This window comes from Antechinus flavipes, chromosome 1, assembly GCF_016432865.1.
Source record: "Antechinus flavipes isolate AdamAnt ecotype Samford, QLD, Australia chromosome 1, AdamAnt_v2, whole genome shotgun sequence".
NCBI lineage: Eukaryota > Metazoa > Chordata > Mammalia > Dasyuromorphia > Dasyuridae > Antechinus > Antechinus flavipes.
The window spans coordinates 657,288,300-657,432,478 of NC_067398.1; the positions used below are offsets into that span (position 1 = coordinate 657,288,300).

Genomic DNA, 144,179 nt, shown 5'->3' on the forward strand with positions numbered 1-144,179 from the left:
GACATTGCTCAGAACTATGGCAGCAAAATATAGACCTGTTGCGCAGAGAAAAACAACCAGATGAAAACAAATTCTATGTGCTGTTGGTATCACATGAAAGTTTAAGCTATACTCTTCAAGCCACTGGAACCAGCAACATGATGGAGAGTACCATAAAAAGCCTTCCTGATTCTCCTCTGGGACATGGGGGCACAGGGAATCTTGTCTCGTCCCTCCAGATATATTTCCAACCAAAGCAACCTAGACTGAGAGACAGATCTCATGGCTGGGATCAAGCAATTAGAACGTGACACCTGTCCCAAAACCACCACTGCCTCCTTCCTCCTGCTCTCTCTGTTTGGGTCAGTGCAAGGAAGCAAAGGAAATGTGGTGATTGGGTGGAAATCACTGAATGAGACTTGGATGCTATTCCTGACCATGGTGCCTACTGTTTAAGTGACTTGGCAAATCCTTTAACCTCTCTAAGTTAATAAATGCTCTTTGAATTGTTTAATTAAATTGACTATGTAAAATGTCCCAGTTGCCTTAGAGAGTGGTTATTGAGATAATGGCCAATTAGGGGAACTTGATGAAAAGCCAAACCTAGAGTCAGGAAGACCTGAGTTCAAATGTGACTTCAGACACTCACTAGCTATGTGACCCTGAGCAAGTCACTTAATCCTGTTTGCCTCAGTTTCCTTATCTGTAAAATGAGCTGGAGAAGGAAATAGCAAACCATTCCAGTATTTCTGCCAAGAAAACCCCAAATGAGATCACAACGAGTCAGACATGACTCAGATGATTGAACATCTGAAGTGAGATAATATCTGTGAACACACCCCAAGCCCATACACATGTCTAGATTATTATTATTACTGCTCCCCTCTTTATCAGCAACAGCCTGGGAATTGTGATTTGTTGCATTTCTTCCATTCCCAGGTTTTTTGTCTCAAGTAGAGGAGCAATTCATGGTAATTTTTTTCAGAAACTCTCCATGGGATTGAGAAACATCAGCTGAGGCTGGAAGGAACATCATTGTGAAACTAGGAAAAACAAAATAAAGAGTACCAAGAAATGAATGAGGATATGGAATGCCTCTTTTTTTTTGTCTTGTGTAAGTAAGGAAAAGAAAGTCAGGTAATACCAAGAATAAATAACAATCATGACACAGAGGGGAACGTCCCTTGTTCAAATCCCAATTCTACTACATCCTCTGTGTGATTAAAAACAAGTCATTTAATCTCTCTGGGCTTCATCTGTCTCATTCATAAAACAAAGGAGATGAGTCCCCCTGTGATCCCTTCCAGCTTTCCATCAATCATCTCTAAGACCCTTTCAATTCTGAATCTATGATCTGGGTTCTCAAAGGTCATACAAACTACTCTACCAAGTACAAGTCTGGTAGTGGAGATCCAAACCCCTAATCCTTCATTTATTCGACCTATTCCTTTTAACCTACTGACTTTGTTTATAAGATAGGTGATCATCTATTTAGTGGTCCTGTGATTTATTAAATGACAGGTAGAGGGTACAGTGAATAGGATCATCTTCATGAGTTCAAATCCAGCCTCAGACCATTACTAGCTGTGTGACTCTAGGTAAGTCATTTAATCCTATTTGGCTCAGTTTCTTCATTATAAAATGAGCTGGAGGAAAAAAAAATTACAAACTGCTCCCATATCTTAGCCAAGAAAACACCAAAATGGGGTCACCTAGAGTCAGAAATTACTAAATAACATCAAGTAACTTATTAAAACAAAAATTCCTATTAAAAAAACTCATGTAGAGTAGAAAATAAAACTAAAGAATCTTCCCAAAAGCAAACAGCAAAGATGTTGCTTTGCCTAATTGACTGATCTCCTAAATGACACACCTCTGCCTAATCCAGCAAGCAATCACAGAAAAGCTGGGAAAAGGAGTGAGGCTGAGATTTGTAACTGTCTCTTAGTCACATTGCATCTGGAGGTGTGTGTGTGTGTGTGTGTGTGTGTGTGTGTGTGTGTGTGTGTGTTGGGGGGAGGGGGAAGTTTCATATAAGCTGCCAAGCTCATTCAATTTTGCTTTAATTTAGTCTAAGGTCGCTGATACAGAAAGGGAACTAGAAAGTATAATGGATAAAAGATTGAATTTAGAATCAATCTTTTGTGAGTCTGAATCCTACCTTAGACACTTACTAGTTGTAGTTATCCTGAGACAATTCTTCTTCACATTCTTATTCTTCACATCTGTGAAGCAATGGTAATAGTATTTTCTTTACAGAGATATTATGATATTATAAATGATATGATATAGGCAAAGTACTTTGTAAACCTTAACATTATAAATCAATATATTTTTTATTATTGTTAATAGTAATGTCTTGCATCCTCAATGTCCTACCCTCATCATGGCTTGAGATTTCTCTCTTACTATCTCTATCTATCCTATCTATCTATGTTTCTTCTAGCTCCTCATTTCCAGTATCCTACTCAAGCTGAAATGGTAATGTCATCTAGTATTATAGCAGCTTGGATTCCTTGTGCTATGGGAACTCTGATTTCTCAGAAGACTCTGTTCCCACTGACATGAAAGAGAAGGCATGGAATGACAGGTCAGAAGCCTAAGTGGGAAAAATTGCAAACCCTCTCTAAAGGCCAAAATGGAGAGGACCAGTTTGCAGGTCTGCACCCACTTTTGAACCTTCTATCTAGATCTACTGCTGCCCTGACATCATTCATTATATTTTGTACATTTATGATATTTGGGGATCTCAATTAGGTTCTCCCAAATGAGACCCCCCAAAATGTGGGGCTCTAAATTGGTATTGCAAGATATTTCAAAAGAAGTTGCAGGATTGAATCCATCTCCAAAACAAGAGGCAAAATCTATTCGAATTGTAATGCCAATTGAAATGGGCTAATTTCCAAAAGATTTAGCAAAGAACCAGGAGCAAGAAGATAAATGTGTATGAAGACGATAGAAAAATCAGGTGACTAATGCCACTGATATGCTAATTTTAAAGATTAGAAGTAGAACTGAGCAGTGGTCTTAGAAGTGGAATTGAAGATTATTGAATTCTATGGCTTAGAGGTGGAGTTATACCCTATTATTGAATTATTATTGAATTCTATGGCTTAAATTGTCTCAGAAACTTTGTTATTATTGACCAACAGATTGTTATCTGACAGCCAGCATTGTTTATGGAACTACAGCACTCCCAAAGCTAGGTGACACCTTAGAGTTATTCCTCCAGTCTCCCAAGGAACTACACTACATAAAGGGACCCCTGAAGTAGTGCTGGAAGCAGGAATGACTGCCATCTGGCAGCTCCATTACCCATTATTTAGTCTTAGTACAACTTGCAGATCCAAGGTGGAAAGGAGTGGCCAAGATAACTCAAAGCCCTAGACGAGTATTGAATACAAAACAAATTCCAGAAACTTAGTTATGTGGCTCTGAGCCCAGGAGCTGACCAGTGACTCAATTCTAACCTTTAGTCCAAAACATAAGCCTGAAGGGGAAAAAAACAGGGAAGAACAGAAAAAAGAGAGGAAGGGAGGGACCAGCACTTTGGTCAATTTGAATCTGCAGAACCTCCTAACAGACAACAGTAACTGTATCCAGCAACAGTCTAATGAAACTCAGCCACATGCAATCCAACAGACACAAACTGAGGGATAAAACAGACTACTTCTAAAGTCATATCATTTTGGAGGCACTAAAAATTTGCAGATTCCCAAACTGTACCATGAAAGCAGCAGGAGGAAAAAAAGTTCAGGGCTGCTATTTCTCATATACATACATACACACACACACACACTCTCTCCCAAAAAAATGAGCAAAGCCCAACAATGATATCAAATACAGTCAAGAGGGAAACAAGGAATGAGCAAACAAACAAAAAAGCAACTCAACTATAAAAAAACTACTTTGGTAATAGGGGGGGAAAAGAATGAGACCTAATCAAAAAATTTATTTAAGAAAATTAATATCTTAGTAAGAGAGGTACAAATCTCACTAAAGGAAACAAATTCTTTAAAAAATTAATATTGACCAAATGGAAACTAGTGACCTCATGAGAGATCAAGAAGTAATTTAACAAAGTCAAAAGACTGAAAAAAAAAAGAAGAAAATACAAAATATCTGAAAGGAAAAACAACTCATTTGTAAACTAGACAAGGGGAGATCATTTAAGAGTCATTGAAAGCCATGAGTAAAAAACAGAACTTTGAATTAATATTTGAAGAAATTTTGGTACAAAATCAACAGGATACCTGAGAACCAGAAGAAAAATATAAGTTGAAGGAATTCAATATCATTCCCTCTCCTCCCAAAAAAACCCAAAACTTTAAAATGAAAAAAAATTAAGGAAAATCTGGAAGTCCTCATTCAAGGAGAACATATAGCATTCAACAACAAAGAAAGAATTTGAGTATTACAGAACCACACTCAGGATCACACAAGATTAAACAATCACTCTTATAAAGAAATGGAGGGCTTTGATGATATACTTTCTGCAAGATATCTTATAGGTTCTAGGATTACAAACATGAATAATCTACTTGGAAAAACTGAGTATAACCTAATGAGGGTAAGAATAGATAAAATTAGAAAACTTTCAAGCATTCCTGATGAAAAAAAATGGAGCTGAATAGAAAATTTGACATCCAAACGGAGGATTCAAAAGAATAATAAAAAAGTAAATGTGAGTGACAAACCCTATGGGACTTAATGAAGTCAAACTCTTTCATCTCTATGTGGAAAGATGATATATATATAAGTTTTTAGAACTTTAGCATTACTATCACTTAGATGAAATCTATTTAGACAGAAAACCTAAATGTGGTTTTATTGTTGTTATATCTCCAAAAAAGAATGTAAAGGTGAGGAAGAGGAATGTACTGAGAGGCAGGGAAGGAACAGGAAGAAGGGGAAAAGTTGTCTCATATAAATGGAGCACACAAGGAAGAGTTTTTGCATTGGAGGGTAGAATGAGTATTGGGGCATGAGCAACACTCGAACCCCATTCTCATCTGAACTGGTTCAAGAAGGAAGGAATATACATTTACATGGTTGAGTTGAAAAATTCACCTTAATAAATAGGGAAGTAGATGGGAAAGAGGTTAAGAGAAAGAGGAGGGGGAAATAAAAGAAAGGATAGATTAAGTGAGACAATTGTCAGAAGCAAAACAGATTCTTAAAGAGAGGATGAGATGAAAAAAAGAAGAGTAAGTATAATAAGATGGAGGGAAATACACATTTAACAATTGTAAACGTGAACATAAATGGGATGAACTTACTCATTAAATGGAAGAGGATATCAAAATTAATTAAAAATTAGAATCCAACAAAATGTTGTTTTCAAAAAAACATATTTCAAAAAGAAAAAGATACACACAAAATTAAAATAGGGTGCTGAAAAAGAATCTATTCTCCTGTAGCTGAGATAATAAAAATAAGGGTGACAATCATGATCTCAGATAAAAGAAAAACAAAAATAGATCTACTTTAAAAAGATAAACAGAGAAACATTTTCTTAAAAGGCTCTATAGGCAATAAAGTAATCAATACTGCATATATATATACAGTAAATGGCATACATATAAATTATTAAAGGAAAAGCTAAATAAGTTACAGGAGGAAATAGACAGTCTCTAACTATAGTAATGGAGTACCTCTATTTAATCCTCTTATGCCTAGAAAAATCCAACTAAAAATAAAAGAAAAAAGTTAAAAGAGCTGAAGAGATTTTTAGAAAACTGTGATATACAGGACTTCCAGGGTATATTTAATAGGCATAGAAAGGAGTGTTCCTATTTCTTAACTATGCATGATATCTTCACAAAAATTGACTATGGGGTGGGGGGGAATCTCAGAAGAAAATTTTAAAAAGCAGAAATGTCAAATGCCTCTTCTTCTGATAATGCATTTTATGATATAATACAATTATTCATATTGCAATAAAACCATAGGCAACATAGATCCTTTGAAATATACATACAATTTTCACTTTACAAAAAAGGACTATTTCACAGAACTCTATTGAAAGTGATTCTTACATATTGCAAATTTGCCACCAGACATAGGAAAGGGATGGAGAGAAGCAGGAAGGGGACCATCACATCGTTCAGGGACACACAGGGACCAAGGCAGAGAACTGAGAGCAGGAGAAAGCATCATTTCTCAAATATAGGTGCTATAAGCTTAGACGTGGTGGTTTTAAGACTACCATGGCAGTTTTCTCTTATGGGAAAACTTATAGTTTGTGGAATCTATACATGAAAACTATGTTATAAAATAATTTTGAATACATTGTGGCAGTTTTTCCTTAAGGAAGGGTGTAAGTTTTTAGATCATACTCATAGGAAAATAAACTAAAAAGTTTTTGTACAAACAAAACCAACACAACCAAGATTAGAAGCAAAGAACAAAACTGGGGGAAAATTTTTACAATCAATGTTTCTGATAAAGGCCTCCTTTTAACAATATATAAATAACTGTCAAATTTATAAACATGCAAGTCATTCCCCAATTGATAAATGGTCAAAGGATATGAACAGATAATTTACAGATGAAGAAATTTAAGCCATCTATAGTCATATGAAAAAATGTTCTGAGTCACTATTGATTAGAAAAATGAAAAATTAAAACAGCTCCTCTTCACTTCCATATGTAATCTTTTTTCTCTATGGCACAATGATGACTTTGGATTCCTAAAGGTTGTGCTACCTTAACATAAGTTCTTGAAGGTTCAACCAAACTTGGCAGGATACTTCAGAAATGGCTTCAATGATAGAGTGTGTATCTGCTTGTCTGAGGACTATTCCATTTAACTGTAAGAAAACATTACCACGATGGTAATTTTAGGGAGATCCTGGCAATTCTTAGTTGCAGAAAGATTACAATTTAAATTGCCCGAGATAACATCCTCATTGATGAAATCCAGCACATATGGAGAATAGAAATAAGTATCAAATAATAGAATACATAACTTTCTTTTTTTCCCCATAATTTTAACTTTTTATTGACAGAACCCATGCCTGGGTAATTTTTTATAGCATTGTCTCTTGCGCTCACTTCTGTTCCGACTTTTCCCCTCCTCTCCCCTTCTTCCTCCCCCCACCCCCAGATGGCAAGCAGTCCTATACATGTTAAATAGATACATAACTTTCAAGAGAAGAAGTGATTTGTCTTCCCCACAAAAGGTGGAATGTTGCTACCCAATCACCTCTTTGGCCCTCATTTTTTACCTCTGTTAAATATGTTCAACTCTATTCTGTCACCTCCATCTCACTCATGTGGACTTGGTGGTCTCCCTTTAAAGCTGGAGATTCCTAGGGCTGCTAAATGGGGAAGTGGCTTTGAACTTCTCATTTTCTAAGATGTACTTCTGTGGGAAAGTGCACTTCCTTCTCTTTTTTAAACATTTTCTCCATTTGCTGATTGTCATAAACTGTTCTGCTTCCCAGAATAAATGTGGGGGAAACCAATACTTGAATTCAGTTCTTTTTTTGTTTCGGTTTGTTTTTTTTTTTGTTTTGTTTTATTTTGTTTTGTTTCTGCTATTCCACCATATAAAATCCCACTCCCTCACACTTCTCTATGGAACTTATTATGTTTGTATATTACAATGTGATACTTTGTAAACACCACATATGACACTTGGGATACATGTGGTAAAAGAAGTAGCCTACACTGGCTCAGGTGCAACCTTCCTTTAAGCTTACAGAACAAGAGTGTACCACTATACACCGCACTCAGCAAGGATGTAATATCTGCATTGTCTACGAGGGGGCACTGTTCCCAAGCCATTAACCAAGAAGGCTCATTGGCATCTTTCTGGAGAGTGTATCCAACTTTAACCACCTCCAAGTTGTATGGCAATAAGTGACTGTGTAGGATGAAATCCCTGCTGCCTGCTTTTTGAATTTAGACTAGGAATAGATGTGATATTCTTTAAAATATTAAAATACAAAGTCTATGGTTACAGAACTTAAAAAACTATATTCTGAAACCTGACTTTATTCTTTTGGATTGGATGCCCAGAGGTCATCAGCAGGCACTAGCCACATAATTTACTGCACCTTGGGAAAATGCGAAGGAAAAGGTTTCAGCACTCCTCCACCAATTGTGCATCCAACCATATCCCAAGCCTCTTCCTGTTTACCATCTCAGTTTCTCTTTCCAGGGCTCCAGAGGAGGTACCAAAGAACATTCACCTCACCCACTTTTCTTATAGGCCATGGAAAAGGTTCCCTGTTTTCCTGGAACTCTGCCTGAGGGGAAATCAACTATAAAATAAGTATAATAACAGCACCTACATCCCAGGTCAAATGTGATAACGTGGGTAAAATATGGAGCACAGAGCCTGACATAATAGGTGCTAAATAAAGACTCATTCCCTTCTCTTTTTCTATTTTAATTGATCCTTCTATGGCATAATTTTCAATGTTCCCTACCCAGATACCCTGTCCTGAACATTTGTCATCTTGTTAGTGTCATATTTTTCTCTGTGCCCCTCAACTTTGTGCACTCAGGAGAACTGCCCCAATTGCCTCACCTTTGTTACAGTTCTGCTCTGAGGTCCCACCTGCCTCTAAGAGACTGTAATTCTCTCCTTTCCAATTTGTAAATTCTATGACCTTAGCTCATGGCTTGGCAGGAACTCCAATAAAATATAGTCACTACTTAACACAGTCCATCCCCTGATAGATCACAAGATGTCCATAGAAGGGAAGCCTGTTTCTTGGATGCCTCATTCTGTGCCCCATATCTTGCCTAGTCTTCTCTGATGAGAAGAATAGCTTATCTGAATTAAGCAAAGAGCTGCATTTAAAAGCTTTGTGCAGGGAAACCGTGAAATGTTCTTACAGATGGCAGCCTAAGAGCAGCTAGGAAGGAAGGAAAGATTTATCAAGTATTTACTAGATCCCAGGTCTTGTGCTAAAGCACTTTATAAATATTCTATTTGATCTCCACAAGAATCCTGGGAGGTAGGGAGGTGCTATGACTATTCCCATATAGTAGATGAAAAAACCAATAGATTAGCCCAGAATCACACAGCTAGGACAGGTCAGAGGCCAGATTTGACACAGATCCTGCTGGCTCTGGGCCCAGCTCTCTGTCCAAGAAGCCACCTAGCTGTCTCTAGGCTACCAGCTGCCCATAGGGCAACTTTGCTCAATAGGCAAGAAGCTCTTTAGGATAGCAGAGTGAGCAGGCTAAAATTCTCTTCCTTCAGCAGCTGGATTAGGTTTGAGTGAAAGTAGTCTTTTCCTTTCTCTTTGAAATTTTGTCCTTGAGAAATTCCAATGGACTGGTGATGAAAAGTGCCATTTACATCCAGAAGACTATGGAGACTGAATGTGGATCATAGCATAGTACTTTCAACTTTTTGTTGTTGTTTGTTTATTTTTCTTTCTTTTTTTTCCCCCTTTTGGTCTGATGTTTTTTAGTAGCATGATAAATGTGGAAATATGTTTAGAAGAATTGCATACATTTAATTTATATTGGGTTACTTGCTATATAGGGGAGAGGGGAGAGATGAGGAGGGAAGGAGAAAAAATTGTAATACAGAGTTTTACAAGGATGAATGTTGAAAACTACCTTTGCATGTATTTTGAAAAATAAAAAGCTATTATTATTATACATATAAAAGAAATTGTGTCCTTGCTTGCAAGACACAGGATGCTGGGAGGCTTCCGCATAAATTAGGTGTGGTCTGGTTACAAGTATTGAAGAAAGGAAGCATGGAATGGGGAGCCCAAATCAAGTTGTCCCCTTGGGGAAAATGAAGAATTAAGTTCCAAGACGCTCTGACCATTGGAAATGAAGGGGCTGAGCTATTCATTATCTGAGTGGTGACAGTCCTTACTGGAAGTTGTGAAAGGACCAAATGGGACTTGATATCAGGAAAAACTTCCTGCCAACTGGAGCTGTCCAGAAGAGGTGTGGGCAACCTGCAGAGTTGGGGGCTCTCTGCCCCTGGAGGTTTGCATTCAGGAGCCATATGGCCTCTTGCCAGAGATCTCATTAAAAAGACTCCTGCTCAGGAAGGAGTTGGTTTGGTTTGCCTCAGAAAGTTCAGTAATGTAATGGGGTGAACTGTTAAATTAGCCTAATCTGTGATTAGTGTAGTCCTACCTATATGCGAGAATATAAAGGGAAGCCCCCTCCCCCCTCATCTCCTTCTAGCTGATGTACTTGCTGAGCTTTTCTATGCTGGGTGGGTCATGGTAGATAAAGCATTGTGTCTGAAGCCAGGAAGATCTGAGTTGAAATCCACTTAAGGGACACTTAATAGTTGTGTTGCTGGGCAAGTCACTGATTTTTTCTCAACCCTAGTTTCTTCAACTATAAAATAAGTATAATAACAGAACCTACATCCCAGGTCAAATGTGATAATGTGGGTAAAATATGGAGCACAGAACCTGACATAATAGGTGCTAAATACTCATTCCCTTCTCTTTTTCTATTTTAATTGATCCTCCTATGGCATAGTCTTCAATGTTCTCTACCCAGATACCCTGTCCTGAACATTTGTCATCTTGTTAGTGTCATATTTTTCTCTGTGCCCCTCAGCTTTGTGCACTCAGGAGAACTGCCCCATTTGCCTCACTTTTGTTACAGTTCTGCTCTGAAATTCCACCTGCCTCTAAGAGGCTGTAATTCTCTCCTTTCCAGTTTGGCAATTCTATGATCATAGCTCATGGCTTGGCAAGAACTCTAATAAAATACAGTCACTACTTAACACAGTCCATCCCCTGATACATCACAAGATGTCCATAGAAGAGAAGCCTGTTTCTTGGATGCCTCATTCTGTGCCCCATACCTTGCCTAGTCTTCTCTGATCAGAAGAATAACTTATCTGAATTAAACAAAGAGCTGTATTTGAAAGCTTTGCGCAAGGAAACAGTGAAAATGTTCTTTTAAGTTTCTTGGGTCCTGAAGTGTTTGGGATGAACACTGGCTGGGCTGGGTGGGACTGGGAACAGGTATCCCATGCAAGTTAGGGCTATGAGTAATCTCTCCCCTCCTGTGAGCTCAAAGCACTGTACTGAAAGTGGGGGCAGAGATTGAAAGAGTTCTCACTGAAAGGCAGGGATTCATCTCCATCATTATTATCTGTTACTCCATTTTAAAAATTCAGCCTCAGTAGTAATTCCATACATCATCCACACAATAATTAATTTTTTTCACATACTAAGATTTCTTTTTCAAACATTTTATTAACTCTTTATTAAATACACAATGAAATTCCAGTGTCAGGGACACAAAGATTAATAGGACATAGCATCTGCTCTCATTTTTAATTTATACTCTAACAGGAGAAGTAAAGACAGCTAGGTGGTGCCATAGCACACACAATTCATCTTCATGAGTTCAAATCTGGTCTCAGACACTTACTAGCTGTGAGGCCCTGGGCAAGTGCCTTAACTCTGTTTGCCTCAGTTTTCTCATCTGTAAAATGAGTTGAAAAAGGAAATGGCAAACCATTCCAATATTTCTGCCAAAAAAGTTCCAAGTGGGATCACAAAGAAGCAGACACAAGTAAAAGAAAATTGAACAATAACAACAATGGGGAAGGACAGTTGCACAAATAATTAGGATGCATCCCTTGTGAGCTAAGGAGAAAGGCAAGGCTCAGGTAAAATACTATGGAAATCAAAAGAAAGGGAAATCTCTTCCAATTGGACATATAATGAAAGGCTTAGAAAGTGGAAATTTAATGGATGATGATGGAAATGGGAAAAGGAGTTAATTTGGAGACATGAGGATAATTTGAACAAAATCCCAGAGAAGGAGAAAGGAAAGATGAAAAAAGGGATTGATAATTATTCAGTTTGACTGAAACATCAAGTGTTTGAAGGGAAATCCTGTGGGCAAGTAAAATGGAGCCTTTGGATTGAATTGGCCATTTTTGAGAACAATGGAAAATTTGTCTGGGGGGAGAGCAGAATCACTGCTGCTATCCCAAATAAACTTCTCAGAGGGAAGATCAATGCCAAGAGATTCTCCTATTCATCACTAATTTAAAACTCCTAGGGTGCAGAGCTAGAAAGGACTTTAGAGATCATTAGCATAATTTTCTAATTTTACAGCTAGAAAAATGAGACCCATAAAAGTTAAAATGACATGCTTCCATATCAAAGAATAGGGTGATTTAGAGACAGAAGAGATCTAAGGAAGTATATAGTTGGGTCCAACTTCCTCTTTCTCTAAATAAGGTAACTTTAGCACAGAGAGAATGGGACTCCTCTTAGCTCATACAAGCAGCAAGAGGCATTTGTTCATTTATAGCAAGTTGTTCAAAGAAAATTTCGAAGACTTGTATGAACTGATGAAGAATGATGTGAATGGAGCCAAGAGAACCATTTGTACTATAACAGAAACACTGAAAAATTAAGAATTTTGAAAGACTAAAGAATTCTAATTAATATACAAGGATCAAACATGATTCCAGAGAACTTGGGATGAAGCAGTATCACTGACAAAGAATTCATCACGTCCTGAGGTGATAGATTAAATATGTAGAATTAGACTCAATTTTTTCACAAGACTGATATGAGAATTTGTTACTATCTACATTTATCTATATATCTATATTTATTTGTTTAACTACCTATATTTATTCCAAGGTTTTTTTTCTTTTCTTTTTCAGTTAGGAGAAGAAATGGAATGAAGGGGAAAGAATAAATGTTTAACAATTGGATAGGGGAAGATACCTTGCAAAAAAAAAATAAATTAAGAAATAAATAATATTTGTTAACAAAATTGATCACTTGGGATGTATGGCTTTTGCTTTCTCAAGTTACAAGGATTAACTATCTCTGTAACCTTGGATTCCTGAAGCAGAAGTCATAACTTCAAAGTGGACAAAGGGAATCATAGTGGGAGACAGATGTTTCAGATGTCTTCGATGTACTTGACAACTGCTCCAGATGACTATCCTGCTGCATTATCACATTAAGCTTGGGATAGCTTACAAAAGAATCCCAATGAATTTGTCTTTGCTGACATATTCCTTGTTATTCTGTGATATCTTCAGGAGCTTAAAGAGACTTCAGTCCTATGAGAGAAAAGAATAATTTCCCAGATTATAGAGAGAAGTACCAATATCACAGCACCTCCCCCGCCCTCCAATTTCTATCCCTCCAATCTTCACATGTGAAACTTTGATTGAGAAAGACTGAGCTCCATTCAGGGAACTCCAACCCAACTAGACTTCTTACTTACCCTAACCAGCCCCAGGGATTTTTCTGCCTTTACACCTTACTCAGTCCAGTATCCCAAAATAGTCTCCCACCATCTCTGTCTGCTAATGATCTATCTGTTCTTTTAGATCAAATCCAAAAACCAACTTTTTCTGGAAATCTTCACTCCTACCCCCAGCCAAAAATGTTCTCTCCTTCCTCTAATCTCTCAGCATTTTCTCCTAATGTTCTAACCTACAATAGCATTCTTCTTTGGATTATATTTATTCATATTTGAAATATAAATTCCTGAAGCAACATGTCCTGTTCAATTTTGCTGAAATACAGAAAGGGATTTGCGATCTCATGGATCTGCAATCTCATTGATTTGAAAGTTCCCTCCAATGATTCAGATTGCAACTCATTCATGCCTACTCATCCGATGTGACTCTGGTCCATATTCTCCTCAAAATTCACAACAGCTAACTTGCTAAAGCTCTTCCTCACTCCCTGAGTCCAACTCATTGTCCAATTGTATTGGACTTAACTAGAAGCACCTAGAGTAACTATTTCCATTCTAAATCTGCAGTGATAGAATTTGGAATCTTACTTTACTTCAAGAGGAACAGAAATTCTTCTAGACTTTTTGTTTTCTTTGACAATTCGGTCAGGTTTGTCACAGTAGAGAGGGTGTGTGTGTGTGTGTGTGTGTGTGTGTGTGTATGTATAACCACTGGGATTTTTATAAATAGCTTCTCAACTCATGTTATTGCCTGTTTTTTCTTCCCCTGGTGTAAACAGACTTTTGTAGTAGCTCAATTTATATGTTTATATGTCTATCAGACTGTAAATTCCATGAGAATAGGATCTTTCTTCAATTTTGTATGTTTCCTCTTCTGAAGCATATCATAATAAATAAATAAATATTTGTTCAATGAAAAAAGAATAGGACTTTTGTTGTTCAGTCATTTTTCACTTGTGTCGACTCTTCATGTCCCCAGTTGGAGTTTTCTTAGCAAAGATACTGGAGTGATTTGCCATTTCCTTCTCCAGCTCATTTTATAGGTACGGAGACTGGGTCAAACAGGGTGACATGACTTGCCCAGGATTACATAGTTAGTTCAAGTCTGAGCTGGAATTTGAACTCATGAAGATGAGTCTTCCTGGTTCCAAACCCCATATAACTTCCTTGAATAAGGCACAGGAAAGAAAGAATGAATGAATAAGCCATAAAGCTTAGGAAACAATGGTTGAATGGCTGAATGAATTAACAATAGGGTTCAGAATTCCTTGTTGAATGAATAAATGAATAAGCAGATTTATTATAAGACTCAGTAAATATTTGTGAACATTGACATTTGGTTTGTTATATCTATTATAGAGCTCTATTAGAATATACATAAAGGGCAAGGATCACATTGCTTGGTATCTTTATCTCCTCAGTCATTATCTTCATTCCTCTACTAGTGCTTCTTTCTGTCTTTACAGACTTTAACAGTATGTCCCTTTTAGGATCTTCATCTCCTCCCCTACTCTCCTGCTCCCTCCTCCTACTTCCTTTAACTCCTTTTTCTGTGTTGTTTTCATACTTTAGAATATAAGCTCCTTGAAGACAAGGATTATCTTTCTTTATATTTGTATTAGTATCCCTAGCATTTAGCCCAGAATCAGCACATAAATGCTTAATAAAAGTGTGTTGCCTGCCAACTTTTGGAAGCCCTTTCCTTTATGGCCCAGTTTCTTAAACTGTGGGTTACAACCCCATATGGGGTCTTGTAACTGAATGTGAGGATCGTGAAATTATTATTATCAGTAAATATTTGATTTGCATACTTATTTTATATAACTATATACCCAGGGTCATATTAAAATTTTTTTGAGAGAAAGAGATCATGAGTGGAAAAAATTTAAGAAGCCCTGATCTTCCTAATCATGTGCTCTTATGAGGCAAATTCTTTTCCTTCCGCAGACCAACCCTAAGAACTTACCATTTTGGAAGTGGATGGCACCGAGGATAACAAGATTCCTGAAGACTGAGAAAGGGTGCTAGATTTGGCTTTCCCTGTGAAACATTTTTTATATTCTTCTCGTACCTGGAGATTGAGAAACAAGGTTATACATTTCTGGGTTTCAGCTGCTTTCATGAAGGGAAGGCTGCATGGAAGACGAAGTGGTAGCTATGGCTTTTACCTGGCGATTGAGGACACAGTGGATGATGAAAATGAAGGTTCCTTGTAGGCTATTGATGATGGTAAATAAATAAGCCATGATTCTTGCTATGGGACCAATCTGAAAAATTCCCAGAATCCAGGAGCATCCCAGGATGAAGAGTTGAGCAAAGGCTTTAAATGTCAGTAACCTGTGGTGAAAAGATTGAGAAACTGAATCATTCCCCTAAATGTTTTGAAGAGATGTACCAAGGACAACCACCACCAAGGACAATAACCACTGGTCCCTGGAAACTTTGGAAAGTGCTTTTATTATTCAAAATAGAGTTGGTAAATGTGTAGCAGTCAAGTTCTTTTTCTATACACATAGTTGTAGACAAAGGAACAATCCCACCGAAGTGACAAGTGTTGAGAAGACTGGAAATGTAATTATTCTCCTAAATTCCTTGAAGAGATTTACCTAAGGCAAAATGGTTGGGTTTGAGAACTCAGGCCCAACAACCTGTGCCACCCTATTTAACAAATTTATATCAGCCTCAGGAAAGACTCCCAAGTGGCTCCAAGATTCATGTCAATGAATAGTCTAACTTTGCACAGATGCAAAGATGTGTAGATGGAGAAATTCTGTTTCTCATTTCCCATTTAGAAGCACCTGAGAACTGAACTTGTGAGATTAGTAAGAAAAGGAAAGAAAAATTTCATTCCCAAAAGCTTTGTAAGGGAATGGATCCAGAATTCTAATGTGTGTCTATATCTTTTTTTTTGTATGCTGATTTATGCCTCCATTTGTATTACTTTAAATTTACTTTAGTTAAATGTTTATTACAATATAACCTTGACTCATAAGAGAATTAGTGAAACATGAGCCAGGAAAAGAAAAGAAAAAATTTTTCTAGTAGGATGAGACCGAGCCAAAACTTGACTTATTAACACACCCACACATACCCTCCCACACACACACAATCAAGATAAATGAAATAAATATTGTTTTCCATATAATACCAGAGCTAAGGAGAAATAAAAATCTCTCTGAGAGCCAAAAATAGCTTAGCAGCTACTTTCAGAATATCCTTTATTATAAGATGGTATGCAGAGAAGATAATGATGGGTGTCAATTTGTCTTTGCTAAATAATGTCAGAACAATGAGTGACAATCCCATGACTACAGATAAAAGAGGATGCAAAGTAACTTTATCTATTAGCAAATATATTCATGAGAAGAAGTCCAGAAACATGAACAAGGAAGAATTGGGTAAATAAGGAAAGGAATGTTATCAATGATCTTACAATTGCTAAATTCAATGGTCTTTTTTCAATCCTCATTCCTGACTTCTCTAGAGCTGTGGATCTCCCTCTTCTTCATTTTCTCTCTAGATTTCCCCAGAATTTTTCTCTCCTGGTTCTCTTCCTATCTGTTAACTATTCAGGGTACTTTCCTAGTTCCTTATCCAGGTCACATCCTTTAATTGTAAATGTCCCTGTGAGGTCTATCCTGAGCTATGTTCTTCTCCCTCTATATGACTTCACAAGGTGATTTCAGCAGTTCCCAAGGATCTAATAATTATTTCTATGCTGATAATTCACAGATCTACTCATCAGCCCTAAAGTCTCTGCTGACCTGTGACCTGCTCACATCTCCAGGAGATCTTAAATTAGGAATCTTAAAATCAGCATATCCAAAGTTGCACTCTTTATTTTTTATCCTAAACTCTTCCACTTCCAAACTTCCCTGTCACTATCAGACATTACCATCTTTTCCATCTTCCAGGCTCATAACTTACATATCTTCTTTGACTCCTCTCTGTCAACCCTTTCTTTTATCTCTTTTTTCTTTTTTATTGAGCAAAAATCCATGCATCTAAATGTGTTGGAGCACAGCTGAGTGTCAGAGTGACTAATACCAACAACTGATTTACATACATATCAGGTTTATAGTTATGTTGAAGGAGCTCAGCTGATAGGATGCATCTGTTTTTGCACCAATATTCATCTTCAAACAGGGGAAAGAAGACTATCTCAACCACAGGATGACCATAGAGCAAGCAAGAAGACTCTCTAACCACAAGCTAACAATTGCCACAGAAAGTCTCTGGGGCCAATTCAATGGGGAAGATTTGCTCCAAGTAGCACCCTTGCGGCCTCCCCCCCAAAAATTAGCAGATGGTCCTTCTGCTCAGAGAAAAGGACAAAAGTTTAAAAATATGGGCTAATAACTGAGGCAAAGAAAACACTACAAAGTGATTTGGAAAACCAGAGAAGTGGTAATTTTCTGATGTCTCACCAGATCCCAGTTTGTCTAAGTGTCTAGAATAGCATGGCACAGCTGATCCCTTTGTTCTACCCTCCCAGGAGAAATTAGACTCTGTCCCTGGGGGCTTGAGCTCCTGTAGACGAGCTGTTCCCTTATCTTGCCCAGAACCAGGCTGCCAGGACACTTCCTGGCTATTTCTAAACTATGCTGCCTAAATATGAGCATCATCTTCATCTCTGTCTCAAAGGAACTCAGGCTCTGTCTCTCACACTGCCCTAAGTTTTGAAAGATTATCTTTCACTTTATCTAGGGTGGAAATGAGCCAGCATGTCACTTCTGAGCTATTTCCAAATCATGTGGCCATATGTTTGTGTTCCCACATGTTTGTGTTCCCCTCTGTCTTCTTTTCTAGTTCTTCTTTATTATTGTCTTTATTAAAACTTGAGCTCTTTAAAGGAAGGAATTGTCTTGCTTAATCCAATTTGTATCTCCAGTGCCTTATAATAATATACATATTATTACAATAAGCACGGAATACATGCTTTTTCTCATGTTCATTCATCCTATTGGTCATTGAAATCATTCTTCAAGATATACCATTATAGATCTGTCTCTGCATTATTCTGTGACCCCAACCATCTTTGGAATATGATTGAAAGAAGCGACTAAGAGAGGCTGAGTTCTAAAATGAACATTGGAGAATCTCAATCTGGGCTTGTCCCATCCGGGCCCTCTGTGGCAGAAAGGGATCCGTACTCTCCAGCCCTCATCCCTGTGATGTCTCCATCTTGATCAGAAGCATTTGGTCCACTGGGCCTCTCACTAAGCCCACCTGTTGTCTTTGAGGGTTGATACTTCTGCATTGACACTGGACAACTTCTTTCTCAGAATCCAAAGGGTCCAAGCTAGGAGTATTGAATTAATCTGTAAGAAGATCAGAGAAGTTGGACTGGAATTAGGGCTGGGCTAGAGGAAGGGCCTAGAGATCCCATTTCCCCCTAGGCTTCTCTCATGAAAGAATGTAAAAGCCCAAGATCATAGATTCACACCTAAAATAGGTCTATAAAGAACTCTAATCCAGGGGTTCTTGACCTGGAATCTCTGAACTTGTTTTTTCAAATATTTTGATAATTGGATTTCAGTCTATTTTTCCTTCATAATCTTGTACATTTGATCTCATGCGTTTAAAAGTATTTTTCTGAAAGGGGCTTCAGAAGCTTCATCAAATTGTTAATGACGCAAAAGAGTTCAAAAAGTATAAAAAACAAAAAAACCTCAAAACCCAAGATATTGCTCAAAAGCAATGTCCTTTTACCTTTGCTATATCCCTTACTACTCATCCAAGGTCATGTTCTCTTTACTAAATTCTCAGAGTTCTGGTCCCTGCCCACCTTGCATCCAAAGCTGCTGTCATCTAATCATCTCATTTACAAAGTCTGAGCATTAAAAGGTGCCCCCTAAATTCAACTAATGCAATAATTGAACAAAAATTGCTCTACATCAAACCTGATATGTGTTCATCCTTATGAAGATCCCTAGTAGGGAGAAAACATATTTTGTCCCAAGGTAGCCCATTCCACTTTGGGATAATTCTAATTTTTAAGAATTTTTCCCCCTTATTTTGGACATAAATCTGCCAATTTCTCCCTATCACTCCTGATACTTTCCTCCACAGGCAAGAAGAATCAATCTGATCCTTCTTCCATATGATTCTCCTTCAAATACTTGAAGACAAGTTTCATGTCCTCTTCAAATCATTTTAAAAAGAATGTCTAGCAAGTCTATTGGCCAATAACCATAATCCCTGCTATCCGGAAATACTGAAACAGGATGATAGATCTCTTGAGCTCAGAAACTCAGAACTAAAAAAGGAGAGTTGGAGAGCAAGTCCAGTGGATGTCCACTCTAAGTTTGACATCAATACAAACATATCTATGGGAATGGGGAGGAGAAGCAAACCAGACAGAGCAGGGCAAAGTCCCCCTGTCAATTAGAGAAGAAACTGATCCATCAGAAACCTCTATACTTCCAACCTGGATGAGATAGGGAGACCCAGTCTTAAAAATTAAAATAAAAAATAATTTCTAATCATATAATGTCAGGGAAAAGATGGAAGATCATCTTGGAACCCCTAGAATCATGACATTAGACCAAATGCTCTTTTCCCTGATTTATAAGACTAACCCATTCAAGTCCAGAGCTCAGTGATCTCCCAACCTGGTCATGATGAAAAGGAGCACAGGTCTTGAGCTGAACTCCTTTCTCCTGCCCCTCTTTCCAAATTTCCTCAGGAAGACACTTCAACTAGTGACTCACATACCATTATTATTGTGCAAACAGGTCCCAGGAAACTCCAGATGAATCCAGTGTCAGTATTTAGCCAGCAGCTTGGGAATGACAAAGGAAAGTCAATATTTATCATCCAGTCAGTTAGGGAGTTGGGGGGCGAGTAATGGGGGTGAAACAATCCAGCCCCATCCTGCCCCAGCCCTCATGTAACAGTTGTATTTCCTGAGTAACTATTGCTCTGGAGAAGCAGGCTCTGGGCATAGTTTCATTGGATGTCACAACTATAAGTTTTCTTAGAACCCCAAGCACAGAATGTCAGAGCTAAAAAGTTTTTTTTGTACAGAGACTTTTTAAAGTGGAAAAGAACTTAGATTTGAGACTCTTAAGTTGTGTGTATATGTATATGTGTGTGTGATTGTGAGTAAAGAAACCTACAGACTCCTCAAAATAATGTCTTTATATAAAGAAAAGGAAAAAAAGGAAAGAACATAGCTTCACAAAGGAAACTAATTACATTGAAATATATTTATAAAAATATTTTTTAAACCAAGTTCACAGGCCCCAGATTAAAAATTCTTGGCAAAGGTAGAAAAGCTCTTATAACATGGATGTTAACACTTAGGAGGGTCTTCAGGATGCAGAACATAAAATATTAGGACTAAAAAAAAATCCCCCAAATCCCAGAGAGTTGGGAGAATCTCAAAATGCATCCAGTTTAAGCCAGGCTTGAGCAAAAATTCCATCTCTAAGATCCCTAACTGAAGACTTATGGGAAGAGAAAGCCCTTTTAGGGATTGTCTCAATGATAAGACTTCTATATCTTTAGTCTAAACCCTTCTCTCTTCAACTTTCCTCACTCTCACGTCTACTTCTGCCTCTTGGGGTCAAGCAGAACACATCTAATCCCTCTTTTATGTGATATCCCTTCAAATATCATGTCTCCCAAAAAAATCTTCTCCTGTTCTAGGATAAATATTCCCCAAGCAATACTGTCAGAACTGGAAAGGTTCTTAGAACGTAGAAAATCAGAGCTTAAAGTAATCTTAGAAAATGGGATTGTTGAGAATAAATAAGCTCCCAACAGAAAGTCCATGTCCCTGCTACCAATCCAGTGTCTAGATGGGCCATAGAGAGAGGCACTGACTGTGAAAAACTGAATTACTATTAACACTCTGGAAGCCAAGCTACTTCTTGAGCCAAGGAAGGGGGAACATTGATATGATTATCTTTTTAAATGGACATTTTGATTTTGATTAGGCTTTTTATTATTCAAAGTCTTTATTGCAATAAGCCCTGGTTGAATTCCTTGCATTGACAAAATCATCACAATCCAACAGTTATATCCAGTCAGAAAATTAAGTTATGATGTCACACCTTGAGGTCATGTCTCTTTTATAAAAAAGACTCCAGGTACTCCAATACCCCACTAACTCCTGTTAGGACCCTCAGTCCTTTTTAGGGTTAGCCCACCAGACTGGCATGTTCCATGCTAAATTCCTTTTTAGTTATTTAGCCTGCCCTATGGTATTGAGGGTTCAGTAGGAAGTGCTTGCCTTATGGCAGCAAGTTCATTACAACTTACTCTGCCTTCAGTATCTTCTCTTGGTTAGTGGTGGGTTCCATCAGGGAATCAAGCATGTGTCTTTCCCCTTGTTAATGGCTAAAACTCCCTTTTGGAATTTAAGACCACCAGTAATTGGAGTAATAATAAAATCTTTACCTCTTGATTTGGAGATAGTATAAGCCTATAAATTCTTTTGAGACACTTTACAACATTGGCTCAAGATCCCAATATACTTTTGGGATCCAAACCTCTTTTCTCCAACAGGATGTCAGAGCTGGAAGGAGCCTTGGAACAGAGGAAGAAGGGATGTTAAAGCATAAAATATAGCATAAAGCCTCTTAAACTGTAAGTGATGACCAAATACAGGGTCATATAACTTAATGTAGCATCATAAAATTATGATTTATTATAAGTAAATGTTTGATTTATATACTTATATATATATATAAATATATATTTAGGTATACAAATCAAACATATATATGTAGGTATATTATTTATTTATATATTTTATATATATATACATATATAGGTATAACAAATCAAATATATATTTTAATATAGTCAAGGTTGCATAAAATGTTTTTGAATGAAAAGGGATAGTGAGTGGGAAAAGTTTAAAAATCTCTGAATAGCTTTGCTTAGCTATAACCTAGTTCAACCATAAAAATCGAGAAGGTACCTGCAACCCAGAAAGTGAAAGGGGTTGTCTGTAGATTTCAGGACTAGTAAGCAATGGAGACCAGATTTGGACCTCACAATTTGGACTCCCCACTTCAGCACAATAAACTTCCCTTCCCCATACTTACCGGTCATGCATCCCATAGCCTTCCCATCGGCTTCCAGCAGCCACCGCTACAATTAGTGCCGGAAGACCATAACCAAAGGCACAGAGATAGATCACTTTGATATTTTGGGAGCTAAAGTAGTTCACAACCTTGAGGTTCCTGACCATCAGGAAAAGTATCACAGCCTCCACCAGCATCCAGGCAAAGCAGGCCAGAAAGAAGTAGTGCAGCACGCCAGCAATGACTGCACATATTATCTGCAAAGAAAGGAGATTCTGTCATTCTCCCCTGAGAGCATCATGGGAAGGGTGGGGAGGAGGAGAAAGCTCTCATATAGCCTCTACATGCAAGATGGTGTTCTCTGCCTCCACAGGGTCATGGTGGAAAGTGCCCAGCCAAATAAACCAATAACCCCAAGGACAAAGTGCCTCTACTGGCCAAAGAGCTGGGAAAGGGATGTTGTAGGTTTGGCCTGGGTCAAAAGGATGCTAGAGTCTCCTGAGACTCCTCTCAAAAGATAGAGACCCTCAGTAGGTGTTGTTTCAGGCTGTCCCCATCACTATCCTTTTGGCTAAAGATCACAAGATCATCTAGGTCTACATGGGTCAGAGGCTGTAGAGCTAGGAGAGACACAAGCAATCAAGTCTGGATCCCTTAGGGTACAAAGGAGAAAACCAAAGCTTGGAAAAACAAAAAGACTGACTTGGAGCCATAGAAAGAGTATATAACCGTATTCTACCAAACATTTAAAGAACAATTAACTCCAATACTATATAAACTATTTGAAAAAATAGGGAATGAAGGAGTCCTACCAAATTCCTTTTATGACACAGACATGATATGATAACTAAACCAGGCAGGACAAAAACAGAGAAAGAAAATTATAGACATATATTATAGAACTAATCTCAAAAAGTTATCCAACTGGGCAGCTAGGTGGCACAGTAGATAGAGTACTAGCCCTGAATTCAGGAGGACTTGAGTTCAAATCTGGTTTCAGACAGTTAATACTTCCAGGCTGTGTGAACCCTGGGCAAGTCATTTAACCCCAATTGCCTCAGCAAAAAAAAAAAAAAAAAAGAAAGAAAGTTTTCCAACTATGCATGACCTTTGACTGAGCAATGTTACTACTGGGTTTATATCCCAAAGAGATCTTAAAGGAGGGAAAGGGGCCCACATGTGTAAAAATGTTTGTGGCAGCCCTGATTGTAGTGGCCAGAAATTGGAAACTGAGTGGATGCCCATCAATTGGAGAATGGCTGAATGAGTTATGATATATGAATGTTATGGAATATTATTGTTCTGTAAGAAATGACCAACAGGGTGATTTCAGAGAGGCCTGGAGAGACTTAACATTAACTGATGCTAAGTGAAATGAGCAGAACCAGGAAGTCATTATACATGGGAACAACAAGACTATATTAACTCTGATGCATGTGGCTCTCTTCAACAATGACATGATTCAAATTAGTTCCAATTGTTGAGTAATGAAGAGAATCGGCTACACCCAGAGAGAGAACTATGGGAAGTAAGTGTGGACCACAACATAGCATTTTCACTCTGTTATTGTTTGCTCGTATTTTTATTTTCCTTCTTAGGTTTTTTTTTTTTTCCTTTCTAGATTTGATTTTTCTTGTGCAGTAAGATAACTGTATAAATATGTATACACATATTGGATTTAACATATATTTTAACATATTTAACATGTATTGGACTACCTAGGGGAGGGGATGGGTAGAAGGAGGAGAAAATTTGGAACAGAAGATTTTTCAAGTGTCAGTGTTGAAAATTACACATGCATATGTTTTGTAAATACTATAATTATGGTAAAAACTATAATAAAAAAATTAAAAAGAGAAAAGAAAAATGTGTAGAACAGGAAATAAAGGTAGTGGTATCCAATCTGAAAAAAAAAAAAAGAAAGAAAGAGTACATAACCAAGTCAGGATTCAAATACAGGTCTTTGGATTCACCTCTAGTGCTCCTTCAGGTGGACACGTCAGCCCAAGAGCTTGTCCAGCACAGGTCAAAGAAGCAGAGTCCCCAGGCACAGAGAGGCTGGGGGACACAGATCCAGGTACACATGCAGAGAATACATCCCTCAGAGTGCTTGAGTCTCAGACTTCATCCATCTTGCCATAAAGAGATCTCAGGTGATACTCTTACTTTTCTATATGTTCATCACACTTAGCTGAACTTCCATGATGCAATGGGCCAGGCTTTCCTTGGCCAAGAGGATTAGTATCTCACTGGGGAATTACTTAGAGGTGGAAGAAACCTTCAAGACAGTTGTATCCTAAGCCTCTTGTGTTACAAATGAGGAAACCAAGGAACAGAGTAGGTTATGTTATTGGTCTAAGAACACAAACCCAGTCAATGTTTAAGATTTAAATCCAGTTCTTCTGACTCTAAGTCTGGTGCTCTATCCACTGCGCCATGCTGCCTCTCTATTTGCCTGGGGTCTTAAAGTACCAAGCGTGAAACATATATAGGAAATAGGTGGTTGGGGACTCTCACCAGAGGATGGGGAGGAGAGAGGAGGCTGACCAGAAGGATGGGGAGAGGGCCACGTGGCACAAGGCAGTTGGGACGTACCTTATTCTCCGTCTTGGCCACTCCTGTGAGGAAGAGGAGCTCAGCCAGGAAGAGGCAGATGCACAGGTGCAGGTGGAGGGTGGTGTTGTGATTCTGGATGGAGTGGCACAGCAGGAAAGTGGCAATGGCCAAGGCAAGGCACACTAGTGAAAGAATCAGCCCCACGTGGCTTATCACAAACAAGGCAAAGTCCATCTGAAAGGAAGGTGGCCCACAGAGGTCACTTACACAGTACCAGATTTACAGGTTCCTCCTAGACAGGCACCTTCAGGGCTCATGCTCTACCACTCTCCCCCATCTTAGCAAAGTGTCTTCCTGCCACACTAAATAGCAGAGACTCTAGCTTGTGCAAGGATTCTAAACTGGTTAAAATAAATTGAAAGTCTGATTTCCCTCTTTATCACTCCAGGATGTCACTTTCCTAGACTTCTTTCTTTCCTCACACCATTCCCCTCTCATTTCTGCCCTCTCCAAATCTCACCCATTCTTCAAGGTCCAGCTTTCCCAGCGAGCCTTCCTGGACCACACCAACCCAAAAGAATCTCTCTTCCTCCTCTGAGTTCCTACAGCTCTGAACATCATCCTACTCAGCCCTTATGAATGTATGTCATTTATTTTCTGTTGGTAATGATACTTGTCTTCTAGCTAGACTAAGCTCTTTGAGGGCAAGGACTTTGTCTTATGCTTCTTTGTACCAACTATAACCCTACCCACATCTAACCAGTTCCTGGTTTACTTGCCTACCCCTCATTCTACTTCTGTGACTTCTCTCCTGTCTCCTCCTTCTACCTATCCACTTTCTACTTACTATCTCCATCCAACCCTGGTCTTTTATTATCATTTATCTGGACAGTTGTTACTGTCCAACCCAGTATTCTCTAATCCACTTTTTGTAGCACTTTCAGAAGAATCTTTCTTATACATAGAAATGATTATTTCACCTCCCCAAAAATGTTCAAAGGCTCTTTATTGCCTCCAAATCAAGTTCAAAGTCTATAGTCCAATATTCAAGACCCTCTACAATCTGGCACCATTTTGCCTTCTCAGCCTTATTGTTCAAATTGGCTCACTCTCTGCCCCTAAACCATGACTTACAATTTCAGGTGTCCTTGTCTAGTTCCTTTTGCCCTTAATTCCTGGAATGTCTCCCCTACACTTTTTGATATTTTAAATACCTTCTTAGCCTGTAAATCTCACCTTAAATGCTGATTCCTCCAGGAAACGTCCTGTGGTTCCCCCTTAATAATAATAACAACCTTTTCTTCCCTCCCCAACAGGACTTTGACATATTTCAGTATTTGAAGCCAGACAAATATGTATATTGTTTTATCTGTGCTTATGTCTTTAGTACTTATTAAAATAGAAGTTCTATGAGGGCAGGACCCTGTTTTATCTAAGCTTTGGATCTCCTAAAGCACGGATCACAATGATATCTAGTTGATGTTTAATAAATCTTTGTCAAATGAATTAATAAATGAGTAAATCATTGACACTTTGATACTTGTTAGTTGATTTGTTTGACCAGAAGAAATTACCCTGGAGCTGCTCCCCCAGTCATTCCCACTGACCGTAATTTCCCCAGAAGCCATGATAACAGCCATGTTGGCCAGGTGATTGCAGCTGCACTGGGTGTGTGTTTCAGTAGAATGAAGTGTCACACAGCCTTTAGGTGTCCACCGCCCACCTTCAACATTTATATCCCAGGAGACGCAGATGGATGTGTCCGATCTCTTCTTTGGCTACAAAAGTATAAGCCCAAATGGACAAAATAGTTCATCCCTAATATATTCAATGTTAATAGCAAAAGTAGCATGATAGAAAAACTGTATTTGAGGCTCACTTCTGCACCAGATAGCTGTGTTACTGCATCTGATCTGTGTCCTGTCACTGGGTCTCATTTTCCTCATGGGGATAGTATACATAAATGATTTTGAATTTTTGTTTTGTTTTGGTTTTTGCTGAGGCAATCATGGTTAAATGACTTGCCCAGGGTCACATAGCTAGGGAGTGTTAAGTATCTGAGATCAGATTTGAATTCAGGTCCTTCTGACTTCAGGGTGCTCTATTGTGCCACATAGTTGCCCCACATAAATCACTTTGTAACTGTAAAGTATTGTGGGAGGCATTGTTAATGGCAATGAGAGTTGCCTGGAGACTGCAGGGGTATAGGAGATGTGGTAGAATGGAAATACTGAGATCTCTAAACAAACCCATTCCTCCCACTAACAGAACTGAAAGGGAAGCCCAAAATCTAGTAGTATCAGAGGGAAATGCCATGAATATAGGGCTGGGCATGTAGAAGGTAGAGAATGGAATTTTTTACATCTGGAGCAAATACCACAAACCATGAATTGAAAGGAATGTGTCATCAGATAAGTCAAAATGCAAGTCACTACCCCTCTGGCAAGGGGTAGAAGAAGGAGGGGGAAAAAAGATCCTGGGTTCCTGAGGCAAGGTTACCAATGTGGAGGACAGAAGGCAAAATTAGAGCTCACCATAGCCCACCATGCAATAGCTTCCTACTTTAGCTAGCTGGTTATTAAACTCTATTCCTAAATGCCAGGGGATTATAAGAGCCATCAGCATCCTATAATTGTGATGTCTTGGAGAAAAATCCCTAGTAACTTCACAGGGGAGGCATTCGGTACATATTTATGAAATGACTGATGGGGAGAGATTCTACCTATCAATGATTTATCAGGGGCTCTTAGCAGGGATTGCAGGAGGATCAGTTCAAAGACAGAGATAACCATCCTTACTTGGAGATTCTCCAAAGTATAGATGATTGGATTGGAGAAACTGTCTTTCTTGTCGCCAGTGATAATACCACCTACAACGCGAGAATTCATCCAAAGTTTCTGAGGAGAGTTGATTGAGTTAGCCTCTGGATTGTAGAAGAAATTTTCATTCAGAATGGACTCCATGCCCAGGAGAGAGGTAAAAGCTACTCCCGTGATACCTGATCAACATTCCATAGAGAAACACCTCAATCAATCAATAATAACATTTATGTTGAGCTTACTATGTGCTAGAAACTGTGCTAAGCATTTCACAATTATGATCCCATTTTACAGATGAGGAAACTGAGACAAACAAACCAGGGTTACCCAGGTAACCTGATTCTGGGTTTGAACTCAGGTTTTCCTGCCTCCTAGCCTGGCACTCCATCCATTGTACCAGCTAGTTGCCCTAGTTAGATGTTAACTCCTTAAGAGCAGATCCTGTGACCAAAGCTATCTTTTTTTAAAGCAAGATTTCACACAGTAGCCTGAACATTCATTAGTTGTTGAAAAGAATAATCTCTCTCTCTCTGTCTATTTCTCTCTCTTACTCTCTGTTTCTCTCTCTTTTTCTCTCTCTCTTTCTCTCTCTGTCTCTGTCTCTATATATATGCTTTTGTAAAATGTACCTTTCTCTTAGTGCAGCATCTATATATACCAAAATAAAATGAAAGTACTTATATATACCAAAAATATTCATAACCCACAACAGTATTTTCTATCAGACTCTCTCCTAAGACCCTCCAACACTGCTGTCTCTTGGATTTCAATCCCATCTGAATTTCCCAGCGTACCAAAATTTTAAATTAGGGATCTAAATAGCAATATTATCTGTAAAAGCCAAAACTGGGAAACAGGAAATGACTGAACAGGTTATCATAGATAAATGCAATAGAATATTAATGGGCTGTAAAAACAATAAATATGTAGAATTGAGAGAAACATGGAAAACCTTGTAGGAAATGCTGCAGAATGAAAGAAGTCTAATTAAGAGAAAATAAATGCAATGTCCACAACTTGTGCCAATGAAGGCAACTCTGGAAGGCTACAAGACTTGTGGCAATAACCAGGGACAATGCTGATACCAAATGATTAAAGTTACAATCTTGGTGGCACTTTTCTGTTCAAGAACAAACTTCCCAAATGGAAAATAACTCCCTTTTCAAGACCAGCCATTCAATTAGGAAGTTTTGCTGAACCTTTTTATGAGAACCCAACAAGCAGCACTTATTAAGCTTCACTGTTTTCTGGGAATTTGGTTAGGCACTGGTGCTATTCAGACACAACTGAAGAGTCCCAAGAAACTCTTAGAATTACTCCTTTCTTTCAAAACTCAGTTCAAGCCACTCCTCCTGAATGAGTCCTTTCCTGGTTGCTCCATACCCCTAACCCAACCCACTAGTGCTTTCTCTCTCAAAGTTATTTTACATCTATTTTGAATATAACTATTTCTATTCATATTGTCTCCTCTATTAGAATGTAAGCTTCTTCAGAGCAAGGACTCTAGACTTTGTAACTCCAGAGCCCAACATAGTGCTAGGCACATATAAAGCACTTAATTTTTTTTCAGTTAATTGATTGATTAGAGTAACTTATATTTCATTGAGAAGCTATAAGTTAACACATAATTATAACCGTGATTATTTGAGGAGAGAAGAGAGAGAGCCAGCAATAGCAACTAGAAACATTAATAATACTAATAATCGCCAGCAATTATATAGTACCTACTTTGTACCAGGCACTCTCAATAGATCCTCACAATGACATGGAGAGATAGATGCTATTAGTATTCTGTTTTTAGAATTGTAGAAACTATATAACTTTCCAGCTAACAGAGACAAACAGCGTTTAATTTTAGTTTTGAATGTAGGTCTCCCTATTTGGGATAGCTAGATCTTACAGTTGAAGGAGTGCCAGATTTTGAAACAGGAAGACTCATATTCCTGAGTTCAACTCTGGTCTCAGACACTCATCAGTTGTGTGACACTGAGTAAGTCACTTCTCCCTGTTTACCTCAGTTTCCTCATGTGTAAAATGAGCTGGAGGAGGAAATGTCAAACTACCCCGGTATTTTTGCCAAGAAAACCCCAAATAAGATCATGAAGATCTGGACAACAACAAAAGATTTATCTCTTGTGACTCATTGGGACTTGTCCCATCCCTATGGCCAGTCTACATGGCTACTGAGAATTCTCTAAGGATTTAGCTTTCATTGGAAAATCTCCATCTTGCATACAAAATAACAAGAATATTTATAATTCCTACCTGATCGGGTTGCTATACAGATCAAATAATTCCATGTGAGGTTCTTAGAAAATCTTTTGGTGCCTGCACAAAGGCCAGTTATTAGTAGCATTTTTACTGCCAAAATTTATCACTAGAGGAAAGGAATAGCTTAGGACTATAGACCTAGTTTACTGGTGTGACCAATAACAGATGCACAGTAATGATACTAAAATGGACCTCTTTCTGCTTTGCAGTTACACCATCCTATTTCCTTCCATCTGTCTCAGACCCTCTCCTAGAGTCCCTTAAAGTATGGACTCACCTGACAATGAGCCTGAGGATATAGATTCACTGATGGTACTGCACTCAATCTTCATGGAATCACCTTTGGCTGACAAGACTAAGTTTTCGGCCAGGCAGTCATCTTGGATAACTCTGCTTTCAATCTCTAGAAAGAGAGGGAAGAGCTCATCTTGGAGAACATCTCCCAGCAACACAATAACCTGGAATGCTCCAAAGAATTCAGTTTCATTCCAAGAAAGAGCCAGACTATGTGTCATGGGAAGAGCAGAGGATTTGGACTCAGAAAAACCTGGGTTGCAAATGCTAGCCTTGCCACTAAGTGTGTGATCTAGGACAAGCCATTCATTTCTCTGTATCTCAGTTTCCTCTTCTATAAAATGAGGGGAGTTAGATAAGATGACCACTAAAGGCCCTCACAGCTCTAAAGCCTAGGATCTTATGACTCAAATTTTCAGTAAAAAGAAGAAAGTGGACGGTCAGCTGATGTATGAGAAGGGATTCCAGAGGGCTTTGATTCTGAATTCAAGGGAAGAGTCAAAGATAGCAGAGAAATGAAGGCAGAGGCTGGAGGAAGGAGGCTATAGAAAACTCTCCAACCTAAAAGATGGAACTGGGAGGAGGCAAATTAGGGGGAAGAAGCTGGAGCTAAGCCAAGAGCACTGCAAATAGAGAGAGGCAAGGTCTACTTGCTAGTTTGTCCCAAATCTATAAATGCTTTAAAGCCCAAAGGCAACAGCTTGGAGCAGAGGCAGGGGGCAATCACTTTCGGGGAACTCTCTGCTGTGACTACAGGTTTCTGGCTTGTTTGAGAATCACAGAATCCTAGAATTGGAAATACCATTTTCTTCATAAAGCCTTCCCTGATCACATTGCCCCTAGTCAGTAATAACTTTTCCCTCTACAGACTCAAATAACACTTGATTTTGTATCTCTTTGATGCCCTTCTCTTGTATTATTTTGTGCCAGGGTTTATTTAGATTTATGTCCCATTCATTATTGAATTTGACAAGAGTAGAAGCTCTGTTTTATATAAACTTTGTATTTCTTCAGAATCTTTAGAGAGACAGTGTTCTACATGTGGTGTGTTGAATGAATATAGGAAGGAAGGAAGGAAGGAAGGAAGGAAGGAAGGAAGGAAGGAAGGAAGGAAGGAAGGAAGGAGGGAAGGAAGGAAGGAAGGAAGGAAGGAAGGAAGGAAGGAAGGAAGGAAGGAAGGAAGAAGGAAGGAGGGAAGGAAGGAAGGAAAGAAGGAAGGAAGGAACGAAGGAAAGAAGGAAGGAGGGAAGGAAGGAAGGAAAGAAGGAAGGAAGGAAAGAAGGAAGAAAGGAAAGAAGGAAGGAAGGAAAGAAGGAAGGAAAGAAGAAGGAAGGAAGGAAAGGAGAGAAGGAAGGAAGGAGGAAAGGAAGAAAGGAAAGAAGGAAGGAAGGAAGGAAGGAAGGAAGGAAGGAAGGAAGGAAGGAAGGAAGGAAAGGAGGGAGAATAAAAAGAAATGGGCTTCAGCTGATCAATGGTAGTGATTTCTACCTAGATATTCATTTGTCACTGTCTGACTGGCATTCCCAGAAAGACTTTTAAAAGCTTCCAATATGGCACTCTCCACACTGTCCAGAAAAATTATTGCCAGGGTTGAGGTCTCCTTCTCATTCAAGTTGTGCCATGTGGATGTCTCTTCGAGAACAGATGCCAACTTCTCAGCAGCTTTCTGTCAGAAGAAAAGACTTTTCTCAATACACACTTACTGATTTTTATGTAATGAGAGACTCAAGTGTTCACAAGAGTCCATTCAGCATCATCTAAACTTAGTCACTAAGAAAGGCAACAGACCCTTAGGGAGAAGAAAAGGTATTCATTCTCCTTTTGATTTCTTCTGCCTCGATTGTCATCTCAAAGGCAATCCTGATCAACTTCTAGTACAATCTATTACCTCTATGTGAGGGAATAAAGACAATGAGAGGAAAAATAGGAAGGGGAGGGCGGGGAAAGAGAGAGACACACAGAGAGATGGATAGAAAGGAAAGGAGAGGGGAGGAGTTTGAGACAGAGGCAGGGGAGGAGAGTGGGAGGCTGAACTGAATCTTTCCATAACTCTGAAATAAAGTCTCAGAGCCATAGCTCCTAACCCACCTCCATCTTTCTCCCTTCAAGCACATAAATAAAATCATGGTTTAAACCAAATACTTAATCCAGACATAGAATTGTAAATGAAGAAGTGAGTACCAGGGTTTGCACTAATAAGAATAAGAGGCAAAAAGTAGGGCAAGCAATGTGAAATATACCCTCAAAATTCAAAGAGGGATTCATGTAATGACAAAGCTTGGAGACTCATAGAAAATATTGCAGAGATGGGAGACTATGGGTATGGAATGTTCCATATACTGTCAGATAGGGTTGATGCTGAATTGCTCCTCTCACCCTTTACTTTTTCATCCTCTGTTACAAGGGATTATTCATTAGATAGCAGAAAAGGGATGGATATATTTGAAAATGAAGGCAATGTAAAAACAAAAGAATCATACAATTATTTAATTAATAATTGAGAACAACTTGCTTGGGAGGGGAGGGAGAGTGAAATCCATTACTAGTACATTAGGGAATAGCATCCTAGTATTGGAAGAGATTTCAGAGGTCATCTAGTTCAACCCATGACTTTGGGGATCACATAATCTTTTTGCTTCCTCCCACACTTGCCTTTTCTGGGGTGAAAAAATACTGCTTAAGGAAAGAAGGAAGGAGATAGGGTGACACACCTAAAAAGGAAGCAAGGAAGGAGAAGGAACTCTGAGGAGTTAAGTCCATAGGCACTTGACTTGATTAGGAAAGGATCTGCATGGGACAGATTGTGGATGTCTCTGTGGAATGGAGGGTGCAAACTGCAGCCCATGGTCCCTATACCTTTTGGTCCCTAAAAGTCCTCTTCCTTTACTTCTCTGGCATCTTCCCAGAGTATCGTCTTGCCTCACTTACTACACTGTTGAAGTAGAGTACCCATTACATTTTTGCACTCTCCTTATTTCTGTCCCTGGCACAAAGTACTGGTTGCCCCACCTTAATTTCAATGCTGGTCAGCTCTTACTAAGCTTCTTTGTTCATGTCTCAATGAATTCCCATGACCCTTCTAACTCAACTCTTACCTCTAAAGACACAGTGGTGGTCTTATTCTCACAGGTGTCTTCCAGAACATTGAAGATGGAGTCCAGTAGCATGCAGAAGGAAGCCTGTGTCTAAAGGAGGAAAAATACAAGGGTTATGTTAAATTTGAGGTCACTAAAACTTTGAAACCTTGAGTCCAACCTCCCAGTCCATAGACAGCATGATGCAATGAAGAGAACCCTGGATTTGGAGGCAGAGGTCTTGGATTCAAATCCTAGCTGTCTTTCCTTGGAATTGCCCTGGAGAGCCAGAGTTCACCTCACCAAAGATGATGAGACTTTGGAGAAAGATGGCAGAAGAGAAAATGTCATATAAAGAAGTCAAAGCTCACTATCTGATGAAAGCTGGACCTTTGCCATTTAGCAAACATGTAAAACTCTCCAAACTAGCAAAACTATGTAAATAGGACCTTAAGAGGGATGACTTGTACAAATCATAAGCAACTCCATAAGCTTCCCTGAGGAAGTTACACAGTTACTTTTGCAATGGTGGTCATCAACCCTGCCCCAAGAGCTGCCATGGACTATTGGTCCTTGAAACTGACCCATTACATTACTAAGAAGCCCAAACAACTGTCTTGTAGTCCCCCTTCCATCACACCGCTATTGCAGTCTCTCTGAGATTACCTCCCTTTAGTCTGTACGTGTCTTGTAGACAACATAGTTGTTTTTCTCATTGTCCCCCATGGGAATGTAAGCTTCTTGAGGGCAAGACTGAATTTTTTGGCCTTTCTTTATATCTTAGAGCCTAGCACAGCATGTGGCACACAGCAAGTGCCCAATAAAGTGACCAATAGACAACTTGGCTTGCCATTCTTTAGGCTCTAATAACCAGAGATTTCAGGTCCCACAACCTTTGACCCAAGACTAGCCACAGGAATAAGAAAGGTTACAGAAGATGTCAAGGATGAAAATGTTGTTGAGCATGTGGCCAGTCCTTCAATATATTTTGTGCCTAATCCTTAGGCAGCTTCTGGCACCATCACTAGCAAGAGTTACCCAGAAACACCCACAATACAGAGAAACAACAACCTAAAAGCATCATGGGAAACTAGCCAAGCCTCATTAATCCCTACAGGGGGATTTCTTTGCCATCTTACCCAAGTCTTTTGCTTGTCTTCATTCTAAAATTCTCACTTTAACCACTATAATGCAATGTCCCAAATTAAATACGATTCTCCTTCTTTTTATCTACTGACTAAGAGTGGTAGAAAACCAGGCACTCAACTCAGGGCTTTTGGCAGCAACTGGATGGCTCAGGAGGTAGAGCACTGAGCCTGGAGTCAGGAAGAACTGAGTTCAAATCCAACCTCAGACACTTGCTCCACAGTCACTTAGCCTGTTTGCCTTGATCCACTGGAACAAGAAAGGACAATCCACTCCAGGCTCTGCCAAACTGGGATATTCTGATCCATGGAGTCACAAAGAGTGAAGCAAGACTTTACCCAATGAACACCTAGAACTGCCTCTCTGCCTCATAGATCTATTTCCATCTTCCAGAGAAAACCTTCATTTAGGGTCAGGTCCTGCTCTCTCTCCTTCCCTCCATACCCAAGGGGGTTTTTGCTTCTGACCACAAAGGAAAGACTTCTAAATCACTTTTTAGGAAAATCATCACTTACATATTCTGGGAGCCCAGGGAGAGTTGAGTTGCTGTGGCAATGCTGCACCTGTTCCTGATCCAAGTCTTCTTTGCACTTGACAAGAGTCCCTAGGAGGCCCCCAAATAAAAATATGTTTATGCTTCAGCAAGGTGAAGTTTAATTAAGAGTCCCAAAGCATCAGTCAGGTCAAGGTACAGGAGAAGTGAGGGTTACCATGGGGTGTGGGTGGGCAAGGAGGGGAAAGAGAGGAATTGTATGCCTCTCTCCATGTGGTTAGACATCTCATTGTCTCAGGAGAGGATCTGGTCCATGACTGTCCCTACCCACACTCCTCAGTCCACCTATCACGTCTGTGTTCTAGATTGGTATTGGGGAAAGAATGCTATAGTTGAATCCTAGAGGGTTCAGAATTTCCAGCCAGTTGTCTGGCTCACTTTCACCTCTGTAAATATCTAGGGTCCCTGTGCCATGTACCCTCTGGAACGCCCCTCCCCCTTCCCCACTTTTCATATTTTTTTGTATAATGTCTTCCCTGATTAGATTGTAAGCTCCTTGAAGGCAGGGACTGTCTTTTTTCTTAGTTGTATTTCTAGTGCTTAACACAAAGTAGGTGCTTAGTAAATGTTTATTGACTGTTGATGTAGGATAATTCTTATTCTATCTACTTCATTTGGTCATTTTAATGAAAGCATTTTGCAAACCCAGAGTTACTGTATACATGGGAATTGCCATTATTGTTCTTTTACCTGATAGCCAGAAAAGTCTTTTTCAAAATAGATCTGGCCATGTGATTCCCCTTCTCAAAAACCTTCAGTGGCTCCCTGTTGCTTTTAGGATGCAGTAAAATATGAAGTCCTCAGCCTAGTGTTCAATGAACCAAAATTTGGGCCCAACATATCTTCATAATCATTTTTGTAGTTTATAGGAATTTACTCCTCTTCATTCCCTATTTGTTAATGAATAAACTGAATTATTAGCTTTTAGAGAGACTCATTATTCCATAATTCCCCTCTAAACTATCCTTCCTATGTTAAACACACTCTCTTATCACATCTACCTCTTAGAATCCTATTTTTTTTCCCTTCAAGGTTAGGACTTCTCAGACTACCTTACATCTATTCTACATAAATGTTGTATGTATCTAATTATTTACATATTGTTTAACTGAGAATATTAGAGTGCAAGCTCCTTGAGGACAGGGAAATTTTTTTTCCTTTCTATCTTCAACATTTAACACAGTGTCTGACACATAGTAGGTGCCTAATAAATGCTAATTAACTTAGGAGAAATCTAACTTCCAACTTCTGGAACTAGGAACGGTGGGCATAGAAAGGAGAAATGGGAAAACAAACTAAAAATACAATAGCTCAGATGAATCTGAGAGCATGATCCCTTTCCTCTTTGGAAGTATTTGCTTATAGCACTCCTTCCTTACTCTGTTTACTTCATTTGGCCATTTTAATCAAAGCACTTTGTTTCTAGAATCAGAGCAAGCTCTCCCTCCTCCAGGTCCTTTATTCTAGGATGCTTTCCCTGATCACACCATCTCAAAGAATATCTCCCTCCTTTCAGGTCCTTCCTCACTTTCTGTTCAGATCACTAATTCAGCATTAATCATTCACTGATTGCTGCAGCATATTACAGATTCACAGAAATCTAGAGTTTCAGAATTGGAGGGACTATCAGCAGCAATCTAATGAAACCATACTTGAAAGGAGTTTTGGCTGTAACAATCTGGCCAGGCTAGATTTGGTGGCTTCCTGAAGGATAGTCCTGTGACACTGAATGCTATGCATAGTATGAATAAGGAGATATGATGCTGAGTGATTGAGATACTTCTGAGCATACAGATGTTCCATACAGGTGGGAGACATGACTTTGCATTTAGAAAAGAAGAAAACTCAGAGTTTGAAAAAAAAAAAAACAAAACAGACTGAGAGAGGAATGATGCAAAATTTGGAATGGGTAAAGGGAAAACCCTGGAATTGTAGACCTGTGGAGAAAGTCAACTCTTCCTCCTCCCCAATATCTCTCTACATTCCCAGAGGCTGCTAAGAGAGGTATCTCTGGTGAAATTGTTCCTTCCTTGACTGAACTGAGGTTTTACTTCAATACTAACAGGGTCTATTTATTCTGCATAATTTCTCCACATTTCTATATTGCTGCTTGCTTAGTTAAATCTTTTTCACTACTTTTGATTATATTTTGTGTAATAAGCATTTGGTGGGAGAGAACTGTCTAATTTGGTTAATAATAAGCTCACTCTTATCTTTCACTTTAGAGAAATAAGGAAAAGTCATTTGCACCTTGAGCTGCTAAAAGTGCATTCGATGATCAATTCTGACAGACATGGCTCTTTTAAACAAGGTCATTCAGGCCAATTCCAATAGACTTGTCTTGGAAAGAGTCATCTGCATCCAGAGAGAGGACTATGGGCAATGAATGTGAATCATCACATAGCATTTTCACCTTTTTATAGTTGTTTGTTTACTTTTTGTTTTCTTTCTCTCTTTTTTTCCTTTTTGATCTGATTTTTCTTGTGCAGCATGATAAATGGGAAAATATGAGTAGAAGAATTGCACATGTTTAATATATAATGGATTAATTGCTGTCTAGGGGAGAGGGGTGAGGGAAAGGAGGGAGAAAAAATTTGAAATGTAAGGTTTTGCAAGGGTTAATGTTGAAAGCTATTTTTGCATATATTTTGAGACTAAAAAGCTATTATTAAAACATAAAAGTGCACCTCTTAAATGCAAATATCAAATTTATAATAGATGTAATTCTAGCCCAATATCCATTCTGGAGATAAAAAAAATAGAGAAGCCATCATCTACTGTTCTGCCCCAAAGTGGAAATGTCAGTCTCTTTTTGATTGTGGATTAGAGCTTTTTTTCTCTCCTTTATCCTTGCCCTTCCCAAAATGGCATAACCAGAACAGAAGAGATGCTCACTTGCTTTTATGCTGCACCCCAGCCTCTGAATGAAGCCCCCAGGCCACTCTCTAGTTCTGGTGTTCCACAAGTGGATGGATAAGGTACCTTTTACCTCATCCAAATATCATCTTTTTTGTGGACTAAGATCATGGTTTTCCTTTCTGCTTTCATCACTCCTGGCTAAAGAGTCCTCAAGGTCCAAATTCCCTGACCTATTTTGCTGAAGATCCTAGACAGATTCACAGGAATGCCTTTACTCACTTTTGCACTGTGTTCCCTGGTTTTGGAAGCTCACTTCTGAAGTTCTGGACTTATAGCCAAGGTTGCAGGTGCAGGAATAGTTTCCTGGTGTGTTGGTACACGTAGCATGTGCTGGACAAGCTGTGACATTCATACATTCATCCACATCTGGGGATTGAAGAAGAAAATGTCATCATTCCACAAATTGATCATTGCAACCAAGCCCCTGGAACCCCAAAGCAAGACAATCTCCATGTACCTCCAAGTCCAGAGTAGGGGAAATATGATCAGACTCCTCAAATAACATCAGATTTGGTTGACATTATTTTTGGATAGTTTTACCAAGGTAGTGGTTTTTTCTTTTTCTTTTTTCCTCTTTTATACTTTGTTATAAGGGATGGCTCTCTGGGGGGAGGGAAAGGGATATTTTGGGAAATATTTTACTTGTGAAATTGTTCCTATCTCTCTTCTATGTAGAGTCAATAAAATAGCTCATTCTTCCAGCTGTTTTGAGCCAAACAAAATTCTTTCTGCCAGTGTGGTTGAGGAGGGGGTACTCTAAGGGAATAAATAATAGAAGAGTTAGTAAATGATCACTACCTAGAGACTATACAGAATGTGACTGTGTCAGGGGATAAGTTCTTTATCTTCTCTCTTCTCCTACACCCTCCCCCCTTTTTCTCTCACCAGAGCCTGTCCTTCCTGCTTCCCTGTCTATAATAACTAGAATTCTCTCTCAAGTTCTAGGTTCTATAGTTAACAGAACTGAATCTTCAGGAAGACCATGGGTCAGTCTTGGTGCATGCTGTGAGAGGACTCTGAGCAAATACTTTTACCTCTCAGAGAAGAAGTGTCAAAAATCACAGGTGGAACACTCCAGAATGCAGCCAACTACATTTAAAATGTACTTGGGAAATTGTGATGAGAATAGATAAAAAAATACAATAAAATATGGATAACAGTACATGTGTAAACAAAGTTAACATGAAGCTGTAGGGATCCTCACACATGGCTTAATGACTCTCATTTCTATCTAACTTAGACCTCACTGTTCCAAAATTATAAGTTGACGATAAAAACCAATCTATATTGTTTAAAGGAATTTCTTCAATGCAAAGAATTTTCTATACCATTCGAGGTACAGGATAGATTTTTTTTTTCATGTTTAATGTTAAGTATCTAACGAGGAAGAAGAGAATCTAAACCTATGCTTCAATTGATATGTGGAACTCCCAGACAGGAAACTTGCGCTAATAATAATTAGCAATTGCTCCAAATTGCCTATGGTGTACATGTCCAGGGATCACCCAACCAATGTGTAGCAGCAACATTACACCATACTGTCTCTCAAAAAAAAAAAAAACATTTCTTTTTTAATGTTAATTTGTTTTAATGTTAATTTAAAATAATAATTAGTGTTAGGTAGTCATCAGTATAAGTATTATGACAATTTGGACACATAATTGAAATTGGACTTTCTTTACCTAGAATGCCCTCTCTCTTTTGCTCCTTTTCTCTTCCTTCTTCAATAATTGTTTTGATTTACAAAGCACTTTTTATACCTGAACTGAGCATGGTATAGTGGGAAGAGCCTTGAAGAGGAAAACAGGAACTGGGTTTAAATCCTGACTCCATCATTACCCGTGTGATCTTGAGCAAATCACAAATTACTTTGTGTTGTACTTTCTGCATGGGGGAGGAATAGGAAAGGAAGTATAGGATCAAATGACTTCTAAAATCCCCTGCCTAGTCTTTTTTCAGGACAAAAAATTAAAAATTCAGGGTATGCCCATCAACTGGGGAATGGCTGAATAAATTGTGCTATGTGATTATGGTGGATAATTATTGTTTTTTGAGAAATGATAAGCAGGATACTCTCAGAAAAACCTGGGAATTCCTCCATGAGCTCAAGCAAAATGAAATGTAATGTGTACAAGCTAATAGCAAAGTTGTGGGACGATCAGCTGTGAATGACTTCGCTATTCTCAGCAATACAGCTATCCATGCTTAGAGAAAGAACTGATTGTATCTGAATACAGGCTAAAGCATCCTTTTTTAAATTTTATTTTTTCAAGGTTTGGGTTTCTTGGGGGACAGAGGGTATGTTTTCTTTTGCAACATGACTTTTATGGAAATGTTTTGCTCAACTGCACATAATGGGGGGATTTGGGGAGAAAGGGAGAGAATGGAACTCAACATGTTACTGAAGAAAATAAAAATGTTAAAATTTAAAAAACCTTGCTTCTCTAAAATGATGATCCCATAATCACTTGTTCTTACCTGTGAGATTGATATCACAACTATTATTATCTCCACATAACAAATTTGAAAAATGAAACTTAGAGACACTGGATATGTTCAAAGTCACACAGTTAGTAAGATGGAGCCTTGGGATCTGACTATGTCTCCTGCTCAGTCTAGCACAGAGGCTCCTCTCTAAGATCCCTCTTAACGCTTATCTTCACCAGATGACCACCTTCAACTCACTGAGATTTCACTCTTTCCCTTCTCTGAAACCTTAGTGCTGAACCATCCACCCTGTGACATCTTTGGGTTTTGTTGGATAGTATCATTTACCGTTTCACATTACCTAGTTTCTCATACAAAAGATGTCACTTTCTGAACGGTTTTTTTTTTTTTTTTTTTTTTGTAATGGGAATGCATACCCTTCCTTTCTTAAGGTCCTTCTCTGGTGACTTTTCAAGGCATGGAGGTCACTCTTAGCTTTGCAAAGGCTATACCAAGAGATCACAAGTTTTGGCAGATCCTGTCAACCAGGAAAGATATTCATATGGATTTGGCAAACTCCTGGGGATTAGTCTAGCTAAGTGCAGGGTGGGGAGTCCACATCAGTGCAAGAAGATGTCTATTAAGTTAGAGATATCAGCTCAAATAAAAAGAGAAGCCAATAGGAATTCCTGCATTGGACTTTGTAGTGTTTTCTAAGTAATGTTTTGTATATGTTATTGTGTATTTATTTGTTTTGTTGAATATTTCCCAGTTACATTTGTATCTGCTTCTGGCTACAATCAGGAGTGTTGTGCCACAAGCAGCCCACATATACCATAATTGACTTTTCTATTTTATGGCATCTGCACTGAAGTATTATCCAAGCATCATGGATTTCTATCTGGTAAATATTGGAGAAATTGCCTATTCCCATCCCTTTATTTGATATGCAGGTGGACTCTGGAAGCAACTTAGATTCGCTAACCAGAGCAAATTGTTCAATTTTTAGTGAAAATGCTACACATTAGGGCTTGAATAATTCCTCTGTTGATTGTCTAGAAATAAGAAAGTGATGGAGAAAGTATTAATTGTTTAGCTGAAGACGGGAATGTGCCCCGCTGCTGGCTGGTATTATATTTCTGTCAGTCAAGCAGGATCCATGAGGATACACAAAGAGTTAACCTTTGGAGTGCTAAAAAGAGAATTAATTTTTGAATTATTATTATAACTTCTGAAAGCAAAGAGAGAAATGCATATCCAGATATAAGCCACCATAATCCAAGAATCTTGAAGTTTTTATTTTCTTAATTCATGTTCTTCCAAGTATATTGTAGAAAATAAATCTTGTCTTTCTAATTAGATTATAGTCTCTCTGAAGACAGGGATCAGCTCCCACATTTGTTTGTATACTTTCAGGAGACCTCTCAGAAAGGAGACACTCAGAAAACAAAACATTATTTTTACAATGGCTGAACAAATGAACTAAAGAAAGCTGCAAAATATATCGTAACTTAATGTTCTTGGTACCTTCACATTGAGAATTAATAAAGGTGAATCCAGCTCCACAGGTACAATCAAAACTTCCTGGAGTATTCCAACAGGTATAATGCTGGGGGCAAGCTGTTTCACTGAGACACTCATTGATATCTGCAGTGCAGGGAGGAGATGTTTGCAATAAGTCACTAAACACCAAGCCAGATGAGATATAGACACCAGATCAAGTCATCAGTGGCACCATGAGTATTACCTGTACATTGGAAAGGCCCTGTCTTTCCAGGGACCCAAGAGTTTCCACTGGGAAAAGAGAATCCAGATGAACAGCTGCATATATAACTTCCAATGGTGTTGGTGCATTTGGTATTGGGACCACAACGATGGGGATTCTCAGAACATTCATCCACATCTAAGTAGAAGATGAATTTGGTCAAAAGAGTTGCCCAGACCAAGGTTGCCAAGGTTATTGTTGTAAATGGGAAACAAAGCATTTTATTTTTCAGTCATTTCTGTAATATCTGATTGTTCATGATCCCATTTGGGGTTTTCTTGGCAAAGATACTAAAGTTTTTTGCCATTTCCTTCTTCAGGTGGTTCTATAGATGAGGAAACTGAGCCAAACAAGGGGAAGTGACTTGCCCAAGTTCATATAGCTAATGAGTGTCTGAGATCAGATTTAACCTGAAGAAGATGAATCTTCCTGACTCTAGACTAATACTGTATCCACTGTCATCTATCAAAGCATTTGCTGAAAAGTTAGTATTGAAAACCCCAGAATAAGTCAGGATCTCTAAATTGGAAGAGACCTCAAAAGCTCCCTAATGCAATCTAGACCAAAGCAGGAATCCCTTTCATAATATTTCCCAACAAGTGGTCATCCAGATACTGTTGAGAGATCTTGGGTGATGGAGAAATCAGTGACTCCTGTGCTAGCACATTCATTTCTGGAGAGCCAAATTGTAAGGAAGTTTTTTTTTTTTTTTTTTTTTTTTTTAAGTAAGTATGTGCCCTTTAAGACTAAAGCAAATTTGCAGGCCATAATGGGCACATTACAAAGAAGTAAACATACCTCCAATTCCGACTATATTTCAAATTTACTAAAGACAGAAATTCTTGTGGTGTGAGTGAATCTTTTCATACTTTATACAGGATAAAGTGTGAGGCTTTGAGGAACTCATTTTCATGAAAAGAGAGGGGAACTGGAGAGAAAGAAAGAGAAGAAAGAGAGAGACAGAGACAGAGAAAGTGAGAAAGAGACAGGAACAGAGAGAAGGAAAAGGGGGGAGGAGAGAGAAAGAGAGAGAGAGAAAGAGAGAAAGAGAGAGAGAGAGAGAGAGAGAGAGAGAGAGAGAGAAAGAGAGAGAGAGAGAGAGAGAGAGAGAGAGAGAGAGAGAGAGAGAGAGAGAGAGAGAAAAGAGAAAGATGGTTGTTGAACAGAAGAATCTCTCTCTTTCTCTCTGGATGTTTTTCTGAAGTCATTTTTTGCATACACTAATAGGAAAACCTTGGAATTTTGTTTGTTTGTTTTTAATGGAAACACTGGTGATTATCAGACAAATGGTCATTGCCTGATTATAGTCTAGCCTGCAGAGATAAAGATTGGGAACAGATTCTGGATGATTACTCCAAGTTAGGGGAAGCTCAGTCACCAAGGAGACCTAGCCCCAAAGCAGGAAGATTTGTCAAGAGAAAAGACTAAACTTCAATTCTCCCATGTCCTATTGGTAGTTTGTTAGTCATTGTCCTTTATCTTAAAAGAACCCAAATAACATCACTATGGTGGAGTGAAAGTATAGCATGTCCAATTGTGACTGATCAGACCAATAGGAGCTTGGAAGGCTCTACCACACATCGAGCACAGAGAGGGAACAGGGACATTTGGAGTGGATGTGTCTTTAAAAGTGCACATCTCACTTCCCTTTTAAACTACTGCAATTCTGCTTTGCTCATACAGTAGGTGACCTGTCCATCAGGGTTGAGATCTCTGTAGTAGTGGTTGAATACTTGTCAGTTTAACTGAAAAAGGACCTTAATGTCTGGCACCTTAACCAGCCAAGTGATCTCCATATAAGTGATAACCCTCAGAATCTAAGCCTTAATAGGATTTTGTTGATCCTGGGTGTTTCTAGAAGAACACAGCAGAGCCCCAGCCAAGGATCAGCTCTGGGCTTGGGCTCATCAAAGGGCAAAGTCAGTGTGAGAACTAGATGGGCATTTGTTTGGTTTCCACACTTATGAAGATTGAATTGGAGAAATGAGACTTGAATTGGAAACCCACAGAGACATTCACATTACAAGTTATCTCCACTAAAAGAATGTAAACTCCTTAGAGTAAGGGACTGAATTTCACAATCAGGGATGGTAGTCTGTGATTGGAAAGGACTCTTTTGTTCTTTGCTTCTAGCTTTCCACTGTTATCTTCCCCTCTAGAATGGAATCTCCTTGGGAGCAGGGACTGGACTAACTGGGAAACACTGCTCTGTTAAATGTTTTATACCTTCAGATTTTTTTGCCTCACATTTTCAGGAAGGGCACATTGGAAATCCCAGCCACTGGGGAAAGGAACCAGGGGGTTGGGGAAGGGAGCTTGCATTATGGGACTGCCCCTTGCTTATGTATGTGTGTCTCTGTCTCGAACGATGCTTTGTTTCAGAGACTGTCACCCTTTCTCCTGAGAAAAAAATAAACTTTTTCCCGCACTTAAGCACAGACTCCTGATTGATTGTGTTAGTGATCACTACATCCCACACACCTAGGAAGTTCATTGGAATCACCATAACATATGAAGAGATGCCCAGCTGAGAAACCCATACACTATAGATCCCTTAACTTATGAGTTGCCTTAGCCACATATATTGCATCAATAAGTACTTTCCTACCACTGCACTTCAAGATCATTCCCTCTATCCCTATGGACATGGCATCTATTTTTGAATGAATGTGCTCCAGATCTTTCAAGGAGAATCTGCTTTGTAACAAAGACAAAGCAAATGGCCTTAGTAAGCCAAATCAGTCAGGTACTTTTGTTTATTCATCTGAAAAATGTGCTGGAGAAGGAAAGGGTAAATCACTCCACTATCTTTGCCAAGAAGACCCCAAATGGGCTCACACAAAGTCAGACACCACTAAAATTCAGTCTACTAACTGATAGTTCATTTTGATGATAGTGGAATTTTGTTCTCCAACATTAGAGTTTTCTCAAGCACACCCATGATCATTCAAAAGAATTAAGCATAATCATCCACACTGGAAAAACAAAGTGAAGCAAGAATGCACATTTTACATATTAAAAAGGCAGTCTGATCGTGAATAGAGAGATGACCTTGGAGTTAGTCTACCACTACATTTAACTTTGAGCTAGCACTGAAACTGAGCAAAAGAGGAGAACCTTTGGCGAAATGGTGCAGCATTTTCAGTGATCCTAGGATCATAGTTTTAAAAACTAGAAAGGACTTTGAAAGTTATTGAGTACAACCACTTCATTTTACAATTAGAAAACTGAGGCACAATATTAGACACAAAGTGGCAGAGCAAGGATTAGAATTCGACAGCTGAGGGCAGTGACTCAGATTTATAATCCCACATAATCTGCCAGGAAGATGGAAGCTAGTGGATTTCAAGCTCAGGAATTCTGAGTTACAATTAACTAAGAAGTCTGAGTGTCCACACTAAGTCTAGCACTAATAAGTTGAGTCCCGAGATAGAGGGACCCACCTGATTGACTAAGGAGGGACAAACCAGATCAAGTAAAAAATGAAACATCTAAAAAGGGATATTGACCCCGTGAGTAGCAACTGAACTTCCAGTCTGGCTAAGATTGGAAAATCTAGTCTTTTTAAAAATTAGATTAATTTTTAAAAATTTTTAAAAAAAAAGAAATTCTCATGACTTCAAATCCATCCTTCTTTCTCTTGTCTCATGCTGTGTCTCAGGATACTCACTGTCATAAAGACCCATAATTTTATACTTATATTCTCCTCAGTGATACAATATGATGGACAATCATGAAACATCCCAGTCTTAGAGGAATTCACATTACAACTTATCCTAAGACTAATGGAAGAATGTAGAGTGTATTTTAAAAAAATGAGTCAATCATTGCACAAGAACGAGGGATAAAGGATTTTACTATTATATTATATTATTATAAGCATTCAAATATTTTGTGATTACCTGAAAAACAAAAGTTTAAAAAAATCAATGGGAAATTCTCTAGTGGACTGAATGACACCTCTGTGGAGAATTCATAGGATGCTACCAGAGTGATTTGGGATTTGAAAGTATAAAAGGGATGTGATCCATACAGCAAACTGAGAGAGAAACAGAGAGTGGGAAAGAGGGACACTGACAGAGGGAGAGACAGACAGACAGACAGATGGAGAGAAGGGGAAGCTAACTAACCATCTAAATAGAGCCAGGTTCAAATTCTTTCATTTCTAGATCTTATTAACATAATATTAAAACCTGACTAACATTTTATAGAAATCCCCATTCATCCCTCCTCACCTTGGCACTCCATTCTGTTATCATTACTTTTCATCATTAAAAAACCACGTTTGCAGTTACAAATGTAGCTTCCTGGGGTGTTGATACAGATGGAATATGGTGGGCACACCGTGGAATCTGCACACTCATCCTGATCTGGAATAAAGATTATATCACAGGTGGAATATGAGTAGTATAATGAAACCCCCTCATTGAATCAATAAATATTAATTCAATGCTTATTATGTAGCAGGCACTGTACTAAACACTGAAGATAGGAGAATTAAAAAAACTCTTCCCTTAGGAGCTCACAGTCTAATTAGGGAGACAACACTCAAAAAAATATGTAGAGACCAGTTATATTCGGGATAAATAGGAAATAATTCAAAGAAGGAAGTTGTTGAAATGAAGAGGATTGGGGAACATATTCAGTAAAAGATGGAATTTTATCTGGAACTTGAAGTAAATCAGAGAAGTTAGGAGGCAAAGATGAGAAGGGAGAGCATTCCAGATAAGAGAACAGGCAGTGAAATGCCCTGAGATGAAGAGGCAGCTGATTGGTATAACCTTTCTCAGCCTCAGTTTCTCAAGTGTAAATGAGTATAATAATATCACCTACCTTCCAGGGTTATTGTGAGAATCAAATGAGATAGTGTTTACAAAGGGCTTTGCAAATCTTAAGTGCTATATCAATTCTCACAATTCTTACTTTGTCCTGATAATTATATTGAAGTTAGTACTACCATATGTCCCAGTAGACTGAAATTCCTCTCAGTACGAAAATTATCTCTCACACTTGTCTGGATACTCTCCCAAACACTTGCACACAACTGGTCACATAGTTGGCACTCAGGTAGGAATCATTTTGATGATAAATAATAAGAGACTTCTGGGTCATATAAACAACAACACGGTGAAATGTAGACAGTTTCTCCAACTCTCACAATTTCTCCAAGTTGCCCACAATAGAATTGATATATAGGAGTAATAATTATAATAATATGCAGTTATAGAGCACTTTAAGGCTTGCAAAAACATAATAAATGTTTTCTAATTTGATCCTCACATCAATTTTGTGAAACATATACTATTACTATTCCAATATTAGAGATATGAAGATTAAGGTTGAAAAAGGTTATTCTCATAGTCTCAAACCAAGTTAAGCAGGATTTGAATTCAGATTTTCTCCACTTCAAGGCCAATGTTCTATCCACTACATTACCCAGCTACTGAATAAATAAATAAATAAATAAAATCCAAGAAACTTCCAAACTAATAATGGCTGAGTTTCTCCTGTACCTTCTCCTGAGCTGGCACCACAGGTAGAGTTTTACCTGCCCAGATACTGATCTACTTGGAACTGGGACTCTAAAGATGGAAACTTTGTGAAAATACAACTGCCTCAACACAGAAAGTAAATTTGGTCAAAATTTACACCAAGGTAAATGGGCATATGGAAATCAAAGTATTCACAGAGAAGTTACTATCTCTCTAAGGTGCCAAGAAGGAAACCCAGAACCTGGGTCTCTGAGTTGGAAACAATTTAGAGGTCACCCGATCTGACCTAGATCGGAGCAAGATTACCCTCTAATAAATGGTCATCAGCATCTCCTGAAAAACCTCAAGTAATGGGGAACTCAGGACTCCTCAGGAGCCTGCTGCAGTGCTGGAGAGCTCCTTAGACTGAGCTGAAAATTGCCTTTCTGCACCTTCTCTGCCTGCCTCTCACCCTCTGTTTCTACTTTTTCCTTCTAGAACCAATCAGACCAGTTCAAATTCTTCTTTCCCATGTGACCCTGGAAGACTTTGAAATCTCTGACCATATTTCTTTCCATCTCTTCTTAGACACTTTTCCAGAATCAGCAACTGCTTCTAAACCACAGATGCCTTTCTGCCTGAGAGTTTCTGGGCTGAGAAGATCATCTTTGTTGACTTTTAAAGCCCTTCTTAATCCACCTGGATCCTTCCCACTTTTCCAGTTTTCCTATCCTTTACTCTACTTTCCATGCACTGGAGTATCTGCTGACATTAGCTTCCTAATGCAAAGCACTCACTCTCCCCATTCTCTGCCTTTTTACTGGCTGTTCTCCGTAACTAGAATGTTCTCCCTCATCTCCACCTAATGTCTACTTCCAAAACTCAACTCCTCTACCAGATTCCTGTCCCCCACGCTTCACATCCACAAGACCCTTACCTCTGAGATACCTTCTAAATACTCTGTATGTATCTACTTATTTAGCTGTTGTCTCTCCCATTAGACTGTGAGCTCTTGTGGACCAGAGACCACATTTTTGCCTTTGTTTGTATCCTCAGCATTTAGTAGTGTTCCTGGTACATAGTAGTTACTTAATAAATGCCTTTTGACTTGACTTCTCCCCAGACAAGCTTGTATCACCCACCAGGCCCTGTCTGTCTCTCTTAGAAGCAGGTTTCTGCCCATGAAGCCTCAGCATCTCCTGGCTTGTCCACATGATAAATCTGGGTTAGGTTAACCAAGGGTCTACACCCACTCCCACCTACCCCCCATTCCCAGTTCCACCGTCTCTCACCTTCACATTTCTCATTTGGGTCAGTGAAGATTCGCTCTCCAAAAGCCAGTGCAAATCCAAGGTTACAGGAACAGTAGTAATGCTTTCCTGTATCTATGCACCTTGAATTATTAGGGCAGGTCATGGGGTCCAGACAGTTGTTGGATGTTGGAAAAAGTGGAGGGCCTAGATCTAGGAAACCCATGAGACATTCAGATGCAGGTAGGTTACATGGGGCTCTCCAAACTTAAGTGTGCTAGAGAGGGGACTGTGGGAACTGAGTATGGATCACAACATAACATTTTAACTCTTTTCATTGTTGTTTGCATTTTGTTTTCTTTCTTGTTTTTTTCTTTTTTGATCTGATTTTTGTTGGGCAGCAAAATAATTGTATAGCTATGTATATCTATCTCTAAGAAGGTGTTTAAATTGAAATCCTTCCTCAGGATGTGGTTGTGCTTTTAGGCCTTTTCCAAGGACAGGTATGGTCTGGCTCTGTCTTTTTTTTTTTTTTTTAATTATTATTGGTTAGAATCTTAGTGATAACTCATTGGAATTAGTAGAAACAATGCTTGAGTTTACATTTTTGAGAATTCACACATTGGCTCACACATTGGGGTTCACAAGTAAGGAAGATAAACAGTTAACTTTGTAATTTTGTGAATTCACACCTCCCATAATCCCACTCTCAGAGGAGGAATCAACCTTTGAATTCACACCTCTAAAAGAGCATAAAAAGGAGCTGAGTTAGTGAAGTCAGTCAGTTTGGAAGATTGACAGAGGGGAGCATCAGTTGGAGATTGAGAAGCCACGAGTCAGAGTTGAGCTAGAAGCAGAAGTTGGAAGAGCTAAAAAACAAGCTGCAAGAGCTCTTGGAACCAAGGATGGAAAGAGGCCTCTAAGAAAGCTAACCGGGCCCAAGGAAAGAGACAAGACTCTGAAGGAGAAAATAAACGTTTGGATTTTATCAGCTGGCTGCATTTGAGGTGATTATTGATCTGAACTGAAACTAAGACTGCCTCCAGAAAACCTTTCCAAGAAACCTGCTTATATTTTTTAAAAAGAAGAACACCACAATTATTATAATTTCAAATTTCATTAAAATTATAATTTAATGATTATAAGTCACATTCTAGAATCATTTAAAGCCTACCGAGGTTTACTTTCCTCAAATTAATGAAGTAATTATTTCATTAGAATCATGTCATCATAGTATTGGGGGAAAACTTATAGGTCATTGAGTCTAACAGGACCTGAATAGGAATCTCTTAAAGCATCCCTGAGAAGTGCTGAATACAGCCTTTACTTGAGGACTTCCTGAGGGATGAAGAACTCATTACTTTATGAGGGATCCCTCAGTTCCTCCTGCTTTTAAAAAAAAATATATCTTTATTATTTTTCAAAATATATGCAAAGATACTTTTCAACATTCACCCTTGTAAAACCTCGACTCCCAAATGTTTCTCCCTTTCTCTCTACTTCCTTCCCTCCTCTAGACAATATGTAATTGAATATAGATTAAATATGAAATTCTTCTAAACATATTTTCACATTTATCTTGAAGAACAAGAAAAATCAGATCAAAAAGGGAAAAATGAAAAGAAAATAATAAGCAAACAACATCAACAAAGTTGAAAATCCTATATTTTGATCCACATTTCGTCCCCATAGACCTCTTTTTGGATGTGGATGGCTTTCTCCATCACTAGCCTATTGAATTTCTGGCCCCTTCTTAAAGGGCATATTGGAACAGAAAGCTCAGGTTGGTTCCTTATGATCCACACCCCAGGAGCTCTTCTACAGATGAATGTCCACTTAGTGAACTTTTAAAGAAGAAACTAGGTCTGCTCTCACTGTCTTCTCCCCTTCTCAGTGTGTGGATTGGCAATACATTTGACTCTATTCCCTCATCCTTCCCAAGAGAAGCTAAGGTAGCTACATGCTTGGAGCAGTAGGTCTGAGACTAGATTTCAACTGCCATTTCTGCTCTGTATTTCTTTGTGCTGAGAGTTGTTTCTGCTATTATTTAAATCATGAGATCAAGAGATACAGAGTCATCTAATTGACTGTAAGTTGCCTGGCAGGTAATATTCCCTGCAACTAAACCCTTCAGAGAAGAAAAGATGATCCCTGCCAAAGGGGTGAGTCATACATGTCTGGCTGACAAGGAAATATAGACCTTGACTTGCTGTTCAAATACTTCAGATCCATGGTGAATGTGAAACACCTATTAAATCCTAAAGGTCTCCTGAAAGACTCCTTTCTGCCTTCTTGTAGAGGATAATGGAAATTATAATTTCATATTTTATATGTTTGTGAGTGTGTGCTTATGAGACTTTTGTATTTTAATCATCTTTTTGTGATGGAAGAAATAAATAACTCTCCTGTATGAGTTATCTACTTTCTGCTCTTTGAGGAATTTTCCTAGAAGGATCTCAGTTACAATACTTTTAGGAAATCCCTTTGGGAAAATCCCTAGACGTGAATCATACCCTAGCTTTGTTATAGAGATTTTTTTTTGTAGTTGTATTCTGAGTGGGAGTGGAACGAGTCAAATGATGTGCTGAAAGCCTCTCATACATGGGCATGGGAATGCATGCTCTTCCTTTCCTAAAGTCGTTCTCTGATGACTTTCCAAGACATAGAGGTCACTCGTAGCTTTGCAAAGGCTATACCAAGAAACCACAAGCTTTGGCAGATGCTGCCAACTCTGGAAGATATTCAGATGGGTTTAGTAATTTCCTGAGGATTAGTCTAGCTAAGGGCAGAGAACATTATCATCAAGTAATTTACTACCAAGTAATAGACTGGGGGTAGGGGAGAGGGGGAAGGTCTACAGCAATTTAGGAAGCTGTCTATGAAGGCAGTAATATGAAGCTCACATAAAAATAGGGATCGATAAGTATCCCTATTCTCCACATATTGACTTAGTTTGTAAAGGTAATGTTTTCTGTTTTATTTTATTTTTATTTATTTTGTTGAATATTTCCCAGGTATATTTTAATCAGCTTCTGGCTACTCTCAGGCATGTTCTGCCACAAGCAGCCCAAATGTGCCATGACACATCTATGTATCATGGCATCTGCATTGGCAGTATCATGCAAGCCTCATGGATCTCCAGCGGGTAAACACCAGAGAAATCACCTACCACAGCTCCTTTGTTTTACAGGCAGAGATATTCTGGAGGTAGAGTAGCTAACCATAGCTAATTGTTCAAATTTCAGTGCAAATGCTACAAATCAGGACTTGACTAATTATTTTGTTGGTGGTCTACACTTAAGAAAATGTTGGCAAAAGTGTTAATTGTACAGTTTAAACTTAAAGCGTGCCATCCCTACAATCTTTTTTTGGAAAGCTGATTGCTTTTTCCTTTTTTTTGTTTCTTTCTAAATTAATTAATTAATTTTTAATATACATTGCTTTATAATTGTATTGGGAGAGAAAAATCAGAACAAAAGGGAAAAACCATGGGAGAGAATAAAAAACAGAAAAAAGAAGTGAACATAGTTTGTGTTGATTTACATTTACTCTCCATAGTCCTTTTTCTGGATGCAGATGGCATTTTCTGTCCAAAATCTGTGGGGATTACTTTGGACAGAAAGTTGATTGTTAAACATTTACAAGTATACCTTTTTACATGGAATAATCTATTACAATATAATCCTGGAATTTAGAGGGACGGTATTTCCTTTAATTAATGTTACTTCCTTCAGTCCATTTTGATGCCAAAATAATCTGGATTAGTTGGATTTGTGAGGATGATGAAACAAGAGCAGCATCAGGAAACTGCAGTAAATGGAGGAAAAAGAAATAGCAGCTAGGCAACAACACGGGCAAGAATATGCCTTCCTGGGAGCTGTGTTATATTTTTGGCAGTTAAGCAGGATCCATGAGGGTGCCCAAAGAATTAACCTTTGCAATATTTAAGAAGTACTAAAAAGATTAATTGTTCAATCGATTAATTAATTGTTAAATCAATTTTACAACTGAAAGCAAAGAGAAAAAATATATCAAGATTTTTCTAATCACACAAAATAGGTGTTTTAGTGAAAGAAAGAAGTCATGAGAGTATCTGAACCTAAATGATCTGATTCCAAATTCTGTCTCGTTCTGTGTCACCTTCTTTTCTGTGTCACCTTGTCTTTCTGAAGACAAGGACCATCTCCCACATTTGTTTGTAAACTTTCATGAGGTTTCTCAGAGAGAAGGCACTCCAGAGATAAAACATTATTTTTAAAGTGAATAAATAAATGAACCCAAGAAAGCTGCAAGATAGATCTTATCTTACTGCTCCTGGGATTTTCATCTTGAGAGTTCCTAAAGGTGACGTCAACACGGCAGGTACAGTCATAACTCCCTGGGCTATCCCAACAAGTATAATTCTAGGGTCAGGCTGTTTCAAGGCCAGCTGAGACAATCCTAGACACCAGATCAGGTCATCAGTGGCACCATGAGTGTTACCTGTACATTGGAAAGGCCCTGTCTTTCCAGGGATCCAAGAGTTTCCACTGGGAGAAGAGAATCCAGACAAACAGCTGCATGTATAACTTCCAATGGTGTTGGTGCATTTGGTATTGGGACCACAACGATGGGGATTCTCAGAACATTCATCCACATCTAAATAGAAGAAGAATGTAGTCAAAAGAGTTGCCCAGACCAAGGTTGCCAAGGTTATTGTTGTAAATGGGAAACAAAGCATTTTGTTTTTCAGTCATTTCTATAATATCTGATTGTAGATGATCCCATTTGGGGTTTTCTTGGCAAAGATACTAAAGTTTTTTGCCATTTCCTTCTTCAGGTGGTTTTATAGATGAGGAAACTGAACCAAACAAAGGGAAGTGACTTGCCCAGGATCATACAGCTAATGAGTGTCTGAGGTCAAATTCAACCTGAGGAAGATGAGTCTTCCTGACTCTAGACTAATACTCTATCCCCTGTGCCATCTATCAAAGCATTTGCTGAAAAGTTAGTATTGGAAATCCCAGAAGAAGTCAGGATTTCTAGATTGGAAGAGACCTCAAAGGTTCTCTAATGCAATCTAGACCAAAGCAGGAATCCCTTTCATTTCCCAACAAGTGGTCATCCAGATACTGTTGAGAGATCTTGGATGATGGAGAAATCAGTGACTCCTATACTAGCACATTTATTTCTGAAGAGCCAAATTGTAAGGAAGATATTTTTGAAGTATATGTCCTTTAAGACTAAAGGAAATTTGCAGCCATAATGGGCATATTACAAAGAAGAAAACATACTTCCAATTCCAACTATATTTAGAATTTAATAAAGATAGAGACACTTGTGGTATGAATGAATCTTTTCATACTTTATACAGGATGTGAAGCTTTGAAGAAGTCATTTTCACGAAAAGGGAGAGAGGGAAACAAGAGAAAAAAGAGAAGAGACAGAGACAAGAATGAGAAAGAGAGAGAGAGAGACAAAGAGAAAGAGAGAAGAGAGAGACTGACACTGAGACAGAGAGAAAGAGACAGAGAAAGAGAAAAGAGAGAGAGAGAGAGAGAGAGAAAAGAGAGAGACTGACAGAGAGACAGAGAGAGACCTTCAGAGAGAGAGAGAGAGAGAGAGAGAGAGAGAGAGAGAGAGAGAGAGAGAGAGAGATGTGTCTCAAAAGCACAGATAATCTCTGTATCTTTTTTGAAGTCCTTCTTTTGCATATACTAATAGGAAAACCTTGGAATTTTGTTTATTTGCTTTTAATGGAAACACTGGTGATTATCAGACAAACAATGATTGCCTGATTATAGTCTAGTCTGAAGAGATAAAGATTGGGGAAAGGTTCTGGATGATTACCCCAAGTTAGGGGGAGCTCTGTCACCAAGGAGACCTAGTCCCAAAGCAGGAAGAGTTGTCAAGAGAAAAAACTAAACTTCAGTTCTCCCATGTACTAGTGGTAGTTGGTTGGTCATTGTCCTTTATTTAAAAGAATCCAAATGACATCACTAAGGTGGAGTCCAGTTGTGACTGATCAGACCAATAGGAGCTTGGAAGACTCTACTACACATTGAGCACAGATAGTGTACAGAAACATTTGGAGTGGAGATGTCTCTAAATCTGCACATCTCACTTTCCTTTTAAAGCACTGCAATTCTGCTTTGCTCCTACAGTAGGTGACCTGTCCATCAGGATTGAGATCTCTGCAGTGTTTGAATACTTGGCAGTTTAACTGAAAAAGGACCTTAATGTCCGGCACCTTAACCAGCCAAGTGATCTCCATATAAGCAATAACTCTCAGAAAAGGTCTTTCTAGAAGAACACAGCAGAGCCCCAGCCAAGGATTAGCTCTGGGGTTGGGCTCATCAAAGGGCAACGTCAGTGTGAGAAATAGATGGGCATTTATTTGGTTTCCACACTTATGAAGGTTGAATCAGAGAAATGGGACTTGAATTAGAGGACTGAAACTCACAAGCACATGGAGGTTGTTCAGGGGGACAAGTTATTTCCCCTAAAAGAATGTAAGAATGTAAACCCCTTAGGGTCAGGGATTGGAGGTTGCAATCAGGGATGGCAGCCTGAGATTGGAAAAGAATGTTTTGTTCTTTGCTCCTAGCTTTCCACTGTTATCTTCCCCCCTAGAATGGAATCTCCTTGGGAGCAGGGACGGAACTGAATGGGAAACACTGCTTTTTTAAGTGTTTGATACCTTCCGATTTTCTTACTTCACATTTTTAGGAAGGGCCCTTTGGAAATCCCAGCCACTGGAGAAAGGAACCAGGGGATTGGGGAAGGGAACTTGCATTATGGGACTGCCCCTTGCTTATGTATGTGTGTCTCTGTCTCGAACCATGCTTTGTGTTTCAGAGACTGTGCACCCTTTCTCCTGAGAAAAAAATAAACTTTTTCTTGCACTTAAACACGGACTCCTGATTCATTGTGTTAGTGGTCACTACATCCCATACATCCAGGAAGTTCATTGGAACCACCATAACATATGAAGAGATGCCCAGCTGAGAAACCCACACAGTACAGACCCTTGAACTTATGAATTGCCTTAGCCACATATATTGCATCCATAGGTACTTTCCCACCACCTCTCATTCCCTTTATCCCTATGGACATGGCATCTATTTTTGAACGAATGCGCTCCAGATTTTTCAAGGGAGTTGTACTTTGTAACTCCTAAATGCAAAGCCAAAGCAAATGGCCTTACTAAGGCAAATCAGTCAGGTACCTTTGTTTATTCATCTGAAAAATGGGCTGGAGAAGGAAAGGGTAAATCACTCCACTATCTTTGCCAAGAAGACCCCAAATGGGCTCACACAAAGTCGGACACCATTGAAATTCAGTCTACTAACTGATAGTTCATTTTGATGACAGTGGAATTTTGTTCTCCAACATTAGAGTTTTCTCAAGCACACCCATGATCATTCAAAAGAATTAAGCATAATCATCCACACTGGAAAAACAAAGTGAAGCAAGAATGCACATTTTACATAGTAAAAAGGCAGTCTGATAGTGAATAGAGAGATGACCTTGGAGTTAGTCTACCACTACATTTAACTTTGAGCTAGCCCTGAAACTGAACAAAAGAGGAGAACCTTTGGCGAAATGGTGCAGCATGTTCAGTGATCCTAGGATCATAGTTTTAAAACTAGAAAGGACTTTGAAAGTTATTGAGTACAACCACTTCATTTTATAGTTAGAAAACTGAGGCACAATATCAGACATAAAGTTGCAGAGCGAGGATTAGAATTCAGGACAGCTGAGGTCAGTGACTCAGCTTTATAATCCCACATAATCTGCCAGAGAGGTGGAAGCTAGTGGATCTCAAGCTCAGGAGTTTTAAGTTGCAATTAACTAAGAAGACTGAGTGTCCACACTAAGTCTAGCACCAATCAGTTGAGTGCCCAGATAGAGGGACCACCTGATTGACTAAGGAGGGACAAACCAGATCAAGTCAAAAATAAAACATCTAAAAAGGGATATTGACCTCATGAGTAATAAGTGAACTTCCAGTCTGGCTGAGATCAGAAAATCCAGTCTTTTTAAAAATTAGATTAATTTTTTAAATTTAAAAAGAAAAAGAATTAAATTCTCATGACTTCAAATCCATCCTTCTTCCCTCTTGTTTCATGCTGTGTCTCAGGATATTCACTGTCATAAAGACCCATAATTTTATACTTATATTCTCCTCAGTGATACAATATGACTAACAATCAGGAAACATCCCAGTCTTAGAGGAATTCACATTACAATTTAGCCTAAGACTAATGGAAGAATGTAGAGTGTATTAAAGAAAAATGAGTTAATCATTGCCCCAGAATGAAGGATGAAGGATGTTATTATTATATTACATTATTATGAGCGTTCAAATACTTTGTGAGTAGTGAAAAATAAAAGTTTTTTTTTTAAATCAGTGGGGAATTCTCTAATGGACTGCATGACACCTCTGTGGAGAATTCATAAAATGCTACCAGAGTGATCTGGGATTTGAAAGTATAAAAGGGATGTGATCCATACTGCAAACTGAGAGAGAAACAGAGAGTGGGAAAGAGAGACACAGACAGAGGGAGAGACAGACAGACAGAGACAAAGAGAAGCAGAAAGAGACAGAGGCAGAGACAGACAGACAGATATAAGGAGAGGAGGGGAAACTAACCAACCATTTAAATAGAGCCAGGTTCAAATTCTTGCATTTCTAGATCTTATTAACATGTTAAGATCTTATTAACATAATATTAAAACTAGACTAACATTTTATAGGAATCCCCTCCATCCCTCCTCACCTTGACACTCCATTCTGTTATCATTACTTTTCATCATTAAAAAGCCACGTTTGCAGTTACAAGTGTAGTTTCCTGGGATGTTGATACAGATGGAATATGGTGGGCACACTGTGGAATCTGCACACTCATCCTGATCTGGAATAAAGAGAGAAAGTTTATATCACAGTTGAAATATGAGTAATATAATGAAACCCCTCATTGAGTCAATAAATATTAATTCAATGCTTATTATGTGATAGGCACTGTACTAAACACTGAAGATAGGAGAAAAAAAAATTTTTTCCCTTAGGAGCTCATAGTCTAATTAGGGAGACAACACGCAAAAAGATATGTAGAGACCAGTTATATTCAGGATAAATAGAAGGAAGTTGTTGAAATGAAGAGGATTAGGGAAGGTATTCAGCAGAAGATGGGATTTTATCTGGAACTTGAAGTAAGCCAGGGAAGCCAGGAAGCTCTTCTTCCTTCCTTTTTTTTTTTTTTTTTTTTTTTTTTTTTGAGGAGGGAGAGTATTCCAGATAAGAGAACAGGTAGTGAAATACCGTGAGATGGAGAGGCAGCTGATTGGTATAACCTTTCTCAGCCTCAGTTTCCTCAACTGTAAATGGGGATAATAAGAGCACCTACTTTCCAGGGTAATGAGATAGTGTTTACAAAGGGCTTTGCAAATCTTAAGTACTATATAAATTCTCACAATTCTATGTCCTGATAATTATATTGAAGTTAGTACTACCATATGTTCAAGTAGACTGAAACTCCTCTCAGTAGGAAAATTATCTCTCACACTTATCTGGATACTCTCCCAAACACTTGCACAGAACTGGTCACATAGTTGGAACTCAGGAAGGAATCATTTTGATGATAAATAATAAGAGACTTCTGGATCATATGAACAACAACATGGTAAAATGTAGACAGTTTCCCCAAATCTCACAATTTCTCCAACTTACCCACAACAGAATTGATAGATAGTAATAATAAAAATAATAGTATGCATTTATAGAGCACTTTAAAGCTTGCAAAGTACATAATATACGTTTTCTAATTTGATCCTCACATCAATTCTGTGAAATACATATGATTATTATTCCAATATATAACAAATATGAAAATTGAGGCTGAAAGAGGTTGTAAGCAGGACTTGAATTCAGGTTTTCTTCACTTCAAGTCCAATGTTCTATCCACTATATTTTACAGCTACTGAATAAATAAATGAACCCAAGAAATTTCCAAACTAATAATGTCTGAGTTTCTCCTGTACCTTCTCCTGAGCTGTCACCACAGGTAGAGTTTTACCTGCCCAGATACTGATCCACTTGGAACTGGGACTCTAAAGATGGAAACTTTGGGAAAATACAACTGCATCAACACAGAAGGTAAATTTGGTCAAAATTTACACCAAGGTAGCTGGGCTGATTGTTGCATATGGAAATCAAAGTATTCACAGAGAAGTTACTACCTCTCTAAGATGCCAAGAAGGAAATCCAACACCTGGGTCTCTGAGTTGGAAAAAATTTAGAGATCACCCGATCTGACCTAGACCGGAGCAAGACTACCCTCTAATAAATGGTCATCAGCATCTCCTGGAAACCTCAAGTAATGGGGAACTCAGGACTCCTCAGGAGCCTGCTGCAGTGCTGGAGAGCTTCTTAGACTGAGTTGAAAATTGCCTTTCTGCACCTTCTCTGCCTGCTTCTCACCCTCTGTTTCTACTTTTTCCTTCTAGGACCAATCAGACCCGTTCAAATTCTTCTTTCCCCTGTGACCCTGGAAGACTTTGAAATCTCTGACCATATTTCTTTCCATCTCTTCTAAGACACTCTTCCAGAATCAGGAACTGCTACTAAACCAAAGATGCCTTTCTGCCTGAGAGTTTCTGGGCTGAGAAGATCATCTTTGTTTGACTTTTAAAGCCCTTCTCAATCCACCTGGAGCCTTCCCACTTTTCCAGTTTTCCTATCCTTTACTCTCCATTCCATGCACTGGAGTATCTGCTGACATTAGCTTCCTAATACAAAGCACTCACTCTCCCCATTCTCTGCCTTTTTTTTTATGTTCTCTGTAACTAGAATGTTCTCCCTCAACTCCACTTAATGTCTACTTCCAAAACTCAACTCCTCTACCAGATTCCTGTCTCCCACGCTTCACATCCACAAGGCCCTTACCTCTGAGATACCTTCTAAATATTCTGTATGTTTCTACTTATTTAGCTGTTGTCTCTCCCATTATACTGTGAGCTTCTTGTGGATCATTTTTGCCTTTATTTTTTGGCATCCCCAGCACTTAGTATTATTCCTAGCCCTTAGTGAATACTTAACAAATGCCTTTTAACTTAACTTCTCCCCAGACAATCCTGTGTCAACTAGCAGGCCCTGTCTGTCTCTCTTAGGAGCAGGTTTCTGCCCATGAAGCCTCAGCATCTCCTGGCTTGTCCACATGATAAATCTAGGTTAGATTGACCAAGAGTCTGTACCCACTCCCACCTACCCCCCATTCCCAGTTCCACCATCTCTCGCCTTCACATTTCTCATTTGGGTCAGTGAAAATTTGGTCTCCAGAGGCCAGAGCAAATTCAGGGTTACAGGAACAGTAGTAATGCTTTCCTGTATCTATGCACCTTGAATTATTAAGGCAGGTCATGGGGTCCAGACAGTTGCTGGATATTGGAAAAAGTGGAGGGCCTAGATCCAGGAAACCCATGAGACACTCAGATGCAGGTAGGTTACATGGGGATCTCCACATTTAAGTGTTCCAGATAGAGGACTGTGGGAACTGAGTGGATCATGATATAGCATTATCACTTTTTTGTTGTTGTTTGCTTGGATTTGGTTTTCTTTCTCATTTTTTTCCTTTTTGATCTGATTTTTTCTTGGGCAGCAAAATAATTGTGTAGCTATGTATACATATATTGGATTTTAACATGTTTAATATATATTGGATTATTTGCTACCTAGGGGAGGTCATGGGGGGAAGGAAGGGAAAATTTGGAACACAAGGTTTTGCAAAGGTCAATGTTGAAAAATTATCCATGCAAATGTTTTGAGAATAAAAAGTTTTCATAAAAAATTTTGTGTGGTAATTATAATAAATCACAAGTCCCATGCCTGGAATATATCATCCCTTCCTCACTTGTGATTCTTAGAATACTCAGATTCCTCTAAGATTCAGCTCAGAGATCCCATCCTCTGAGAAATCATAGCTTCCCATTGTCAATGTCCCCTCCCTCATCAAATTTACTTTCACTGACTTCACATAAGCCCAGAATTTCAGAACCAGAAAGGTCATCAATGGACTTGTAGTCCAACCTGAAGAAGAATCCCTTCTAATCCCTATCCCTAAGAAAATGTTTAAATTGAAGCCCTTCTTCAGGAGCTGGTCATGCTTTTAGGCCTTTTCCAGTGACAGATGTGCTCTGGCTCTGTCTTTTTTTTTTTTTTTAATTAATATTATAATTCCAAATTTCATTAAAATTATAATTTAATGATTATAAGTCACATTCTAGAATCGTTTAAAGCCTACCGAGGTTTACTTTCCTCAAATTAATGAAGTAATTATTTCATTAGAATCATGTCATCACAGTATTGGGGGAAAACTTATAGGCCATTGAGTCTAACAGGACCTGAATAGGAATCTCTTAAAGCATTCCTGACAAGTGCTGGATCAGCCTTTGCTTGAGGACTTCCTGAGGGATGAAGAACTCATTACTTTATGAGGCATCCCTCAGTTCCCCCTGCTTTAAAAAAACAAATAATATCTTTATTATTTTTCAAAATATATGCAGATACTTTTCAACATTCACCCTTGTAAAACCTTGAGTCCCAAATGTTTCTCCCTTCCTCTCTACTTCCTCCCCTCCTCTAGACAATATATAATTCAAAATAGATTAAACATGCAATTCTTCTAAACATATTTCCACATTTATCATGATGAACAAGAAAAATCAGATCAAAAAGGGAAAAATGAGAAGAAAATAACAAGCAAGCAAACATCAAAAAAGTTGAAAATCCTATATTTTGATCCACATTTCGTCCCCATAGACCTCTCTTTGGATGTGGATGGCTTTCTCCATCACTAGCCTATTGAATTTCTGGCCCCTTCTTAAAGGGCATATCGGAACAGAAGGCTCAGGTTGGTTCCTTATGATCCACACCCCAGGAGCTCTTTTGCAGACGAATGTCCACTTAGTGAGCTTTGAAAGAAGAAAGTAGGTCTGCTCTCACTGTCTTCTCCCCTTCTCAGTGTGTGGATTGGCAATACATTTGACTCTATTCCTTCATCCTTCCCAAGAGAAGCTAAGGTAGCTACATGCTTGGAGCAGTAGGTCTGGGACTATATTTCACTGTCATTTCTGCTCTGTATTTCTTTCTTTGTGCTGAGAGAGTTGTTTCTGGTATTATTTAAATCATGTGCTCAAGAGATACAGAGTCATCTAATTGACTGGAAGTTGCCTGGCAGGTAATATTTCCTGCAACTAAACCCTTTTGAGAAGAAAAGATAATCTCTGCCAAAGGGGTGAGTCATACATGTCTGGCTGACAAGGAAATATAGACCTTGACTTGCTGTTCAAATACTTCAGATCCATGGTGAGTATGAAACACCTATTAAATCCTAAAGGTCTCCTGAAAGACTCCTTGCTGCCTTCTTGTAGAGGATAATGGAAATTACAATTTCATATTTTATATGTTTGTGAGTGTGTGCTTATGAGACTTTTGTATTTTAATCATCTTTTTGTGATGGAAGAAATAAATAACTCTCCTGTATGAGTTATCTACTTTCTGCTCTTTGAGGAATGTTCCTAGAAGGATCTCAGTTACAATCCTTTTAGGAAATCCCTTTGGGAAAATCCCTAGATGTGAATCATACCCTAGCTTTGTTATAGAGTTTTTTTTCCTATAGTTGTATTCTGAGTGAGAGTGGAACGAGTCAAATGATGTGCTGAAAGCCTCTCATACATGGGCATGGGAATGAATGCTCTTCCTTTCCTAAAGTCCTTCTCTGATGACTTTCCAAGACATAGAGATCACTCATAGCTTTGCAAAGGCTATACCAAGAAATCACAAATTTTGGCAGATGCTGCCAACTCTGGAAGATGTTCAGATGGGTTTAGTAAGTTCCTGAGGATTAGTCTAGCTAAGGGCAGAGAACATTATCATCAAGTAATTTACTACCAAGTAATAGCTGGGGTTGGGGGAGAGGGAGAAGGTCTACAGCAATTTAGGAAGCTGTCTATGAAGTCAGTAATATGAAGCTCAGATAAAAATGGGGATCAATAAGTATCCCTATTCTCCACATATTGACCTAGTTTGTAAAGATAATGTTTTCTGTTTTATTTTATTTTTATTTATTTTGTTGAATATTTCCCAGGTGTATTTTAATCAGCTTCTGGCTACTCTCAGGCATGTTCTGCCACAAGCAGCCCAAATGTGCCATGACACATCTATGTATCATGGCATCTGCATTGGCAGTATCATGTAAGCATCATGGATCTGCAGCGGGTAAACACCAGAGAAATCACCTACCACAGCTCCTTTGTTTTACAGGCAGAGATATTCTGGAGGTAGAGTAGCTAACCATAGCTAATTGTTCAAATTTCAGTGCAAATGCTACAAATCAGGACTAGACTAATTATTTTGCTGGTGGTCTACACTTAAGAAAATGATGGCAAAAGTGTTAATTGTACAGTTTAAAGTTAAAGTGTGCCATCCCTACAATCTTTTTTTGGAAAGCTGATTGCTTTTTCCTTTTTTTGTTTCTTTCTAAATTAATTAATTAATTTTTAATATACATTACTTTATGAATTGTGTTGGGAGAGAAAAATCAGAACAAAAGGGAAAAATCATGGGAGAGAATAAAAAAATAGAAAAAAAATAAGTGAACATAGTTTGTGTTGATTTACATTTACTCTCTATAGTCCTTTTTCTGGATGCAGATGGCATTTTCTGTCCAAAATCTATCTATTAGAATATAATCCTAGAATTTAGAGGGATGGTATTTCCTTTAATTAATGTTACTTCCTTCAGTCCATTTTGATGCCATAATAATCTGGATTAGTTGGATTTGTGAGCATGAAGAAACAAGAGCAGCACCAGGAACCTGCAGTAAATGGAGGAAAAAGAAATAGCAGCTAGGCAACAACACGGGCAAGAATATGCCCTGCTGGGAGCTGTGTTATATTTTTGGCAGTCAAGCAGGATCCATGAGGGTGCCCAAAGAATTAACCTTTGCAATATTTAAGAAGTGCTAAAAAGATTAATTATTCAATCAATTAATTAATTGTTGAATCAATTTTACAACTGAAAGCAAAGAGAAAAAATATATCAAGACTTTTCTAATCACACAAATCAGGTGTTTTAGTGAAAGAAGGAAGTCATGAGAGAACCTGAACCTAAATTCTCTGATTCCAAATTCTGTCTCTTCCTGTGTCACCTTCTTCCATCCATAGGCCAACATAATCCCAGACTCTTAAAGTATTTATTTTATTAATTCATGTTCTTCCAAGGAGATTGTAGAAAATATATCTTTTCTTTCCAGTTAATTTACAACCTCTCTGAAGACAAGGACCATCTCCCACATTTGTTTGTAAACTTTCATGAGGCTTCTCAGAGAGAAGGCACTCCAGAGATAAAACATTATTTTTAAAGTGAATAAATAAATGAACCCAAGAAAGCTGCAAGATAGGTCATATCTTACTGCTCTTGGGATTTTCATCTTGAGAGTTCCCAAAGGTGACGGTTCAAAGGTTCACTGCAGGTACAGTCACAACTCCCTGGGCTATCCCAACAAGTATAATTCTAGGGTCAGGCTGTTTCAAGGCCAGCTGAGACAATCCTAGACACCAGATCAGGTCATCAGTGGCACCATGAGTGTTACCTGTACATTGGAAAGGCCCTGTCTTTCCAGGGATCCAAGAGTTTCCACTGGGAGAAGAGAATCCAGACAAACAGCTGCATGTATAACTTCCAATGGTGTTGGTGCATTTGGTATTGGGACCACAACGATGGGGATTCTCAGAACATTCATCCACATCTAAGTAGAAGAAGAATGTAGTCAAAAGAGGTGCCGAGACCAAGGTTGCCAAAGTTATTGTTGCAAATGGGAAACAAAGCATTTTGTTGTTTAGTCATTTCTGTAATATCTGATTGTTCACAATCCCATTTGGGGTTTTCTTGGCAAGGATATTAAAGTTGTTTGCCATTTCCTTCTTCAGGTTATTTTACAGTGAGGAAACTGAGCCAAACAAAGGGAAATGACTTGTCCAGCATCATACAACTAATGAGTGTCTGAGGTCAGATTTAACCCGAGGAAGATGAGTCTTCCTGACTCTAGACTAATACTCTATCCCCTGTGCCATCTATCAAAGCATTTGCTGAAAAGTTAGTATTGGGAACCCCAGAAGAAGTCAGGATCTCTAAATTGGAAGAGACCTTAACGGCTCCCTAATGCAATCTAGACCAAAGCAGGTATCCCTTTCATAATATATCCCAACAAGTGGTCATCCAGATACTGAAAATCAGTGACTCCTATGCGAGCACATTCATTTCTGAAGAGCCAAATTGTAAGGGAGATATTTTTGAAGTATGTGTCCTTTAAGACTAAAGCAAATTTGCAGCCATAATGGGCATATTCCAAAAAAGAAAACATACCTCCAATTCCAACTATATTTAGAATTTAATAAAGATAGAGACACTTGTGGTGTGAATGAATCTTTTCATACTTTATACAGGATGTGAAGCTTTGTGGAACTCATTTTCATGTAAAGGGAGAGAGGGAAACAAGCGAAAAAAGAAAAGGAGAGACAGAGACAGAGAATGAGAAAGAGGGAAAGAAAGACAGAGAAAAAGAGAGAAGAGAGAGAGAGAGAGAGAGAGAGAGAGAGAGAGAGAAAGAGACAGAGAGAGAGAGAAGAGAGAGACAGAGAGAGATGTTAAGAGAGAAAGAGAGAGAGAGAGACACAGAGAGAGAGGTGCCTCAAAAGCACAGATCATCTCTGTATTTTTTCTGAAGTCCTTCTTTTGCATATACTAATAGGAAAACCTTGGAATTTTGTTTATTTGCTTTTAATGCAAACACTGGTGATTATCAGACAAATGGTGATTGCCTGATTATAGTCTAGTCTGAAGAGATAAAGATTGGGGAAAGGTTCTGGATGACTACCCCAAGTTAGGGGGAGCTCTGTCACCAAGGAGACCTAGTCCCAAAGCAGGAAGAGTTGTCAAGAGAAAAAAATAAACTTCAGTTCTCCCATGTATTAGTGGTAGTTGGTTGGTCATTGTCCTTTATTTAAAAGAACCCAAATGACATCACTAAGGTGGAGTCCAGTTGTGACTGATCAGACCAACAGGAGCTTGGAAGGCTCTACCACACATCCAGCACAGATAGTGCACAGAAACATTTGGAGTGGAGATGTCTCTAAATCTGCACATCTCACTTTCCTTTTAAAGCACTGCAATTCTGCTTTGCTCCTACAGTAGGTGACTGTCCATGAGGGTTGAGATCTCTGCAGTAGTGGTTGAATACTTGGCAGTTTAACTGAAAAAGGACCTTAATGTCCGATATCTTAACCAGCCAAGTGATCTTCATATAAGTGATAACTCTTAGAATCCAGGCCTTAAATATGCTTTTCTCTATCCTGGATTAAAAGTATTTCTAGAAGAATACAGCAGAGCCCCAGCCAAGGATCAGCTCTGGGTTTGGGCTTATCAAAGGGCAAAGTCAGTGTGAGAAATAGATGGGCATTTGTTTGGTTTCCACACTTATGAAGGTTGAATCGGAGAAATGGGACTTGAATTGGAGGACTGAAACCCACAGGGACATGGAGGGTATTCAGGGTGACAAGTTATCTCCCCTAAAAGAATGTACGAATATAAACTCCTTAGGGTCAGGGATTGAATTTCCCAATCAGGGATGGCAGCCTGAGATTGGAAAAGAATGCTTTGTTTTTTGCTCCTAGCTTTCCAGGTTATCTTCCCCTCTAGAATGGAATCTCCTTGGGAGCTGGGACTGGACTGAATGGGAAACACTGCTCTTTTAGGCATTTGATACCTTCTGATTTTCTTGCCTCACATTTTCAGGAAGGGCACATTGGAAATCCCAGCCACTGGGGAAAGGAGCCAGGGGATTGGGAAAGGGAGCTTGCATTATGGGACTGCCCCTTGCTTATGTATATGTCTCTGTCTTGAACCATGCTTTGTGTTTCAGAGACTGTGCACCCTTTCTCCTGAGAAAAAAATAAATTTTTTCCTGCACTTAAACACGGACTCCTGATTCATTGTGTTAGTGGTCACTACATCCCACACACCCAGGAAGTTCATTGGAACCCCCATAACATATGAAGAGATGCCCAGCTGAGAAACCCCCACACTACAGACCCCTGAAATTATGAGTTGCCTTAGCCACATATATTGCATCAATAGGTACCTTCCCACTACCTCACTTCAAGATCATTCCCTTTATCCCTAAGGACATGGAGTCTATTTTTGAATGAATGCGCTCCAGATTTTTCAAGGGAGTTGTACTTTGTAACTCCTAAATGCAAAGCCATAGTAAGCCAAATCAGTCAGGTGCTTTTGTTTATTCATCTGAAAAATATGCTGGAGAAGGAAAGGGTAAATCACTCCACTATCTTTGCCAAGAAGACCCCAAATGGGGTCACATAAAGTCGGACACCATTGAAATTCAGTCTACTAACTGATAGTTCATTTGAGGCAAACAAGGGGAATTCCAAGCATCATGGATCTCCAGCGGGTAAACATCAGAGAAATCACCTACCACAGCTCCTTTGTTTTACAGGCAGAGATATTCTGGAGGTAGAGTAGCTAACCACAGCTAATTGTTCAAATTTCAGTGCAAATGCTACAAATCAGGACTTGACTAATTACTTTGTTGGTGGTCTACACTTAAGAAAATGATGGCAAAAGTGTTAATTGTACAGTTTAAAGTTAAAGTGTGCCATCCCTACAATCTTTTTTTGAAAAGCTGATTGCTTTTTCCTTTTTTTGGTTCTTTCTAAATTAATTAATTAATTTTTAATATACATTACTTTATGAATTGTGTTGGGAGAGAAAAATCAGAACAAAAGGGAAAAACTAATGGAGAGAATAAAAAACAGAAAAAAGAAGTGAACATAGTTTGTGTTGATTTACATTTACTCTTCATAGTTCTTTTTCTGGATGCAGAGGGCATTTTCTGTTCAAAATCTGTGGGGATTACTTTGGACAGAGAGCTTATTGTTAAACATTTACAAGTATACCTTTTTACACGGAATAATCTATTACAACATAATCCTAGAATTTAGAGGGATGGTATTTTCTTTAATTAATGTTACTTCCTTCAGTCCATTTTGATGCCATAATAATCTGGATTAGTTGGATTTGTGAGCATGAAGAAACAAGAGCAGCACCAGGAACCTGCAGTAAATGGAGGAAAAAGAAATAGCAGCTAGGCAACAACACGGGCAAGAATATGCCCTGCTGGGAGCTGTGTTATATTTTTGGCAGTCAAGCAGGATCCATGAGGGTGCCCAAAGAATTAACCTTTGCAATATTTAAGAAGTGCTAAAAAGATTAATTGTTCAATCAATTAATTAATTGTTGAATCAATTTTACAACTGAAAGCAAAGAGAAAAAATATATCAAGACTTTTCTAATCACACAAATCAGGTGTTTTAGTGAAAGAAGGAAGTCATGAGAGAATCTGAACCTAAATTCTCTGATTCCAAATTCTGTCTCTTCCTGTGTCACCTTCTTCCATCCATAGGCCAACATAATCCCAGACTCTTGAAGTATTTATTTTATTAATTCATGTTCTTCCAAGGAGATTGTAGAAAATATATCTTTTCTTTCCAGTTAATTTACAACCTCTCTGAAGACAAGGACCATCTCCCACATTTGTTTGTAAACTTTCATGAGGCTTCTCAGAGAGAAGGCACTCCAGAGATAAAACATTATTTTTAAAGTGAATAAATAAATGAATCCAAGAAAGCTGCAAGATAGATCATATCTTACTGCTCTTGAGATTTTCATCTTGAGAGTTCCCAAAGGTGACGGTTCAAAGGTTCACTGCAGGTATAGTCACAACTCCCTGGGCTATCCCAACAAGTATAATTCTAGGGTCAGGCTGTTTCAAGGCCAGTTGAGACAATCCTAGACACCAGTTCAAGTCCTCAGTGGCACCATGAGTATTACCTGTACATTGGAAAGGCCCTGTCTTTCCAGGAACCCAAGAGTTTCCATTGGGAGAAAAGAATCCAGACAAACAGCTGCAGGCGTAGTTTCCAAAAGTGTTGGTGCATTTAGTATTGGGACCACAATGATGGGGATTCTCAGAACATTCATCCACATCTAAGTAGAAGAAGAATGTAGTCAAAAGAGTTGCCGAGACCAAGGTTGCCAACGTTATTGTTGCAAATGGGAAACAAAGCATTTTGTTGTTTAGTCATTTCTGTGATATCTGATTGTAGATGATCCCATTTGGGGTTTTCTTGGCAAGGATACTAAAGTTGTTTGCCATTTCCTTCTTCAGGTTATTTTACAGTGAGGAAACTGAGCCAAACAAGGGGAAATGACTTGCTCAGCATCATACAAGCAATGAGTGTCTGAGATCAGATTTAACCTGAGGAAGATGAGTCTTCCTGACTCTAGACTAATACTCTATCCCCTGTGCCATCTATCAAAGCATTTGCTGAAAAGTTAGTATTGGGAACTCCAGAACATGTCAGGCTCTCTAAATTGGAAGAGACCTCAAAGGCTCCCTAATACAACCCAGAACAAAGCAGGAATCCCTTTCATAATATTTCCCAACAAGTGGTCATCCAGATACTGAAAATCACTGACTCCTATGCTAGCACATTCATTTCTGAAGAGCCACAGAGAATGAGAAAGAGTGAAAGAGAGACAGAGACAGAGAGAACGAGAGGAGAGAGAGAGAGAGAGAGAGAGAGAGAGAGAGAGAGAGGAGAGAGAGAGAGAGAGAGAGAGAGAGAGAGAGAGATGTGTCTCAAGAGCACAGACCATCTCTGTATCTTTTCTGAAGTCCTTCTTTTGCATATACTAACAGGAAAACCTTGGAATTTTGTTTATTTGCTTTTAATGGAAACACTGATGATTATCAGACAAATGGTGATTGCCTGATTACAGTCTAGCCTGCAGAGATAAAGATTGGGGAACGGTTCTGGATGACTACCCCAAGAGCTCTGTCACCAAGGAGACTTAGTCCCAAAGCAGGAAGAGTTGTCAAGAGAAAAAACTAAACTTCAATTCTTCCAGGTACTAGTGTTAATTGGTTGGTCATTGTCCTTTATTTAAAAGGACCCAAATGACATCACTAAGGTGGAGTCCAGTTGTGACTGATCAGACTAATAGGAGCTTGGAAGACTCTACCACACATCCAGCACAGATAGTGCACAGAAACATTTGGAGTGGAGATGTCTCTAAATCTGCACATCTCACTTTCCTTTTAAAGCACTGCAATTCTGCTTTGCTTATACAGTAGGTGACCTGTCCATCAGGATTGAGATCTCTGCAGTAGTGTTTGAATACTTGGCAGTTTAACTGAAAAAGGACCTTAATGTCCGGCACCTTAACCAGCCAAGTGATCTCCATATAAGCAATAACCCTCAGGAAAGGCCTTTCTAGAAGAACAGAGTAGAGCCCCAGCCAAGGATCAGCTCTGGCTTTGGGCTCATCAAAGGGCAAAGTCAGTGTGAGAAACAGATGGGCATTTGTTTGGTTTCCACACTTATGAAGGTTGAATCAGGGAAATGGGACTTGAAATATAGGACTGAAACCCACAGGGACATGGAGGTTGTTCAGGGAGACAAGTTATCTCCCCTAAAAGAATGTAAGAATGTAAACCCCTTAGGGTCAGGGATTGGAGGTTGCAATCAGGGATGGCAGCCTGAGATTGGAAAAGAATGTTTTGTTCTTTGCTCCTAGCTTTCCACTGTTATCTTCCCCTCTAGAATGGAATCTCCTTGGGAGCAGGGACTGGACTGAATGGGAAACACAGCTCTGTTAAGTATTTGACACTTTTCAATTTTCTTGCCTCACATTTTTAGGAAGGGCCCATTGGAAATCCCAGCCACTGGGGAAAGAAACCAGGGGATTGGGGAGGGGAGTTTGCATTATGGGACTGCCCCTTGCTTATGTATGTGTGTTTCTGTCTCGAACCATGCTTTGTGTTTCAGAGACTGTGCACCCTTTCTCCTGAGAAAAAAATAAACTTTTTCCTGCACTTAAACACAGACTCCTGATTGATTGTGTTAGTGATCACTACATCCCACACACCCAGGAAGTTCATTGGAACCCCCATAACATATGAAGAGATGCCCAGCTGAGAAACCCGCACACTACAGACCCCTGAAGTTATGAGTTGCCTTATCCATTTATATTGCATCAATAGGTACCTTCCCACCACCTCTCATTCCTTTATCCCTATGGACATGGAATCTATTTTTGAACTAATGTGCTCCAGATTTTTCAAGGGAGATGTACTTTGTCACTCCTAAATGCAAAGCCAAAGCAAATGGCCTTAGTAAGCCAAATCAGTCAAGTACTTTTGTTTATTCATCTGAAAAATGTGCTGGAGAAGGAAAGGGTAAATCACTCCATTATCTTTGCCAAGAAGACCCCAAATGGGCTCACACAAAGTCGGAGACCACTGAAATTCAGTCTACTAACTGATAGCTCATTTTGATGATAGTGGAATTTTGTTCTCCAACATTAGAGTTTTCTCAAGCACACCCATGATCATTCAAAAGAATTAAGCATAATTCATGCACACTGGAAAAACAAAGTGAAGCAAGAATGCACATTTTATATATTAAAAAGGCAGTCTGATTGTGAATAGAGGGATGACCTTGGAGTTAGTCTACCACTACATTTAACTTTGAACTAGCACTGAAACTGAACAAAAGAGGAGAACCTTTGGAGAAATGGTGCAGCATTTTCAGTGATCCTAGGATCATAGTTTTAAAACTAGAAAGGACTTTGAAAGTTATTGAGTACAACCACTTCATTTTACAGTTAGAAAACTGAGGCACAATATCAGACATAAAGTTGTAGAGCAAGGATTAGAATTCAGAACAGCTGAGGACAGTGACTCAGCTTTATAATCCCACATAATCTGCCAGAGAGGTGGAAGCTAGTGGATCTCAAGCTCAGGAGTTTTAAGTTGCAAGTAACTAAGAAGACTTGAGTGTCTACACTAAGATTAGCACCAATAAGTTGAGTCCCCAGATAAAGGGACCACCTGATTGACTAAGGAGGGACAAACCAGATCAAGTCAAAAATGAAACATCTAAAAAAGGATATTGACCCCATGAGTAACAACTGAACTTCCAGTCTAGCTGAGATCGGAAAATTGAGTCTTTTTAAAAATTAGATTAATTTTTTTTAATTTAAAAAGAAAAATGATTAAATTCTTGTGACTTCAAATCCCTCCTTCTTCCTCTTGTTTCATGCTGTGACTCAGGGTATTCACTGCCATGAAGACCCATAGTTTTATACTTATATTCTCCTCAGTGATACAATATAACTGACAATCATGAAACATCCCAGTCTTAGAGGAATTCACATTACAAGTTAGCCTAAGATTAATGGAAGAATATAGAGTGTATTTTAAAAAATGAGGTCAATCATTGCACAAGAATGAAGGATGAAAGATGTTATTATTATATTACATTATTATAAGCATTCAAATACTTTGTGAGTAGTAAAAAACAAAAGTTCTAAAAAAATCAATGGGAAATTCTCTAGTGGACTGAATGACACCTCTGTGGAGAATTCATAGGATGCTACCAGAGTGATCTGAGATTTGAATGTATAAAAGGGATGTGATCCATATAGCAAACTGAGAGAGGAACAGAGAGTGGGAAAGAGAGACACAGACAGAGGGAGAGACAGACAGACAGATGGAGAGAAGGGGAAGCTAACCAACCCTCTAAATAAAGCCAGGTTCAAATTCTTTCATTTCTAGATCTTATTAACATAATATTAAAACTTGACTAACATTTTATAGAAATCCCCTTTATCCCTTCTCACCTTGGCACTCCATTCTGTTATCATTACTTTTCATCATTAAAAAACCACGTTTGCAGTTACAAGTGTAGTTTCCTGGGGTGTTGATACAGATGGAATATGGTGGGCACACTGTGGAATCTGCACACGCATCCTGATCTGGAATAAAGATTATGTCACAGCTAGAATATGAGTAGTATAATGAAACCCCTCATTGAGTCAATAAATATTAATTCAATGCTTATTATGTGACAGACACTGTACTAAACACTGGAGATAGGAGGGGAAAAAAAGCTCTTCCCTTACGGGAAATGACCCAGATTGGTCCCCATTTTCCTCTTTTGCAAATGACTGGTTACTGGCCCAGAAGTGTGTGCACTTAGTTGGCTTTAAAGAAATACAAAAGAGGAGCAGCTAGATGATGCAGTGGATAGAGCACCAGCCCTGAAGTCAGGAGGACCTGAGTTCAAATCTGGCCCCAGACACTTAACACTTCCTAGCTGTGTGACCTTAGACAAGTCACTTAACCCCAATGGCCTTGGCAAAAGAAAGAAAGAAAGAAAGGAAAGAAGGAAGGAAGAAAGAAAGAAGGAAGGAAGGAAGGAAGGAAGGAAGGAAGGAAGGAAGGAAGAAGGAAGGAAGGAAGGAAGGAAGGAAGAAAGAAAGAAAGAAAGAAAGAAAGAAAGAAGGAAGGAAGGAAGGAAGGAAGGAAGGAAGGAAGGAAGGAAGGAAGGAAGGAAGGAAGGAAGGAAGGAAGGAAGAAATACACAAGGCATGCTTTCAGTCTCTTCTCTCCTTCTAAATATGTGGAATGGTAATACATTCTGTTCCCACATTCTTCCCAATAGCAGCTACAGACCTGTGGCAGTGAGTACATGTGCTTGCCTTGTCAGCCTGAGACTGTTTCAATTGCTTTCTCTGTTCTATATTTCTTTCTGTGAGTACAAATGTACAGATATTGATCCTGAGAGATGGGTGTTTCTAATATTGGTTTAATCATGAGCTCAAATGATACAGTCATTTAATTGAATGTTAGTTGCCCAGCAGGAAGTATTCTCTGCAACTAAATCCTTCTCAATAGAAAAGATGACTCCTGCCAGAGGAGTGAGTCATGCATGTTTGACAAGGAGATAAAGACTTTGACTTGCTGCTCAAATATAGTGGGTTCAGCAATCCTGAAAGATTCTTTTCTACCTCCAGTAAAGTATAATAGAAATTGCTATCTCATATTTTACATATTTGTCAGTGAGTTCTTATGAATCTTTTGCATTTTAAACATCTCTTTCTGGTGGAAGAAATAAATAATTGTCCTATATCTATTATCTACTACTCTGCTCATTGAGTAATTTTCCTACAAAAATCTCTGTTCAAGCCCTTTTAGGAAATCCCTTTGAGAAAATCCCTAGACATGAATCATGCCCAGGCTTTGTTTTAGAGATTTTTTTAGAGGGGGAGTACAATGAGCCAAAGAATTGAATAAAAGCCTTATCTCCTTTCTTTGATCTTTCAAAGAAAGATTTACCCCATTTCCATTTTCTTTAATTCTTTCAATGATGAACAAGAACATTTCTAGAACAGAGTAATCAAAATGGTGAATTCAAACCATACAAAAATTAGCTTATGCAATTAGGAAAGAAAAAAATTCAGAAGTCAATAAAATAGCTATCTAATTGGAGAAGGATCGCCATGCAGGAATGGTAAAACCAAAAGAGAAGGGAAAAAACTAGGAATAATGTGAGTCATATACAAAGTCAATTTCTATGAAAAGAAATAAATTAATAACAATGAGAAGTACCCCAAAATGGATGAGTCTGCTTTGTGAATTAGTGAGTTCCTATCACAGGAATTCTTCAAAAAGATGTCAGATAGATACTTGCCAGGAATATTGTAGAAGGAATTCTAATTCCATAGACTAGATGAAGTGTCTTCCAAGTATGAATTTGGATATTGTCTCACATCATGGATAACTCCAAAGTGTCTCACTCCATTCCAGAGTAGAAGGATAATTAGAAACTTAGCAAGGGCCTGGGGAACTATTCACTATCAATGAACTTCCTAGAGATTGCTATCTTTTTCTACACTTCCCAGCCCTAATTATTCCACCAACCTCTAATTCCTAGTTGAAAGAAGCAACTTACCTTTATTTGTTTGTGTCATTATTTTGGAAATGAGATAGAACAAGCCTAGGAAAAGAAAGAAAAGCATCATGTTATAGCCATCAAGTCATCAATAAGCACTTATTAAGTGCCTCCTGTATGCCAGATAATGTAGTATGTACTGTCACAACAAAAACTTCAGCATAGGAATTCTACATTGCTTCTTGTGAGATCTCAAGGGTTGAGGAGCTCTCCACTCTCACAGGACCATGTGTATGGGATCAAATCATCCATTTATCCATTCATTCATTCCACAAATAACAACAGTGTTCAGAGACATAAAGTTCTGATATGGATGGGAAGGAGCAAGAATTTGGTGGGGAAGGTAGGGAAACATCAAGATTCAGTCAACCAATGAGCACCCAGAACTGACTACAATATGCCAGATATTTTTGATCAAGGAAAACCTGTGGTACTTTGAGCCATTAGATGGACCATAGAGCTCTAGGCCTGGAGTCAGGAAGACTTGAGTCTTGATGTAACCTTAGATACTTGCTAGCTCTGTGATCCTGGATAAGTCACCTAATATCTGTTTGCCCCCACTTTCTTCAACTGTAAAATGAGAATAAAACCTACCCACTAAGGTAGTTTTGAGGACCAATTGAGATGTTTGGAAAAGCACTTGGCACAATGCCTTATTTATGCTTAGCACTGCTACATATAAATGAATCCTTAACAAATCCTTCCTTTCTTCTCTAGTCTTAGATTATATGCGTCTCTTAATGCAACCTCAAAATTACAATACTTTTTCATTGACAGAGAGCTGGCTCCATCTCCAACTAGCTTTGGATGACTGTGGAGCTTGGTTTGGAAAGAAAAGAAGTTCATGGTGGGAGTTGGCTTAGACAAAAGTAGCAAGATTCCTTGACTTGGATTCAGAAGACCTGATTGAAACTTAGGTTTTGTTGCTAACTATATAGTATAATGGATAGAAGACCAAGTCTGAAGTTAGAAAGACCTGACTTCACATTCATTTGTAGATATTTATTGACTATGTGACCTTAAGCAATTCATTTAACCCTATTTGCCAGAATTTACCCCTCTAGATAATGAGCTAGAGAAAGAAATGGCAAAGCACTCCAGCACCTTTGCCAAGAAAACCCAAATGGGCTCATAAAGACTCAGAACATGGTTAAAATGATTGAATAACAACAAACTATGTATGGATTTACGTATCAACGTTGGTCTCCATAGTCTCATCTTTTTTGTTGTTGTTGTTGTAACAATTTTTTTTTTAATTAAAGCTTCTTATTTTCAAAACATATACATGGATAGTTTTTCAACATTAACTCTTGCAAAACTTTGTGCTCCATTTCCTCCCTTTTTTCTTATCCCCTCCCCTAGCTGTCAAGTAATCCAATATGTTAAATATGGTAAAAATATATGTTAAATCCAATATATGTATATACATTTATACAATTATCTTGCTGCATAAGAAAAATTAAATCAAAAAGAAAAAAAATGCATCTTCTCATCTTTAAAATCAGGAGGTTTGACCTAATGATCCAAAGCCCATTCCTTTTCTAAATCCAAAGGTCTTGAGCATTTGCATTGAATCAAAATATGTCTAATTCAAGCAGGTGAAGCCAAGATAGTAGAATGAAGTCAGGAAGTTGCCTGAGCTCTGCCCAGTTTCTCTTGAGAACAAAATTAAGTCAAGCCTCTTAACAAATTCTGGAGAATCAGAACTCAGAAAAAGTCAGAGTGAAATAATTTTTTCCCACTTCATTGATCTATTTTAATTTTTAAAATATTTTTTCAATTACAGGTAAAAACAATCTTAGCATTCTTTTTTTTTAATTTTGAGTTCAAAATTCTCTCCATCCCTCCCTTATTCCTTCCTTGAGAAAGCAAGCAATTTGATATAGATTATACATGTGTAGTTATGCAAAATCTATTTCCATATTAACTGTGGTACAAAAGAAAATACAGATTTTCCCCTGCCCCAAAAAACTCCTCCAAAAAAAATGAAAGTTTTTTTTTAAAGTTTTTTAATTCCACCAGTTCTTTTTCTGAGGTGGATAATATTTTTCATCATAAATCTTTCAGAAGAAGAAGAAAAATTAGAAAAAGCAATTAGAATTACAGAAAAAAAATTATGGGGGGGAAACCAGCCCAAGGACGCCTTGAATTCCCAAAGAGGAAGCCCAAAAATTAAGTGAAGGAAAAAAATAGAATTGACCAAATTAAAAAAAAAATTCACTGAAGAAAACAATTCCTTGAAAAGGAGAATTGACAAAATGGAAGAGAAAGTAAAAAAGCTAATAGAAGAAAATAATTCCTTAAAAATGAGAACTTGCAATTAGAAGCTAATGACATCTCAGACATCAAGAATCAATCAAACAAAATTGAAAAAATTGAAAAAATAAAAGAAATTGTAAAATGGTTCAGTGAAAAATCAACTGACCTGGTAGATTCAAGAGAGAGAATTTAAGAATTATTAGCATGCCTAAAAGTCATGATCAAAGGAAGAGCCTGAATACCATCTTTCAAGAAATTGTCAAGGAAACTGTCTTGAAAATCCTAGAACCAGAGGGTATGATAGTTATTGAAAAAAATCCACCAATCACCTCCTGAAAGAAATCTCAAAATGAAAACTCCAAGAAATATTGTAGCCAAGTTCCAGGACTGTCAGGTCAAAGGGAAAATGTTGAAAGCAGCCAGAAAGAAACAATTCAAAATAAATTCAAACAATTCAAAAATAAAAACAATTCAAACAAAAAAAGCCAGTCAAGATTACATAGGACTTAGCAACTTCTGAATTAAGGAATGTAAGGGCTTGAAATAGGAGATTCCAGAAAGCAAAAAGAGCTTGAATTACAACCAAGAATCAACTATCCAGAAAATTGAGCATAATCTTTCTAGGGAAAAGATGGATATTCAATGAAATAGGGGACTTTTAGACTTTCCTAATGAAAAGAACAGAGCTGAAAACATAATCCAATCTTCAAATACAAGACTCAAGAGAAGCATAAAAAGGTGAAGAAAAAGAAACAACCCATGTTTTTCACTAAAACTATACTGTTTACATCCCTACATGGGAAGATGATATCTGTAACTCTTGAAAATTGCATTCCTATTTGGGCAATTAGAGAGAGTATACATAGACAGAGATTGTGAGTATAAATTGACTCTGATGGGATGATATATTTTATTTTTTTTATTATAACTTTTTTATTGTCAGACTATATGTCTGGGTAATTTTTTACAATATTATCCCCTTGCACTCACTTCTGTTCTGACTTTCCCCTTCCCTCCTTCCAACCCTTCCTCTAGATGACAAGCAATCTTATACATGTTAAACATGTTATAATATATCCTAGATACAATATATGTGTGCAGAACCGAACAGTTCTCTTGTTGCACAGAGAGAATTGGATTCAGACGGTAAAAATAACCTGGGAAGAAAAACAAAAATGCAAACACTTTACACTCATTTCCCAGTGTTCCTTCTCTGGGTGTAGCTGCTTCTGTCCATCATTGATCAATTGGAACTGAGTTAGATCTTCTTTTTGTAGAAGATATCCACTTTCATCAGAATACATTCTCATCAGTATCATTGTTGAAGTATATAATGATCTCTTGGCTCTGCTCATTTCACTTAGCATCAGTTCATATAAGTCTCTCCAAACCTCTCTGTATTCATTCTGATGGTCATTTCTTACAGAACAATAATATTCCATAACATTCATATACTACAATTTACCTAACCATTCTCCTATTGATGGGCATCCATCCATTTTCCAGTTTCTAGCTACTATAAAAAGGGCTGCCACAAACACTTTAGCACATACAGGTACCCTTTCCTTTCTTTAGTATTTATTTGGGATATAAGCCCAGTAGTAGCACTGCTGGATCAAAGGGTATGCACAGATTGATAACTTTTTGGGCATAATTCCAAATTGCTCTCCAGAATGGTTGGATTTGTTCACAACTCCACCAACAATGCATCAGTGTCCAAGTTTTCCCACATTCCCTCCAATATTCATCATTATTTTTTCCTGTCATCTTAGCCAATCTGACAGGTGTGTAGTGGTATCTCAGAGTAGTCTTAATTTGGATTTCTCTGATCAATAGTGATTTCAAACACTCTTTCATATGAGTGAAAATAGTTTCAATTTCATGATGATATATTTTTAAAAATTGAAGATTGTACTGGGAGAAGAGGAAAGAGTGAGGCAGTATAAGGTAAATTACATCGCAGGAAGAGACACAAATGACCTGTTACATTGGAGAGAAGGAAGGGAGGAGATAACCATTGCTTGAAACTTACTCTCATTGGATTTTTTCAAAGATGGAATAATCTACACATCAATTGGGTAAAGAATTTCTTTTACCTCAACAGGAAGTAGGAAGGGAAAGGGGAAACAAAAGAGAAGGATGGGGCTGATAGAAGGCAGAGCATATTGAGGGAGATGGTGGTCAGAAGCAAAACATTAGTGAGAATGGAAAATACAGAGAAAAGTATAAATGGGAAAGATAGGATGGAGGGAAATACCCAGTTAGCAATCATAACTGTGAATGTGAATAGGATAAACTCTCTTCCCCCCCCCAAAAAAAAAGATAGCAGAATGAATTAAAAACTCCTACAATATGTTATTTACAAGAAACACATATGAAGCAGAGGGCTACACTAAGAGTAAAGGCTGGAGCAGAACATATTATGCTTTAGCCGAAGTAAAAACTCAAGTAGGAATAGCAATCCTGATCTCAGACAAAGCAAAAGAAAAACTAGACCTAATTAAGAAAGATTAAGAAGGAAGCTATATCTTGCTAAAAGATTTTAAAAACAATGAAGTCTTAATAATAATAATAAGCATATATGTACACATAATAATAGTATTTAAATTTTTAAAGTACAAGTTAAGTGAATTATAGTAAGAAGTAGCAAAATTATACAAGTGGGGGACCTCTCAGAACTAGATAAAACTATCTGCAAAATAAGCAAGGATGAAGTTAAGGAGGTGATTAGAATTTTAGGAACGTTAGACATGATAGACCTCCAGAGGAAACTGAATGGAAATAGATACTAATATACCTTTCTCTTAGCAATACATGGTATCTACCAAAAAATAGATCAGATATCATGACATAAAAACCTCAAAAACAAATGCAGAAAGACAGAAATAGTAAATACATCCTTTACAGATCATGATGCAATAAAAATTACATATAATAAAGTGCCATGGAAAGATAGCCTAAAAATTAATTGGAAATTAAATAATATAATTCTAAAAAAGAGTATGTCAAATAACAAATCATAGAAACAACCAATAATTTCATCAGAGGGAATGACAATAATGACCCAACATACCAAAACTTAAGGGATGCAGCCAAAGCAGTTCTTAGGGGAAAATTTCTATCTCTAAATTCTGACATGAATAAAATAGAGAAAGAGGAGATCTATGACTTGGTAATGCAACTTAAAAATATAGAAAAAGAACAAATTTAAAATTCTCAATGAAATACCAAATTAAAAATTCTAAAAATTAAAGGACAGATCTTAAAAATTGAAAGTAAGAAAATTATTGAACTAAAAAATCAAAATTGAAGTTGGTTTTATGAAAAAAAAAAAAACCAATGAATTAGAGAAATCTTTGATTAATTTGATTTTAAAAAAAAGAAAGACAACCAAATTACCCCTATCAAAAAATAAAAGAGTGAATTCAACATCAATGAAGGGAAAATTAAAGCAATAATTAGGAACTATTTGCCTAACTGCACTCCAATAAATAGGACAATCTAAGTGAAATAAATAAATATTTACAAAAACATAAATTGTTCAGTTTCACAGAAGAGTAAATAAAATTTTTAACCCCATTTTAGAAAAAGAAATTGAATACATCTAGGAACTCTGTAAGAAAAAAATCTCAAGGTCAGATAGATTCACAAGTGAATTCTACCAAATATTTAAAGAACAATTAATTCCAATACCATACCATTTGAAAAAATAGGCAAAGATGGAATTCTACCCAAATTCTTTTTATAACAAATATGGTACTGATACCTAAACTAGGATCAACCAAAACAGTAAAAAAATTTATAGATCAATGTCCCTAATGAATATTGATGCAAAATTTTTAAATAAAATGTTAGCAAAGAGATAACAATAATTTATAACACAGACAATGCACTATGACCCATTCATATTCATATACAGGAATGGAGAGTTGAGGCAATATTATGAGAGTAATTGACCATATCCATAAGAAAACTAACAAATCATATGATTATCTCAATAGACACAGAAAATAACAAGAAAAAAAATTGACAAAATATGACATCCAGTTCCTATTAAAAACACTAGAAAGGGGCAGCTAGGTGGCACAGTGAATAGAGCACCATCTCTGAAGTCAGGAGGACCTGAGTTCAAATTTGGTCTGAGACACTTAGCACTTCCTAGCTGTGTAACCCTGGATAAGTCACTTAATCCTAATTGCCTCAGGAAAAAAAAAAAAGCACTAGAGAATATAGGAGAAATGGAGCTTTCCTTAATAAGGAATTTTCATTAGTAAGCATTATATGTAATCGGGATAAGCTAGAAGCATTCCCAGTAAGATCAGGGATGAAACAAGGATGCCATAATTATTATTATCATTCAATATTGTACTATAATTGTTAGCTTTAGTGATAAGAGAAGAAAAAGAAGTTAAAGGAATTAGAATAGGCAGAAAACAAAATAGGAAACAAGACTATCATTCTTTGCAAATAATATAACAGTATATTCAAAGAATTTTAGAGAATCAACTAAAAACTACTTGAAGCAATTAACAACTTTAGCAAAGTGGTAGGACACTAAATAAAATTACATAAATCCTTGGTATTTCTATATATTACCATCAAAACCCAAAAGCAAGAGATTGAAAGAGAAATTCCATTTAAAGTAATTGTAGACAATATAAAATATTTCAAAGTCTTACTAATTAGGAATTATATGAACACATTTACAAAACACTTTTCACACAAGTAAAGTCAAATCTAAACAACTGGAAAAATATCAATTGCTCATAGATAAATCAAGTTAATATATTAAAAATTATAACTATCTAAATTAATTTTTAGTGCCATATCAATCAAAAAACCAAAAAATTATTTTGTAGAGCTAGAAAAAAAGTGACAAAACTCATCTGAAAGAACAAATCATCAAGAATATCAAAGGAATTAATGAGAAAAAAAATGCAAAGGAAGGTGGCCTAGCCATACCAGATCTGCAACTGTGTATTATAAAGCAGCAATCATCAAAACTGTTTGATACTGCCTAAGAAACACAGTGGGTAGATCAGTAAAATCTATTAGGTGCAAAAGATAGTAGAATGATCATAGTGATCTACTCTTTGATAAACACAAAGACCAGCTTCTAGGATAAGAACACATTATTTGACAAAAGCTGCTGGGAAAACTGGAAAAAAGTATGGTAGAAAATATGTATATGCCAATGTCTCACATCCTATACCAAGATATATACCAAGATCCTATACCAAGTTAAAATGGGTACATAATTTAAATGTAAAGGGGAGACCATAAATAAATTAGGAGAACAGGGAATAGTCTACCTATCAGTATCTATGGAAAAGGGAAGAATTTAAGAAGTGCAAAAATGGATAATTTTGATTACATTAAATTTAAAAGATTTAAAAGGCTTTATACAAACAAAGTCAATGCAACCGAGATTTGAAGGAAAGCAGAAAGAAGGGAAACAAATTTTGCAGCCAGTGTTTCTGATAAGGCTTCATTTCTCAAATATATAGAGAACTGAGACAAATTTATAAGAATACAAATTATTCCCCAATTTATAAATGGTTAAAGGATGTGAAGAGATAGTTTTCAGATGAAGAAATTAAAGCTACCTATGATCATATGAAAAAGTACTTTAAATCACTATTGATAAGTGAATTCTGAGGTGCCACATCATACTTATCAAATTGGTTAATGTGATAGAAAAGGAAAATGATAAATGTTAGAGAAGATGTGGGAAACTCGGAACAACAAGCATTATTGGTGAAGTTGTGAACTTATCCAGTCTTTCTAGAAATCAATTTGGAACTATGCCAGAAGAGCAATCAAACTGTGTATATCCTTTGATACAGCAATACCACTACTAGAGCTATATACCAAAGAGATCATCAAAAAAAAAAAAAGATAAAAGGACCCACATATACAAAAATATTTACAGTAGCTCTTTTTGTAGTGGCAAAGAATTGCACATTGAGGGAAAGCCCATCAATGTGCAGCCCTGAATGGCTGAACAAGTTGTGATATATAAATTTTATGGAATACTACTGTTCAATAAAGAATAATGAGCAGAAAGGCAAACATGAACTGATGTGGAGTGAAGTGAGCATAACTAGGAGAATATTGCAACATTAGTAAGGATCATCTATGATGAAATTAACTCTTCTTAGCAATATAATGATCCAAAACAATTCCAAGAGACTCAAGATGGAGAATGTCATCCACATAAGAGAAAGAATTGTGGAATCTGAATGCAGATTGAAGAATGCTATATTAACTTTTTTGTTGTTTTTTTCCTTCTAATTGTGTTTCCCTTTTGCTCTGATTTTTTTTTTTTTTTACAACATGACTAATGTGAAAATACATTCAATATCATTGTACATGTAAAGCCTATATCAGATTGTGTGCTCTCTTAGGAAGTGGGAAAGTAGAGAGGAAGAGAGAAAAATTTCAAACTCAAAATGAATGTTGAAAACTATATTTTCATGTAACTGGGGAAAATAATATTAAGTGGGGGAAAAATAATCAAACTCCAATTAAATCTTATATTTCATTCAGTCCCAATACCTGATATTCAGTGGAATCAGAAAAAAAAAATCTTTCCTGGAAGTATGAACAGTCTGTGACAGAAATAACATTGGACTGAAAATCAGGAGTCCTGAGATTGAGTACTGGCTCTTTGCCTTACTAGCTTCATAACCCTTGGGGATTCCTTTTCCTTCTCTGGGACTCAGTTTCTCTTATTGTAAAGGAAATTGACTGGATGTTCTTTCCAAATTCTAAAAACCTACGGTTCACTGCCTCTTGGAAGCTATGACCCCACATAAGAGAGTAAGTGCTCCTTGAAGATGAGCATCCAAATGCTCTCTGCCTCCAAATCAGAGATTTCTCTTTTGCTCTGAAGCTATCTACCTCCCCCCACTCCACTTTCTAAATTCTTCATCATACTCTGACCAGGCATCAGCGTTACAGAATATTGGAGCTAAAGGGATCATCTGTACTCCTTTGGGCCAAGAAATGAAAGAAGGTACAGACCATAGATATCAATTGCCTGACTATTAGAGCTAACCAAAAGCTAAATAGACTGCTTCAGAAGGTCATGAGCTTTATGAAATCAGAAGACTTGATTCAAGCAGAGGCTTGTTAGCCTGTTGTTAAAAAAAAAAAAAAAATTGGCTCCAAAATGTGTTGGACCAGATGCTCTTTGAAGGCTGTTCCCATTCAAAGTTTTAATCCAATTCATTCTTCACTTGTAGGGAGTCAGCATAGTATAGTAGAAAGCATTCTGGCTCAGGAGTCAAAGTACCTGATACTAACTTCCTAGCTGTGTGATCTTAGATTAGTCACTTAACCAGTCAAAGAAAAAGAGGTTTTTAAATGATGACAAAATTATTATTATTAATATTAAAGAAGATCATGCTTTTCAATAGTTTGTTTTCAAGTAACAAATATCTATTTTTCAAGTAATAAGTATCTATTTTTCAAGTAACAAGTTTTTAGTCATCTATTTTTCCAACTACTCCCTCCCCATTAAATAAATTAAAAATAAATCCTGCAATACATAGCTGACTAATCTGGCAAAAACAAATTCCCACATTAGCCATTATAAGTACGGATTCTATATTATTATAAGAAAGGATTCTACTGACAGCAGCAACATATATGTAGAGAACACATACTAAATGTACAGTTTCTTTTGGGAAAAGAAGCATCTAAAAACTGGAAAAAAGGGGAAAGGTGTCAAAGGTGGTCCTTGAACTGAATTTTGAAAACAAATAAGGTTTCCAGGAGATGGCAGAAAAAGACTGTTATATAGGCAATGCAAAGGTATAGAGATGATAAATTGTGGGAAGTTGTCAATCAGTATGGTTGAATTTCATAGAGCAACAAGGGAAGTGAGGTACAAGAAGACTGGAAATATAAGAAAGGGCAAGATAAAATGATTCTTGGAGTAATAGAGAGCTGCCAAAATTTATTAAGCAAAAGCCTGGAAGGAAAGAGTAGAATGAAGCCTGAGATTAGGGAAACACTCTTTAGAAGCTATTGGAAAGATGAAATGGAGCAGTGGCAAGCTTGGGCCAGGGAGACTAAAGAAAAGACTATTGCAATAATCTATTTCAGACATAATGAGTCTCTGAATTAAGGGGGTGATTGTGTAAGTAGAGAGGACCAATGGGATATATGTGAGAGATGTTTGTAGAGGGTCACAGTCAGTGGGGAAACTCTGGGTAAGGTATAAGACCTTTCAGCCCAGAGGGAACCTGCTAACAATGTCTGATTTGGCTCCCCATATCCCCTACAGGTTCTCAGCCTTCCTGAGAAGTCAGGGGGAGGTGACAACCTGTGTTGAGATTGAAGCAGAGTGATGACAAGTAGAAGAGTGATACCAGGTGGCAAACTACAATAGCAAGTTGTTTATGTGGTCCTATGTGCTCAGAGTTGTTTTTGTTATATTATAAAAAGGAGAATGCCCTAGAAATAAATGGACTCCATTTTCCCACCATCCTCAGGAATCCCACCTCATCACTTCTCCACTAGAAGGTTACTTTAATCATCCCAGAATGGGGGCTCTAGAAAGCAGGGCACAACAGTTGTAGAGAGAAACAAAAAAGTTTAACAAGAGATTGGGATGTGGGGTAAGAAAGAGTAAGGAGGATGATATCTATGTTTGTAAAGCTGAATCACTGAGAGGATGGTAATAACATTCATTGTAATAGATAAGTAAGGTAGGTGTATTTGGGGAAAATATAGGGAATTCTGTTTTGGGCATGTTGAGATTGAGAAATCTCTGAGATATTTAATTGGAAATATCAAAAAGGTAGTTTGCAATTCTAGATTGTCACTTGGGGAGAGAGAGACTAGGACTAAATATCTAGATTTGAAAGTCATCTGAATAGAAATAGTAACTGAGTCCATGGAAGGAAGGTTACAAGAATTTATTAAATTCTTATTATGTGCCAGGTTCTGTGCTAGGTAATTTTACAAACAATTTCTCATTGAATCTTCATACTACCCTGGGAGGTAGGTGTTAAGAAGCAGGCTTCTTTGTAGTGGCCAGAAACTGGAAACTGAGTGGATGCCCATCAATTGAAGAATGGCTGAATAAATTGTGGTATGTGAATATTATGGAATATTATTGTTCGGTAAGAAATGACAACAGGATGATTTCAGAAAGGCCTGGAGAGACTTACACGAACTGATGCTGAGTGAAATGAGCAGGGCCAGGAGATCATTATATATTTCAACAACAATACTATATGATGACCAGTTCTGATGGACCTGGCCATCCTCAGCAATGAGATGAACCAAATAGGTTCCAATGGAGCAGTAATAAACTGAACCAGCTACACCCAATGAAAGAACTCTGGGAGATGACTAAGAATCATTACATTGAATTCCCAATCCCTATATTTTTGCCTGCCTGCATTTTGGATTTCCTTCACAGGCTAATTGTACAATATTTCAGAGTCCGATTCTTTTTGTACAGCTAAATAATGGTTTGGTCATGTATAGTTATTGTGTATCTAATTTATACTTTAATATATTTAACATCTACTGGTCATCCTGCCATCTAGGGGAGGGGGTGGGGGAAGGAGGGGAAAAATTAGAACAAAAGGTTTGGCAATTGTCAATGCTGTAAAATTACCCATACATATAACTTATAAATAAAAGGCTATTTAAAAAAATAATAAAATAAAAAAGAACCATGCCTAGATGAAGGGGCAGGTCAATTCTCCAAGAGCCTCCACAGCTGTGAATCATAATATCTGAAGGAGCTGCAAAGCAGCCTTTACAAATGCAGATGTTCCTTGTGGAATGAAATAAATTGGAGGCAGAGAGAAGAGGAAAGAGGTCATACAACACAACTGCATCTCAGCGGGGAGATCAGAGATCATCTCCTTATATCATCATCATCCTCTCACATGAAGAGATCCATTCTACAGGTCTGAGTTAGACCTCCAGCAGCCACTAGCAGGTGACTCCGGTATCATAACAGGTAGGTACTACCATTATCCCATTTTTATAGTTTAGGAAACTGAAGTTGTAGCTTTGCCCATGACACAGCTAGGAAGTATCCACCATTAGATTTGAGCTCAGGATATTCTTTTTATCCACTGTGCCATCCTCGGACCTGATGAAGTCACAAAAAAAGAAAGTATAGAAAGAAAAGAGAAAGATGGATCAGGACAGAGCTTTGGGGGTTCATCTACCAGTAGTGGAGATTACAAATATGAAAAACCAGAAAAGGAGCTAGAAAAGGAAACACTAAGCAGATAAGAGAAGAACCAAGATAGAGGGGCGTCCTAAAATCCCAGAAACACAGAGTATCCAAGAAGAAATAGTTAATATCAGATGATGTAAAAAGTCCAAGAAGCAGGAAGTTTGGGAAAAGACCATTTGATTTCATTAAGAAATTTTTGGAGTAGTATATATAGCTTAGTGGTACAGTAGGTAGAGGGCCAACCCTGAAGTTGAGGGGGTCCGAGTTGAAATGTGCCATTAGACTTACTAGCTATATGACCCTGAGCAAGGGTCTTAATCCCAACTGTAAATGAGAGACAAACAGTCAGACAGACAGACAGACAGACACAGAGACTGTTGTTAACTCTAGAGCGTACAATTTCAGTTGTGATTAGGTGAAAAGACAAATTGCAAGGAATTAAAAAGACATAATAAATATAGGCTGATTTTTCAGAGTTTGGTTGAGAAAGGGAGAAGAAAATAGTAGATAGTGAAGAAAATTAGCTCTAATGAGGGTCTTTTAAGGATGGAAGAGATGTGGGCATGTTTGTGGGCATTAGAGAAGGCAAGAATGAAGAAGGGGAAGATAGTGAGGACAATCTGGAGAATGGGATGGGATCCAAGGAGAATGTAGAGAAGTTGGCCCTGATTTTTTCTCTCTAAAATGAAGGAGTTGGGTTAAATGTCCTTCCAATTCTAAAAGGATAATTCTAGGAATCTCTGTTACCAAGACTGAGGGAACTCAGGTCCAGAGAAAGGAAAGAGCTCTGTCCCACATCATATGATGAATGAGTAGCTCCCTCTCTACCACTAAGCCTACCAGAATCAAGTTAGTAAGCTGAGTTCACACTTACCCAGAAGAACAATTCCTCTGCCCTGCATGGTGCTGGTGCATCTGCGTCTTCAAAGAGGAACCCTCTACTTCTCTCGCTAGCTTTTGAATGATAAATGAGAGGGCCGGAAAAAAAGTTACCCAATTCTTGACACCCAAAAAAGTTCTAGCAGTGAAGCAGTCTTGTTTTGCTGAGTACTGCCTCTAAAAGTTTTCAATTGCAACACAGGCATTTATAGTCAACTCTACTTTTCCCCCATGAAAAAATGGCTCAGTGCCCAAAGGAAGTGGTTCTTTGAACAAAATGTGACTGCTAAGACAGAGTCTCCTTTGGTCTAAAGCAGTAGGGTCCAGATAGAAGAGTGCACCTCTCATAGGGGACTAGAGGTGATCCCTGATATACTACCCCCAGTCCCAGACAATGGAAGGAGCTTGACTTCTAATCCTAACTGTACCAGATCATTCAACTTCACAGATATTTATCAAATTCATTTGCTAGGCTCTTGGAATTGTGGGGGAAAGAGACAAATCCCATGCTTGAAAAGAGCTTAAAATCTAAAAGGAGACATTAACCGTGTTTGCAAACATGTCCCTTGCAATTCAGTGAGACTGGTCCCCTAGCTATTCCTCTCACAAGCCATTGTCTAAGGAGTGTCCCTAGCTGCCCCCATGCCTAGAATGCTCTCTCTCCTCAGCTCATGACTTCTCTGCTCCCTTCCAGGCTTGGTAAAAGCCTCTCTTTTACAAGAAGCTTTTCTCCATCCCCTTTAATGCTAGTGTCTTCCCTCCGTGTATTATTTCCAATTCATCCTACATAGAGCTTGTTTGCACAGATTGTTTCATGTTGTCTCACATTGGACTGTAACCCCTTTGGGAACAGGGACCATCTTTTATTTCTCTTTCCATCTCTACAGCTTAGCACACAGTTCCTGACTCATAGTCGGTACTGAATAAATGTTTATTGACTGACAAAGGAGATGGCTTAGCAAAATACCCAAGTACATAGCCAGAATAGTACAGGATGCCACAGGGGAACTGTTCAAAGTCCAATTTGGATGGAAAGTAGAATACATTAAGGGAAAGGGATTGTAACAATAAAAATAACATCAGTTAACATTTATAAGGCATACAAGCAGTATCTCATTTGATCCTCACAATAACTCTGTAAGATAAGTGTTGTTATTATCTTCATTTTACAGACATGGAAACTGAAGCTTAGGAAGGTCAAATAACTTATGGAGAATCAGATGGTCTTGAAATCAAGTCCAAGACTCTATCTACTCTATGACCTTGCTGTCTGTAGAGTGAAATAAGGCTAGAGAAGTAATCTGGGGAAGATCTATTCTGGTTTTTAGCCCAGAAACAAAAGATGGCAACTGTGGGTTTCATATGAGGAAAATACAAAAACTCAATGTAGATCAGAGAGTTTTGTGTTAATAACATGGATGATGAACAAGCAGAATGGGATACCTGACTCTACTGTGTAACCCCTATACTTGCTTTATGTACCAACAACTGTCCAGACCAAATGGTTATTTAAATATCCTCTGTGCCCTGGGATCCTTTCAACATCCAGGTGGAATTAATAAAGTACAGAGGGTGCTGAACTCCAAACAGAAGAATATGTATGCCCTGAATCACTGGGGGTCATGAAGAGCAGGGCAGGCCAGGATGCTGTAACCCAAACCTAGGGGAGCCCAAGTTAACTCCCCCACAGGCGGATTGTTTTGAAGCCTGAATTGGCTTGCTCTGCCTTGTGGCCTAGGACTTCTCAGACTGATAGCTCTTTCCTTGGAGCTACTTTTTCTCTGGGGGATCTTGAGCAAGAGTTCACGAAAAACTGAAGGAGGTGCTGTTCATTAGGTATCTTTGCTGAGCAAAAATAATGATGTAGGGTCAGCTTAGGTAATACAGTAACTAGAGCACAGACCCTGGAGTTGGGAGACAAGAAGACCTGAGATCTAATGTGACATCAGATACCTACTAGTTCTGTGGCCCTTTGTAAGTCACTTCTCCCCAACTGCCCACAATAAAATAACAATAATAATAGTTATTATTATTTTATATATATGTATATATGCACATTATATATGTTTTATGATGATGATGGCTTAACTGAACTCTTGGAGTTGAAGTAGGTCATTGGGTCAGTTAAAGAACCTCACAGGGACAGGGAGCTACTGAGGACTTTGAGCAAGGTACAAATGTAATGAAACGTGATGAGAGCTAAGGACTAAGAAAGAGATTTCTGCAGCCTGTAGAATGGACTGGAGCAGAGAGGCTGGAGGGGAAAACCAGGCATGGATCCTGGGGAGGGGGCAATAGGTCTTCAAACAGTTCAAGGGCAAACAAGTAGAACAGAGATTAGTTTTGTTCTGACTGGCCCTAGAGATGCCCGGGAGCTGTGGGGTGGAAGCAAAGAGGCTGGAGGTTTAGTGTAGAGTCAAGAAAATATTCTTAATCATTAGGGGAAATCCTAGGCATTGCCAAGTATGTAATAGTCTGCCTAGGGAGGCAGTGGGCTTCTCTCTCATGACTTCATCTCACCGGAGGCTGCTGAAAGGCTCAGTCTGCAGGGATTCACCCACCATCTGACACTTTCTTGCTTTGCTGGCCATTTCCACTTTCAGAAAGTAGAAGAAGCAATGAGGGAAAATGCTTCTCTGGACTGTTTTCTGACCATAAACAATTGAATGAGATGTGGAAGTAAAGACAAGCTGGGAAAGGAGTAGTTTCTCCTAGGACAGAGGAGGAGAGGAAGCTTTGAGCAGTGACTAGTATGAACTTGACATCAAGGAGTACTGGGTTTGAATAGTATTTCCAACACTGATTAAATTGGAAACCATAAACACTCACCATCACCATAATCCCTAGCCTCCATTTCCTCCTCTATAAAGTGGGTGACAATAATAGGAGCTACTTCAGAGCTGTGGAAATTAATTAAAAAGCCCAATTTCTGAATGAGTTTTTGTAAATCTTAAAGCACTAAATAAATGAGCTATTATGTGTTGTTACTGTTATTATAAGAACTTCAAGGTAGTTGTGAAAAAAATGCTTTGTAAACTTTAAATTTTGTAAACTTTTTAAATTTTTGCAAACATGTGATATATAATTATTATTTTATTTAGGAAAAAAGGTTTCTAAAAGTGGAAAGTAGGAAAAATATGATCACATTCCTCATATAATGTCAGACTTGGTTGACATTATTTTTGGCTATTTCACCATAGTAGTGGATTTCTTTCTTTCTTTTTATTTTTTTTATATTTTGTAATAACGAGTGGCTCTCTAGAATAAGGAAAAGGAATTTATTTGGAAATATTGTTGACAGAGAAGCAAAATATACTAATAACATTTTTAAGAGTCAAAAAGATAAGATGTTCCTAAGAATAGAGCTTTTACCATCAATTCAATTTAATAATCACTTTTTAACAAAAATGAACACTCTCAATTTAAAAAATATTTATTGTGTCTAATATTTTTTCTTCACAAGTGTTAAGATGTCTTTGATAAAAATGGAAAAGTAGGCCTGATGGCATAGAAATTTCATTTTCTCTTTCTTACTGTGGTCATAGCACAAAGAAATGTTCTCCAAATCATCTTTAAACATTTTGTCCATGTGAAAGCTTATACTGGATAAGCAGAATAAGGCAATTTGTTAAACTCAGAAATGAAAGGTGTTATAATAATAAAATTAACTTATTTTGCTATAGCAATAAAATGATCAAGTATAATAATTTGATTTAATAAAATCTTCTTTCAAAGACAGCTGTTATGAGTATTTTTAACTATAAAATGTCTGAATCTAATGTATTCCTCTCTTTTGCTGTTTATATTGTTTGATGAATATTCCAACATTCTACAATGCACTGAGTTCAAAGTCAGTGTGAACATATTGTTAACAGAAACTGTAAAATGCATGTTTTCCCTAGAAAGAAAAAAAAAATTCAAATAAAAAGAAAATACTGCTAATATGGGGGGAGGAAAAGGAGGGGGGGAGAAAACCGCTTATTTAGTGCTGGAGATTCAATTTAAAAAAAAAAAAAAAAGAATGACAGTCCTTAACCTCAAGGAACTTCCGATATGGTGGGGAAAAGAAGCTAAAAGAAAAAAGATCATTGCTGTTGTTGTTCAGTCATTTCAGTCATGTTCAACTCTTTGTGGTCCCATTTGGGTTTTGTTGGCAAAGATATTGGAATGATGTGCCATTTCCTTCTCCAGTTCATTTGACAGATGAAAATCTAAAGCAAACAGGGAAAAGTGACTTGTGTAGGATTACACAGCTAGTAAATCTGAAGCCTGATTTGAACTCACAAGAATGAGTGTTGCTCCACCTAGCTGCCATAGAGGACAATGCCCAAGAGAGATGGGAGCCTTCAAAATCTGGAGTACCTCTCCCTCCTCTGCAGAATGCAACTATATGTGTTCTCAATGAGGAAAAAAAAAGAGAGAGAGATATCTAAAGACACAGATATGTTCTCATATCTCAACAGAGATTGCTCTCTAAACTCAGATTTTGGAAAAACATAGAAAGTTAAGGCAGGACCCATAGGAGAGGAAACACAAAAGAGTGCCATGATTCTATAAAACTAATATCATGAAAGCCAAAGTTTAGGATGAACTGAAACTCAGTAAAAAATGTGAAGGACCAGAAGGTACTGAGCTATTTTGGGACAAGAAGGGACATAGAAAAGGAGACAAAAAGAGGAACATAAAAGAGACTCTTTAAAGCTAATGGCATAATATTTATAAATAAAAATTGCACAACCCTATTTTGCTGTCATATTCTTTATTATGAAAAATGATCCTGAGAAAGGGAAGAACCAATGTGGCTAAGGGAGTGTTGAGGACAAAGTAGGTCAAGCAGACATCTGACCACATCATTTCCCTACTCAATGCACTTCCCTGGGTCCAGGATCAAGTACTGGCTCCTCTGTTTGGCATTTAAAACCTTTCCAATATTACTAAGAAATAAGGAAAAGAAAGAGTTCAGAAGAATCTGGTTGATATAGTATGTTAATATAGTATTGTATTACATGATGCAGAGTAAACAGAAATGATTTTTACAGTAACAACTACACTAGAAAGACAAAGGACTTTGAAAGACTTAAAAGTCTCCTACAAATATAAGGAGCAACTATGGTTCCAGAAGACTGAGGCTAATCTGTGCTGCCTATCAGGAGGGAATGAATTTGTGGTATAGAATAAGACAGATTTTTGAACATGGTCAATGTGGGAATTTGTTTTGCCTGACTAGACACATTTGTTAGAAGGCTTTTTTCCCCCTTTTAAGTGAAGAGGAAGAATTTAAAGGAGAAAATAAATACTAGTTAATTTTAAAGTAAAGTAAATTATTTTTTTAATTTCACAACCTAACCCTAAATTACCAATTCATCCTTATCATATATTGTTCTCCTCTACACACTTATGATTCAGCCAAATTAACTTTCTTATGCTTTCAATTTTTGAAAACCTTCGAGAAAGGGTCAAGATTAAAATTGTGTTCTCCCCTTCATCACTGTGAAAAGTACTTAACCTAGTTTTCTTCTCTTTTTTTATGATATGAACTTGTGTGTGTGTGTGTGTGTGTGTGTGTGTGTGTGTGTGTGTGTGTATAATGTAGCTTGAGCTTCAGTTTTGAGTTCATTGTGGTTTAGCTAGGTCCCAATTAATGAGAATAATAAGTCCTATGAAGTAGTCACATTTTTCTAATTCAAACTACAAAGTTCCATTGGGCTGGAAGCAATTAGCATATTTTACATAATTGTAACTCTCAGTAGGCCAAATTTGAATATATGCTACCCCTTCACAGGATTCATTATTCACACTGTTTATGATAGGAGACATTGGCCTAATATGATTTCCCCAGATTTTCTTGTCCAATAGGAAGTTGTTCTATCAGTAACTTAGATTCTTAAATTTAGATTACTGTTTCCATTGGCTTTTTCTTTCTTATTTTTAAATAAAATAGTCTTCATCTAGTTTTCTGGAATTTTGAATCCAATGGTAAAGAGTTTTTGATAATTTTGTTGTTATTCAGTCAATTCAGTGTTGTGTAACTCTCTATGACTCATTTTTGGATTTTCTTGGCAAAGATATTGGAATAGTTTGCCATGTTCTTTTCCAGTTCCAATTTTACAAGAGAAGAGACTGAGGCACACAGGGTTAATGACTTGCCCAGGTTAATGACTTGCAGCCGGTAAGTGTCTGAGAGCAGATTTGAACTCAGAAAGATGAGTCTTTCTGTCCAGGTCTACTACTCTCCCCACTGTACCACTTAGCCACCCAAGTTTAGATCATTACTAAATTCTAAAAATAGTTTAAAGTCTGTTAATGCAATCTGGAGCACAAGTCCTTTTATTTGTATTTTTTCTCATTGTTTCCATGGAGATTTTAATGCTTTTTATTCTTTCTAATACATAATGTTCTCATTTTGTCTAGTTTTACAGAGTAGATAGCTCCTTAGTAATTTGATTAGTATGCCATTAACTCGATAAATTCACTTAGGAAGTATTTTCCTTTTTATTGTTTTGGTTTTTATTTCTTATTCTGCTCACATGCAAAAAAATTTGTGACTCAGAGGGTAAGTGATATCTCTATAGTCACAACAATTGATAAATATCAGACCCAAGATTTGCACTCAGGCCTCTGGACATCACTGCACACAGTATAACACTTTTTCTCTGTTTTTCCAACTAGGTAATTTGTTGAGTTTGTGGTGTCCAGGGTTTCTTCCACCCCCCAAAGGCAATGTCAGAAGAACATTAATGTAGAAATTCCAACTCATCAATCTACAAGCATTTATTAAGCATCTGTTCTATGCTGAGTAACATGCTAGGAACATTAATGAACATACAGTGTATGAAACAATCCCTACTGGCAAAAAGCTCACATTCTAATGGAAGACATGACAAATATATAGGGACAATTGAGGACAACTGTATGCATAGAAGTAAATAAATAGAAAGTAAATAAAGGTCGCACAAGGCATAATGTGTGGAGTCTGGAATCAGGAGGAACTGAGTTCAAATTTGACCTCACATACCAACTAACTTCATGATTCTGTACAAGTCACTCAAACTTGCTTGTCTCAGTTCTTCATCAGTAAAATAAGCTGGAGAAGAAAAAGGGAAACCACTCTAGTATCTTTGCCAATATAATCTCAAATGGCATCAAGCAATTTAGACATAACTCAAATGACTTAACAATAGCAACAAAATGGATGTAAATCATTCAAGTGCCAGGTAATTTAGGGGAAAAGGTACTGGGAGTTAGGGGGAAATTAGGAAGTTCTCACCTACATGGTGGAGCTTATCTTTTTTAAAAATTAGGGAGACTTTTTGAAGTTAAGGTAAAGAGGTCAATGAATGCCAGGCATGAGGGACAGAAGCCACAAGGCAGGAAATGGGGTATCCAGAGTGAGGAACAGAGAGAAGGCCAATTTGGCTAAGGTGCCAGGTGCAGGGATTAGAGGAATATCCATTGATTTTAGGAGAATAAGTCTAGGGTTTTAAAAGCTAAGAGGCAATGGGAAGATAGAGAAATTGACCAGTCAGAGAGTCCCTTGATCATTAATTTATAGAAGGTCAACATCTAGAATGAGGAAAGAAAACAACAGTTTTCTCTATTCTAGAACACCTTGGGTCCTGAATTCCATTTGGGGAGTCTCACTTCAAGAGAGATTCTGGAAAGTTGAAGAACAAACAAAGGAATCTCCCCTTCTTTCCCTCCTCCTTCCCCCCCACCCATGGTGTGGGTACTGGAAATCCTGTTGTATTTGAAAATCATGTGAAGAAACTAGTGGTGTTCAACCTGGAAAAGAAGACTTGGGGATGGTGGGAAGGGGAGGACAAAGTTGCTTTATAACAACTAAATGTCTGTCATGGGGTGGGGGATTAGCTTTAATTTGCTTAGCCTAAAAGACAAAGTAGGGACCTTTGGGAAGAAGAAACAGAAAACCTATTACCGAATCATAAGAACCTGATATCCAGAAAAGGAAGAGTATGTCAGAATGGGAGTGAGCTGTTCAGCATGGGAGGGCAGTTGTCTGAGGGAGAGAGTAGTGAACTCCTAAGAATGTGGTCCTAGGAATCCAGGTGAACTTTAGCTGAGAAAGTATGAAGTATTGATAGAATTACAGTACTCCCTGAGGCAAGAAGGGAAGAAAAGTGATAACATCATTTCAGCCTTAAGTGGATCTTTTGTTCTTAAGTAGATTTTTTGTTCAAGTAGATTTTTGATTACAGTCCCACTCCAAGTGGAGGTCTCTGGAAACTTTATCTTTACTATATCCAATCAGAAAGTTAAATTATGATGTCAAACCCCCAGGTTATATTTCTTCTCTAAAACATCGGTCCATATAGTAGACTCTTGCTAAACTTCTTTTTAGGGTTAACCTGCCATGGTGTACTCCACCGTCATGATACACCTTTCCTTTAATTGTGTCTTCCTCCTGTTTATTGCTAGGGAACTTGTCTTCCCCCTTGTTAATTGCTAAAACCTCCTTTACTTGATAAAGATTATGATGGATTTAGCCTGCGCTTAGCAGCATGATGAAATCTTTGTCTCTTTATTTGAAAGATGGCTAAATCTGCACATTCTTTTAAGTCTACTCATGATGGGGCAGTTAGGTGGTGCAGTGAACAGAGCACCATCCCTGAAGCCAGGATGATCTGAGCTCAAATCTGGCCTCAGACACTTAACACTTCCTGACTGTGTGACCCTGGGCAAGTCACTTAACTCCAATTGCTTCAGCAAAAAAAAGACTACTCATGACACAGGCCCATATACTTTTTGGGCATCACTCCATCTCCCATCATTTGGTGACTCAATCCCATTATTTTGGTGGCCTGGTATAGGAAGTCTGATTGAACCCCAACCTTAACATCATCACTGGCTAACTTGGACATCTTTTTCAGCTTTGGCTGTTGTGGACTCCAGAGCATTTGTGGAAGAAGAATGGGCTAAGGAGAGATTTCCCAATCAGTCAGCACTTTGAGTGCTGAGACAGACTGGAAGAAATTTCTTGTTCAGTAGCAACACTGGTTCTATGGGAAAGAGCTCAATGGGGAGGGGAGAAGGAAATATCTGCTTTCCCTAATGGGATTTCACCCTCCTTTCTCTCCTCTCTTTCAGCCCTCACTTCCTCTAAAAACCCTCCTCTTGTAGGAGCAAATTCATGTAGCAGAATTACAAAAGCTGGGGCACTACTTTATTGTCACAAGACTGAAGGGAGTACGCCTATGACCTCTGTGCATTCCGCCACTCCCAGATTCAAGAGTTCATAATTAGAAAAATGCTTGAACCCAACATTCAGGGCCATTTCTCCAGAATTATGTAAGTTCCTTGAAGACAAGGATTATCTTTCTGTTTTTATTTGTATTCCCAGAGTTTAGTTAAATGCCTGGCATGTAATAAGCCCTACATAAATGCTTATTTGTTAAGGGTTCATAACCAAATCATGTACTTTTGTAGACTGAAGTTAGCTACATTTCTTACCTTTATAAGGCTATCAGATTCAGGAAGACAAGAATTTCATAATCTAAATTGTGGATCTTCCCTAGATCTTAGCACAATGCATTAGATATAATTGATATTTAATAAATGTTTATTGAATAAATAAACTAATTTTCTATATAAAAAAAATGCCCCAGATCCTTCTTAACTAGTTGGATTGTTGTGCCACAGTTCCCTTTTGACGTCCTGACCTAGTTTCCCCATTGTCCTATTTAGTTACTCTGACTCAGGTTATAACCTTTCCCTCTTCATGTTTGATGAGATAAAGGTTTTAAATCTTTAGGCTATAATCATTCCTTCTTAATGTTTGACAGGATAAAGATCTATCCATTTTAGATGTCATTAGAATATCAGTAACCTCTCCAGTACCTCCCTCTATTGTGTCATCCTAGGTGCCTTCCTCCCCCCCATTAGGTTATCCCCATCCAGGTACCTCCCTCATTATGTCATTGTTCTTGTTATCCTATAAAAATCTTGCTGTCCTGTCTTTGAGACAATAGTCTCTCGTCCAGCCCTGGGGCCAACTATGGATCCATTTGTTCCCAGTATATCTCTCCATTTAATAAACTATTAAATTGTTCTCTAATCTCTGTCTTGCTCAGTTTCTCTGGCATTACAGGATCATGGAGAAGGGGCTTTTGTTGAATTTAAATGGTATTTAGGTAGTCTTTACTTCCATGTACCCCAGTTGAATTCCCACAGCTACTCCCAGAGGCAAGCAGGGAAGAACATTGATTATCTTGTCCTTAAGTAGTTTTTTTGTTGTCCTTAAATTGGCTCTTGTTGAATTCCTTGCCTTGAAAAAATTATCATGATCCCACAGTTACTGCATCCAATCAGAAGGTTAAGCAACAAATGTCAACCCTTGAAATTATTCTTGCACAATAGAAGCTACTGGTATTCCACCCTATTATTAACTCCATTTAGAACATAGTCTAAGCATCGCAATAGTGGGTTTATTAGGAACTGCCTGTTTTACAGCAGCAAGTTCTTTAGAAACTTAGCCTACCTATGCTGTCTTCCCCCCTTGTTAGTTGGGAATTCCAGTAGGAAATTTAGCTAGTCTTTCCCCATGTACTTAGCCCATTGCTATAGAGAGCTAGTATTGAATAAGTTAATGTACAGGAAGAGTCTGGTCCAAGTATTATTTGAGACCAGCTCTCTCTAAGGGCATGCAATTCCAAGCATTGGCTCATCATCTCACCTAACAATGAATGAAAGACATATTTGAGATAAATTTAGGATAATCTTGGTGAAGTATACAGGTAACAGGAACAAGGAATCACAAACCATACTATTTACAACTGCTATGATAAATATATCATTACTGCTAGTTACTGCTATTGACTCCGTTATTGTTACTGTTAGTTACTGTTTAAAGTTAATGTCAAACTGAAATGTTGAAGTATGGTATATATATTAACCCTGGAATACTGGATTATATATAGTGCCACCTGGGGACATCTGGTGTTACTGCAACACTAGCTTATTTCTGGTATAAATGCAAGACTAACTTAATCCTGGTGTCATGTAACACTAGCTTAAAAAATATAAATTCTGGCTTTCAGATCAATAAGCGGACTGCTTAGAAAGATCCCACCTGACTCGTAAATCTTCATTTTTCATTTCCATACTCATCCCATTCACTGAAGCTGGACTCCTTCACACCACCAACAGCATAATAAAATATTTGTCTCTGACAAGGCTGAGACAGCAAGATCTAATTTGAAATAAATGTAACAAATTCACATCCATTCTCTTTGTCAAAAGGAAGTTTTATTTAGGAGAAGAGTTTAATAGAGATAATAAGAAACAAATAATAATAAGAGAAAATAAGAGATAAAATAGGTCAAATATGAAATAGAATTGGGAGAGCAAAGAATAGGAAAGGAATTTGGAAGAATCCACTAATGCCATGATACCAAAGCATGCCATTGACTGGCAGTCTAGATCCATAGAGGGGTTTAGCACACTAACCATTATTAGCAAGAGTAAGGAGAAAGACATCATTAAAGACAGGTGGCAGTGCAATGCCAGAGAAACTGAGGCAGGATAGAGATTAGAGAACAATTTAATATTTTATTTGAAAGAGAGAGATTTACTGTGACCAAATGGATCCATGATTTGATCCCAGGGCTGAATGAGACTGTGTCTCCAAGAATCCAACAGCGACTGTCAGATTCAAGATTCTTTTATAGGGTAACAAGAACAATGATATAAGGTGGGAGGCAGCTGGATGCGGATGACCTAATGGGGGGAGGCACCTAGGATGACATAATGAAGAGAGGTACTGGAGAGGCTCCTGATAGTCTAATGATGTCTAAAATGGTTAAAGACTTTTATCCCATCAAACATCAAGAGGGAATGATTATAGCTTGAGGTCTAAGATATAAGACCTTTATCCTATCAAACATAAGAGGGAATGATTATAGCCTGAGGTCCTGGGGCAGAGTAATTGAGGTAGAACAATTAGGAAAACTGGGTCAGGACATTAAAAAGGAACTGTGGCACAACAGGGACTTAAGACTATGGAGCAGAGGTAGATGAACCAACTTCAGTGCCTTCACAGCATCTTAGAGGTTCCCCTCCAGTTTTATATCTGAAGAAACAAACATATAGTAAGAATATGCCCAAGGTAATACATTCAGTAAGTGTCAAAGACAGGATTTGAATTCACATGACTGATTCTAGTGATAATACTATTTATATTGATGGGCTGCTGGGTTGAATCCCCCAAGTGTTTTAAAGTTCCAAGCCAGTGTTGCAAGTGTCTCAAAAGAATTTTTAGGCTTAGACCATCTTGAAATCATGAGTGATGTATACTATCTTCCCCTATCATGAAGAAGCCCAAATCCTGTTTATATAGAATAATGGGAAATCAGAGTCTTCTTGTTAATCCATCCATTCTGTCTCCAATCTAATTAACACCTTTAAAGACATTTCAAATAAATTTTGAGATGCTGATTAGCATATTTTTAGGAATGTCTGGGATCTGGTCTGCTCTTTGACCCTCCCTCTTCTTAGGATTTCTCAAGGGCAAAGGTATGAATTGAAGAGGGCCAGGACCATTGCCAAAACACTCTTCTTGGTTGCCTTCTTCCAGAATAACCCAGGCATCTTGTATACCACCATCAAAAATTCCGTTGCTTTAGGCAACTTTCTTCATCAACTAGCAGGAAAATGACCTAAGCTGCCCAACTATGTGAGTTTGGTGGAGTTTCCTCTCTGTGTCTTAATTTTCTATTGGTAAAATGAGTGATCTATATTGCATGATCTCCAAAGTTTCTTTCAGTCCTGACTTTATATCCAATTCTACATTCAATTTGTCAAAAATTAGTTGTCCAACTGCACGAGATAAAGTGAGATCTTTCGAGACAGTTGTGAAAATCAAGTAAGGCTTCATCTATTTCAAAGTTTGAGTAGGCCTAAAGGACTTTAAGTATTAAGTCAAGGGCATACTTAAAGTGTCTCCTCCCTGCTATTTTCCTAAGGGCATATTTAAAGTCTCCTCCCTGCTATCCCCTCCCTGTTATCCCCCTATGGGCATACTTAAGTCCCCTTCTTGTTATCCTCCCTATTTCAGCCAAATATGAGCACCTCTGTACTTATTGGTCAAGTTCAATTTCTTGGATAGTTCCCGAGTTTAGAACATAAGATCCTCAGCCAATAAAGATGAGGGTCAGTGGTGGGAGGGGAATTTGCGTTAGGGATTAAAAGTGGCCACCCTGCCCCCTACAGTGCTTCCTCCCTTGGATTGTCTGCTCGATGGGTGGGATGCCTGATTCTCGAAAGAACATATAATAAACTTTGCTTTGCTTCTAGAGATCTATCCAGTTTTTTTTTTTTTTTATTAGTGGTTTCTGACCCACACACAACTAATACATTGTTGGTGGAACTGTCAATGGATCCATCCATTCTGAAGAGCAATTTGGAACTAGGCTCACAAAGTTATCAAACTGTACATACCCTTTGACCCAGAAGTGTTTCTATTGGGTTTATATCCCAAAGAGATCTAAAGGAGGGAAAGGGACCCACGTGTGCAAAAATGTTTGTGGCAGCCCTTTGTGTAGTGGCAAGAAACTGAAACTTGAGTGGATATCCATCAGTTGGAGAATGGCTGAATAAATTGAGGTATATGAATGTTATGGAATATTATTGTTCTGTAAGAAACGCTCAACAGGATGATTACAGAGAGGCCTGGTGAGACTTAAGTGAACTGCTGCTAAGTAAAATGAGCAGAACCAGGAGATCATTTACATGGTAACAACAAGACTATACAATGATCAGTTCAGATGGATGTGGCTTTCTTCAACAATGAGATGATTCAAACTATTTCCAATTGTTCAGTAATGAAGAGAACAGGCTACACCCAGAGAGAGGAGTGTGGGAACTGAGTATGGAGCACAACATAGCATCTTCACTTTTTCTGTTGATGTATTTTGTATCTGTTTGATGTTATTTTGTTTTCTTTCTTATTTTGTTTTTTCTTCTTTACCTGGTTTTTCTTGTGCAATATGATAACTGTATAAATATGTATATATAGATATTAGATTTAACATATATTTTAACATATTTAATATATAGTAAACTACTTGCTGTAATGTTCTTTGGTTCGGTTTTCTTGGGGGTCTCTAGGGTCTAGGGTCATTTCAGGTCAATAATCACCACAAGAGAAGCCAAGTGTTAAAGTCCAAATCCTTTATTATCTCCTTCTGGGGCTCAGTAGCTTTCTGGACAGCCTTTCAGAGCAGCCTTGGTCTCAGTGGAGAAATACAGGAGGAGAGCCTGCCACCAGGAGCCTGACTGAAGGTAAAATGAATTTCTCTCCTTCCCCTTGAGAACTTAAGCTCCTGCTTCCAATTAATTCTCTTGTCTTCTCTGCCTCTGAATCTGGCTGAGTTTGTCTAAGCGTATATGCTCTCTTATCATAGGTGTGAATCTTGTAGAACTATATTAAGTACTAAATACTAAGAACTATTAAGCACCCTGCTAAACTAGATAACCATTGTCTCATCAATTCCACTGACTTAGCACCTTGTAAGAATCCTTGTTTCAAGTTCAGAGTTTTGGCCCATAACAATTCATCGAGGGGAGAGGGTGGGAGGAAGGAGGGGAAAAATTGGAACAGAAGGTTTTGCGAGAGTCAATGCTAAAAAATTACCCATGCATATGTTTTGTAAATAAAAAGCTTTAGTAAAATTTAAAAATTAAAAAAAAAATTATTGTTCAGCATCTACTATATATGTCACATTGGTTCCCTTCCAGCTCTGACAGTCTATAATTGGTTCTCAAAGAGACCTCCCTGATACAACATTCTACGTTCACTGAACTAAGTTCTCTTCTAGCTCTGACATTCTCTCCACCATGAATGTCTCTCAACCTTGACAAAATGTGATCTATCCTTCCCAGCTCAGCCATCTTATGTTCTAAGAGCCCCTACAGCTCTGACAATCTGCCTCCTGTTTTTTGATGTCTCTTCTGCTTCTAACAGTCTATCCTCCACTTACTCCCTTACAGTTTTGAAATTTCACACCAACTCTCCTTCCACCTCATGACTTTGATCTCCTTCAGGACATCCTATCTCTGACAGTCCTCTCCATTAGGGACAATTCCTCTGACTCCCCCGACGAAGATTCTGCACAAGATTTATGAAGAAAACATTTCTGGTTTTGTTTTTTTTCCCTCAGAATGTAAAAATGGAAGCCCCTTGAAGGAGGAACACCACCAACTTTTTTCTTTATAGGGCCAATGCCAATTGCCAAGAGCAATTCTTGTTGCTCAGTTGTTTCACTTGTGGATTATTCTCTGTAATCCCATTTGGGGCTTTTGAGCAAAGATGCTAGAGTTTTCACTTCTCCACTTCATTTTACAGATGAGGAACTAAAGGAAACAGTTAAGTGACTTGCCCAGGGTTATTCAATTAGTAAGTGTCTTAAGCCAGATTTAAAATCAGGAAGCTGAGTTTTCCTGACTCCAAATGTGACACTGTAGTGTCTAGGCTAGTACCATATTTGACATATTAATGGCCATTTAAATTCATATTGAATTGTAGTATTAAATCTTCAAGAAAATTTCCCTTCCCACTTTTATGATCTCTTTGGGATGCAGACCCAGTAGTGCCATTGCTATATCAAAGGATATGCACAGTTTTATAGCTCTTTGGGCATAGTTTCAAATTGCTCTCCAGATTAGTTGGATCATTTCATAATTCCACCAACAATGCATTGGTGTCTCAGTTTTCCCATATCACCTCTAAGATTTATCATTATCTTTTCCCTGTTCTTAGTAAATCTGAAAGGTGTGAAGTACTATCTCAGAGTACTATCTTAATTTGCATTTCTCTAATCAATAGTGATTTAGAGCATTTTTTTCATATGACTAGGAATGGCTCTAATTTTTTCATCTGAAAATTGTTTACTTTGACCATTTAGATGTAACTCTTAAAAACTATATCTCTATTAGGGCAGTTAGAAAAAATATATTTACAGAGGGTGTGGGTATAGGTAGACTTTGATGTGATTTAAAAAATTATTTAAGGCAGGGCAGCTAGATGGCACAGTGGATAAAGCACTGGCCCTGAAGTCAGGAAGACCTGAGTTCAAATCTAGACTCAGACACTTAATATTTCCTAGCTGTGTGTACCTGGGCAAGTCATTTAGCCCCAATTGCCTCAGGGGAAAAAAATTGATTAAGGAATGAAAAAAAAAAAAAGATTGTACTGGGAGAAGAAGAAAGGAGGAGGCAGAATGGTATAAATTGTATCACATGAAAAGAAATGAAATACCTATTACAGAAGGTAATTACAGAAGAGAAAGAAGATAGAGAATGAGTACTGATTTAACCTTAACCTTATTAGAATTGATTCAAAGAGGGAATAATTTACACATTTAGTTGGATAAAAAAAATCTATCTTATCCTATAATAGGGAAGTAGGAGAGGAAGTGAGAAGAAAAGGGAGATGGAGTCTAATAGAAGAAAACAGAAGTATAATGGTAAATAGGAAAGAAAAGAGAGAGGCACTAATTCAAGGGAGGGTAGACTGGAGAAGACATTGGTCGAAAGCAAATGCTGGTGAAAAGGGAGAGGGTGAAAAGAAAAAAAAAAGTATTAAGGAGGAAAAATAAGATGTAGGGAAATGTACAGTTAATAATCATAACTGTGAATACGAACGGAATGAACTCTCCCATAAAACAAAAGCAGATGACAGAGTGGATTAAAAACCAGAATTCTACAATATGTTTAAAAGAAATACATTTGAAGCAGAAGGATACACACAGAATAAAGGTAAAAGGCTTGAACAGAATAATAATGCTTCTGCTGAAGTTAAAAAAAAAAAAAAAGAGGTAGCAATCCTGATCTCAGATAAAGCCAAAGGAAAACTAGATCTAATTAAAGACATAAGGAAGGAAACTACATCTTGCTAAAGGGTACTATAGACAATGAAGTAATATCAATATCAATTAAACACGCATCAAGTGATATAACATTCAAATTCTTAGAGAAGTTAAATAAGTTACAGGAAGAAATAGATAGCAAATGCATACTACTGGGGAAACCTCAATCTCCCCTTCTCAGAACTAAATAAATCTAACTACAAAATAAATAAGAAAGAAGGAAGTGAATAGAATTTTAGAAAAATTAGATATGATAGACCTCTGGAGAAAACTGGAAGGAGATAGAAAGAAATGTGCCTTCTTCTCAGCAGCACATGGAACCTACACAGAAAGGAATGATCATGAATTAAGCCATAAAAACTTCACAATGAAATGCAGAAAAGCAGAAATATTAAATGCATCTTTTCCATTCATGATGCAATAAAATTTGCATGTGCCATGGAAAGGTAGATTAAAAATTAATTGGGAACTAACTAATCTAATCCTAAAGAATGGGTGGATCAGTCAAGAAATGATAGAAATAAGCAATAATTTCATCAAAGAGGATGACAATAATGACTAGAAGGGAAATTTTCTATTTCTAAATGCTAACAGGAATAAAAGGAAATCAATGAATTGGACATGAAATTTTAAAAGCTAGAAGAAGAACAAATTAGAAATTCCCAATTAAGCACCAAATTGCAAATTCTGAGAATCAAAGGAGAGATTAATAAAAAATTGAAAATAAGAAAACTATTGAACTAATAAATAAAACTAAGAGCTGGTTTTATTTTTTTAAAGCATAATTAAATAGATAAATCTTTGATTAATTTGATTTTTAAAAAAGGAAAAAGAAAACCAAACTACTAGTATCAAAAATGAAAAGGTTACATTCATCATCAATGTAAAAGAAATTAAACCAATAATTAGGAGCTATTTACCCGACTGTATGCCAATAAATCTGACAGTCTAAGTGAAATGAACAAATATTTACAAAAATTACAAATATACCCCATTTTAGAAAAAGAAATTGAACAAGTCATCAATAAATACCACAAGAAAAAATATCCAGACTCAGATACATTTACATGTGAATCTAACCAAACATTAAAGAACAATTAATTCCAATACTATATAAACTATTTGGGAAAATAGTCAAAGAAGGAGTTCTACCAAGTTTTATAATAGGACAAATATAGTGCTGATATCTTAAACCCAGAAGAGCCAAAACAAAATTATATATATATATATACACACACACACACACACACACACACACACATATATATATATATTATATATAAAAAGAAAATTATAGACCAACTTCCCTAATGAATATTGCTGAAAATTTTTAATTTTTAGCAAAGAATATTAGCAAAGAGATGATAGCAATTTATCATGATGATAATACACTATGCATAGCTGGGATTAATATCAGAAATGAATGGCTAATTTAGTATTAGGAAAGCTATAAGAATAATTGAATAAATCAATCACAAAACTAACAGAAATCATATGTTTATCTCTTTTTTTGATAAATGTTTTATTTTAGATACACACAAAATAAGAGAGGAAAAAACATTGCCATGTAAGTACATAGCGGACCATAAGGAGGATTCAATGTAAAATAATAAATTTCCATTAAAAAAAAAAAAACCCTGTATAATAAATACTACACATTGTTTTCAAAGCTGCCAAGGTTTTCTTTTGTTTTCTGCTAGGGGCTTTTTATTTTTTTTTCTCCTTCCTTCCCCCAACGATTCTACAAAAAAGGCTACAATTAAGGTTGGATATATATACACATTTACATAAATATATATAAACACAACATACACATATACATATATGCAAGACTATACTATGCTTATTTCCTCCTATCATCTTTTTCTCTAAAGGTGGATAGCATCTTCTTTCATAAGTCCAATGAGTCTTTCCATGCTTTACTAAGTCAACTAGCTTATCATTTCCTATACTACAGCAAAATTCCATCCCAATTACATTTCATCTAAAATATTGTTCAAGAAAGTTTTCCCCCCCAATTTTCAACATTCCTTCTGTTCTTTGGTATATAGTTATTTATATAAGAAAATTTTAATATAAAATAGTCAAAATTATTCTTTTTTATACTTCAGCAATGCTCTTACCTTGTAATAGTTTTTGTTCTTCCAAATGAAATTTGTTATAATTTTTCTTACTCAGTAAAAATTTTTTTTAGTAATTTTTTAAAGTGAAATCTTATCTTTATATCTCTTCTTTGGGGGGTCAACTTTGGTCATTATACTTTTGTAGCATTCAGTGTTGGTTATATTGTATTGCTGATTTTGTCATTCATGTTCTTTTTAAAAATCAGTTTAATTTTATTTTCAGTTCCAAATTCTCTCCCTTTCACTTCCTATTCTCTCACCCATTGAGAAGGGAAGAAAAACAAATTCTATTACAAATATGTATAATTACCTCAAATAAATTTTCATGTTACCTATTTTCCTCTTCCTTGCCCTCCCAAAAAAGGCACGAGAAAAAAAATCTTCACACTGAATCTATCAGTTCACTATCTGGAGACTGATAGCAAATTTCATCATGACCCCTTTGAAACTGTGATGGTTATTGTATTGATAAAAATTTCTAAGTTTTTTACAATTGATAATCTTTTAAAAATTGCTGCTCCTGTGTAGATTGTTCTGGTTCTGCACACTTCATTTTCCATCAGTTCCTTCAAGTCTTCCCAGCTTTCTCTAAAACTATTCTCTCGTCCTTTCACCATGAGTGTCCTATTACTTACATTTGCCACAAATTGTTCAGGCGTTCCTCAATTGATAGGCAAGCCATCAATTTCTAATTCTTTTCCATCACAAAAAAGATATTAATATTGTAATTTTTAATTTTAATATCAATGTTTATTAATTCATAATTATTAATTAATAATATTAGATTAATATTAATAAATATTTTTGTATACACCAGTCTTTTTCCTCTTTCTTAAATCTCTTTAGAATATAGACCTAATGGCAGGATTGCTGTATCAAAAGTTATGCACAGTTTAATAGCTTTTGGAGCATAGTTCCAAATTACTTTCCAGAATGATTGGACTAGTTTACAACTCAATTAACAGTACATTAGTATATTTATTTTCCCAAATCCCCTTCAGCCTTTGTTATTTTCCATTTTTTGTCATAAACTTATGGGTATGAGGTGATACCAGAAAGTTGTTTTAATCTGCTTTTCTTTATTTGGTGATTCAGAGATTTATTATTATTATTATTATTATTTTGCTATTGATAGCTTGGATTTCTTCTTCTGAAAACTGCCTGTTCATATTCTTTGACCATTGGTGGGGGAGATAGCACTAATTCTTATAAATTTGATTCAGTTCCCTACAAAGAAACTTGTTGCAAAGATTTTTGCATTCCCCGCCTCCCACTTTCATCTTTTCATTCTAATTTTAGCTGCATTAGTTCTGTTTTTACAAAAATTTTTAATTTTATGTAATCAAAATCATCCACTTTACCTGAATCTCTCTCTCTTTTTTTTTTTTTTTCATTAATTCTTCTACTAACCATAGATTTGACAGGTCATTTCTTCCATGTGCCAATAATTTACTTATGATATTACCTTTATGTTTACATAATGTAACCTTTTTGAGCTTATCTTAGTATATGGTATGAGATAGTGTTCTAACCCTAATTTCTGCCAGATTACTTTCCAGTTTTCCCAATTTTTTTTTGCCAAATAATAAGTTTTTTTCCCAATAGCTGGGATTTTAAGTTTATCAAATACTAAATTACTTTCCTCATTTGCTTCTGTATACTTTATCCCCAACTTATTCCATTGATCAACCTCTCTGTTTCTTACCCAATACTAAATTGTTTCTACTAATACCACTTTGTAGTATAGTTTGAGATCTACTACTGTCAGGTCTCCTTCCTTCCTGTTTGTTTTTTATCTTTGAATCCCTTGGTATTCTTGACTTTTTGTTTCTCCAAAATAATTTGATTATTTTTTTCTAGTCTTATAAAGAAATTCTTTGATTGTTTGATTGGTATGGCACTAAATAAGCAAATTAATTTAGATAGTATCATCCTTTTTTTATTATTACCCCTACTTTTTTCTAATAAATCCTAGTTCTGATCATTGTTATTATGTTTATGTATACCTCTTGCTTTCTATTCCTACTAATTTTTCTACTTTATTTCTACTAGTAACTTTTCTTGCTATTATTTGTCCTTCTCCTCCCATCCCCTGCCTTCCCTACCCTATCTCCCCTACTCCCACAATGAACCTTTATTTATCTTCTTCCCAGTAATATACACATCTTATTCCACTCCTGTTAATTTACATACCCTTTTTATCCCTCCTTATCTGATTATCTCCCCCTCTTATTTCTTTATAAATTTTGGATGGTGCTATATCATTATTAAAATATGTGCGTGTGTGTGTATTCCCTCTTTAACCCATTCCTCATAAAAGTAGGATTTCAGAACTATCAGCGATTCTCCCCTAATTCCTCTGCATCAGTTCTTGCTCTTGTACCTGTTTCATATGCCATAATTACCATTTTTATCTTTTCCTACATGGTTTTGCTTTTTAGAGTCCATATCACATTACAGCTCTACTCCAATATTTCTTTTGGACTACTCAATTACTAATGACAAGCTTAGTAAGGATGATAATGGATATTCTTTCTTCACTCCTGATCTTACTGGAAAAGCTTCTAGCTTATCCTCATTACAGATAATGCTTAATCTTGGTTTTAGATAAATACTTGTTTATCATTTTAATGAAAGCTTTTTTCCTGTTTTCTGGAATTTTAACACAAATGGATACTATGTTTTACCAAAAGCTTTTTTTTTTGCATCAACTGAAATATATAACTTTTTACTGTTTTTGTTGTTAAATACTTATATTTTCTTAATATTCAACCAGCCCTACATTCTTGATATAAATTCAGTCTTATTGTAATGTATAATCTTTGTTATATATTACTTCAATCTCTCTACTAGTATTTTATTAACATATTTGCCTCAATATTCACAAGAGATATTTGTCTGTAGTTTTCTTTTCCTATTTTGAATCTCCCTAATTTAGGTACCCAAACCAAATTTCCACCATAGAAGGAATTTGGAAGGATTGCTTCTTTACCTATTTTTTAAAACAGTCCATGTAGTATTAGAATTATTTATTCTTTAAATATTTTGTCAGAATTTATTTATAAATCTATCTGATCCTGCACAGTTTTTGCTTAGAGAGTTCAATTAATGTGTATTTAATTTCATTTTCTAAGATATGGCTATTTGAGAAATGATGTCTTTATCAAGAAACTTGCTGTGAAATTGTTTCTGGCAATTTCTTGCTTGCCTTCTAATTTTGGCTGTTTTGGTTTTGTTTGTACAAACCTTTTTATTTTATGTAGTCAAAACTATCTGTTTTGCTTCCTGTGATTTTTCTCTTGTTTGGTCAAGAACTCTCCCTTTATTAATAAATCTGACAAGTAAAATTTCCCATGCTCCCTAAAGATATTGCCTTTTATGTCTAAATAATATTCCCATTTTGTCTATATCTTAGTATAAGGTATAAAATGCTTGTCTATGTCTAATTTCTCCCAAATTGCTTTCCTCAGTAATCGTTGTTAATGCTGTCATTAACTTTAATGAAATTATTGTTTCTGTGATGTATTCTTTGAACTATTCATTATTTGGATTAAGTTTATTTAGTTTTTAATTTTTTTTCAGTAATTCTCACTTTATATGAATTCACATTACACAAATTGGACTTTACATCAAGAGTTCTAAAAGAAATCTGCATTCCAAAAAACCTGGTTGTTAATTTTACTACAGTACTGATTTCTGTCTGTGTCTGTCTGTGTCTGTAAATGCATCTGTCTGTCTGTCTGTGTTTATCTCTTCTCTCTTGTTCCTTGTCTTGGTGCTGCTCTGTGACCTCCCAATCCCTCCCACCAAAGGAAAAAAATCTTTAAAAAAATTTTTTTAAAAGCCCTCCAAGTGACAGCAGAAGAAAGGATTTGCAGAGAGACCACCATTGCTGCCTCTGAAGTGTTGACTTAAGATTTCTGGCAAAGAGAATACCTTTGCTTGCTCTTCTCATTTGTCTGTGTGTCTAGCTACGGCATGTCTTTCTTCCTACCATCCATACTTTGATACTACCTGTCTGTCCTCAGCCCCGATATTTCACATATTATCTTCTGTCTGTGTCCATGTCTGGCATTTATGTGTCTGCTTCCCTTGTGTTCTGCCTCTTGGTTCTAGCCAAGACTTCATGTGGCTGACTCCAGCCCCGTGTAATCCCCCTCCTGCTCTTAGTTCTCTTTCCTGGATCCCATATGTCCTTCAACCATGTGCTGGTCTCTACTTGCTTCCTTCTCTCCCTTCCTCATGTTTGTGGGTAAATTTGCATTATGGAAGAATTACTTTATATAGAAGTCTCTGGAATGATTATAGAATGAAAAGCGAAAACTATCTATATATTTCAAAAACTCTTTGTTGCATATGGTTTTATTGCATTATGGTTAGAAAAAGATGCATTTAATATATTTGCTCTTTTGAATTTGTTTATAAGGTTTTTATAGTCAGTTTTTGTGAAGGTGTCATGCAGTTAAGAAATAGGAGCATTCCTTTCTCTTCCCATTAAATATATTCCAAAGGTCTAGCATATCAAAATTTTCTAAAAATCAATTCCACTTCTTAACTTTTTTCTCATTTATTTTTGGGGTGGATTTATTTATCAAAAATCTAAGATGGGATAAATTGAGTTAACTTCATTAGTATAGTTTGACTATCTATTTCCTCCTTTAACATTTAATTCTTCTTTTCAAAATTTATATGAATGCCATTTACAGAATATATATTCAGTATTAATATTAATTAATTGTCTATAGTGCCTTTTAGGAAAAATCTGTTTCTTAGTTTATCTCTTTTAAGTAGGTCTATTTTTTCTTTTGCTTTATCTGAGATAATAATTGGCACCCCTACTCTTGTTACTTCAACTAAAGCAGAATATAAATTTATCTGTATCTTTCTGTTTGAAGTATGTTTCTTAAAACCAAGCTAGTGTTGGTTTCTGGTTTCTAGTCAACTCTGATATCCTCTTCCATTTTATGGGTGAGTTCCTCCCATTCAGATTCACATTTAGGATTGTTAAATGCATATTTCTCTCTATCCTATTTTGTTATACTTACAATTCTCTTTTTTTACCCTATTCTCTCTCTAAAAGTCTGTTTTGCTTCTCACCACTGTCTCCCTTAATGGATCCTTTCCCTCATTCTTCCCTTTTCTTTCTCTTAACTTTTTACTTTCTGTTTTCCTATTGGGTAAGATGAATTTCTGTATCTAATCATGTGTATGTATAGTCCTCCCTCCTTGAACCAGTTCAGATGAGATTGAGTTTCAAGTATTTCTTATGCCCTCATACTCTTTTTAACCTCCATTGCATAAACTCTTCCTTCTGAATTCCATTTATATAAGACAATTTTTTCCCTTCTTCCTTTTCCTTCCTCCCTCAATTGTGCATTCCATTTACTCACCTGTTTGTTCTTTTTTTAAATTGAGATAATATCATCCTAATAAAACTATATTTAGGCTCTCTAAGTAGTCTTCTTCTAAGTGATAGCTAATGATGTTAAAGTTCTAAGGGGTTATATGTGTATCATCTTCCCATTCAAAAATGTAAATAATTTAACTTTATTTAGTCACATATGAATTATCATTCATACCTTGAATTCTATATTTGGATGTCAAATTTTCTATGAATGAAAAAATGCTCCAAATTACTACTGATCAGAGAAATGCAAATTAGGACAACTCTGAAGTACCAGTACACATCTCTCAGATTGGCTAAGATGACAGAAAAAGATAATGATAAATGTTGGAAAAGTTGTGGGTAAACTGGGACACTAATATATTTGCTTATGAAGTTGTGAACTTATCCAACCATCCTGGAAAGCAATTTGGAACTATGTTCAAAGGGCTATCAAAATGTGCATACTTTTTTATCCAGCATTATCTCTACTGGGCCCATATCCCAAAGAGATCATAAAAAAAGGGAAAAGGATCCATGTGCAAAAATGTTTGTAGCGATTCTTTTTGGAATTGCAAACTGAGTGGATGCCCATCAGTTTGAGAATGACTGAATAAGTTATGTCATATGAATGTTATGGAATATTATTGTTCTATAAGAAACAATCAGCAGGGATAATTTCAGAAAGGTCTAGAGAGACTTGCATGAACTGATGTATGAATGAAGTGAGAAGAATTACGAGAACATTGTACACAGCAACAACAAGATTATATGATGATCAACTGTGCTGGATTTGGCTCTTTTCAACAATGAGGTAATTCAGGCCAATTCCAATAGACTTGTGATGATGAGAGTTATCTGCATTCAGAAAGAGAACTGTGAGGACCGAATGTGGATCACAATATAGTTTCTTCACTCTTTTGTTGTTGTTTGCTTGTGTTTTGTTTTCTTTCTCATTTTTTTCCTTTTTGATCTGAATTTTCTCATTTGGCAAGATAATTGTGGAAATATGCATAGAAGAATTGCAAATGTTTAACATATATTGGATTACTTGCTGTCTAGGGGGAAAGGGAGGAGAAGAAATGTTCCTTCAACTTCTATTGTTCCTTCTGGTTCTAAAGTATCCAATTAGGTTTTTATTATAATTCTTTTAAGTATGAAATCTAAGCTCTTTTTTATTCATAGCTTTTAATGATTTTTAAATGATTTCTCCTGGTTTCTTTTCCAAATTAGATTTTTTTTCCTTTTTTTTTTGTATCTTATATTTTCTTCTTTTTTTTTCCAGTCTTATGACTTTATGTTATTTCTTGATGTCTCATAAAATCACTAGTTTCCATTTGGTCAATTTTAATTTTTAAGGATTTATTTTCTTTAGCGAGATTTGTACCTCTCTTACCAAGATATTCATTTTCTTTCATAACTTTCTTAGGTTGCATTTCTTTTACATTTTCCCCTCTACTCATATTTGATTTTTAAATCTTTTTTTAAATCTCTTTCTTTAACTATTATAGGAATTCTTGTTGGGCTTATGTCCAATCTTATTTTTTCCTTAAAGCTTTGCTTCTAGATGTTTTAATGCCATTGACTTCTATTTTTGTGTCTTGCTCTTTCCTGTCACCATAGTAGCTCTTTCTGCTTGAATTCCTTTGTTTTGTTTGCATTCCCAATCCCAGACTCCTTCTTGATTTTGTACTTTAGGTCAATATTGAGATCTTGTACTCACCTTGTAGTATATGTGTGTGTGTAGGTGATATCTAGATATCTGGTCTGAACTTCTGTCCTGGATTCATCCTCCACTACTTTCACAGTTCAGTCTTGGGACCTGAAGATTTTAGCATCTCCAAAATCATGTGATCTAAGAAGAAATCTGTTAATATCCTTCCTGCTCTGAGAAGATGCCTTTATTAAGAACTAATTTAATGTAGTAACTGATCATTAATGAAAAACACATTTATAGGGCCTTATAAGCTATAGTGCTGGAAATATAGACTGACAAAATTAGAAGCCAAGGTATCAATTGCTCTTGGAGGACAAATCCTTAATTAAAAGAGCAAGTTGTGGGAGTTAGCTGGAGGGATTGTTACATAATTATGTTGTTTTCATTATTGATAATATAGTTTTATAATATTTTATTGAAAAAATAATTCGGGGCTGCTGGTTGGTATAGTGAATAGAACGCCAGCCCTGAAATCAGGAGGACCTGAGTTCAAATCTGGCCTCAGACACTTAATACTTCCTGGCTGTGTGAATCTGGGCAAGTCACTTAACCCCAATTGCCTCATCAAAAAAAGAAGAAGAAGAAGAAAAAGAAAGAAAGAAAGAAAGAAACTTAGAAAGGAAGAAAGAAAAAAAGAAAGAAAAATTTAGAAAGAAAAAGAAATTTTAAAAGAAAGAAATTTAGAAAGAAAAAAAGAAATTTTTAGAAAGAAAGAAACTTAGAAAGAAAAAGAAATTTAGAAAGAAACTTAGAAATTTAGAAAGAAAAAAAAAGAAATTTAGAAAGAGAGAAAGAAGATTCAACATCAAAACAACCGACTAAACTTAGTTTTACATTTCAATGAATTAATTAACATCAGAATAATTGTTCAGTCACTCTCTGTCTTGAGGGTCTCACTTTACTAATTTATTTTTCACATAGATCTCAAATTGATATTTCTAAAGTGCAGGTCTGATCATCTTGCAGTCTGCTTGGGAAGCTTTCCCCAAGGTAAAATGCAATCTCCCCGCCTGGCATTTAAAACCCATTTCAGTCTTACTCTAACCTACTTGTCCAGACTGATTTCACATACTTTTGCCCTCCCTCGTGCATAATGTGGATCTCAGTCATACTAGCTTATCTTCTATTCCTTGTTCACAGTATTCCATCTCCTTTGCCTTTGCACAGGTTCTATACCAGGAATATTCACCCCATTGACCTCTGTCACTTGGAATTCCTAAGTCCTGTTTCAGATCTTTGCAGAGACCTTGTTGATTTTCACAGTTTCAATCATTTCCTATCCCTTAATCATTATGTATTTATTTGGTATATAACTTATGTATACTTATCTGTGAGCATGTTGAATATCTGGTAGAATGTAAGTTACCTGAGGACAGCTATTGTCTCACTTTTGTATTTGCATCCATATTACCTAGCCCAGTGCCTGGCACATAGTAGTTGTTTAGTAAAAATGCTTGTTTCTTGTTGATTGACTGCCTGTTCTTGTACACTTTTCCTTTCATGTGATTCTAATTAATGTATATACTATTCTTTCACATCTGCTTTGTTTTTTATTTTAAATTAATATTTTGTTGGTCTTTCAGATTTATTTTTGTTGCCTGTGGTCCTGAGATCTCCAAAGACTCTGTGAGACTTGAATTAGTTCCTTTCTTCTCTTTGGCTGCCTCCATTGAGTTCTTCAAGGGGAAAAATCTCTAATACAAAGTGTATCTAGGTTTTTTGAAATGTGAGAGACAGCCAATGAAAATTCCCAGACTTGGAAGATAGTATGTTATGTTCAACAAATAGCAGAACTTAAGTGTGTGCATATGTGTGTGTGAAGCAATCTAAAATGTACATTTAGAAAGTGTATGTATGTGTGTGGAGACCTTTGAATGGCAAAAAAGATGATTTGATTAGAAGCAATCTTAGAAGTAATAGGGAGCCCCTGGAGTTTATTGAGTAAGAACATAGGGGATGTGGTCAGACCTGTGCTTGTAGAAGATTACTTTTGATGGCTGAGTGGAGGATGGAGAGATCTATGGCCACCAAGCTACTGCAGTTGTCTAAGTCTGGGGTGATAAAGTTCTGCATGAGGGAGATGGGATTGTGAGAAGAGAGAAGGGATGGTATATGAGAATTCTCATGAAAATGAAATCTACAAAACTTGGCAAAAGTTTGGATATGAGGATTGAGAAAGTGAGAAGTTGAGGATGACATCCAGGTGGTGATTCAGGGTAAATGGGAGAATGATGGTACCCTCAATAGGGGAGTATCTGGGGAAAGATAATGAGTTTAGTTTTGGACATGCTGGACTTAATATATCTACAGGATATCCTGTTTATTATGTCCAATAGGCAATTGGAGATAGGAGCTTGGAGGCCCACAGAGAGTTAACTTTAAAAATCATTAGCATAGAGATGATAATGAATCCATGAGAGCTAATGAAATCACTAAATGAAATAGTGTAAAGGAAAAAGAGAACAGAAGCCAGGATAGAGTCTTATGGGATGCTTAAGATTAGTAGAGTTTACCTGGAAGAAGATCTACCGAGGGAGGCTGAGAAGGAGCAGTCAGGTGCATAGGAGGAAAACCAGAAGAAAGTGATATTATAAAATCCTAGAAAGAACAGGGTATCAAGGAGAAGAGAGTGATTGATAGTGTTGGTCTGCAGAGAGGTCAAGAAGGAGGAGGATTGAGAAAAGACCATTAAATTGGGTAATTAAAAGATCATTGTAACTTTGGAGAGAGAAGTTGGATGAAATGATGAGGTTGGAAACCAGACTATAGAGAGTTAAGAAGAGAATGAGAAAATAAGGAAGTGGGGACATCTATTGTTGACAGCCTTGTCAAGAAATTTAGCCAAAAAGGGAAGAGAGATATGGTGTCATATCTTGTGGGGGTGAATGATTGAGAACTTTTTGAGGATGGGGGAGATAAGTATATGTTTGTAGGCAGCAGAAGAATAGCTAGTAGACAGGGAGAGATTGAAGATAACTAAGAATGAGGGTGATGAGGGGAAGCAATCTTCTGGAAAGGATGAGATGCAATAGGATTTTTTGAGCATGAAGACAGTTTTTTTTTTTTTTTTTTTTTTTTTTTGGCAAGAAGACATTTCATTATGTGAGAATGAGTGAAGAAACAGAGAGTGGCAAAAAGCATCTGGGGGATATGAGATGAGGAGAAAAGGAGAGTTTAAGATTAATGGTTTTAATTTCATAAGTAAAATATGAAGTTCTCAGCTGAGAGAGTGGGGCAAGGGAGATGCCTTAGGAGCAGGCATGTGCTGGCTTCTGAGTACTTACTCTTTAAGAAGTCTTTGCTGATCCCCTATTAATGAGAGTGCTTTTCCTTTGTAATTTATTTCCAATTTATTTAGCTTATTTGTATATAAATGTTTGCATGTTGCCTCTCCCAGTAGACTTTGAGCTCTTTGAGAGTAGCACTGTCTTTAGCCTTTCTTTGTATCTCCAGCTCTTAGCATGATGTCTGATAGAACTAATTTATGACATTATGAAATGGAGGGGCAAGAATACCTTGTTCTTTGAGTACTCTATGGGAAAGCCCACAATTGGTAGTGGAAAACAAAGTAGCAATCATATTTTAATTAGCACAAGGAGAATGAGGTCAGACAGAACAGAAAATACAGAGAAAAATGGCCAGAAGTGGGGAGGGATACAGAGGCACATAGCTTATCTTGGGATGGAGTGGGGGAGGGAGGCATGAAGAGGATGAGGCGGGAGAGGGGGGAGGCTCTCAGGTAACCATTCATTAGACTTTGGAACACTAGGCAGCATGGACCCAAAGATGAAGGAAGAGTGTTTGGGGAGCAGGAGTTTGAGGTCTCCTTTTTATAGGGTTTTTTGAGGAAACAGATCAACTACTGTGTGTGCTCCCTTGGGGTTAGTTCATTACCATAACTAGATCATTTCAAAGTTAACAGTAAAATTTTTAAGTTGTCATTTCAAAGTTTTCAACCCCTTCTCTGAGTTCTGCTGGTCTGCAGCTGCAGGGGTCTAGATTTTGTCTAGAATTTACATATCACAGGACCAGAACCTAAATAAACAGTACACAGATAGTTTTCCCTGATTCAGCATGTATTACCATGATGTAGCTTTGGGCTGATATATGATATAATTTGTAAAATATGCTCTTTTGACCTTTGTCATGATTTGTAAGTGACTTGCAGGTTTCACTGTGCAATCTCATTTCCTGCTAATGCTTTTTATATTGGCTACTTATAAACTGATAGAAAGGAAGAGGCTTGTCAGAGATACAATTTTAATGTACTAGCACATAGTAGGTGCTAGGGAAAATCTCTTTTCCTTTTGACTCAGTATATTTTCTCTCAATCTTAAATCACACTCATAAATTTGGAGCAGAATCATGATGAGTGGTCATATTTTTTTTTTTATTATTATACAAGAAAACCACTCAGCTCAACAGAGAAGGTGGAGTACTGGTTGTGGTTTGATCCTAGTTCCTCCTGCTATGCTGGTTGGAGAAATGGGATAGGGTATTTCTTCCCACTACCATCCCTGAAACAAAAGGGAAGAGGCAATGCAGATGATCAAACTAGAAGCAAAGAAATAACCAAATGAGAGAAGACACAATTAGATAGACCAGTGGAGTGAACCTGAAATAAAGACTAGTCTTGGGGCTGATGTTAGCATACAGCACTTTTCTTCCTGTATCCATTTTCTTCCAAGTTCCCTCTCTGATGAGGAAAAAGAAGGACTGTATATGGGGGAAGGGAGAGATTCAACTCCCCCTTCCGTTACAAGTCATATTACATCTCATTATACTTTAATACTTGCTGAAGTTTTTATGCCATATTAAATTTCTCTTAAAGTATATGACCACTCATCATGATTCTGCTCCAAATTTATGAGTGTGATTTAAGATTGAGAGAAAATATACTAAGTCAAAAGGAAAAGAGATTTTCCCTAGCTTAAGCTTTAGTGAATTGTGGATAGGAATGATAGGCTGATTAGAGAGAGGGTTTCTGCAATTTTAGTAATATCCCAGAGTTTACTCTAAATTGTCTTTTGAACTGGGAGAAAAACTTAAAGAAGAAATAAGCCAGTGGCTGTAAAGAATATTAAGTTTTGCTTGTTAGTAATTACTCATGCCAAACATACAGCACTTGGCCAATCCCTACCTAGGTATTAATTGCTCTTTAAATGTTTTATAGACCCCTATAATCCATCTAGATCAAAGTCCTCCCTTCATTTTTTGGGGGGGAAGGGAGAGGAAAAGTGTCTGAGGTCAAATTTGAATTCAGATTCTCCTGACTCTAAGACTAATGCTCTCTCCACTGTGACACTTTGTTGGCCCGAACCTTCCATTTTTAATAGACAATTTTGCCTTGCATTATGGCAAGTTTTTGTTAATATTGTTATGCACATTCTTAAAGCATCTCTCCTGAAATCTACATGTCAAATTGTATATTACTTACTATAATAGTTCCCATTGATACAGTATCTATTGTGTATCACTGTATTAAGCTTTTCACAAATATTATTTTATTGGATCCCTGCAACAACTTTCAAAGTAAGTGCTATTGCTGATCTGATATAGTTGAGAAAAATGAGACAAACACAGATCAAGTAACTGGCCCAATGTCACAGAGCTCGTTAGTTTCAGGCCAGATTTTATCAGATGGAACCATAGTTCTGCTTTTAGATAAGTCAGTCCCCAGTGACTCCACATGTTTTCAGAGATATATTTATCCTTTTCTATGTCTCAAAAATAAACATCAACAGCTCCCTTTGTAATCTCTCTCCTCTCTCCTTCCTCTCCCCCCATCTCTGTCTCTCTGTGTGTGAATATTTACATATGTACATATAAATGTATGTATGTTTGTAAGTAAGTATGCTTAGCATTGGCCATGTTTGCTCTTCCTGTGTCTTTACATTTGAACTTAGTATTGGACAGTCCAATTGTATGCTAGTGATGTTTAACAATCAGCTCTCCAAAATCCCCCAAAATGTATCAATAACACACTTTTAAACTTATTCTGCATTTATTGATCCTTCGTTCATCACATAAGTCTAGATCATCAACAAAACAGTAAATCAAACCTTGCTTTGTCATGCTGAATGACTTTTATGATGTAAATGCTCATGCTGAAATTTAATGATTGGCTCTCAGAGAATCTGTATAAGAGATGCCTCCTGCACAACTCTGGCATGGATTCTATTACACAAATTTAATGATATAATAGTTTGGTCAAATGTTTTAAAATTAGAGGACAATTGAATCTTAAAGCTGGCAGATACATCAAGATATTTAGTTCAAGCTTGCACCTGATGCAAGATCCCTTTCCAAAGGAATTTTTGAAAAAAAAAAAAAAAAAAAAAAGGTGATCATTCATCTTATCAGCTACATTTTTGGACATCTTTGATTATTTTTTGAGGAAATAAGAGAAAGTGGGGATTGTATAGATTCTTTCATAGCAGAAAGATATAACTCCTGGCATGGAGTCAGAGAACACCTCTGATGCTTATTATTTGTGTGATTTTAATCTGTGACTAGGTTTCTTCATCTATAAAATGAAGGCTTAAACTAGATGATCTTTAAGGTTCCTTCTAATTCTACATCTAGATAAAAATTCAAAAGTAAATCTATCATTCTCCCAAAGAAGACCTGTTGCCAACTGTGTGATTCTGGAACATGGCACTTAAGTCCCTGGTGCTCTGTGCAACCTTCTGAAGATTTAAATTGTGGGGAAGATACAAATTTGCATTGATAGATAGAGTTTTCTCTCCAAGATTAAATTAAGCCAAGAAAGTCACAAGTTTGGTTCACATTCATAACAAAGGATAAGTTAGTAGATACACATTAAAAGATGCACTGAACTTTGCCCCACAATCTCAAGAAATATCTGAGGAAGGTCAGAGAAGGCTCAGTTCCCCGTTTGGTTATCAGTAAATGGCAACCAGGGGCTGTGGCTAAGAGTTGGCTCCATTTTTTTTAGGTTAAGTGGAAAGTACCTTATTTTCTTCAAATAAGAAATAGACCCTTTGTGATCTAATGATTAGGACATTGATATCTCCATAGAATTCCTGATGAGATCGCAAATTACATACTATAATAATGCTCATGTATCTTTAATGCTAATCTTGTTTCTGAAGTGCTTTCTCATTTGCACAAACAAATATAATGTAGTTAGAAGCGAAACAGGTAACTGAGGGGAAAAAATCTTTGCAGTAAGTCAATTAAACAAAAACTCTCACATCCAAAGAATATAGGAAATTAATTCAAACTTACGTAACTAAGAGTTATTTCCCAATAGATAAATGATCAAAGGATATGAACAGGTAAATTTCAAAGGAAGAAATTCAAGTTATTAGCAGCCATATAAAAAAATGCTTTCAATAACAAATCACTAGAGAAATATAAATTAAAACAACTTTGAAGTTCTAACTTTGATTAATATCAAATTAATCAAGATGACAGAAGAGGAAAGTGACAAATATTAGAGAGGCTATTAGAGATACTAATGCATTTTTTGGGGCAGCTAGATGGCACAGTAGATAAAATATTGGGTTTGGAATCAGGAGGATTCATCTTCATGAGTTCAAAACTGATCTCAGACACTTATTAGCTCTGTGGGCAAGTCACTTGCCTCTGTGACTTACCACTTATCAAATGGCAAATCACTCCAGATTTTTGCCAAGAAAATTCTAAATGGAGTCTTGAAGAGTTGGGCACAATTGAAATATCTGAACATGTAAGGTACTATTAGTAGAGCTATGATTTATTCCTGACAATCTGGAACAAAATTTTGGAAATATGCCGCTAAAGTCAACTAAACTTTGACTCAACTATGCCAAAATAATCAGAAGTAAAAAAAAAAAGACACACATATATTTATATTCTTGGGCTAAATCTCGAAACTAAGGTGATGTTCTCCTATTGGGGAATAGCTAAACAAAATGTGGGATCTGAATGTAATGGAAAATTATTGTGCCATAGAAATGATGAAATGAACAGTTTCAATGGAACTTGGAAGGCTTCTATAAACAGATCAGAATGAAGTAAGCAAAACTGAAAGAACAATTTATACAATGATAACAACATTATAGAGAAAACATATTTGAAAGGCTTTAAAATTCTGATAAATGTAATGATGAACCATAAATCCTAAAGAATGAAGAGGACACATATTATCCATCTCTTGCAATTTTTTGGCAGTCAATTTAACAAAAACTCTCATATCCAAAGAATATAAGAAATTAATTCAAACTTACATAACTAATTATTTCCCAATAGATAAATGATCAAAGGATATGAACAGGCAATTTTCAAAGGAAGAAATTCAAGCTATTAGCAACCATATAAAAAATGCTTTCAATAACAAATCACTAGAGAAATACAAATTTTTCTTCTCTGATGCTGCCATCACCCTGATATATTTTCTCATCACCCTATTGAAATATTGAAAGACTATTGAAATAGCCTGCTTGTTGGTCTTGCCCACCTCAGATTTTTGCCCATTCCAGTCTATCTTACACTCAGCTATCGAAGTGATTTTCTTAAAGCGCAGATCTGATCACATCATTTCTTGCCCCACCTCCCATTCAGAAAACTCCAATGACTCCCTTTCATCTTTAGAATCAGATCTTATATTTTACAGAAACAAAAAAACACAACCAAAATGATTAAGACAGAAAAGGATATTGCACATAATTCCCCAAAACTTGTATTAGTTGAAGACCTCTTCTTCAGGCAAATTTTGGAACCTTTGGATTTTCATATATTTTAGCATCATTTGATAGCTCTGTCATTTAGTCATGTCCTCCATTCCTGTTTGAGAAATTATGCCTGTTTCATGCCAATAAGAATTTTCATATTTGTTGTTGCATCATTTTTCATTTTTTAAAGTTTTTTTTCAAAATATATGCAAGGATAATTTTTTAACATTGATCCTTGCAAAACCTTGTGTTTCAAATTTCCCCTTCTTTCCCCCACCTCCTCCCCAGATGTCAAATAATCTATGTTAAACATGTTAAAATATATGTTAAATCCAATATATGTATACATATTTATATAATTATCTTGCTGTACAGGAAAAATCAGATCAAAAAAGACAAAAATGAGAAAGAAAACAACAAAAAGTGATCCACACTCAGTTCTCACAGTCCTCTCTGGGTGTAGATGGTTCTCTTCATCACAAGATCATTGGAACTGGCCGGAATCATCTCATTGTTGAAGAGAGCCATGTCCATCAGAATTGATTACCATTTCATTTTCTTGTTTCCATATACAATGATTTCCTGGTTCTGTCATTTCACTTAACATCAGTTCATATAAATTTCTCCAGGCTTCTGTGAAATCACCCTGCAGATCCTTTCTTACAGAACAATAATATTCCATAACATTCCTATACTTGTTCAACCATTCTCCACCTGATGGGCATCCACTCAGTTTCCAGTTTCTTGCCACTACAAAAAAGGGTTGACACAAATGTTTTTGTTGCATCATTTTTCAGTGGTTTCTGACTCTTTGTAACCCCACTTTAAATTTTCTTAGCAAAGAAAATTTGTTATTTCTTTTTCCAATTCATCTGACAGATGAGGAAACTGAGGCAAATAGGGTTAAATGACTTCCCTAGGATCACACAGCTAACAAGTGTCTGAGGCTGAATTTGAACTCAGGTCTTCTTTATGGCAGGCCTAACACTTTCTCCACTATACCACCTGGTGGCCCAAGAAATTTCCCAAATTTGTCAATTTAATAGCATCTTCTTCCCCTTTTTCCAAGGGGAATCCTTCAGCATTTTGCTACTCCAGGAACCCATAATTCTTCTCTACTACTGCTAAACCACCCACATCATGGGGCAAACTTTCTAAATCTCCCCTCTCCTAGAGACAAACCTAAATTTTAATTTAACCTATATCCTAAACCATCCCAATTTCTATACCAAATTTTTAAACTTCCCCAATACTTGAGGTGGGTCCAAATAATTTACCTAAAATTAAACTTCCCCAATTCCTGGGGAAAACTTCTAAGCCTCAAAACCACAAAATCAAATTGTACCCTAAATCTGACCTGAGCTGGAAGAAAATGTGGTGGAAAGCAGGACTCTAATCTCAAGAGGAAGTCTTCTGCCAAAAAGTCTGTCAATGAAGGTTAACTGGAGATCTCTAGGGAATTTTTCAAGAAGGTTATTAAGTAGGGGTGTTAAGTAGGAATAGGAAGGGAAACTGGTGCTATTTGGAAGTTGGGATTCAGTATTATAATTTCACCTAGATGGATCTTCCAAAAACTCTATTTGATAAAAGATGAAATTATTAAGGAAACAAAAGCTCCATCTTCTGAGTGTACTGATTTATCAAGCAATGCATGCCCATTGCTCAACAAATCAGGACTAAGCCCCTTTCTCAGCTTAAAGTTGGACTCCAATACAGGGGCAGACAAATTCTTAGACGTTAAAAGCAATTAAATAAGGTAAAATCATTAAAGGGAAACAATACAGCATTAGGTAATCTGATTTCTAATTGGAGGAAAGATTAGGGACTTTACAAGTTGGGAGTGAACAGGAGCAGTTCCCTGAATTCAGAGAAAGAGGTTCCATCTCCTCCCAAATCTCTGTATAGAATCAAAGGAATATGGAAACAATAGCTGATTGATCACTATGGATGAAGTTTTCAGATAACACATATAAGTGTTGCTTGTGATGTACAATTGTGAGAAAATTTGCATCAGTCTTTGGATCTGCCAGAGTTTCTGGTCAGCAGAACCTAGGTCCTTGTGTAAACAATAAAGAGAGGTGGTCCAGCTGCACAGTCATGCAGGTCTAAATAGTGCAATAAGCCTTTCTTCCATTTCCCACTGTTGAATAAAATTTTCTCACAAGGCAGAAATTGTACTACACTAATAATGGCTAAATAAAAAGGGAGCTGAGCTTTGAGTCACTTGATAGAGTCACTTGATGGAATCACTGTGGTTCATTTGATTCCCACAATTAACCATTTGCTGTCCTAATTCCCTCAAGTTCTGCAGTTGTTCATTTCTGTTTAACCCTTTGTGACCCTGTGGACCAGAGCACATCAATATTGTCCTTGGGGTTTTCTTGGCAAAAGCACTAGAGTGGTTTGCTGCTTCCTTCTCCAGTGAATTCAGGCAAATATAAATTAAGTGACCTGCCAATGACCATACAGCTATTAAGTGTCTCAGACTGAATTCTGACTCCAGATCTAGCACTCTATACACTGCTCCACCTAGCTGTCCATGTAGCTACTTCCAATCCCATTTTAAGAAGAGAAAGCTGAGGCACAATCTTGAGTAAATGTTTATGTTAGAATAAACTATTAGACAGTGAGAAGCCATCTAGCAGGTCTCATGTCATTTATTGAAAAAATTTCGGACCAGAATTAAAGAAGTAATTGTTCAGAATCACCAGCTGGTAACTGCCTAAGTGCCTGGATCAAGTATTAAAACTCATTTCATTTAACACAGGAAAAAACTGAACCCAGAGAGGAGAAGGAAACTTTTCCAAATACATTACCTTCCATTATTTGAAAGTGTATTACCCTGGTTTCATATCCACCCCTCCATATTACTATTGTTCAAGGATATGAACCATAATTTCTCTTGTGGGGCAATACGGCAGCCATAAACAGTAAGCTAAGGTACCATATAAACAGGATGCTGATGGGAAGCCAAAGATGATACTGGAGTAATATCAGAAGAGAAAGAAAAAGATATTAGACACTTAGTCTAAAATTTTCCCCATATTCTTCACCCTGGTGTTTTCCCTCTCTCTTCCTCCTTGCCTATGGGGCCAACCAGGACAAATTAGGCCCTATGGGGCCTAATCCTCTAGGCAATTTAGAACCCTGAGCCAGGAGTCAGGAAAACCTGAGTTCCAATGTTCCTTAGACACTTACTGCTGTTTGTAACTCTAGGAAAGTTATTGAATTTCTGTCAATCTTAGCTTCCTCAACTGCTATATATGAAGAATAATAACACTACCTCCCAGAATTGTGGTAAGGATCAGATGAGTGGATGAATTTGGGATTCAGCCCCAAATGATGAGATTGATGTTCAGGTACCAAATGTTGGAGTTGGTCATGTGAAGAATTCACAATGATCATTATCTTGGGCAAAAGATAGGTTTATTTAAGAGAAGAGGTTACAGACAAAATAAAGAGATACAACAGACAACAGGAATGATAAATATGAAATAGATTTGGGAGAGTATGTAGTTAGTTAACTATAAGAAGGAGAAAGACTCCATGAGACACCACAGGGAATGAGGTAAGGAGAAAGGTATCATGACTGGACAGTTTATAGGGGAAATTTAATTTGGATGTTTCATATAACTTGGATGTTTACTGGACACAGCAAGGTGGGGCCACCCAAGACCTCCAAAGAGGGTGAGACCATAAGGCAGACCTGATAAGATTACTTCCCACTTGCCTCAGGAAGTGATCTTATCAGTGTTTCAGACTTTTTCTGCCAATTCCACCCAGTGACTCAAGATCTCATCAGAGTTAATATTTGTTAAGCACTTAGTAAGAGTGCCTGGTACATAGTAGGTGCTTAATAAATAGTTTTGTTTTCTTTCTTTCTGAGGTGGGGGAATGAATAAATAATCCTTTTTTGGTTCTTTCAACTCCCGCAATTCCCTGCAGAAAAATGTTCTTGAAGATTTAATAATTCAATTTAATAGGCTTTTAAGTAGTTATTATTATATCAGATATTGTGCTAGGCTGGGCAGTGGGCAGAAATGTTTTATATATAAATCTTGTACAAAATCTTCTAGTCAGGGGGAGTCAGAGGAGTGGTCTGTAATGGAGAGGAATGCCAGGAATATGATATCCAGGGGGAGTCAAATTCCAGTCATTGCCATGAGGTGGAACAAGTGTTGGTGGGAAATTTCAAAGCTCTAAAGGAGTGTGTGGAGATTAGAATGTTAGAACCAGAAAAAAGGACAGATTGTCAGAGCTGTAGGGGCTCTTAGAACATACGATGGCTGAGCTGGGAGGGATAGAACATATATCGTCAAGATTGAGAGATTTATGTTAGAGAGAATGTCAATTAGAAGAGAATTTAGTTCAGTGAACATAGAATTTTGCATCAAGGAGGACTCTTTGAGCACCAAATGCAGAATGTCAGAACTGGAAGGGGAGATTAAAATTTAGAATGTGACTCGTACACAATAGATGATAAATAATTAATTTTTGGTGAATTGAATGTAGAATGTAGAGTTGGATGTAAAGTCAGAACTCAAAGAGACCTTGGAGATCATGTAGTATAGATTGCTCATTTTACAGATAGGAAAATTGAGACACAGAGAGGGAACTCCACCAAGCTCACACTATTTGACAATAGCAAAAGTTAACAGGGGCAGCTAATTGGTGCAGTGGGTAGAGTACCACCAGCCCTGAACTCAGGAGGACCTGAGTTCAAATTTGACCTCAGACACTTAACACTTCCTAGCTGTGTGACCCTGGGCAAGTCACTCAACCCCAATTGCTTCAGCAAAAAAAAAAAAAGAGTCAAAGTCTCCCAGCTTAGGGCACTTTCATGCTAACAGCTAGATGGAGGAAGTTGTCTAAAGCAATGAAATTGGTGGTGGTAGTGTATAAGATCTTTCCAATTTGGAAAAGGACAGTGAGGAAGCAATGTTTTGGCAGTGGTCCTGGCTCTACTGAGGTGATATTGATGGGTCCCAGCCCTTTTCTCCAGAATTTCCTCTCCCCAAAAGACAGAAAGGGAGAAAGTATAGGGTCAGAGTCCAAAGTCTATTCAAAATTGCATATCTAGCTAAGGACTGTGGAGCATTAAAATCTCTTCTCTGTTGCTTCTTATATGTACCCTGTAAAAACCCCACTATATCTGATTTACAGTACCTTGCTAAAAGAAATCCTCTCTCCTTACCTGATTGAAAAGCTTCTTCCTAGATCCTTCCTTGTCTTTCTTTTATAATTTGCAGCCACGTAAACTATTAGATTGCTATCTAAGTCTCAAATTTTTAATGCATAGAAGTCTCCCAAAACTCTTTCTAATTGCTAGATTCTCTTAGAAATTAATCTGTCAGCTGTGGCATAAATAATTCTTTTGTGATTATAAGAGAGTCTCTTTGAATTTTTTCAAACTATGAACCATGACTCACACACTTCAGCTGAACGCCATGGAACAGTAATAGATGGACCAACTTCACAAGGTCTTAGAGCTCTCCCCTCTTTCAGTTTTATAATTGATGAAATAGATGTACAGAGAGAATATATCCAAGGTAATACATTCAGTAAGGGTCAGAGACAGGATTTGAATTCACGTGTCCTGATACTACTCCACATACCACTTGGATGTTGACTTGTACAGAATTTAACCACTGTGGTCAACTTAATTGGAGTGATTCCATGACTTCCCACTCTCCTCTTCTGGTTGTATGAGCCATCTCTCTCATAAGGGGCTGAAGCATTATGTGCCAGCCTGAGAATAGGAAAGGCAGTCATGTAAGCTTTGAACTCCTTTTAGAAATATGTTTCTGCCAGCATTCTAAACTTGTGCCTGAGATACTAATAGCCCATCTCCTTTTGGAAACATATACCTATAAGGAGTGTCTTGTTCTTATAAACAAAATGTTTTCTGTAAAAGCAGTGAAATCACTGCCTAGTCTCATTCAATGGGGTTTTTGCCTTCAATGCTACAAGAAATTCCTTCACATTTTTCTCTTCCTATGTTTGCTTGATTATTGCCAGAACAAATATTTTCTTTTAATTAATTCATGACTATCCTTGAACATTCTCTTTTATGATCTGGAAGGAAAAAGGCATACTGGCATAATGGATAAGAACAGTGGACTTGGAGTCAGAAAGATCTGGATTCAAATTTTGCTTCAGACACTGCTTAACTGTGCAACCCAGGGAAATCCATTAACTCCACTGGGTTTTAATTTCCTCAACTATAAAGTGAGGAGATGGAATCTGACCTCTTAGGTTCCTTCCTGCTGTATGATAGAAACTAGAGTCAAGAACAAGAAATCTTCCCCAAACAGCCAACTGGTGAATGGTCTCTGTTAAGCCAGAGAGAATGCGTTCATCTTGTAAGTGTCCATACCAAGATATAAGATATTCTTCTCCCTTTTAAGGAAACAGCATTTTCCCAGAACCCATGTTTTACCATTTTCAAAGTAGTGGTTCTAAGTTTTGAGGTAATAAAAATGGAAAAGGAGGTGCTCACAATCCAAGAGTGCACACACTAAAATCTTTCTCAAGTGGTAAACATTGGATTTCTAGAACAATGAGTCTAGGATTTTGTCAGATAGTTGTTTTGTTTCACTTCTTCCCCAGAATTTTCGGACACAGATATACTAACTCATGCAATGCTTTGAGTATAAGGGTCCTAGGGATCAGAAAGATAGCATATCAGGATCCCTGGGGAAAGGGATGTGTTCTGAACCAAGACAGGGTAACCAACACTGCTATAGTTTGACTAAGCTTCCAACTAGATTCTCCCAGCATTCAGAACCCTTTCTGCCCTGGGTCTCCCTGCTCTGCACTGCAGCTGCACTGGACTGCATTCCCCCCCTGCCAAATTGAGACAAACCTTTCCTGAAGTTCTTCCAAAATATCTTTGCTGGAAATTTATTACACTCCAAAACTCGTTCAGAGTGTGTAGAACAATGACTCTTACCCAAATTAAAATCAAAGACTCTCAAGGTAAAAAGCAAGAAGAATTTATTACAATGTCACCAGAAAGGGCAGCTCACAATGACAGCAGTGTTGGTATAGGACTGCAAAGCATAACCTGCAAAACACACTTATATAGACTCTAATGTGGAAATCCCCATCCCCTTCTAACTTTTCCTGCCATTGCCTGAGGAGTCCAGGCTTACACCTTAAATGTGGACATCTACTCAGAGACTAAAAATCTACCCAGAGACAAAGAATACTAGCCAATAACACTCTCTTTACCATATTAGGAATTTAATGCTAATTGTAGCAAAAAAGATAGGAGGAACATGAGAGAAATTATATTTATCTAAGATAAGTGAACACCTGAGGCTTTTGGCTATAGCACAATTTGTTATTGCAAAGTTTCAAGTTATAATTAGAATATAAGTCAAGGCCACATTCTTTTGAGAGGTCTTCACTCAGTTTATCTCATTCAAGAGGCTTGACCTGGTGCTGATTTGAGGGAAACCAGGAAGAATTCAGACAAAGATTTGTCTATTTTCCACCATCTTGGCTCCACTCCCCTGACAGGGATGTTTTCAAAAGATCAATAAGAGTTTTATAATGAGAAGAGGCTGAGGCATTATGATTTAATACAGAGGTAATGCTTAAAATGAGAGATCCCACTAGAAGAGTAGCAGGGCGGGGAGGGGGGTTATGATTATAGGCACAAATAGGAAGCATTTCTTCAGTGCAATTGGTACAGCTGCCCAAGATGCTCATCACTAATAGTACACAAACAATACAACTCAAAAAGCCAATAGAGACATTCACAAACACATCTCCCTTTCCCTCCCCCACCCAAGAGGGGTCTTAACTTTTTCAGTAGCCATGGAGTTTGTTTCCCAAGTAAAGGAGTCAAATCCTGTCAAGAAACAGGGTGCTGAAACAGAAAGATTTGCTCATAAAGGAGTGGCCAGCACAAATGAGGAAGCAAAGATCTTCCAAGAGATTATATTAAGGAGAGGGTTTTTTTGCAAGAAACTGCATTTGGTGGGAGATGATAGTGACCCTGTGGGTATGTATGACATACACAACAATTCTGCCTCCTACCCCACCTAACTACTGAGTTTCCCAATTTGATTAAAGAGTACTCTTACCACTTGCAAAGCCACAGGAGCTTGAAAAATCAGGAGAAAGAAAGATGAAAAGTAGTATTATCATAGTTGGCATAGATGAATTGGTTCCAAGAAGGAGAAAGAAGGCTGTTGCTCTAAAAAAAGAAATGAAAGATGACATTAGGAAGGCTAAAATATAATAGGAAGAGGTCGAATGTGATTTCACCTCTTTCCATCTACCTGTTTGTCAGAGATGTTTGGAATTCTTCTAAACAGTAGTTTGAGTTCCTTTGTTGGGTTCACAGGTGCATTCTAGAGTTTACAGGGGGAAAGCAAGAGGTGACACCAGCTTAAGCCTAGAGTTATGAGTCCATCTGGTGAGATCCTCAAGTTTTACTTCTATTGGAGTGGTGAGTATGACTCTGTAGGGTCCCTTCCAGTTGACATCCAAGGTGTTCCCCTTTGCAGATTTTCCTGGACTTTAAGTATACCCAATCTCCTGGCTGTAGCAGAGAAAAATTTTCCTTTTTCTTATCCAAAAGTTTCAGAAGATGTCTGTTGCATTCCTGACTGCTCCAAGCTGGGTTGCAAATTGAGCGACTAAGTACTGTTCTATGTCTACAAGGATATCAAAAGTTAGAAAAGATCTCCCATACAGCAGTTCAAATGGGCTAAATTTAAAGCTTTCCCAGGGTGTGATACAGACTCTAAGCACTCCAATCAAGAGATTTTTCACCTTGCCCTCTTGAATTACTAAGCAGAGTTTAGGAAGGACTCCCTTGATGATGTGATTCATTTTTTCAACCTTCCCAGAGGTGCCAGGCAAAGTGAAAATGATAGGTAATGTTAAGTGCTCCGCCACTCCCTGAATTACTTGTGAAGTGAAGGCTGGATCATTGTTGTTACTCTGTAAAGAGTAGACAGAGCAAAGTGAGGCTTAATGTCTTTTAGCAGAAACTTTGATAGCTCATGAGCCTTTTCAGTCTTGCAAGGAAAGTCCCAGTTAATAAAGATGTCAACAAAAACTAAAAGTAATTTGAAACTCCTGTATAGGACATATATGTAAAGTCAATCTGCCCATCTTCTCCTGGGTAGGTACCCCTCCTCTAAATAGGTTTTAAAAGAGGGGGCAGGATCTGAAAGCTTCTTCAGAATTCACTAGGGCACAAGTTAGGCAAGCCCAGCAGACCAAGCAGTTCTAGATTGGTAGTTTCTCCCAACTTGTGGCAAATGAAGCTGGATTTTACCAGAGAATGGAGAGAAACATTCTTTCCCAGGTGTGTGGCTTGGTGTAAGCTAAGAAAAAGTTTCCACTGACTTTTTTCTGGTCGGTCGGAGGGTGTCTGAAACCATCCAGAGGCAGAAAGTACAAATTGCCTTCCTTTAGCAAAAACCTGTTTTTGGGTAATATAGTAGGGCTTATAGGATTCAGAGAGTTGTGGGAGTAATGGTGTCAGTGTAACTGGCTGGCAGGAAGCTTCCTTTCTACTCCCTGCTCCATCACTTCCTTCTAGTAGTCTTTGCAAAATATAAGTTACTTTGAATGGTTCCTGAATAGCCTGGAGGAGGTTTAAAATTTTCTGTGAATATTTAATGGGGGAGTTTTTTTGCTATTAGACATCCTCTTTTCTTCCAGATTGCCTATGGGCATATAAAACATGGAAGTTATATTTTGAGTCAGTAAAAATATTCACCCTTTTGTTTTTCCCTAGCTCTAGAGCTCTAATGAGTGCTATTAATTCTGTTTTCTGGGTAGAGAAAGCAAGGATTTGATTTCTGTGGTGCAGTGGAGCCTGAATATTGCACACCCTGCTCTCCTCATTCCTTCTTCAATGAAGCTGAACTCATCAAGATCAGAAAGTGGGAGATCCCTTAAGATCAGGTCAACCAAAATAGTCTGAGTCGAAGGTCTCCCCATAATTGTGTACAGTTGTGCACTGTCACCAGATTAAGAGAATGAATATGCAGAGAGTTAAATTGAAAGCAAAGTCTAGTATTTAATGAGTCTACCACTAGGCAACCACTGGTGATCTTTTGCTTCCAGGATGCTCTGAACTTGGTGAGGAGTCAGAACCTCTAAAGGTTGGCCAAATCTGAGTTTGGAGGCTTCCTCAATTAAAAGGGCTATAGTAGCCACTGATCTGTGACACAAAAGCTACCCAGAGGCCACAGAAACAGGTTGCTTAAAAAAGTAAACCACAGGCCTGAGATTCAGTTGCAGAAGCTGAGTTAAAATTCCTAAGACTTACTCTTTCTTTCACCTTCCTTAGAGAGTAGAAGATTTTTCTAAATGAGTCAGGACTATTGTGGGGACAGTGGTCAATCTGGTTTTTTAAGATCTCAGCCTAGTCAGACCCCCAATCTAAAGGGTGTGAGTCAGGGTCCTAAGTGGAATTATAAAAGGATTTGGCAAAAAGACCAAAATTAGGAATCCAGAGTCTACTGAATACAAACATGCCCAAAAGGGTACATAAATACTTTTTAGTGACTGGAAGAGGGATAGAAAGAATTGCCTGTTTCCTTTCTGGGATTAAGAAGCAAGTGGTGGAAGTTAGGTCATGGCCTAAATACTTCATGGTGTGATGAGGTATTTAGACCTTTGTTATATCCTGGATGCCCAAGAATTGAGAGTTTTAATGAAAGTGTCCAGAGAGGCTTCCCATATCAGGCTACAGATAAGAATATCATCCACATATTGTATTAGACTATCTTAGACTCCCTTAAGTCTTTTCTCAAAGCTTAAGCAAATAAATAGGTTCTATCCTTGAAGTCTTGGGGCAAAACCGTCCACATCAATTGGCATGGCTTTGATTTTCCTGAGCATGCCCACTCAAAAGCAAAACTAAATTGTGAGTACTCTTGAAGAGGTATACAAAAGAAAGCATTTTTAAGATTCAGAGTGAAAAACCATTGGGTATTCCCAGGGATTTAGGTGTGCGGTGTAGGAAATGGGAACTATGAAATGAATAGGAATAACAGCTTCATTAACAACCCTGAGATCTTGAACCATGCAATAATAATTCCCATTTGGCTCCCTAAGAAGAATGGAGTATTGGAAGGGGGACTGACAAGAGACAAGGAAACCATAGTAAGAAACTTCTAAATCAAAGATTGTAAACCTTCTGAGCTTTGGGTTTTATGGGGTATGATGTTGATGGGAGAAGGTGTGAGGGTCTTTAAGACAGACACAGGCAGAGCTGCATAAGTAGCTCATCCCAAAATTCCCTGATCCCGAACAATAAACTCAACTATGTCCTAAACTTCCTGGGAAACAAGGAAGGGTCTGGTGAACAGGGGCAAGAGGAAAGTTAGGGACTTAAGTAAAGAAAATTGAGTGCCCAAATTCACCATCAAGGGAGCAGGACAGGAAAAAAGACAAGGAAGGAGTGATTAAAAACAACAGATCTTTAAACAGATAAGGCTGGGAGTATGAGTTGGGATACTCCCTTAGTATTCCTTCAAGGCCCATTACTCAGGAAAGTGAAAATGCTGCAGTAGGATATGTAAAGTGGCTCCTGTATCAATTAGAAAATTGAGAGTCTCCCAACTTCTGGGAAAGTACTCACTATTTGACAAAAATTGCTGGGAAAATTGGAAATTAGTATGGCTGAATCTAGGCATTCACCCACACCTAACACCCTATCCCAAGATAAGGTCAAAATGAGTTCCTGATTTAGACATAAAGAGTGATACTATAAGCAAATAGAAGAACAAAGAATAGTCTAACTCTCAGATCTATGGAGAAGGAAGGAATTTGTGGCCAAAGAAGAACTAGAGATCATTATGGAATGCAAAAATGAATAGTTTTCATTATATTAAGATTAAAAGTTTTTGTACAGACCAAATCAATGCAGATAAGATTAGAAGGGAAGCAGTAAACTGGGGGGTTAGGGGTAGGGAATTTACATCCAAGGTTCTGATAAAGTTCTCATTTCTAAAATATATAAAAAACTGATTCAAATATATAAACATACAAGTCATTTTCCAACTGATAAATGGTCAAAGAATATGAATAATTTTCAGATGAAGAAATTAAAACAACTTCTAGTCATGAAAAAAATGCTCTAACTCACTAGTGATCAGAGGAATGCAAATGAAGACAATTCTGAGATATCACCACACACCTCTCAGATTGGTTAAGATGACAGGAAAAGATAATGAATGTTGGAGGGGATGTGGGAAAACTGGGACACTGATATATTGTTGGCAACAGAGTATTTTCACCTTTTTATTGTAGTTTGCTTACATTTTATTTTCTTTCTCATTTTTTTCTTTTTGATGTGATATTTTTTCTGCAGCATAATTGTGGAAATATGTTTATAAGAATTGCACATGTTTAACATATATTGGATTATTTGCTATCTAGGGGCAGGGGAAAGGAAGGGAGAAAAAAGTTTGGAACACAAGGTTTGCAAGGATGAATGTTTAAAATGATCTCTGTATATGTTTTGAAAATAAAAAGCTTTAATAAAAAAAAAAGACTGATTTAAAAAGAGAGAGAGAGAGAGAAAATTGAGGGTCTTATCTACCACATCCATCCATAATTGCCATGGGTTCAACCACCATGATGAAAAGAGAGGGAGCCTGGCCGGACCCCCAGACCCCATCATTCTGAAACTTGAAAGAGTGGAATATAAGTAACTAAGAGGAGGCTGCTTGACCACCCTTCCCAAGTTGGAGACAATTCCTTCTCCAGTGCCCAGATTTGTTTGCGCTGGGAGGACCAGTAGCCCTTCTTATGGCTTTGGAAGCAGATGTGCTCATGGAGAGGAGGAGGATAATTTTATTGTGATGCTTAGCAAGCAGGCAAAGTTCTAATGAATGGGCAAAAAAAAAAAAACAAAACAAAAGGAGGTTAGCGTTAGAGTTGAATTTTTTATGAGAAAAGACCCTAAACAAAAAATGCTAACTATACTAGTTGTGTCAATTAAATTACAGATTATGATATTTTAGGTCTGGTTCATGTGAGACAGCCTTCAAAAATGATACACATAGCTTGACTTCCTGAATGTATACAGTTACTGTGGCATTGATACAAAGTAGTTCTGATTGTATAAGATAATTTTTTTCAAAACAAGAAATTCTATGAGGTGAGTTTGTTCCCAGATCAAGAGGAGATAAGAGCTAGCATTTCTCACTGGGGGGACCACTTAGATACTGTGTTAAAGCCAGGAACATAGTATTTTGCTGGGGTCTTTATACCCCATCAGCTTCTTCCCCAAATTACTTTATACTTATATATTTGTATTTATATTGTTTTGTTTTGAGTTGAGTTATGTCTACTTTGGGGGTTATGTTGGCAAAGATACTGAAGTATTTTGCCATTTTCTTCTCAAGCTCATTTTTACAGATGAAGACCTGAGGCAAACAGTGCTGAGTGACTTACCAGGGATCACATAGCTAAGTATGTGAGACCAAATTTGAATTCCAGTTCTCCTGATCCCAGGATCAGCACTCTATCCACTGTGTGACCTAGCTGCTTTTGTACTTATTTATTTACTTTTTATTTATGTTGTATACATTTTTTCAATATGCTTGTCATCTCTTTCATTGTAATGTAAGTTCTTAGCCAGTGAGATTTATTTCATATCTTGTATGTTCATTAACAATTTCTAGTACAGTGTTTGGGCATACAGTAGGTACTTAATAAATGCTTGTAGATTGATGAAGTTGGCATTACTAAGATAACTTTTCTTCTGATGTTGCCTTTTGGTGTAGAGGAAACCCTGATTACTCAACAAACTCTGGCAGGCCCTACCCAACTCAAAAAACAAAAAGAAAATGAGGTATCCAGAGGGCGAGGTAACATTTACTAGGTGTTGTAATTATAGAAAAGTCACTTAACCTTTCTGTCACAGTTTTTTTTTTTTTTTTTTGCATGAGGGCAGAATAGAAATAAAAACCAAAACAAGAAAAATGAAAATATTCCCTAAGTTAATTTACAGTTAACGATATACTAATCAGGGTACTAAGGAGCTAACTACTGTATAAAACTAGACAAAATAAGAACATTATGTATTAGATAAAATAAAATGCATTAGAGTCTCCATGGAAATAATGAGGGAAAATACGAATAAAAAGATTTGTGCCCTAGACTGCATTAACAGACTTCAAACTATTTTTAGAAGGCAGTGATTATCTAAATTGGGGTAGCTAAGTGGTACAGTGGAACAGTGGTAAACCTGAACAGGAAGACTCATCTTTCTGAGTTCAAATCTGCCCTCAGACACTTACTAGCTGTGTGACACTGGGGAAATTATTTAATCCTGTGTACCCCAGTCTCTTCACTTGTAAACTGAACTGGAGAAGGATATGGCAAACTGTTCCAGTATCTTTGCAAAGAAAACCCAAAAATGGGTCACAGAGTTACACATCACCAAAATTACTGAACAACAAAATTTTCAAACTATTTGGTACTGGATTCAAAATCCCAGAAAAAAAAAAAAAAGATGAGGGCTATTTTATTTAAAAGTAAGAAAGAAAAAGCAGGTAAAAAAACAATAATCAGCATTTGATAAATCCAAGCACCAAAACCGCTGACAAAAGAACTCCATATTAGACAAGAAAATCTGGGGAAACCAAATTAGGTCAGTATCTCCTACCATAATCAATGTGAATAATGAATCCTATGAAGTGGTAGCTGCACTCTAGTTTGGACTATTGAGAGTTACAATTACGTAAAATATGTTAATTGCTTCCAACCCAATGAAAATATGGAGTTTGAAGTAGAAAAATGTGACTACTTCATGGGCCTCATTATTCTCACTAATTGGGGCCTAGCTGAACAACAATAAACTCAAAACTGATATTCAAGCTGTATATAAAAGGTCATATCATTAAAAATGAAAAGAAAACTAGGTTAAGCACCTTTACAGTGATGAAGGGGAGAACAATTTTAATCTTGATCCTGTCTCAAAGATTTTCACAAATTGAAAACATAAGGAGGCCAATTTAGCTGAATCTTAAGTGTGCAAAAGAGAATATTATATAATAAGAATGAAATGGTAATTTAGGACTAGGTTGTGAATTTTTTTAAATCTTTTTTTACTTTAAAATTAACAAGCATTTGTTTTCTCCTCTAAATACCTCCTCCCTATTTAAAGGGGAGGGAGAGGGGAGAAGGGAGAAACACCTGTTCTAATAAATGTGTCTAGTCAAGCAAAACAAATTCCCACATTGACTATGCTCAAAAATCTATGTCTTATTCTACACCATGAATTCATCACCTTCTTCTAGTTGATGGCACAGATTAACATCAATCATTTGGTTGCCCATCATGTTTGTCAGATACAAACCCAAAGAGTTTTTCAAAACCCTTTGCCTTTTCAGTGTAGCTATTACTGTAGAAATCATCCTTCTACTTCTGTATGCTCTATATCAGTTCCTACAATATTAGCCAGGTTCTTCTGAACTTTTCCCTTTCATCATTTCTTAATAATATTGGAAAGGCTTTAAATGCCAAACAGAAAAGTTTGTACTTGATCCAGAGATATATACGGAACAGGGGAAAGGTATGGTCAGATCTCTGCTTGATCTACTTTGACCTCGACATCCCATTATTTATGTTGGTTCTTCACTTTCTAATCACAGGATCATTTTCCTTAATAAATAATATGGAAATAAAACAGGGTGTACAATTGTTATCTCTCTGTCGTCTATAAATATTATGCCATCAGCCACGGAGCCTATCCTTTTTTTATTCCTCTTTTTGTCCCCAAAATAACTCATCAACTTCTGGTCCTTCGTATTTTTGTCTAATTTCAGTTCACTCTAAACTTTGGATTTGGTAATACTATTCTTATAGTGTAGAGGGCTGAAACTCCAAAAAGGTATTGAATCAGACAACTAAGCACTTAAGGCTAATTACCTATTTGATGTGAGACAATGACTCTATAAGCATATGTTTGGATAAATGGCTCTTCTCACTGTTGAGTGCCTGCTGAACATTTGGTGTTAAGATAATTTGGCCCCTTTCCTGCCAAACTTCTAAGTTGTCTTAGATTGGAAAATTATCTCTTTTCATCCTTTTATTGGTCCTGCTACTTTCAAATTCACTTTGAGGTATTATTTTAATGCTATTTAGAGGGAAATTTGGGAGAGCGCAAATGATTCCCTGTTTTTACTTTACCATCATGCCCCAAGTATTTTTTATTTTGGGCCCTGAGGCTGCCCCCCCCCCCCATCCTGTTTCCCTGAATCAGTCTACATTCTGATGCCCAATGGAAGCCTCTGTTGCATTTTGGCCATGGGGTTTTGGGTCTTGTTCTTCCACCCTGTTTTCTCACTCTGTCTCTATGCCAAATTGAGCTTTCAGATGCCCCACTTTACCACATTGAAAGTATTGATGAGTCTCTCTGGAAATCCCTTGCCAAAAGGGTCCCTGTCTTCCCATGTTTGGATCTTGGGAAATCTGTATCATAGCCTGGGTATAAGAGGTATTTGTGCCCACTGTGGCACAGCATCTTATGATCTTTTCTAAAGGAGCATCCTTGTGTAATCCTAGTATAATTCTTCTACAAACATCATTAGCATTTTCTTTAGCAAGTTGCTTTATCATAATGTCTGTTGCTGCATTTTCACCAATAGTTTGAATGACAGCTGTCTGCAGACGTCCTACAAAATCAGCAAAGAGTTCATTTGGCCCTTGTGCTATTTTTGTGAAGGCCTCTTCTCTGTCCTGTTTACCTGTGATAAAGCCCCATGCGTTGTTAGCAGCAGAAGCAATTTGTTCATATGCTGCTATGGGGTAATTAATCTGTGCTGACATGTCTGCATAAGAACCTACCCCTGTTAGTTGGTCACAGGTGATTGAAGTATTAACTCTAGTTTGCTTATTTTGTTGGGCTTATATCCTACAGAGTTCACTATATTCAGAGGGCCACAACAAGTTTTGTTCAGGTTCTAAGCATGTCTTTGCTATAGATTTCCGGTCACTAAGGGTTAAAATTTCATAAGCCAAATTCTGTAATAACATCTTAATATAAGATGATGTAGCCCAATAAAGAGTGCAAGCCTTTTCAGATCTTTGATAATTTCTAGATTAAAAGGAGTGTATCTTCTCCTTTCTTGGTTTCTAAAGTTCCTCTCAAAAGACCAACTATCTTTACAGATGCATCCAAATATAATATTTGTGCTGTATACTTTAGTGACTTACCTATAAAGAGAGTAGTCAGAACTCCTTTTCAGTCCACTCAGCAGAATGAATTGTATGCAATCATTTTAGTTCTTATTATCCAGGAAATATAAATATAATATCTGATTCAGTCTATTCAGTAGGTTTGGTACAAGAATTGCCACAGCCCAAATAAAATTTGTAGCTTCCAATATATATCAGCTCTTTAAGGAACTTCAAGAGCAAGTGAGAAAGCATTCAGGTAAGATTTATATCTTGTATGTCCATCCTCATAGTGGACTTCCAGGTCCTATTTTTGATGGTAATTCAAGGGCAGATAGCCTTCTAACTATGCTGGCCAATACTCCTTTATTTCAAGAAGCCCAAGAATCCAAATATCATCAGGCTGCTCGAGTTTTACATTTGCAATTTGGGATAAGAAGAGAGAAAGCAAGGAGCATAATAAAAGCCTGTACAGCTTGCCTTCTTTTCCACACTCCTATGCTCCCTCCAAACAAGAACTCTTGTGGTTTGAGACCCAATGAAATTTGGCAAATGGTTGTGACCCATTATAAATCTTTTGGTCGTCTGTCTTTTATCCATGTTGTGATAGACACCTTTTCAGGATTCACTTTTGCAATACCAACAGCAAAAGAGACAGCCCAAGTGGTCACTGAGTTCCTTATACAAGCATTTGCAATTATGGATGTACCACAAGCAATAAAAACAGATAACGCATCTCATATACTTTTAAACATTTTGCATAGTATAAGATTTTACACACCACTGGCATATCCTTTAATCCTCAAGAACAGGCAATAGTAGAGAAGAGAAACAGAGACTTTAAGATGCTCCTCCAAAAACAAAACAAAGGGGGAGCCACAGGTAACCCTAGAGAACTTCTAAATCTAACTCTTTATACTACTAATTTCTTGATTTTTGACAAAGATGCACTGGCTCCAGCAGACAGGTTTTATAACCCACTGGAAGGGCAGTGTCCAGTGAGAGCAGCTCCATTCTCTTTAAATAATCACCAGGTGATGTGGAGAGATCCAGAAAGTGGTGAATGGAAGGGACCAGATAGGTTAACTGCTTGGAGGAGAGGGCTTGCTTGTATCTCTACAGATGGAGAAGGAATCAGATGGGTGCCAATGAGCCGTATTCACCTTGTCCATCAGAGAGAGTTGGAGCAGACCCTTGAAACAAAAGAGAAGACCTAAGAAATATCAGGTGGTCCCATCACTGATTGTGCCCACCATGAAAGAGCATGGCAGTTATGGCAATTGACTTATGGACATCAAAAATTGTTAATGAGACTAATGCAAGACTTCAAAATTCTCAGGAATCATTGGAATCCCTGAGACATGAAAAGATTGTTATAGGACTTGAAAACCCTCAGGAATCATTGGATTTTCTGAGACATGATAAGACTGTTGCAAGACTTCAAAATCTGCAAGAATCATTGGATTCCCTAACACATAAAAAGACTGTTGCAGGACTTCAAAAACTTGCAGGGATCATTGCATTCCCTGACACTTGAAGTAATGGACAATAGATTGGTTTTGGATTATCTCTTGATTGCTGAAGGAGGTGTATGTGTGATTATTATTTACATACCCTCCTTCTAGGACTTCTGGTAATCTTTTACAATACCATGTTGATCCATATTGTTTATTATATCACTACTTGCATGTACAATTCATGTTTGTTACACCACATTGAGCCTGTACCAGTTTTGGGGAAAATCATCACTGCTAGCCTGTGCTTTATTGCTATGTGCTTGTGTAATATCTCCATACTGATGGATTTGTGTATGCCTGTTTCTAGTAAGGCCCTTCAGCCCAGAAAACCGCTAATAATATCTGGCTTGACTCCCCACTTCCCTTTGGTGTTTTTCACTTCTCTTCCTGAGAAGTCAGGGAGGGCACAATCATCTCCTTTTTAGTGCTTTCACCCGCCTTCCTGAGAAGTCGAGGGGTGTAATCACCTCCTTTTTGGGGTTCTCACCTCCCTGAGAAGTCAGGGAGGGTGTGACCACATGTGTTCTAAAACAAAAGAAAGTGGGAGATGTAGAAGGCTGAAATTCCAAAAAGGTATGCTTGAATCAGACCACCAAGTACTTAAGGCTAATTACCTATTTGATGTGAGACAATGAATCTATTAGCATGTTTGGATAAATGGCTCTTCTCACTGTTGGGTTTTGGTGTTTGCTAAATGTTTGGTGTTAAAATAATCATAGGCAAGGACTGGATGGAGAGAGATGGGGGCCAGAGAGTCACTTTGTGGCAGGACAAGGAGGAGAGAGGCTGGTGATTCTGGACTCGAGAATCCAGGCTACATCTTTAGCAAGCCTCATGGCAGTTTGTCTGTCCCCTTCACTTCTCCCCTAAAGACCAAGGACTTTAATCTATCCTGACTCTGGCTGACCCTGAGGCACTCCAGGAAGCTAGTCATACTTCACATTATAGAATTATGGCACTTTTTGTATTCTTCCTCTTCTATGAGTCCTTCTCTAACTTTTATATATGTTCTTTCAAAATCTTAACTCAGAAATGATTCAAACCAATTCCAATTGTTCAGTGATGAAAAAAGCCATATACACCCAGAGAGAGGACTGTGGGAATTAAGTGTGAACTACAACATAGCATTTTCACTTTTTCTGTTGATGTTTGCTTGCATTTTATTTTCTTTCTCAGGGTTTTTTTTTTCCTAGATCCAATTTTTCTTGTGCAGCAAGATAACTATATAACTATATATAAGTACATAACTATAACTATTTATAACTATATAACTATAACTATATATATATATATATTAGATTTAACATATATTTAACATGTATTAAGACTACCTACCATCTAGAAGAGGGGATGGGGGAAGAAGGGAAAAATTTGGAACAGAAAGTTTTGCAAGGGTCAGTGTTGAAAAATTACCCATGCATAAAAAGCTTTAATTAAAAATTAAAAAAAAAATCTTAGCTCAGAGAGCCACCTGTGTAAATACATTTGTGTCTTTAGATACCTCTCTTTTTTCTTCCTCATTGGGATCATATATAATTGTATTCTGCAAAGGAGGGAGAGGTGCTCTGAATTTTGAAGGATCCCATCTCTCTTGGGCCTTTATGGCACTCCACTAGGTGGAGCAATGGACAAGGGTCTTGAATCAGGAACACTCATTTTCTTTAGTTTAAATCTGACTTCAAACTCTTACTAGTTGTGTGATCCTGGGCAAGTCATTTATCCCTGTTTGCTTCAATTCTTCGTCTGTCAAATGCACTGGAGAAAGAAATTATAAACTACTGCAGTATCATTACCAATAAATCCCCAAATGAGGCTATTGTTGAGGCAGAAGTGATCCCAACAAGATTAGGGTCCTCAGTCAGTGTTATGGATTTGATGAAAGAATTTGCTCCAAGTCATTATTAATCAGAGAAATGCAAATTAAGACAACTGTGAGATACCACTACACATCTGTCAGATTGGCTAGAATAACAGGGAAAGATAATGTGGAATGCTGGAGGGGATGTGGGAAAACTGGGACACTGATACATTGTTGGTAGAATTGTGAATACATTCAGCCATTCTGGAGAGCAATTTGGAACTATGCTCAAAAAGTTATCAAATTGTGCATACCCTTTGACCCAGCAGTGTTACTACTGGGCTTATATCCCAAAGAGATTTTAAATAAGGGAAAGGGGCCTGTATGTGCAAGAATGTTTGTGGCAAGTCTCTTTGTAGTGTCCAAAAACTGGAAACTGAGTGGATGCTCATCAATTGGAAAATGGCTGAATATATATAAATATTATGGAATATTATTGTTCGGTAAGAAATGACCAGCAGGATGAATACAGAGAGGCCTGGAGAGACTTACATGAACTGATGCTGAGTGAAATGAGCAGGACCAGGAGATCATTATATACTTCAACAACAATACTATATGATGATCAATTCTGATGGATGTGGCCCCCTTCAACAATGGGATGAACCAAATCAGTTCCAATAGAGCAGTAATAAAATAAGCCAGCTACACCGAGGGAAAGAACTCTGGGAGATGACTATGAACCACTAATAGAATTCCCAATCCCTCTATTTTTGTCTGCTTGTATTTTTGATTTCTTTCACAGGCTAATTGTATACTACTTCAAAGTCCGACTCTTTTTATATATTAAATTAACTGTTTGGATATGTATACATATATTGTATTTAACTTATAAT

General features: G+C 37.4%; 1 protein-coding gene across 1 annotated transcript; it reads right to left on the bottom strand.

Moving 5' to 3' along the window:
• Nucleotides 1-11,166: 11,166 nt before the first annotated feature.
• Nucleotides 11,167-88,128, bottom strand: LOC127544842 (adhesion G protein-coupled receptor E1-like). Its single transcript, XM_051971694.1, has 24 exons — nt 88,017-88,128; nt 74,671-74,715; nt 72,557-72,691; nt 68,702-68,857; nt 64,389-64,544; nt 57,519-57,653; nt 53,239-53,394; nt 46,271-46,405; nt 42,018-42,173; nt 41,798-41,917; nt 38,063-38,209; nt 34,887-34,975; nt 33,247-33,336; nt 31,640-31,817; nt 30,135-30,260; nt 27,566-27,765; nt 26,375-26,545; nt 24,807-25,001; nt 22,233-22,468; nt 19,891-19,957; nt 18,403-18,494; nt 15,342-15,510; nt 15,140-15,244; nt 11,167-13,027 (listed from the first exon to the last, which is right to left on the bottom strand). The coding sequence occupies exons 1-24, from the start codon at nt 88,042-88,044 to the stop codon at nt 13,022-13,024; spliced, it is 3,093 nt and encodes a 1,030-aa protein (XP_051827654.1). The 5' UTR covers nt 88,045-88,128; the 3' UTR covers nt 11,167-13,021.
• Nucleotides 88,129-144,179: the final 56,051 nt, after the last annotated feature.

What these genes read in the sequence shown, in the direction of transcription:
- LOC127544842 (XM_051971694.1), bottom strand. Translation starts at nt 88,044, where the DNA reads ATGCAGGGCAGAGGAATTGTTCTTCTGG. An exon ending in CAGAGGAATTGTTCTTCTGG is followed by an intron (nt 74,716 to 88,016) that starts GTAAGTGTGAAC and finishes TTCTTTTCCTAG; the next exon opens with GCTTGTTCTATCTCATTTCC. An exon ending in AGGGCCTTTCCAATGTACAG is followed by an intron (nt 64,545 to 68,701) that starts GTAATACTCATG and finishes TCTTCTACTTAG; the next exon opens with ATGTGGATGAATGTTCTGAG.